The sequence below is a fragment of the Lemur catta genome, chromosome 6 (assembly GCF_020740605.2).
Source record: "Lemur catta isolate mLemCat1 chromosome 6, mLemCat1.pri, whole genome shotgun sequence".
NCBI lineage: Eukaryota > Metazoa > Chordata > Mammalia > Primates > Lemuridae > Lemur > Lemur catta.
In genome coordinates this window covers 80,650,305-80,794,483 of record NC_059133.1, presented here as the reverse complement: position 1 = coordinate 80,794,483, position 144,179 = coordinate 80,650,305, and the positions used below count along the sequence as shown (strand labels likewise).

The following is a 144,179-nucleotide window of genomic DNA, read 5'->3' as shown; positions in this document are numbered from 1 at the left end:
CATATTTAAGTATGAAACTGCTAAGAATTCATTATTCTAAAAATACTATACAATAAAGATGATTAAAAATACAGAATTACTAAACATTTATAATGCATTTTCTGGAAAAGCTTTGGAAAAAACTCTGGATTTGAGTTCTACATACCTGCACGTCCGCTCTCTTGGTAATAATTTTCCATGGATTTACTTATTGAATGATGAATAACAAACCTCACATCTGGCTTATCAATTCCCATACCAAATGCAACTGTTGCCACTATTACCTAAAATATTTTAACATTTTAATAGGTTAATTAAATCAAGTTTAAATATTTTTAAAGATATATTAGGCTTTTTTTGAGGATATATATACTTAACCTGAATTTCATTGGCTGCCCAACCTCTATGAACCTGGGTCTTAACTTCTGGCTCCATATTAGCATGGTAAACACCTGCACGAATTCCCAGATTCTGTAAACTAACTGTAACTTGTTCAGAGTCCTTCTGAGAAAAACAATATATGATTCCTGCAGTAAAATATGTCCAGTTGTTAGGTATATATGTTACATTCCTGAAATATAATTTTTAATACACACATGCTCAAGATACTGATTAACACAATGCACAGGGAGGAAGAGTTATGAAAAATGTCAAGGCCTTGGACATACACTGATGTTTTGTTATAATGTAGGGTTTGATCCTCAGCTTGCTTTAGAGCAGACATGAGCACTGAGCCACCAGTTTTGTTCACATTACCTATTTTTCTTTCCTCAACTTTATCTCCCACCACATAGTATTTCGCAAACTGATGTCCATAAGGTGTTAACAAGTGTGCTGTGCAAAACGAGTTTCAAGTTCAAATAATGAGTTTGGGGAATACTATATTGAACACAGGTAAACAGGCTTCTCAATTTTCAGGGCTGGCCAGAGTTTCTAATGTGCTGATATCCGCTGTGACTCACCAGGCGGGATAAGTAGCTGCAGCCTTTCTCAAACTTACTTGACCCTGGAACTTCTTTTGCCCAGGACACCCATACTATCTCCTAAAAGTCTATAGAACAGTTTGAAATGCTACTTTTACACAAACTCTGCTTCACTAACATCTGTCCCATCATTAGTCCTAGAACACATGTATATATATGCTCAACTCCATCTATGCTTAACCTATGCAATATGTACTACTGAATTTATTTCTTTAATGTGTCCTTTACTGTAAGGGACTATATTTTATATCCCTTTAGAACATCAGTTGCTTAACCCTCTATCTCGTACACAATGAATACTTAATATGTGCTATTGACAATCACCATTATGTCATCAGATCCATTCTAAAGCAATTAAGTGTAAATAAGCAAATATAAATCAGACAATTTAAGGCTTATTATCTGTGGCATAACCATATGTCACACCCAGTTTCTTATGATCACCAAGTGAATTAATTTTATCACATTTTCACGTATCTTCTGCCATACATTAATATTTTTGGTGTTATTCATTTATCAGTCTAATTATCAGTGTAATACTAGTTACTTTCTGAAAGTTATCTCTCAGTCTCCAAAGTTGGCTTGTTTTTATATTACCTGATTGCCCTTTGTATCTCCCATTAAGAAGCTTTACAATATCCTCAATAAAATCTTCAATGTTTGAGGGCTTCTGCCGAACCTAAAAAAAAATTAACTTATTAAATTAAAAAGTAAATGAATGAGCACCATCCAAGTAGCCATCTACTTACAACTTTCAAGGTGCGGTTCTTTCATGAGCATAGTGTTTTTTTTTTATTACTCTTTCAGTTGTGTCATAGGACTCAACCCATCTGACTCATCCCTGCCACCTCCCAGATTCTCTTCTTGATCCTCATTTTTTAATTTACCAGAGAGGAGGGGCCACAGAAGCAGTCAGTAACCAGTAAAGATGGAGACTTTTTTATTTTCTGGTGCTACTTTTATAGAAACAAAAACACAAATAACCCTTCAATGAAAACTCAGAAAAAGATTAAATTTATTCTTAAAGGAGTTTAGAAAGAATGAAAAGACAGCTGTTAGGTTATCTTATTTTCAAGTTTATATATCAAAATCTAAATAGAGAGTATTGGCAGATCTTTAATGGCATATTAATATTTCTATTACTTGGTAATTAATTTCAGTGGAGATGTCATTAAGGTCCTTGGTATCACTCCATCTTTTCCATCTTGCACAAAAAAAGGATGCACATATATTTAGCAAATATATGTGACTTGCTTGTATCTTTTATAAAAGATAGTATGTCACCTAACAAGACAGTGTCTTCTATTATTTAACCTAACAAAGGACAGCTCACAGAAATATGCAGCACAACAGATAAAGGAATAAAGCACTAATTTAGTGAATCTGCTTATAATTACCTCCTAATATTAAAAACTTATATATATAGTTAACTGTTATGTAAATAAACAGTCAAAAGGTAGAACCTCTCTGCTGTCATTATTCACAAAAGGAATGAATTGACATAAAAGTTACATACCTCATAATAAAGATTCGGCCGATTAAAAGAAGCAGTAAAAGTAAAACAATTTTCAACACCCAAAATTTTCTGAGCATCCTTCAAAACATGGTTTGTTGCAGTTGCAGTCAGCCCAATTAGTGACGTGTTAGGGAACTGCCGCTTTAATATACCAAGTGACTTATAATCTGAAAAAACAAACAAAGTGACCCTCTTTCTATCCTTTAAGGATTAAATTACAGTTTTTAACATCATGCAGATCATCAATGTCTACCATAATTTTATTTCCGTAGCTATCTATAACAGTACATTTGAAGCTGCCTCCTAGCCTTTTTGAATAAGCAGGCTTCATTATACTTTTTTTCAGAAACATTATTCTTGGCCACAGGTAGAACTAGAGGTTGAAGAGAGGGAATCTAGACATTCCAGCAAGCTATGCACTGGTCTACACCTGCTGAACAGGCAGTTAAAGAGACAGTGGGAATAGCCATCGTGTTTGAATATATACAGCTGACTAAAGATAAAGGAAGCCATCAGCCAAAACCCTTCTACCACCTCGTGTCATCCAGGAGTGGCAAGTTTGGACCAGAAAAAGCTTGGTAAAGGCATTGCCTTTTACATAACCTATTTCAGGAAAACCATTTTGGGCTCACACTTGTCATATACATCTAAAGCACTAGATAAGTTGTCCTTAATCTCCCTTAACTACTTAAACTATTTAGAAGAAAGTGAAAAGGAAATGTGGTAGAAATTGCTAAGTGCAAAGGTTGAGGACTACTATGAAAACAAAGAGGAAAAGGCAACTGCTTGGGAAGTTGTAAATATTTCAAGGAGATAACATTCAAGTTTAGTCTTAAGGAATGAGCACAAGTTCACCAGGAAGGGAAGAAGAGGAACATCCGGAAGAGGAAACCGCATATACACTGCAAATACATTGAGATGAAATTGCTCAGGATGTTCAGATACCAGCAAGCAGTTCAGTGGGGCCCAATCACAGGGTGTTGTGCTGGATGAATCTATCGTCCAATCCATTAAGCTGGGAATTATATGTCCCAGAATCCCCTTCGCTGTCAGGTTCCAAATTGGAGCTGCTCTAAAGGAGAAACTTGTGTAAGACTTGGAAGGCAAAAGTGGACCAGCTGCCATTACTCCTTGAAGGTCTTTCTGGACAGACGGGATGATGCACGGAAGTGCCCAGCCAGTTCTAGCTCACTCTAGTTCTTCTCCACTCCTCATTCAGCACATGCAGCTAGAGCTTAATGAGTGAGGGACGAAGAATCAGGTACACAAATAGGAACAAATCACATAGTACTGTGCGGGCCCCAATGAAGAACTCTGGATTTTATTCTAAGCACGTGGAGAAGATGCTGGGTAGTTTAGGTAGGGAAGAAAAATGATTTGATTAATATTTACAAAAGATCACTTTAGTTGCTGGGTGGAAAATGAACTATAAAAGGGCAAGACTGGAATCCAACACTAGGTAGGGTCTGCTGCTGCAGGAGACCAGGGGACAGGTGCCCAGCTGGACTTGAGAGACAGCAGCACAGAGAAGTGGCTAAACTTGAGATTCATTTGAGAGGCAGAGCTGGCAGCACTCAACGGTGGACTGGACCTGCAGGGGTCGGATAAATCAAGCATGATGAGTCATATATTAGGTTGTTTCTTCTCAGCTCCAACTCTACCCTTCTATACTCTGCTTTGGGATGCTGGGGCAGGGACTCTGCACACTGCACGGCAGCTTTGCCAGCTGGCCCTAGAGGGCAGACTGCAAGGCTGGGGGAGGAAGAAGGGTCTGGCTCCTTCCCGTTTGCTTCCTGCAGGCTTGCTTGTGTTCCCATGACTGTCAGTCACCCTAGCAAGGCTTCTCATTCCTGCAGCAGCACTGTCTGTCCTTAGGAGCAGCTGAATATGGTTGGCAGTTTTCCCAACCTTTGGAGAAGCAGCTTTATCACAGGTCCACCCCAGCTCTGCCCGTACCAGGGGATTCCAGCACCAGGGACCCACGTCTCCTCACGGGTCTGCCAGTTCCACAGGGCCCCTCCTCTGTATGGCTTAATCTTATTAGTTCCTATTGCCCCAGCCTTGCAGATGGTAGGTGCTTCTTCCAGTTTTTAACTCCATGGTATTTTAGAGTATTACTTTTTACGTTATCTATTTAACCACTTTCTACCTAGTTAACAATTCTTTATGTAGAATTGTGTTCGAATAATTTACATGGTTTCTGTCTCCAGTGACTGGACCCTGAATGGTAAAGATAATTGCTAAAATTTTGACTTGAGCAAATGTGAGAATTTTGGATGATTTTCTAAGGGGAAACTGCTCAGGAGGAGTGGGGAGAAGGAGAAAGGCAGGAGGAGGGAAGAAAATCAAAAGTTCTTAGGACATCGAGCAGAGCGATGGGAAAAATAGTGATGCCCGGTTGCATAACAGAAGGGAGGAAAGCAGTCCTTTTGGGGGGATTTAGTTTTGGTCCTGCTAATTTAGATACACATTTTCAATAAACAGCTAGAAATATAAAATGGAAGTTCAGAAGTTAAGATATGGGAATAATGTTTTAAAGCTTGGCAACAGATCCAGAGAGACTATGCAAGTCAAGGTAATAAGCAATGGTAATAATTCCAAGTGATCAAACCACTCAGGTTGCAAAAATGGGGCAAGAGTAATAAATCAGGTGCCTTCAGGGGGCACCCGGTAACAACTGTATCGAGTAATCTGGTTAAGATAGTGGAGTCCTTAGTAGAAAGGAAAATATACATCCTGTCTAAGGCATTTAAGTCAAATTACAAAAAAGGTAGAGAATTCAGTCTTCAGGCCACAAGCTCACTATCCCTGGAGAAATGTAAGACAAGGTAAACTGAGATCAGAACCCTAGAGAACACTAACATTTAAGGAGAAGACAAAGGAAGAAGAGCAAAGGAGATGGGAATGGAAGGGAAGAAATTCAAGAGTGTTACACTGTAGTAACCATGGCAGGAGACAGCGGCAAGGTGAGGGTAGACGTCTGAAATGCTATTGAAGTTAAGTGGGAAGAGGAATGGAGATGGCACCACTGGATTAAGCCACTAATGGGTGGGTCATCAGTGACCTCTGTTTCAGGAGTGTGGTGGCAGACGCACAATTCAATGAATTCAGAAAGGAATAAAGGTGAGAACTGAAGACGGCGAGTTGAGAAGTCTGATGGAAAAGGGAAGAACAGAAATGGGACAATACCATAAAGGGGAGCAAACGGCCAGAGGTGTGTTTTAGTTTCTGTTTTCAGGGAGGGGATAAAAGAGCCTGAAAGTGAACCAGTGAGGAACTTGGCAGAGCAAGGAAGGAAGGCAGGAAAGGATGAAGTGGGAGTGGGCATGGTTACCCTGTCTTTCTTGCCTTGAAGAAAGAAAAGCAAAAATAGATTACTCATGTTTGAAAGGGGAGATGTTCGTGCCTGGTGACATCCATTTTCTGGGGAGTAGGAAACATCAGCTAAATATGAGGAAGTTAATGATATGAAAAATTTGTTGGAAGAGATGTATCAAGTTGAAATAGGGACAAGTAAAAGGATAGCTGAGCATGATGAAAAGCTGAACTAAGGTGGAGATAAAAGCAGTTATGCTTTTTTTTCTGACAATGTTTAGCAGCCAAACAGCAGGAATGGGGAAAGCAGAAGTCTGGATGGGTCCAGCAGCTGGGTCTGGCACGATGCCCAGAGCGCACGGGTCAAATGGCCAGGCAGTCCCGGACAAGTACAACAGAAGTGTGTGGCACGGCCCAGAGTCTGGACGGGAAAAGGAGTTGCCACTGTGTGGGAACACAAGCCATAGACAAATAAGCTGGGATTAAAAGTGGGACCCAGGAGGTCCTGATGAGTGTCAAAAGCTTAGAAGGAAAATTCCTTAGGGGAATAAGGAGCCTGAAGATTCTGCCTCTTGGCCCTTCTCAGAATAAGGGAAGAGAAATTGAGTAATAATGGTTGGTCATCAGAAATCTGAAAAAATCCAAAATTCAAAACACTTTGGTCCCTGGCTTGAAGCCAGGGAGTAGGATTTTTGAATTTAAGGCTTTTTTGCACAGATTAATTCTGAGTAACATGCCTTAGTCTATAATAAGATTAGGTTGGTGGAATGAAAAGGGTTACTGAAGTATCTTATAGAACTTTAACACTGAAGACTTGGGTGTGGATGCTAAAGACAACCAGAACAATTGACTAAAGAAGACAACTTTGAAGCAAACTCCTCAACAAATGTGAGGCAGTACCTAGGGGTCATAAATGCCACAGTGATGTAATGAGATTGGCTAGTAAACATACATTCAAAAGATAAAGGCAATTAGACTAAACACTACAGTGGGGAATAAGGAGCCTGAAGATTTTGCCTCTTGGCCCTTCTCAGAATAAGGGAAGAGAAATTGAGTAATAATGGCTGGTCATCAGAAATCTGAAAAAATCCAAAATTCAAAACACTCTGGTCCCCAGCATCTTGGATAAGGTATACTTAACCGATAACGAACAACCTGAGGATAATTTTAATGGAAGCAGAGACTTCCATCATGTCAACCTAAGCAAAAACGTGGTCCCCAAGACCAGGGAGTTTTCTAGATAAAACATACATACCAGGTCTGAAATCATGTCCCCACTGACTACAGCAGTGAACTTCATCCACAGCAATTCGAGTAAATCTCCTTGCCTCATAGGCTTTCTCTAGTCTTGACATAAACATTTTGCTTTTTGCAATTTTCTCTGGAGTCACATAAATTAGCTTTAAGTTGGAGTTTTTATTTACCATTTCAGCATGAACCCATTTCACATGCTCCTATTACAAGGCAAAATAGACATAATGAGGGTAGAAGTAAGCTGGAAGACTGCAACACTTAGTGGTAAATGAAGACATTCATTATTCAAAAGCAACAGCCTTGGGCCCTTCTAGAAACTGCAACCATGTCTTAGTACTAAACTTCATGGCAGCTGTATAAAGAGCATTCTAGTTATTTACTAGCATCCAAACTGTTGGTGATAAAAGAATAATCTCACTTGACAAAAAAGAGAACAAAAAAATGAACATGAAAAGATACTATGATAAAGAGCATTTATTCCATGTAGGCATAATTCTAAATTGTTCATAAATTCTAAAATTTGAGCTAAATATTATAGTAATAAAGGTAGGTTTGATTAATTTTAACATTATATGTAATCACTTTATAAACCTGAGAACATAATTTATTCCTTATTATCTATTTTAATGATGCTCTCAAATCTACTTATAATCTCTTTATTTAAATATAAACCATAGGATTTTAGAAAGTATTCATTAAATTAAAATTTTCTAATATAAAATATATATACTTACGTACATAATACAAATAAATCTTAAGTGGAAAGTTATTAGGTTCTTAGTGCTCCAATATAATTCTATACAATATTTAGCACATGAGATGTCATTTTTCTCTCTAACTTAATTAGGACCAAAAAAGTATAAAAACACTATGGTGACCAGGACAGAGACAATCAAAACTGGTTTCCTCATCCAAGCAAAGAAGCAGTCTGTTCACTCCTGGAGATGCTCTAGGATCCAAATGTCCTTTGTTTCTCTCTCCAACTTTTCAAACAGTAGTGATATGGCATGAAATTATAATTATCTCCAACTTTCTAAGCTACTTTCTATTACTGTAACTTACTTTTTCAGTTTCAAGAAAGTCCATTGTTAGAAGGCAATTTTCTCCACAGAATACATTCCATTGAATGAGAGAGCAGTTATAATAGGATGACACAGTGAAAATAAAACAAAATATATGGGAAAACTAAAGGAACCAGGACTTCTTACAGATATGGCTGATTCCAGGTCTGGGTGGGAAATTTTATCTTACTGTGAAAGAAAGCAAGGAATCAAAAGCTACGGGGTCAAAAGATTCAGGGGCCAACTTAAAGAAGCTCTCACTGACCAAAGATAAGACTATTTCAGCATAAAAAAATAACTATGGACTAAAATACATCATATATGTTAAAAACTAGTAAGTTTATAATGAAACTTGGGGGGAAAACCCCCAAAAACTTAATAACCACTTTTGGAGAATGCTAGAAAACCAACTCTTTCTGAAAACTGGTAAAGAAAGGAAAAATATCAAGCATTTTCATCCTGCAAAGAGTTAATGAGGAAAAAGTTAGTCTTTGTAGAAAAAGTCTAGCTAATATGTGAAGAAGGAGGGAATGAATTAGAGATCACCACTGTGTAGCTCCCTAATGAAATACCGGCTCTCAGGTTGGCAATAAGCATCGGTGGCTGCTGAAGCCATTAGATGAAAAGCTGGTAATTATAGATCAGGCAGACATCACCCAAGCCTACTGGTCAAGCTTAAAGTCACAAAAAGATAACCAGGTATTATGTACCTCCTGAGTGACACCACAGGAAGTATTCTCCTGCCAAGAAAAGAAAAAGTCCAAATACAATCAAGCCCTCAGATGTAACTAAAAGGAACGAGTTAAACAACATCACAAGGATGCAAGCAGGAAAATCCAGAATGTAGGAAGCTACAGGACAATTAACCTGGTTTCTTCAACAAATAATTTGCATGAGAAACAAAACAGAGATAAGGGGAACCTATGATTATATCAACCAAATACAATACAATGCATGAGTATAATCTGGACCATGGCTTTTTAAAAAACAAAAAATAATGAGATAGAGAAATTAGAATATTTTTATTTGATTTGATGATTTTAAGGAATTGGTATTAAATTTTTTAGATGTGATGATGGCATTGTACTTATCTTTTTTTTAAAAGTTAGAGATATATGCTGAAGAATTTATAATTAAAATATGATAGCTGAGATTTGTTCCAAGTAAATAAACCGAGGAAGAGAGGGTAGGGAAAATTGGGGGTATACGGTTGAAAAAAGATTAGCCATATGTTGATAACTGGTACATGGCAGATAACAGGTAGATGTCAGTTTTGATACTATTCTCTCTACTTTTGTATACTTTTGAAGATTTCAATAATGTGCTTTTTAAAAAAGAATAGCTAATTAATGCTTTATTCTACAGATAAGACAGTCCATTCCCAAACAGAAGAAAATCCACAAGTACAGGGTATCTTCTTAGTAATCAATTTTTTGTATTTGATTATATATTGAATAATTAGAAATCTTCCTCCTATTTTAGAATGGATAATACAAAATGGGTCAGCTTTGGCTGGGCATGGTGGCGCATGCCTGTAGTCCCAGCTACTCAGGAGGCTGAGGCAGTAGGATCGCTTAAGCCCAGGAGTTTGAGGTTGCTGTGAGCTCGGCTGACACCACGGCACTCACTCCAGCTCGGGCAACAAAGCGAGACTCTGCCTCAAAAAAAAAAAAAAAAAAAAAATTAAAAAAAAACCAAAATGAGTCAGCAAATGTTTTTTGTAAAGTGCCAGATAGTAAATAGTAGGTTTTGTGGGTTAGAAGAGTCTCTATCACAACTACTCAACTCTGCCTTTACAGTGTAAAAGCAGCCATAGACAGTATGTAAATGAATGACCATGGCTGTGTTCCAATAAAATTGTATTATGGACAGTAAAATTTGAATTTCAAATAATTTGCACATTTTCCAAAACATTATTCTTTTTTGATTTTTTTAGCCATTTAAAAATATAAAAACCATTCTTAGCTCATAGGACATATAAAAATAGGCAGTTGGCCAGAACTAAGCCCATAAGCAGCAATTTGCAACTCCTGATATAAACAGTTAACAGTTTATAATTTTATAAGCAACTCAACTTCAGCTAAGGCTCCTACTTCAGTGAAGAGTTTAAATTTAAAAATTAAAAAAAAAAAAAAGAAGCCTCAGAAGCATACCTTAGAACTAGAAGCATTTAACATGGTAGCTGAAATTCCCAGTTGTTTTAAAACCATTAATTGGTCTTCCATAAGAGAAATCAATGGGCAAATGACAAGTGTAAAACCTAAAAAAGAAAAAAAAATTGACTTTAAACTTTACAGCACCACCAGAATAAGGTGCAACCATTCACCTTCTTTTTTGTAACTTGTGCCACCACCTGTCAATTCAGACTCATTTTCAATGCAGCTGTAGCAATATACCACCTCCTTCTTACCCGCATTAGTAAGGGACAAAGTTATGAATAAATGACCAGACAAGGTGAGTATATGCCAAATAAGCAAATATAAGACTAAACAAGAACCTCCACCCTTGTTCAGTCCTATAAAAATAGAGATAGATTTTAACATTTTGAATGTTTGATTTTTTTTTTTTTGGGAGACAGAATCTCGCTCTGTTGCCCGGGCTAGAGTGCCGTGGCATCAGCCTAGCTCACAACAACCTCAAACTCCTGGGCTTAAGCAATCCTTCTGCCTCAGCCTCCCCTTCTGTCATTTTTAATAGTAAGTATTGGTAATCTCAGTAAAATTTTATGAATCAGGTCAAATATCAAACAGTTACATCAGGGAAAAAATTACTTCAAAGCTTTTCAAAGAAAACAGCAATTTGTATAATTAAGAATGATAGTTGCATGATTATTTTTCTACTTTGTTTACCAGATTTATTTATTCTGAGTACAAATCAGGGAACAGTTTATTAGCTGAATAAAACTGTAGCAATATGCCCCCTTACTTATAACTGAAATTGTTTACAAGAGTGATTCTACATTGTTAAAATTATACGGCTTTACATTTCTGTAGTTTGCTTCTTACAGCAACCTCTGGCAAGACGTGTTTTAAACACATACTCAAATAAAGACCTTATTGGAGATTGTGCCCTCTCAATTATTCTCTCTACTGTATTTTCACCTTCGTCCTCATTACTGACACCTACTCATTACATTTAAACATGGCCAAGTCTCTCTCACCTTTGAAAAAACCTTAGACACCAGCTATGGTCTGAATGTTGGTGTCCCCCAGAGGCTTATATGTTGGAACCTAATACCCAATGTGATAGTATCTGGGGAGTGATTAAGTCATGAATGGGATCAGTGCCCTTATAAAAGCGGTTGAAGGGCATGCCCTTGCCCCCTCCCTCCAGGTGAGGATGCAGCAGGAAGGCAAGCCACCTATGAGGAACGGGTCTCTTGAGACACCAAATCTGGCAACTTGATCTTAGACTTCCCAGCTTCCCAAACTGAGCAATAAATTATCCAGTATATTTTGTTACGGTAGCCTAAACGGACCAAGATAACACCTAATTTATGGCCCCCTTTCTTCTCCCCTTCATAGCCCATTCTTTTTCAAAGAGCATCCCACACTCACCAGAACCACTTCCTCAACTCCTACTCACTTCCAAACCATTGCTATTTGGTTTCCACCCAACCATCTCAATGATATTGCCCTAGCCAAGACGAGTCCCTTGTCACTAAACCCAGTGAAACTTTTTAAGTCCTTATTTTATTTGACCTTTCACTAACAGACGTCACTATTAACCACTCCCTCCTTCAAACACTCCTTTCTCTAGGCTTCTAATAACACCATACTCTCCTGATTATCCTCCTATACGTTGCTATTCCTTCTTAGCCTTCTCTGCAAGCCCCTTTCTCTCTGTTTATCTCTAAACTCTTGGTGTTCTGGTTGCTGTTCTAGGCCCTCTTCTCTCTTCATGCTGCTCTGGATGATAAAATTCACTCCCGTGGCTTCAATGGCCATTTCCACATTAGCAGCCTCCAACTCAGATCTCCCACACCCAAGCTTTAGACCCAAACATCCTCCTACTCACAGGACAATTCCACCTGGATGTCCTACAGGCATTGTAAATTCAATGTGTCCCAAACTGAAATCATCACCTTCCTTGTCTCTCCATTCCCAAATAAGTTCATCCTCCAGTACACCTTATTTCAGTGAACCATCTCATCATATGTCCACGCCTAAAATTCAGGCATCATTCTTGACTATTCCTTCTCCCTTCCCAATCAATACCAAGTCCCATCGAAACTGTCTTCTAAATATTTCTGGAATTCCTCCAACTGCTGGGATTATCCTTCTAACCCACAAAATAACAAGTCTCTTACCTGTATAAAACCCTTCAATGGCTTCCCACTAATCTAAGGAAAAGTTTTTAAAATAAGACTCTTTCCACTTGTCTACTGCCACAGAGGAACTCCTCCAGGTTACTGAATGTACCATATAAAAAATGGTCTCTTGCTTTTGGATCTCACACATGCTGTTCCCCTGCACGAACACTCTTCTGCCCTATCCCCTTAGCCTACTTATACTGTAGCTTTTAGCTCAAATGTCACTTCCTCAGGACAGCATTTCCTGACAGCCCATAGAACAGATCTTGTACTGACTTAATTCCCTATTATTTAATAAAACCTTCATTGCAAAACCCTCATTACAATTGCTTGCAATTATCTGTATTCCCTAGACCAAGAGTCAACAAACTAAGTGCTGGCTGCCTGTTTTTGTAAATTAAGTTTCCATGGAACACAGACATACCCATTTGTTTACATACTGGCTGTGGCTGCTTTCATCCTACGATGGCAGAGTTGAGTGGTTGTCACAGAGACCATATGGACCACAAGCCTATATTATTTACCATCTAGCTTTTTAAGAAAAAGTTTGCTGACCAGCCTGAGCAACAGTGAGACCCCGTCTCTACAAAAAATAGAAAAATTAACTAGGCATGTTGGCACACGCCTGTAGTCCCAGCTACTCATGAGGCTGAGGCAGGAGGATCACTTGAGCCCAGGAGTTTGAGGTTGCAGTGAGCTGTGATGATGCCACTGTACTCTAGCCCAGCCAACTGAGTGAGACCCTGTCTCAAAAAAAAGAAAAAAAGAAAAGGAAAAGTTTGCTGACCCCTGCTCTGTCCTTGCTACTCTCCAAGCAGCAGCATCAGTACCACCAGGGGGAGCTTGCTAGAAATGCAAGATTTTGGGTCTCACATTAAATCAGAATCTGCACGTTAATCTGATCCCAGGGTGACTTCTGTGTACATTAAAGTTTAAGAAATCACTATTCTATACCATGAAGTCTGTGAAAACTAGGACCATGCCCACTTTGCTCACTACTGTATCTCCCAGTCCTAGCATCATGGCAGACACTTAATAAAGATCTGGGACTGGGATTCAAGTCTACTGATTCCTTTTCTAGCGCTTTTTCTCCTACATCATTTTTTTGGGGGGGTTCCCCCTTTTATTTTTAGTTCTAGTGTTCTGTAGCACTGTAGGGTGAATATAGTTAATGAAAATTTAGTGTATACTTTCAAAAAGCTAGATGAGAGAGTTTTGAATGTTCACTACAATATGTTTTTTAATTGTTTCAGGAACCAGATAAAAGGATTACTCTCAGAAGTCTTTAAAATTCCCCCTCTAAGTGAAACCTTAAATGCTTATTAAAGAAGAATAAATAAAACAAAAATACACCTGATTTTTATATATGTGTGGTTAGATATCATTTTTAAAAGAATTAAAAATATACTATGAGAAATCACTTCTGCAACTTAAATTAATCTTTGTTAATACATACCATCTGAACACAAAGCTGGTAACTGGTAGCATAAGCTCTTTCCACCGCCTGTAGGCATTATGAGAAACACCTCCTTTCCTGCCATTGTGGCATTAATAGTTTCAAGCTGAAGCAGTCTGAACCTCTGCAGTTTAAAGACATTTTGCAGAACGGTTTTCACTTTACCAGACCATGGAAAATCTAGAAAGAGAAAAATAAGCTAAAAATACCAGAACTATTAGGATTATAAATGAGACACAACTTGAATAGCTGCTTTTATAATAGACAAGAATCAGACAAACATGTATAAGACTTTAAGATTTTTTTTTGTTGTTGTTGTTGAGAGAGTCTCACTGTGTTGCCCAGGCTAGAGTGCCGTGCCATCAGCCTAGCTCACAGCAACCTCAAACTCCTGGGCTCAATACTTACAGATCATTGAACTCTCATAATAATTGTGAGATTAGTTTAACTCGCTAAGCTAAACAAAGCAAAAACAAATGATATATTGTAAGAAATAGTACATCAGAAAAAAATGTCAACATTTGCCAGTAAAGAATTAACTCACACAGAAGAGGAAGGTGTTTAATAAAGGTATTTGAAAAACAGCTTGAATGTTGATCAGGGAATTCACAGTATAAAAAACTCAAATATCATGAACAAAGTTAAAATCTGGAATTTTTGGTGTAAATATCTTGTTTAAAAGTGAATCACTGGAAAACAATGTCCACAAAAACACTATAATTCCTTCTATTATAATTAATGATAAACATGATGCTTGGCAAGATCTGAATCATGAAAGGTTTGTTCACTAGGGCAGGAAAATGAACTAGATTTTGGCTAGAAGTTTGAATAATACTTTTCTTTCCTTCTTTTTTTTCTCTGTTGAAACTTAGAAAACTTAGTTAAAGTAGATATCTTATTTCTCAAGCATTGAGCAATGTTGCTAGAACCATATTGGGAAAAAATAAAGCTTTTGAATAATAAAAGCATAATTTAAAAAGACTCCATACAGAATGTGAGGAAGGAATGGTCTGCCATTCCTGCCAAGTTTCCCATTCCAGTGAAGGAGTGGCCAGTTTCACCTCCGAGCCCACTGGAGAAAGCACTAGCCTATGTAGAATAGTTGAATTCTAGTTTTAAAAAAACAAGAAGAAACAAAACTAGCAAAGAAAAAAAAAAAAAGAGCAAACCTTCTTTATTCCAAGCAGCAGGTGAAGAATCACAATCGTTGCTTGTCCCAGCATCAGAACCCTCCAAACACTGCTGTATTTTCTTTGTCAGGACTATTCTTTTCTGAATAAGCTCTTGTTGCCTTTCCTGAAGTTCTTGAATTTGAATGTCTACTGCATGTAGCTCATTGTTTATAGAATCCAGTTCCTCAGTTAGAGCTATGGGGTGTGGAGGGAGATATAATAACCAGAGTTAATTACAATTTTAGGTTTCTTGATTGATTTTTGGATGTTTCTCACCATCTAAATTACAGACAAAGTAGTATAGCAGAGTGGCTAAGAACTGTTTTGGCTATGTTTTGGAGTCACACAGACCTGGGTTAAATCTTAGGTCCTCCTCTTACCTGCTGAGTGATCTCAGGCAAGATACTTACCTGCACCTCAACTTCCCCATCTGTAAAATGGAGATAATGCCTAACCTTCAAAGTATTATTACAAGGAATTAGTGAGATAACATACTGAAAGTTCTTGACACCGTACCTGGTACACATTTAATAAATGATAGTTATCATTTTTCCTATGTTGTAGAGAAGTTGCCCAACAATCTCTTAAATCATTTAAGTAAAGTGAGCAGGCTTTGAAGTAAAAGGGAGCTAATCCCCTAATCACTTAGACATTACTTCATGAAACATTCATATTTGGGCTCACATGATGACAATAAGGAATTGGTAATTATAAACAAGATGATGTAAGTAAAAAGCGAAATCAAGTATACTATTAGAATTGGCATTACAACTCTATTGTAACTAATTTGTAAATAAGCCTCAGTGTATAACTGTATTCAATCCAAGTATTATCCAAGTGAGATTCTTTTTGACACCGCATCAGTGGAAGCTAGAAAAATTTTAAATACGTCCTTGGTATTTCTAATATATCTGTGGATAGGCTTAATGCCTCCTCATGAGGTGAAATCTGGTTATGACTTAAAATGGGATGTTGTGGTGGCTTTTTATTGTACCAACTGCCAGAATTCCCTTCCTTGCATGATTCTGGGTTAGGTTTGCCCACAAGTGAACTCTGCATGAGCTTTGAAAGGTGGAAATAAAACAGCAGCATTGAAATTGTTGGTGTAAGGTCAAGTGCTTCTGCAGGTCACTCACATCATCAGGGATCTGCTAGCTCACTTTGTTGGTATGGGGCAGAAGCCAGTTCCTCCAGCTCCTGCTAAACTTCCTGGGGCAGCAACTTGGCCCACAGCTTCTTCCTTGGTCAGGTTTGTGAGCAACTTTCTGTGACAAGTGCACCAGCTCTTCGGCAGGGCACCAGCATCCTGGAAGTCAGAGCCCTGGGGTGATAACACACTGACACAAGTCTAGGTGAGAGACACATGGGCTCCACTTTGTCCTTGTGAGTTCCAGCTTGTCCTCGCAGGTCCCCAGCTCATCCTTACCTTCCCATACTTCACACCCATCTTCCTTCCGTCCTACTGGCACTGTTGACTTCAGGATCAGAGGCTGACTCAGGGACAGCTGCTTACGCAGCTCTCATGATCACATAAGGTCTAACTAATCCCTATAATAAATCTCTTTTTGTACTCATAATGGTTCTGCTTATCTGGCTTAACCCTAACCAATACAGAATTTTGATCCAGAGGAACAGAAATTTAATGGGTTTTCTGAATTGCTAGGCCACTTGGCATTGGTTCTCTGATCTGATTAAATTCAAAGGCATTAATAACCCTGCTTCCACAGGTAAAGGGGACATAGTTATTCCATGGCATGCAGTGCAATTTTAAAAAGTTATTCAAATTATAACTCACAGACACAGTAAATAAGTAACTAGAGAAAGCAAGGCTGTTGGGTGACCAAAAGTTTGCTGTTACAAAACATTTGAGTGAGAATGATGAGAATAATGGCTTCTAAGTGTGCAGAAAACTTGGCAGGGAGAAATGCAGGATCTGCATTAAGGGACCTCAAACTTTCTAGGATTATTCTAAAAGAACCTTATCTCCTGTAGCTACAAGTCCAATATTTCTGAAAACCAGGCCTAAGTATGAATACCGCAGGTGGCTGAATTACAGTGCAAGCTGAATTCTCAACCTTGCAAGGATTCTAATGCTAAAGATAGAGCACTGATAGGGAAGGAGTGAAACTCTGAAATTAGGATGGGAACATAAGAATAGATTCCAATGGAGCAAGGAGCCTTGAACCACAAAATACTGCCAAGAATATTTTATCCTGTGTCCCCTCTCTGAGACAATCTCCTCCCGCCTGAAATACCTATAAGGGTCCTTGTTGTCTCTTAGGGATTGCTAATTCTAAGAATCTGCCCCTATGACCCTTTCAGTGCTTCCAGGTCCAGGAAGCCCTAGAGAATGAAGTACAAAAGCGTGACCTGTGAGAAGACATGACATATATCAAAAGAGTTGCATCTGCCAATATATATAAATAGAAACCTAGGGAATATATGTGGGAATAGATCCTAAGGGTACTGAATCAGGGTAGATAGAATATATTGAATTAAGCTAGATTTGTTGATATCAGCTCACTAAGAAATTCTGGATTTAATGTACTAGACATAGCAGCCAGGAATTGCTCTAAGAATTTGCTTGATTGGTTGACTGAAACTGGGCTCAAAGATGCATGTCAGAAAATTGGGATGGAATGACACAGGTGTAGATTCCAATGAAGGTGAAGTGCTAGAACTCCCTGGGTATACTCTAAAGGAAGGCATCCAGAGGCTTAGGAAGATGGGAGTGCTAGAGTGGAACATCAGGTGGATTGATCATCCACTCCCTTGCTGTCCTCCAGGAGGATACGCCCTTCACAAAGACTGAGAAATATAGTCATGAGGGGGGTCCTCACATCCTTGAAGAGCTCTGGGGTGACTCTTCCTGGTAGCAAGGAATGACAGTGGGAAATACCGCCTTCAAACTAGACTAGAATTTGACTAGACTAGACTGGACTAGAATTCAATGAGAATGATGGATTCCAAGGTATGGGGGCTAAATGGTGGCAATTCAGTTTATGACCTATGACAAAGTGGATGTGGTTGCCAATTTGGCAATTGGCTAGTTGACCATGATGTCCCCAACATGGAAACAGATTACTTGATTTACGTATGATTACCTGATTTGTAAATATTAAGTATGACTTGAATCACCACAACCGAGTCACAGTCCTTCAACCAATTTCCAGAATTGAGCCAATTTATAAAACCAAAATCTCCTGAATAAAGTAGAGGTCAAACCCCTTGAGGAAGGACTCTACTACACAACTAAAAACATATGTAGTAAACCTTCCCACTAGTCTGCTCCAGAGAAATTTAACAGGGTAACTGTGCATTGGAAATTACTGGACATTAGCTCTGAACTGATGCTAATTCTTAGAGAACCAAAATTCCATGGTGATCCATCAGTCAGAGTATAAACTGAAGTCAGGTAATTAATGAAGTTTTGGTTTGGGTCCTACATACAGTTGGCTCAGTGGGTCCTCTAACCCACTATGTGGTTATTTCCCCAGTCTGGAGTGTATGATTAGAACAGATGTATTTAGCAAGTGGCAGAAACCACATATTGGTCTCCTGGCCCATAAGTAAGGACTATTATGGTAGGGAAGGTCAAGAGGAAGCCAGCAAAACTGCCTTTACCTACCAATACAGTAAACCAAAAGCATTACTGCATTCCTGGAGGGACTGTAGCCAGGAGAGATTACTGGCTACAATAAGGGCTTGAAAGATGCAGGGGTAATGACTCCTACCACATCCCTACCTAATTGACCTATGTGGCCTACACAGAAGACAATGGATTCTGGAGATTAAGAACGGATTATGGTAAAATTAATAAGATTGTGGCTCCAACAGCAGCTGCTGTTCAAGATGTGATTTCATGGATGGAACACAACAAACACATCCCCTGGCACCTGGCATATGGCTATTGATCTGTTCAATGTTCTATTCTCTATATCTGTATACCTGTCAGTAAAAACCATCGAAAGCAATTTGCAGGGCCAAAAATATAACTTCACTATCCTATCTCAGAGCTTTATCAACTCTCTAGACCTAATGTAATCTGCAGGGACCTTGACTGCCTCTTCATTCCACCAGACATCACACTGGTTCATGACATCACACTTATCTGACCTGCTGAACAAGAAGGAGCAGTAGCAGCTACTCTAGACAAACTGCTAAAACAGATACATGCCAGAGGATAGAAAATAAATCCCACAAAAATTCAGAGGTCTGGCACCTTGGTGGAACGTCTAGGAGTCAAAGGTTGTGGAGCATGTTGAGATATCCCTTCTAAGTTGCAGGGCAAGTTTCTACATCTGGCTCTCCTATTACTAAGTGAGGGGCACAAAGTCTAGTGGGATCATTTGGGTTTGGGAGGCAACATATATCTCATTTACCAAGGAACTCAAAAACCTGCCCATTTTGAGTAGGGCCCTGAACAAGAGGGAATACCATCATTTAATCTCTGCTCTTACCATTGAGCCATATGACCCAACAGATTTGCTGGTGCTTTAAGTCTGTGATGAATAGGGATGCTATATGCCACCTTTGGCCTACAGATGAGTCACAACACAGACCATTAAGATTTTGGAGCAAAGCTATGCCATGCTCTACAGATTCTCTACAGGTAACTATTATCATTTTTTTTTTTTTTTTTTGGAAACAACTTCTGGCTTGCTCCTGGGTCTTATAAGAGACTAAGTTACTACGTGACCTGTGCTGCCTATCATCAACCAGGCATCCTCTGACCCTTCAATTCATAAGGCAGACTTCCATCATCACAACAGAGGCCGTATATGCAAAAGTGAGCTCAAGCAGATTCTAAGCAAAAGCATGAACAAGTGGTCCAAACACTCACGCACCATGCTCTTCCCTTCCCCCTCCTCCTCCTCAACCTGTACCTATGACCTCACGGGAAAGTCCCTATTACTGAGAAAGAAAAAATGCAGGTCTTTCTAAAGCATCTGTTGCAGGAGAAAAAAAAAAAGAAAAGAAATAATTTAATTAAAAAAACAAAAAAAAAGAATAAATTTAAAATTTAAAAAAAAATGCAGGCCTAATTTACAGAAGAGTCTGCATGATATATTGGTACTACCTAAAAGTGAACAACTAAAGCACAACAGTATCACTCCAGAGTGGCCCTTAAGAACATTGGGCATGAAAAATTTTCCCAGTCAGCCGTAAGCAGTACACATGGTTATTCATTTTGCCAGAGGTACAGATCCACACTAATTCATAGGTAATGGCTAATGGATTAGGAGGAACTTGGAATTAAGAAAATCGGAAAATTGGTAGCAATGAGATCTGAGGAAGATACAGATATAACATAGAATAGATTAACATAGAATAGATACATACCTCTCTGAATGGGCAGAGTGTGAAGATATTTGTATCCCATGTGAATTCTCACTAAAAGCAACCTCCACAAAGGAAAATCTTAATTAATCAGGTAGACAAGATGACCTGGACATCAGGCAGCCTCATTCCTAGCCACATCGGTCCTTGCACAATGAGATCAAGAACAAAGTGCCTATGTTGCAGCAACATGGACTGCCCCTTACTAAGACCAATCTGGCTACAAACACAGCTGACTGGCCAACTTGCAAACAGCTCACACCAACCGAGTCCCCACTGTGGCACCATTCTCTGGGGGGACAGCCAGATGCTTGATGGCAAACTGATTACATTGGAACCTTCTATGATGAAAGAGGCAGCACTTTGTCCTCACTGATATAGATACTTACTCTGGATATGGACTTGCCTTCCCTGCCTGCAATATTTCTGCCAAATCCACCATCCATGAATTTACAGAATGCCTATAGATAGTCATCGTATTCCCCACCAAATTGCTTCTAACCAAAGAACTCATTTATAGCAGACAAAGTACAACAGAAGGCTCATGCTCAAGAAATGAGCTGATCTAACTATGTTCCTAACACCACAAAGCAGCTGGCCGGAGAGAACAATGGAATGGCATTTTGAAGACTCAATTATGGTGCCAGCTGAGCGGCAACCCCTTAAAAGCTAGGGTAGTGCCCTCCAGGATACGGTTTGCTACACATCAGGGAATAGTGCTGTTTCTCCCATGGCCACGATTTACAGGAATCAGGGGTGGAAATGGGAGTGACTCCCCTTACTATTACCCTAGTGATGCACTAGTGAAGTTCTTGCTTCCCATCCCTGAAACATTGGACTCTGCTGGTCTAAAGGTCTTAGTTACCAAGAAAGAAATGCTTTCACCAGGGGAGAAAGCAATGGTTCCATGAAACTGGAAGTTGACTGCCACTTGGCCATTTTGGGTTCCTCATGCCAGTAAATAAATAGGCAAAGAAGAGGGTCACTGTCCTGGCTGGGGTGAGTGATCCTGACTACTAAGGGGAAATTGGATTGCTACTACACTACAGAGATTAGGAGGAGTATGTCTGAAATGTAAAGGATCCTCTAACATGCCTCTCCATATTCCCATGCCCTGTGATTAAAGTTAACGGGAAACTACAACAACCAAACACATACAAACTGCTAAGGCAAGTCCCCACCAGGCAAAGACCTATGACAACTGAGAGCAAAGGGATATGGAATAGATAGTTGAAGAAGGTAGCTACAAAGTATCAGCTATGATCACATGACCAGCTGAGAAACAAAAACTGTAACAGCTATAACCCTTTCTTCCTTATTTTGGCATTTCTATATAAAACAAGTTTGGGTTTTTGTTTTTGTTTGGTCCCTCGCCTATGTTGCAGAATTATGAAAAAGGACGTGATGCAGCATGAAGAGGAATGAGTATCACCCAAAGATGAATAAAGAGAATTTGTACCCTCTTTTTTAGGGAGAGGGTCAGTCTGTACTTGGTTATATGAGGAATAGTTACATCGTGTTAGACAGAAGCATGATTTTGCTAATTATCTTTATTTGGAAGCTAAATGTGACTAAAAAAGGAGTACACGGGTGCCAACAAGACAAGGGTTGGAGTCTGGTGGTTCTATACTGTGATAGCTAGACTAGAACTACAGTTCCTAGAATTCCCTTCCCTGCATAGCTCTAGGTTAGGTGCCCAAGGGAACTTTGCCAAAGATTTAAACAGTAGAAATGAAGCAGTAGCCATATTTTCCATATTTAAGAGGGTCAGTATAAGGTCAGAGCTGGTGACCTCATTGGCATGTGGCAGCACCTGGACTTACAACTCCAGCTGCTGCCAGATAACTCTGGGGAAACAGCATGGCATGCAGCTCCTCTGTGACCAGCTGTCCTTCAGCTACTCTGAACCCTCAGCCAAACTGTACGCAACTCCACGGTGAAGCACACCAGCTTTCTGACAGGTCTCCTGCATCATCAAAATTCGAGGCTTCAAGGCAATGAGAGGCTAATACAGGTTCTGGTGAGAAACAGAAGTTCCTCTTCACAGGGAGCAGTTTGTCTTCGAGTGCCCTACCTCATTCACATCCTTCTCTTCCCACCTGCTGGCTCTGCCGACTTCAGGCCCAGTGTCAGACACACAGACAACATACACAGAGAGAGAGCTTAACCACTCCCATCACCACATAAGGTTTACTTCCTATAGTAAACCCCTTGTATCAGTCATAGTGCTTCTGCTTCTCTGATCAAATTCTACCTGATACAGAAGTTAATGTCTGTGTACCATGCTACACAGTCAAAATCATCATGTCTTACACAAAATCCTGATGGTCTAAGAATATGAGAAAATACAGCTCATTGTAATCAATCAGAGTGTTTTAACATTTTTGTTCAAAATTATTCCATCTCTAACGCTGCTCTGTATAACACAAGACTATAGGAGGTGAGATTAAAAAGTCAAGTGAATGATTTCACCAGTCCATAATGGAGAGGGGCTGCAAGTGCCCAGGGCTTACCACCTCTGTTTTATCTCAAGAGTGTATTGAATTGAGTGGGGATTGCACTCATGTTCCTAAGCTCACAGATGACGTATGGGAGCCACCATTCTTCAGAAACAGCACATTGTCCAGCAATATCCCAAACTGAAATTAACAATGAAAGTGATTTGCCACCATAGAAGCCACCAAATCCAAAGCAATAACCCAAAGGCAAATTCAAAGAGGCATTTTAAATATAGTTCAACAAGTGAGTAGAACAACAGAAAAGGTGGGTATATTTGAAAAAGGCACAACATTTTGAAGGCAGTTATTCAAAGTAAGCATCTTTTCTTAAATAAAATGTATCTATTTCATTATGTGTCCCAGATTATGCAAAAGACATCAATATGTAATAAAAAATCAAATTATTCAGTTATTTTTAAATTATATCCCACTGATAAAGTCTTATTAAGTAAAATAACATATGTAATCCAAAAATGATCCATATCATTCTTTAAAAATCTTGTGTATTGTTGGTAGGAATGTAAAATGGTGCAGCCGCCATGGAAAAGTTTGGCAATTCCTAAAAAAAATTGAACATAGAATTACCATATAATCCACCAATTCCACTGCTAAATATATACCCGAAAGAACTGAAAGTGGGGACTCAAACAGACATTTGTACACAAATGATCACAGCAGCATTATTCATAACAGCCAAAAGGTGGAAAAACCCAAATATTCATCAACAGACAAATGGACAAACAAAATGTGGTATAGACTTGCAATGGAATATTATTAGCCTAAAAAAGGATTGAAGTTCTGACACATGTTAGAAAATGGATGAACCTTGAAGACATTAGGCTACATGAAATAAGCCAGACACAAAAAGGCAAATATTGTTTCATTCTACTTATATGAAGAATCTAAAATAGTCAAATTCATAGAGACAGAAAGTAGAATAACAGCTATCAGGGGTTGGGAGAAAGCAAGTAATGGAGAGTTATGAATTAATGGGTACGGAATTTTAGTTTGGATAGATGAAAAAGTTCTGGATATGTGGTGATGGTTACACAATAGTGTGAATGTATTTAATGCCAATAAATTGTTCACTTAATAATAGTTAACATGGCAAATTTTGTTATGTATATTTTACCACAATATAAAAAGCTGATAGAATGTACTTTGGTTACTAAGAAAAAAAAGAAAAAAAAACTGAAAAAAATAATTTCTATAATAAGAATTTTTAAAACAAACACTTTTTTCAAAGATCATACAATTAGAAATAGAACAGAATGAACAACAAAATGTAATCATTTCCACTAACCTGAAACAGATGCCATTCTAAAGTTGAATTGAAGATCCAAATTTCTTTCTAAAAATAAAAAAACAACCATGGTAACAATTTTTTTAAACACAACTATTGATAATGTTCAATCAGTGATAACCTGTTACTACTAAGCATGAAAAATGCTAGAAAGTAAATTATATATTGTAGTGACCTTTCGAATAAGGACTACATGGTTCTTTCCACACTAACTTTTATGGAAAACTGTAGATTTCAGAGGAGTGTCCAAAGTCACATAAACATATACATGACAGCTACAATATCAATAACACTTAGCAAACATCCAACAGATACAAAGTGATGTAGCAAAAAAGAGCAAAGATTAAACAGTTCTAGCACTAAATGACTAGATGACTAAATTGTTAAGTTAGCAAAGTTACACACTCTGTTCCTATAAGCCTCTTTCCCTAACCTATAAAACTGGACTGATAGAACCAATCTTATAAATAACAACTTGGATAGGTTTAAATGTCCCAGATTAAGCAAAATACATCAACATATAATAAACCATCAAATTAAGCATCTAACATTTTATTGAGCACTTGCTTCAAATAATTACAATTTAAACTCAATCTTAAAAGAGACTGGAATTCTATAGAAGGGTTAGATTTCCGAAGGAGAGAACATCGAAATGTTAGAGATGGGGGGGCAGGGAAAACACAGTTCCTATTAAGGAACTCTAAGTACCCATGCATGACTAAAACTTAAACATGCATATGGGCAAGTGGAAAATGAGGCTTGAGAGTAGGAACTTTAAATTCTCCATAATCCTGTAAACACCTCCTCCAACTCTCTAAAATGGATAAACAACATTTTCTAAAACCAAGTTAGAATGCTCTCCAAAGATAGCTTCAGCACCACCCTACCTTACTTGGACTGCTGATTATGCCCTCCTTACATAGAATTCTGAAGCCACCACCAGGCTGGAAAGATAGCCTGAGTCTTTTTTGCCTTGTTAAAGAGTGTGGAATAGCTATACTATGAAAATATGGTTAAGTAGGGGAGTAAACCAAGGGCTTCTAATTCCTTATCTACATAAACATCTGTTGACCAAGTGGTGGAAATATGTAATAATATTCCTTCCACGACTGTAAGGTCCTCCAGCAGGGCAGAAGTTGAGTCTCTTAACATTTGTATCCATACAGCCTGGCAACGTTCCTTACATATACTACAGGCTCAGGTTTGCTGAGACTGAAAGTAGCAGTCATCTACCTTACGAAAGAATATAATCTATATCAAATTTTCCCTCACTATTTTAAATGACTCCTTTGATTACACCGTTAAAAGGCTGCTCCTTCCCTCTCTGATGTAATTTAACAGCAAAAGATATTTCAACATAAAATGTATTAAGAAATTGAGCCATTGTAGATCTGTCACTCAGAAGCATAAGCTAAGCATCCACAGGAAAAAATTCACAGGGTGACAGCCAGTCATTGATGTTGGAGGAAATGCCACTGTGCCTGTGGTAACACAGGCTAAATCAGACACACTTCACTCCTCTCCCTGCCACCTGCATTTAGGGGCAACAATAACTTAATAATACCCTCCATTACGCTACTGTGAAGCGAGGGATGGAAGAAGTATCCCCAGTGGTATCTCTCAATAAATGGTGCCTGCTAATAAACAGGCTTTGGTGGTCAAGCTTCTTGCATAGAAAAGGAGAGAACAAAAGAGACGGGGCGGCAGAGGAGCATGCCCCTAAAAGCTCGAGCTTCAACACAGCAAAGCAGTGATTAACGCCCTGGTTTCTTCCCAGCCAAAGCGTCGGTGGAAGGAAGTGATCCACGACGGACGGCCTCGCCCTCAGGCAGAAAAGCGAAAGGTCAGAGAAGGGGCGCATACCCTTGGCCCTTCAACGGTGTAACGGGAGTTATCCTAGCACCTCTCCCCACCGGGTGAAAACAGCCCGCTCCAGCTCGCGGGTCTCCAACCCCAAAGCACCCGGCCTCCGCACCGCTACGCACCTCCGTCCGCCGCTCTCCAACAAAACCTTCCCGCCACCCAGCTGGGAGCATCCACCCTTCCGGGTCGGTCCGCTCAACCAATGGCAAATAATAACCTTCTCTAATTGGTCAAGGGGTGTGGCCTCCTTGCGCGTCATCGAACAAAACCACGGGTTATTGGTTGAGATTGGAAGTGGGTTTAGCCAATAGAAAGAGGTCTTGAAGCGGGGGTGGGGCGGCTGCGTGTTTCCGGAAGACGTGGCGGCTCTTACCTGGGCTGTACCCAGTCTCTTTTCTCCCGGCTCAGCTTCCCACCCTGGGCGTTCTGAGGTGCTGCCATCACTGCCCTCCCCACTGCAGCCATGATCTCCTTAACGGACACCCAGAGTAAGCAGCTGCCCCGGGGCCCCCTCCTCGAGTCCCGCACACGCCTCGCTTGGGCTGGGTCTCTCCCGCCTGTCCCTCTGCCGGGGTCAATGAATGAAGCTCCGCGTTGGGGGCGGCGGCCTGCGAGACTGAGCTAGGACTGCTGGGACCCGGAGGGCTGCCTTCAGGGGACCGAGGCTGGACTTGCGGTGGCGGACTGGCCTGGGAGGAGAGTCCGTGCGGCTGGGTGGGACGCCCGAGTCGGGGAGGGGGAGCTTTGGCTGAGCCTCTGTTTCGTGCCAGGGTCGCGCTGCTCTCCTCGCCCACGGTGAGATGGGCGCTCTGTTCCGGGGTTCTGCTACAAGAGAAAGTTTGTGCGGTGCTCGTGGCCCCCTCTCGGGGTCATTTCTGCACGCGACATACTTGGGGTCTTCTACAAGTCAATGGCTGTTTGGTTGTTTGGTGGGCGGTATTTTAAATGTCACCTACTGTACGCTCCTTTTGGAAACGTGCTTACACTTAAATACAATATTTTGAATATTCGCGTTTTGCCACCACCGAAAGCAACCTTTTAAAAATCCCTTGAAACGACTTCACTTATCTACCCGCTAAAGTAGTAAAAGTACAGTAGTACTTTTCAACAGTAGTAAAAAGCCACATTGTGTTCAGTTAAAGGATTTCTTTCGTTAGTATTGTATGTTGTGCTTTGTGGCATGTTTTATTATTTTAGCATCCCTTTCTGCCTGCCACCGAGTTCTTCAGGCCTATCTCATCTCTTAAGGTTAGCATTGCTATCTGTTTCCTTTTCTTTGGATATAGCATTTCCACTTTTCTGCCACTTCTTGTCAATCTTAATAGTTTTTTAATTTACATATCTGCCCAAGCTCTGTGCTTTCTTATTTTTTGATGATGGTGATAGCCTCTTTTTGTCTCACTTTGCCTTATCTGCCATGCCTTTCATTTCTTACTCCAGTTCACTGACTCAAATTTTCAAGATTTGAAGAATTAAACAATGGATTGAGTGAGAGTAGAACTTAATGTTAAATACCCTATTTTAAAGTGGAATCTTAGTGTTTAGATTCAAGTTGTGGCAGACATGAACTTCACAGAGCTTCTATGGTCTCCTACACATACTGCCACCCAATCAGGCTGTCTTCCCTCCTGAGATTGCACAGAGTCTGCACCTTGGGCCACCTGCTCTGACCCAGGAAGATTGCCCATTTTGGTCCATTGGCCTCACCTGTTCTGATCAGAAGAAGTAAAATATAAGTGTAATCTTTTTGGAGGGGGAGGAGATCTACTGGAATAATAATTACTAGCAATTATGTAAAGATATTTCTTTCACTTGACCATATTCTTTTACATAAGTCATTATGCATGTTCTTATAAGAGTCCTGTAAGGTAGAGAGGAACATAGCACTTTTATAAATTAAATGAGGCACAAAAGAAATTCAGTGCATGGTCATAAGAAAAGTGACAGAAACAAAACTTGGATCCCAGGTCTGCTGACTCAAAAACCTTTGTTCTTGTCACTATACCCTACTAGCGTCTAAGAAGACTTGATGTAAACTTTATTTGAGATCTTGGAATGATCTGAGTCTGTGATATTAAATATATAAAAAAAATTATCCTTTGTATAGAGATTTTTTTCTATTGAAGACTTATTATAGTGATGAGTGCCTAATTTACATCCTTCCAAAAACCAGAACAAGAGGGTGGTGTTGGACTATGAGCAAAATAGGAAGTGTTCTCACTTCACTAAAGTGGTGAGGAAGATAAAATTTCACACTTTGCTGTTCACTTGCCAGATGTTTTAGGTGAGGCAGTAGATTGGAACATAAAATGATTAGTGATCCAAAGGTTTTTTGGATTTCAAGGTGTGTGTACATGTGTGTGTGTATCTGTGTGTGTTTAACTGCAGAGATTGGCCATCATTCAAGTTATTTACCAGGATTATTCTGGGATTTTGATTCTAGGAGAAGGTGACCAAGCACTGATCAGAGTAGTCTAAATGGCAATTAATGATTGTTTTAAGGGATTCTGTAATAGCACTCTCCCCACCCCACAGGAACAAACCAAAAAAAAAGCAAGATTTATTCAGAGGGATGGAGGAGAGGCAGTTCCCGTGCTGCCTCTAAATCTTCATTTCATCACATTGCCTAAAATACTGTGATATTCAATTGAGTTATTCAATGCAGTTGATACTAAACTGAATTCTTTTTTGCATCATTTCTGTTTTTTAAAGGAAAAATAAAAGACAATGCTGCTTTAAAAAAAATTGTGAATAAGATACCAAAATGCTAACAGTGTTTGCCATTGGATTATGCATGTCTTTCCCTATAAAATTTCCATAATACGCTTTTTATGTTAGCCAGATTAGTTTTTGCTTGTTTGTTTGTTTTGTTTTGTTTTGTTCACCCAGGCTACAGTCCCATGGCGTCAGCCTAGATCACAGCAACCTCAAACTCCTGGGCTCAAGCGATCCTTCTGCCTCAGCCTCCCAAGTAGCTGGGACTACAGGCATGTACCACCATGCCCAGCTAATTTTTTCTATATATATTTTTAGTTGTCCAGATAATTTCTTTCTATTTTTAGTAGAGACAGGATCTCGTTCTTGCTCAGGCTGGTCTCGAACTCCTGAGCTCAAACAATCCACCTGCCTCGGCCTCCGAGAGTGCTAGGATTACAGGTGTGAGCCACCGTGCCTGGCCCAGATTAATTTTATTAGATTGCTTTTATCAGATTTCCTTTTTTTAACTTGTGGACAGAAAGAATGAAAGTTTGATTCTACGCAAAAGGAAGATAAATTTATTTGGGGTATGATTCTGATGGGAAGAAGACAGTTCCATGTAGGCCTTTTGATAGCCAAAGGCTTTTGAATCATAAGGATAGGGAAGAAGGGAATTCTGGAGATGAGAAAAGGGGGTACAATGAGGCCAGCTTGAGTCTTTTGACCCATATAGATTAGGGGATACTTGCCAATTTCATGCCAGTGCCAGGTCTGTCAAAGATGTTAGAGGTAACTGTCCCCGGTGGACTATAGTAGATGAAGTAGCAGGAATGTTTTGGTTGCCATGTTGTAGCTGTAGGTCCGTTGACTGTGGAGTGAGAAGTTTGACTGACTTCTGACTCCACACCACCACCAGGACCACACACACACTTTTGCTGATTCCATGATCAAGGGCAAGTTACTTAATCTCTCTGGGTTCTCGGTTACCCATGTGAAACATGAGACCACTGCTACTTTTTACCTGCTAATGTTGTTAAAGGAATTACAAGATATTTGTATAAACACTTCATTAAATGGTAAACCATACTCAGACATCGTCCTTTTTCACTGTAGTCAAGTTTTAACAGCTCCTCTGGCTTCTACCTAGTTATGTTAGATAACTAACATTAAACTTGAATCGCCTAAAAGACACTTCCCCCGTAAGTTCAGTATACTCCAAAGCCCTTGGGTTTCATTTAAGCAAACATATTTAACCTGAAAAAAAATTCTGTGGGAAGAAATATAGCATAATGGTTAAGTATACGGGCTTTGGATTCAAAACCAAAGTGTAAATGCTTAACTAGAAGTATGACTTTGGGCAACTGAAGTCAACTCTCTAAACTTGAATTTCCTCCATCCTTAAAATGATGTAATTATATCTACATTCCAGTAATATTGGGAGTATTAAGTTATATAAGGTACGTGAAGTACCTCCTGAGGCCTAATTCATGGTAAATTCTCAGTGCATAGTAGATGTATTTCTGTATAATTTCCTTTCTAATGAACAAACATCTCAAAATTTTTATGTAGTTATTAAGATAATTTGTGAAAAGGCAGAAATTAATCATATTCAACTAACAAAGCTGCAAATGATTATATCCTAACTACTAAATAGTTTTTTCATCGAATTTTACTTGCCCTTTTGTCCATATTTTCCCCTAGGAAATTATTTCTGATACCTAAACAGTTACTTTGGTAAATCTCTTAGAGCATTTAAGCATGAAAATATGAGCCTCAAATTTTCATAAGAAGTGTGTTTGTAGGCCGGGCGCGGTGGCTCATGCCTGTAATCCTAGCACTCTGGGAGGCCAAGGCAGGTGGATTGTTTGAGCTCAGGAGTTCAAGACCAGCCTGAGCAAGAGCAAGACCCTGTCTCTACTAAAAAAAACAGAAAGAAATTATCTGGACAACTAAAAATATATAGAAAAAATTAGCTGGGCATGGTGGCACATGCCTGTAGTCCCAGCTACTTGGGAGGCTGAGGCAGAAAGATTGCCCAGGAGTTTGAGGTTGCCGTGAGCTAGGCTGACGCCACGGCACTGTAGCCCCGGCAACAGAGTGAGACTCTGTCTCAAAAAAAAAAAAAGTGTATCTGTGGAATACCCTTAAACTGGTGTATTTATAGACAGGTATGTGAATTCTTTCAGACTATCTCTGCAAGCAAAAAGTGGCTAGAATGGAAGACAGTAGTCACCAGGAAATTGACGTGCTAGGGGATGTAGAAAAAGCTAAAGTTGATACAAATTTTCAAGTGATCAGAACATTTTATATGACTTAAGATTTTTTTTCTTAAGTAGGTTTTAGCTTTCTGGAACTGAGGCAAAACAAGTTAAGTAACAGATCAGAAATCACTAATAGTGTATTTAAAACTGTGTTTCCGAAAATATGATGGCTTCTGCTCTGACTCATTATCCGTATGCAGATAGTGGTTTTGAATAAAATAAGTATTGGCAGCTACTTCCTAAAACCAAAACTAAAATGATCAAAGAGGTGATTTAGTAGATTGTGCTTTGTAGCATTAACAGAAGAGTACATCTGTCACCTTAGTTAAGACTTTCACACTAAAAAGATAAGACCTAGAGAATGTAAAGTCAGTAAAATTATTAATTTTATATGCAGACTTTATATATAGACTTTAAAGCTTGCACTTTGTCCACCACTGTGTGTTCGTTACCTAGAACACTTCCTCACATCTATTATAATAGTTGATCAACAATTCTTTGTTTTCGAATGAAAAAGGGAAAGCCTAGAATATTAGGTAAAACAGTATTCTTTGAAACTTTGGAGAGGTGATTTTAGGACTCAACTAAATAAGTGAATGGATTCGTAGTTAAGATAAATTTTAGATGATAAATCTATAACAAGCCATCAAGAAGTTAAAAGTGATATTAAAGTTAAATTCTGAAAATTAACTTTTGAGAAGACTGCTACCATGCTTCCCAAAATATTTCTTGTTGCCATTGTAACAAATAGAATATAATTGAATGAAGTGTATTGTGCTGACCTACCATAACATTTCTAATGGAATAAAAAAGGAATTAATTTTAATAAGGGAAAAAAGGAACTACAGATATTGTACATATAAGTAATAATCATAGAATATGAAAGGAGATAAATCATTAAAGGAAACCTATAAATTTAAGTCTGATGCCAGAGAGGTTCTTGGGAGGGGAAAAATATATAACCAAAGGTTTAGAATACTGATTTAACTTTTTCTATTATGGCTATGTCTGAGAAATGCTATCTCATATATGAGGGTTAGAAATTTCCATTCATGTTTTAAATTTTGAAGTAACTTGCTGATGTTAATTAAACTTGTTATAGATCTTAATGAGTGTCATTATGAAGTTAACATGCAATGTTGCGTACGTATTTCTTATACCAACCAAAAGAAAAACTGGGAATATTTTTTTCCTTAATTTATAGGGATGTTAATGTGACTTTAATTTTTCTCTACCCTTAACCATATAACTTATATTGCAGAAATTGGAATGGGATTAACAGGATTTGGAGTGTTTTTCCTGTTCTTTGGAATGATTCTCTTTTTTGACAAAGCACTACTGGCTATTGGAAATGTGAGTTTTTGAATATATATTTTAACTAAATTCATAAGGAAATTTTAACTACAAATGAGTTATTACCTGCTATTAATTTTGGGGAAAATAATTCACTATTACTCATGTAATTTCTATTACATCCTCTGTTTCCATCAGGAATGAAACCTGTCAACTTTCTGTTTAGATAAAAGGTAAACACTTAATGAGGTTTTCTAATTCCATAACTGCTCTGTTAAGTGTTTGTTACGTGATTTATAACAGATTAATGAAGACTACCTCTAAATAGGAGTTCAAAATAAATGACTTAATAGTCCCATGTTTGGGGAAATTTGTTAAAATATTTTGACTTTAAACATCTGAGACTTCACATTTGATTCAGCTGTATAACATAAACAGATTTCTAAAAACCTTTAAAAAATATGTATCTCTATTTTAGTGGCTGACTTGCTTAGAATGGGGTGTGTATTTTCTGTTTGGAATGTGTACTATGCTATCCATGTGTGGAGGTTATGTAAGAGTTCTAGAAATTAAAAATACCCCTTCTAAGAAGACAATAAAGTCACTGAATAATGATTAAATATCTTTGAACCATATATACCATTAGACTTTTCACTGGAAATAGGAAAAGATAAAGGATGGCAAAATTATACAAAATTGATGTTTTAATAAACAATAATATAAACAGCATTGGTGTCCCAGGATATGAAGCTTAACCATTAGACTTAATATAAAGTGAAATATTTTTCACTAAAGAAAGTAAATGGGGGAGGGCAAGTATTTGGAAATGAAACACAGTTGAAAAAGCAAGCTGCTAATAGATCACCATTACTTGTCCACAGTCAGAAAACTTTCAAAATATATGTATATTTGAACACATGGTTGTAATTTTATTTCTGCTACCACCAGATATTCTGGAATTAACAAAAGTAAAAACTTCTTCCTGGCTTTGCATTGTTTCTTCTACTAGCAACTTAGCTATGTCAGTATTTCTCCCATCCATAGAAACTCCTATAGCCTGTAATGAATATTTCAGAACCAGGAGGGAATACCTCTGGGTGACATTTATGGGCAGCTTTCCTCTTTATGCCTTGCCAACTCATCTGCTTGACTAAGCCATCCTAATCCAGCTGAAACTAGGAAAACTACTGCAAATGCAGATGCCCCTTGGTAACGTCTAATCTTTTTTCGTTTCTCTTTTTCTCCATTTAATCAAGATAGAAGAGGAATGAGACGAGTGGAATACAACTACAACTTTAACATGCTTAACCCACTCCTTGGTTCTTCTTCTTGGTTATGCATTGCAGTTCTCTCTGGCCAATTGCCCACATTAAAAGCCAAACAAATGTTCTTCTTTTCATTATATTTAGCTTTGACCTTACTTTTCAAATTTATGCACTGTGTTTAACTGCTTTTTCTGTGTCGCATTTTCTTTCTCTTCTAGGTTTTATTTGTGGCTGGCTTGGCTTTTGTAATTGGTTTAGAAAGAACATTCAGATTCTTCTTTCAAAAACATAAAATGAAAGCTACAGGATTTTTTCTGGGTGGTGTATTTGTAGTCCTTATTGGCTGGCCTTTGATAGGCATGATCTTCGAAATTTATGGATTCTTTCTCTTGTTCAGGTAAGGCAATCATTTTCTCTTTCAGTAAGCCAATGTGTCAGATAATTTTTATGGAAAACCCAAATATTTGCATCAGTGTTAGGAAGAAGATGATCATTTCCTTAAAAGGAATTTTGTTTAGGTTGAATCTTTTATTACAGTTTTAGATCAATCAATTATAGAAGTGTTTATCAAATGTAAATGTTTGCCTAAGTAACAGTATAAACTGTCTTGTATTGTCAAAGCAATAAAATTCATTTTCTTGGCATTTTAAGGTATTATCTTTATGCTTGATATTTTCATCAACTAAGCAGTGATCAATCAATCCAGCATTTTAGTGTGTAGAACCTTATACTTCACAGTTACTGCCAATTGATGGCAATTTGTTTAGTGCATATACATATTGGAAAATTCTGTATCAATTACACTATGGGAAATTTTGATCAGTTAACATTTACAAATGCCCGTTAGCAAGTAAACAAATGATAGTACGCATATGAGAAAATGTTGGTCTAAATTATTTGTTCCATAAATATATACCCTTCATCTTATGTTAATACCTACCAGGCCCTGTATTACCCATAGGAGACATAAAATGAATTAAGTGTCAAATCTGCTTTATGGAATCTCTCATTTCTAACATGGGAAACAGACTGTAAAGACATCAGTAGGATATATTCATAATGCCATTATAGATGTATATGCAAAATATTAGAGGAATGTAATTATAGAAGGAATTAATAAATCCAGGGAAAGATAAGAAATGCTTACTGATAAACTGGGCCTTGAAGAGTGGGTAAGAATTTATCCTACAAATAGGAAGGGAAGAACTGTTAACTAGACAGAAGGAACAGACAGTGTCATGAAAGTATACAGCTTATTCTGGAAAGAATGAAGAGTCCCATAGAACAGTAACACACGGTAAATGGAAGGAAATGGTGATGAGACTGAAAAGGAAGTTTGGGGCTGGGTTGCAAACTTCCTTTGATGGCTTGTTAAGAAAAGCATATTTTATCCTGTAATCAAATCTGGGATGGGGAGCAGTATTCAAGGAAGGGGGTGCCACAAAGATTTTTAAACCGGAAGTGATATAACCAGGTAGGTGTTTTAGGAAGATTGGTCTGATCAGTATAAAGTGTGTATTAAAGAGAAAACCTGAAGGCAGGGAAGCCAGTCAAGAGGCTGTTGATACAGTACAGAGTATAGAGATCTGCTTGATTGGAATCTTGGAACACTCTTGACATTTTAGAGTGGGTGGAGAAAGAAGAGACTAGGGGATGGTGTAGGAGAGGAACTAGGAGTAAAGATCGTAGTGGCTAAGAGAGAAGAGAGTAAGGAAGAGGAGTTTATCATGGCAGGTGTGTTTTGCATCAGAAAACTCAAGCAATTTAAGGACTAGGAGAATCATTGGCTTTCTCAGTTATGTAGAGATTTTACCAATGAGGGTTAAAAGCCAAAGCTGATCTGTGAGATGAATAAAGATGGGGAGTCTTAGCGTCATTGATGAAGTTGAAATAATACATTGGCTTCGTTCGCAGTTTAGAGAAGTTTATAAAAAACTGGGTTTTGTTATGTTCTGAGATGGTCTTAGTATAAGGTATGGTGCCAAGAGTCTTTGGCGTTGTTTTTCTAGATGTTTATAATTGTAAATAATAGCATTTGAAATCACATACTGTTACATTTTTTAAAATACCAATAATTGTGATTGTCTTTGAAATGTGTACATATACCATCAACATAAGATGGTAGTTCAACATAAGAACTATTTCTGTAATTTAAAAAAATCCTGCTTTCTATTTAACTCTTCCTTTAGTCCATATATTTTGACTTCTGCAGATTCATAATAGAAATTCTATTCATTTTAGTATTTTCATTCCTATGTGTGGAGAAAAACACAGTTTTTCCTCTGCTCTCACCACAATCAATACAGTAGACTTCTGTGACCAAATCAGTGGGGGTTTTTCCTTCACAAAACAAGCAATCAATTCTGCAGCAGACACCAGCTGGGTGTCCTCCAATTCAATTCTTATACAATCTACATGGAGATAGCACTAGGTCACACAGGTTGAGGGCTCAGTCCCACAAGACTGCCCCTCCCATGATGTCATTCACAAGCTCCAGGCTGTTTTACTGGTGTTTCTGACCAAGCAGCTATAAGTTGGGGTTCCCAGGATACCCTCCTTGGGTTCAATTAATTTACCAGAGCAGCTCACAGAACTCAAGGAAGCACTTTCTTACATTTACCAGTTTGTTATAAAGGATATTACAAAGGATACAGATAAAGAGATGCATGGAACAAGATGTGGGGGAAGAGGGAAGGTTGAGCTTCCATGCCTTCCAGGGTGAGCCACCCTCCAGGAACCTCTACACATCCAGCTAGCTGGAAGCTCCCCCATCTGTCTTTTTTTCTTTTTTTTTTTTGACAGAGTCTCACTCTGTTGCCCAGGCTAGAGTGCCATGGCATCAGCCTAGCTCACAGCAACCTCAAACTCCTGGGCTCAAGCAATCCTCCTGCCTCAGCTTCCCAAGTAGCTGGGACTACAGGCATGCGCCACCATGCCCGGCTAATTTTTTCTGTATATTTTTAGTTGTCCAGATAATTTCTTTCTATTTTTTTTTTTTTTTAGTAGAGATGAGGTCTCACTCTTGCTCATGCTGGTCTTGAACTCCTGAACTCAAACAATCCACCTGCCCTGGCCTCCCCCATCTGTCTTTTTGGGTTTTTATGGAGGCTTCATTACATAGACACAATTGATTAAATCATTGGCCGTTGGTGATTGGCCCCACCTTCAGCCCATCTTGCCTCCTTGGAGTGTGGAGGGTGGAGCTGAAAGTCCCAACCCTCTAATCCTGCCTTGGTCTTTCTGGTAACCAGCCCCCATCCCCAAGCTACCTAGGCTGCCAACTTCTAGTCAACTCATTAGCATACAAAAAGACATCACCTTATGGAGAGTCTAAGGATTTTTTGAGTCGTATGCCACAAAATGGGGTCCAAAACCAAATATATATTTTACAATATTGCAGTACCTAATTTTAAGACCCAGAAAAAGTTTATTTTCTATGCATTTTTAAATAAACTATTTCCTTATCTTCCTATAATGAGGTGGCTTAACTGATCCACAATTAATTTTGAAATGGTTAGAAGCTGTGTAACTTCTGTAGACTTGTATTTCTACCAAAAAGTAGGACATACTGTGAGGATTACCTTCTGTCAGACAGTTTCTCAGTGTTGTTGACACTTAGTATTTATTTAGTAAATCATAGTTGTTATTATTTTCAGTAATATGGTCTGGACAATCCCTTTCTTTTGATCGGTTTCACCCCATGCAACTTAGCCATAGTTGAAGAAATCTTTAGCAGCTGAACTGAGATAACTCATAATCTGAGCATATGACGTAGCTAGGCCTTACTACATGCTTCTCACATTTTTACCAAGAATCACAAAATTTTCAATTATGTTTGTAGTTATTCATAATTCTGAGTTTGAAGTCTAAAACGTTCAAAATTTTAATGGGATCCTTTCTTTTTACTTGGTTAGCGATTGATTTTTATAATGGAAAAATGTGTAAATTTTAAGAACTTTCTTTTTTCCCTCTCCCAGGGGCTTCTTTCCTGTGGTTGTTGGCTTTATTAGAAGAGTGCCAGTCCTTGGATCTCTCTTAAATTTACCTGGAATTAGATCAGTAAGTGATCATGCCTTTAGCAATATATTTTTTAAACCGTCAATATACATACTCTTTGATGCTTTTTACTTCTAGAAACTTGAGTAATTTATATATGATTGAATAATTGATGAGGGGTTTTTTTGTGATATAAATGGTTACATCACATAGATCATAGTTACCATGAATACCAGAAAATAATCATTGCTAAACTTATAAAACTTGAAATTTGTTTCATCGTATCCATTTTTAATATTCTCTATTTTTTAGTGTTACTCAGATTGATATGCTATGCTACCTTTCTCTTTGAGAGTTCAAGGCATTTTTCAATTCAGTTTTATATAAGCTGTAATTTTAGAAGCAACAGTACAAAAAGGAAACCATTATTTCTTGCAAATACTTTCTTTCCCAGACTGTATCACCAACTGGAGTGGATTAAGACAGTTAAATAAAACACAGTTATACTAGGAGTCAGATAGTAAGATTCTGTTCCCAGATCTATCCACAATTTGAACAATATTTTCAAGTTCATTTTCCAGTGCGTGCCTTGGTTTCCACCTTAACAAAATAAAGAGTCAAATCAGATAATAAAAGTTAAAGAGAATATTTTAAAAATTGACAAGTGAAGTCTCTTCCCTTCATTCAATATTCATCCAGCAAATGTTTGGTACTAAACTGCTAGCTTGACGATTATAACATCTCTTAGTGGAGGCTCAGAAGGCCTGTTAGAATCCAACTTATATATTGCCTCCTTAGGAAAGGCTTTCCTGACTCCCTGTGGCTGGCTTGGGCTGTGCTTCTATAGCATTCCTGTGCACATCCCAGTCATAACATTTACTTCTGTTTTTAATTGTCAGAAAAAAGGCTTCCACATGAAACTACAGTCCTTGACAGCAGAGACAGACTGTATTTTAGTCATTGTTGTCCCTTCAGGGACCAGCATAATACCTGGCATATAATGGAAAGTCAAAACATTTTTGCTGAACAAAGGAATGAAGGATGGTATTTCATTGACCTCAGGGAACTTGGTCAATTTCAAGACGAGTGCAGATGACCTGTTTTAGCCTACATCCTTAAGTTTCAAAGGGAAACAAAATCTTTAAGTTCTAAAAGAATCTGGGTAGTCTGGAATTCAGCTGAGTTTGGGACAATCCTTTTGACTTTAGTTCTGACCCACATCAGAAGTATACATATCCTTTGGATCCATTTCATAGTTCCAAGTCTATCCTGAACAACTAGGATAAACTGGCTTTAAAGGCAAATTAGAAAGACCAAAAGTTCTCGTTAGGTTCAAGAGTCTATCAGCTTCCTAAAGTTGTATACAGATTTTTGTAAATGCTTCTAGAGAGAAGGTCCATAGCATTTGCTGAATTCTCAAAGAGCTGAAGGATGGCTTACCCATAGAAAAATAAGTACTACTATAAGCCTAATCCCATTTCCATCCCCAGGTTAATTTTAGACTCAGAACCTTACAGCCAAGACAGCCTGATATTTCAAGTTACTTTTGGAGAGAGAGAGTTGTGCTTTCTCTCCACTTAAATTTACCTTAAAATTCTAATGACTCTATCAGTTTTTTCAGAACAACTTTTAGATTCAATGTGCCAGTCACCTATTTGTGATAATATAAAACACGTTGGAACCTAGGCTTATAGGAGTATACCCTGATTTCATTTGCATTTATCTCCAAGCTCATACAGTAGTCAGTGTTGTTATTATACTTAGAATGGCTTTTGAATTTACTGAAACTTGTTAGTTATAGAGTTGTAATTATTTGTGTCCTTAATTTAAGGATTCTGCAGTATTTGCATAAATGGACACCCAATACAATAGATTATTTCCTGTCATTAACTTCATTATAATAAATGGTTAAGTAAAAATGTAAATAGTGAAATAAAAATGGTTAGATGATTGCTAGAATTTTATAGTATTATAACCACTTGAGTTATATAACTTTTAACATCTCCACTAATTATATGCAGTACTTTGTTTGGATATTTACATCACCATCTGGAATTCTGAAGAAAGCCAAATTATGTTTGGGGTGGAGTAACCAAAGTAAATAACCACTAAAATGCTAAAATTTATATTCAACAATTATAAATTTATGCTTGCATCATTAAATCTGTTTTAATGGCATTGCCACTTTCAGTCTGAAGTCCAGAATACACATTTAAAGTATTTTTAGTCAATAACTGTTGTTAATTATTGAACTTAATGGAGTTAAATCTGTTTGTTCAAAGACTACATAGGCCCAGAAGAGATCCACAGTAATGGTCAGTTGAAATATCTTATTGGGTTCATTAATGCATGAATGGCTGACATTTCAGTTTTTTATTTTTTTATTTTTTTTGTTAAGCTAGCAGTGTTATCGTCATTTTATATAATTTTTTTTATTCATTGTGTTGCATTTTTCATGTTGCACCCTTAAATTCATATGTATAACATGTCATGCAAAAACAACTTTTAGAAAAAAATTTTTTATACACGTTTATGTGTCAGAAGATAGTGGTGAGTAGTACTGGATTAATCATTGTCAGTCATACCTTAAATTTCCACAAATCTTGTAAAGCTGGGTTTTTAAATCAACATTTAAAATGTTAACATAATGTTTTATAATGCTATTGGCTTTCTTTAATTTTCTGTTTTTCTTCTTACAGTTTGTAGATAAAGTTGGAGAAAGCAACAATATGGTATAACAACAATTGAATTTGAAGACTCATTTAAAATATTGTATTATTTATAAAATCCTTTGAAGAATATTCAGCACAAAATTAAATTACATGAAATAGCTTGTAATGTTCTTTACAGAAGTCTAAAACATGTAGCCTACAAAGTACCAACAGCAATTAGCAAAGAAGCAATGAAAACAGGCTTCTAATTCAAGTGATCTAAGAAGTCAGCAAGCAAACTGAGGGAGATGAAATCCATGTTACAATGCATATGGAAACTCTTGAGGCTATTTGTATTGTTTTTCCACAATGTACATTTGTGAAACACAGCCATCCTTAGAGAACTGTGGTGCCTGTTTGTTTTCTTTTTATTTTGAAGGCTCAGGAGCACCCATAGGTGTTTGCTTTTTAGAAATATCCACTGCAGTGGCAAAAATATTTCCAATTGCACTGTCTCTGAAAGTGATGCATGAGTTAGATTGGATTATGACATTTTAATGTATTAAAACCCAAGGAAAACCCAGTTTTGATGTATGAATCACTTTTTTTGTAAACATGGTTAAAATAAAACTTTTGTCATTCTTCTGAATCTTGATATTTTAAAACCAGGTGAAAATCTAAACTAGATGTTCTTTGTTGGAGTATGCAAAGGTTTACTTTTAGGTCCTAAATTATAGCTGACTAAGCACTTTTTGGGTTAGCGACACACTTTGGAAATACTCATACTTCTTGGGAATCTGACCTGCTAAGTATCTATATCATTCATTACATGTAAGCATTTAACAAAAGACACTCTTGACCATGAAGTAGTCTGTTACATAGCTTGTTTCCTTGAATAGTCTTTTATTTAAGATACTAAATGATGCAAACCAAGTGGATTTTTCCATATCATGATGTTTTTTTACTTTTTTTTTAACTTTTTTTATTTTAGCAGTGGTTTTTATTTTGTTTTTCATAAGTTAAAATTACTAACTATTGGTAATGTTTACTTTAAGACATGTAACATGTTAAAAGGTTAAACTTACAACTTTTTTAAGGGCTATTCATTTAATCTGAGTTTTCCCTTATTTTCACCTTTTTCCTGACATACAAAAATCATTATGCATGATATATGCTTCATATTCACTCTTCATCTTGAATTAATCAAGAAAATACCTGAGTTCATATGCTAAAGTTATTTCATTGTAATTAAACTGGCTATAGTTTTTTAAAAACAGGACACTAAAAAAATAATGTTTCTTTTTCTACAATTGCCGATTGACAGTAGGAAACACCAGTTGTTTCTTCTTTAGTTTTCCAGTGGCAGCTTTTGTGGTAGATACAGAACAAATTTCAACAGCCATAGTACTATTTGTTTTACCACTAATGATTGCACTGTTTACTTTTTTTAACAGTTGCAAAGCTTTTTAATGCATAAAATTATAATTGAAATTGTGGTATTTATTTACAAACACATCTACAAAAATATATTACACCTTGTGTTATTTTTAGTTAAATCTTGATGCACAGAGAACACCCAATCTCACTCATCTAAAGAAGGAAAGACTTGGTATATACTGTAATGGTTCAGTCTTGTGGATTACTGTCTTTTTTGGTACTTGCATTTGACTTATGATATCTGTGAAAATGCGATAATATTGACAAATGGAGACTCCTACCTCAATAGTTCATGGAATAATAAGAGCCTAATGTTGTGTCTAATGTTCTTCAAAAGAGTAATATCCTCACCTGGGGAGTGTCAAATATATATACCTTGAGGATTGACTTCTATAAGGTGCCCTGTAGAACTCTGTTATACATATTTTTGACTGACCCATATTATTTACAGTGGCTAGATAATTCTATTATACCTTTTTAGAGCAAGAACAGTATCTGTTAATGTAAGGAACATCTATATTATTTAACTCCTTTGTAGACATGAATTTCTATTGAAATGTTCTTTGCACTGTTACAGAGATCCCTTTTTCAACAACTTAGAAAGCATTATTGGGCTTGAAAGGACTTGATAATCTCCCAGTCCTTAGTAAGATTGAGAGGCTGGAGCAGTTTTGAGTTTTAAGTGAGTCTGCAATTAGTATCAAGTGTGATTTTGGGACTGCTTGGCAGCATTGTTATATTTCTTATTCAGAACCCTTGATGAGGCTCTATTTTTAAACATACTAGTCTTCTGATAGAAAACACCATACATCCTGTTGTTTCTTCCTTTCCAAAATCAGCCTTCTGTCTTTGTGACAAAAATGTACTTTGATTATTTCTATAGAGATGGAGGAAAAGGTCTAATACTACTTAGCCTTAAGTGTTTCTGTCATTGTTCAAGTGTATTTTCTGTAACAGAAACATAATTTGGAATGTTTTTCTTTTCCCCTTAAAAATTGTAATTCCTGGAATACTGCTGCTTTAAAAAGTCTCACCATCAGATTATATTATCTAACAATTGAATATTGTAAATACACTTGTCTTACCTCTCAATAAAAGGGTACTTTTCTATTAATTGGTGGTCAAGTGTATCTTTATTATGAAATTCTAAAACTTAATTTAGCATTGCAAATAACCCACATCATTTTTTTAATTACCCTTGTATGCAATTTTCTTCTTGTTTGTAGTCTTCACATCTTTCATTTCCAAATTGTTTAAATGTTAAATCATAAATACAAATAGGCTTCAAGTAAGCAAAAACATTCTTAATTTTGAAAACTATAAATAAAAAAGTCACTTGCCTTGGGCAATATGCTATTTTAAAAAATCAGCCTCTAAGATCTGCCGAATGGTCATTTAACAGACACTCTGTGAGTACCTCTTGAGCACTAAAAGTCCCACGCTGAATGCGGGAGATCCAGGAGAACAGGAAGTGGCACCTGCCCATGAAGAGTTTGTAACTTTAAAATTACTTGTAAATTCTTAGCCTTATTTCCAAAAAGTCCTCCTGAGTTGTCCTGCAAACAAATGATGGAAGAAGAATTTGTGGTCTAGATATCCTAACCTCTTATTTTCTCCCAATCAGAATTTATTAGGACTGTTCAGCCTTCACTGTGATTGATAATGTAATATTTTTTCAGAAGGGTATCTCTGCAGAAAAAAAAAAAATGACATCAGCTTTAACTCTGGGAGCTTTATCTTGAGATGTGATTTATTTTACAACTTTGTGTATATGTATTCATCTTATTGTAGGTTTTTCTTTTTTTTCTTTTTTTTTTTTTTGGAAGAGAATTTCTTTTTTAATGTAGGCTCAGGGATTCAGAACTCACTGCTACCTGTGCATTCAGAAGCTGCTATTGAATTTCTATTGCTGTAGGCAGTTGGCTCAGTTTACTGAAAGCTGCTATGATTGCCACTATTAATTGCAAAATGTAAGAATTGGACAGTGAATTTAGAAATTAGTGGAGAAATGCTTAAATATTTTTCCTTAAAATGGAAGGAATATCTAATACTTAAGCATTTGTCACCTAAATAAAACCACTTAACATCTGTAGTGTTTTAATGGCAAATTTTGTTAAGATCAAAAAACCACTGGCCAAGTCTACCCCTATTTGTTGAATTCAGTAATTAAACTACAAGCCTTGACAATTGTCAGGTAAACTGGAAGTCTTGAATCTGTTATTAAATATCCAGCATCTCTAACTGTGTCCTTGACTGAAAGGTCCCAACCTCTGTCCTGCTACCTGTGTACATGCAGGAGGTTGAATACAAGTAGCATGCTCCAGATTCATCAACTAACATGCTTTTCCATGACCTTAACTCTCAAAGTCTAATTAAAATGCCACTTCTATCATCTTTCCTGACCTAGTAGCCAAAAACAACTTCTCCTTTCTTGCCCTCTCATAGAACTTTCCACTTGCTTTGTATTGATTTGGCTATGAAAAAGATTCTTGAAGTTCAAGATCGCCTGTTACTCACATTTGTATCTCCAGTTCCTGGCATTTAGTAGATCCTCAGTAAATATTGGTTGAATAAATGAAAGTTAATTCTTCCAGCTCATCTGGTACTGTCCCCACCCATCACCACTTATGTATTGAAATCAGCCTCATGGAAGCAGGTTTTTAATCAGCCAGAAAGTGGAGTCTAATGGTCTGGCCCCTGCGGGAGTCTCTACCTTTCATTCCTTATGACTTGAGAAACTGACTTTACTGCACCCAGCAGCTCATCAATAGGGAGAGCAGGAAGCATGGATAAAGGAAAGACGATGCCTACAGATTGGCTGCCCTTCTTAAAAGGGAGGCTACTGAGGAGGGGGCAAGATGGCTGACTAGAGACATCGCTTGCCGGACTTTCCCAGCGTGAAGGTAGGATTTCAGATAGAGGATGGGGGAGAGAGGAGATGCAGCTAAGGTGTAGATCATAGAAGTGCCAGAGCCTGCCGGGGAACTTACAGATGAACATTGTGAACTGGAGAAGGAAGAAGATAAAGGAAAGGGGATATCGGTGAGGATCAAACCTAGAGAGGCTTGGAGCCCAGTGAAGGGGTAAGGGGGGATCCCTCTCTCCCTCCCACATGCCTTCCGCGACCAGCCAGCTACCAAGTTTCTTGGAGGCTTTTCCACCACCACAAACCCATGCACAGTAGCAAATAAAGAATAGTGGGGAGAACTTGCATGATCCCAGAGCTTGGACATTCCATGTCCACCTTCAAGGAGACTGGCCCAAGAGGCTGGAGAGCAGGCTTCCTTTCAGTAGCACTCTATATACCAGTAACAGTCAAACCAAGAGTCAAATCAAAGACTCAATACCATTCACAACAGATACAAAAAAAAATAAAATACCTAGGAATATATTTAACCAAGAAGGTGAAAGATCTCTACAAGGAGAGCTACAAAACTCTGAAGAAAGAAATTGCAGAGGATACAAACAAATGGAAAAACATACCATGCTCGTGGAAAGGCAGAAACAACCTTGTTAAAATGTCCATACTACCCAAAGTGATTTACAAATTCAACACAATCCCCATCGAGTTACCAAAGTCATACTTCACAGATCTAGAAAAAATAATTCTACACTTCATTTGGAACCAGAAAAGAGCCCAAATAGCCAAGGCAATCTTCAGCAAAAATAACAAAACTACAGGCATCACATTACCAAACTTCAAACTATACTACAAGGCTATAGTAACCAAAACAGCATGGTATTGATATAAAAATAGAGACATAGACCAATGGAACAGAACAGAGAACCCAGACATAAAACCTGCAACCTACTGATCTTTGACAAATAGACAACAGCATACACTGGAGAAATGAAGCCCTATTCAATAAATTGTGCTGGTAAAACTGGATAGCCACATGTACAAGAATGAAACAGGACCCCTACCTCTCACCACTGACAAAAATAAATTCAAGATGGATAAAAGACTTAGATCTAAGGCATGAAACCATAAGAATTTTAGAGGAAAATGTAGAAAAAACTCTTCTAGGTATTGGCCTAGACAAAGAATTTATTAAAAAGACCCCAATGTCAATTATGGCAACAATAAAAATTAATAAATGGGATTTGATTAAACTAAAAAGTTTCTGTACAGCTAAGGAAACACTCAACAGAGCAAATAGACAACTTATGGAATGGGAGAAAATATTCACAAGCTATATATCAGATAAAGGGCTAATAACCAGAATTTACAAAGAACTCAAGCAAATCAGTAAGAAAAAAACCCTATGAAAAAATGGGCAAAAGATATGAACAGATGCTTCTCAAAAGAAGAATGACAAATGGCCAGGAAACATATGAAAAAGTGCTCAACATCACTAATCATCAGGGAAATGTAAATTAAAACTACAATGAGATCTCACCTTACCAAGTTAAAGTGGATTTTATTAAAAAGTCCAAAACCAATAGATGCTGCTGTGGATGCAGAGAGAAAGGAATACTTATACACTATTGGCAGGACTGCAAATTAGTATAACCTCTATGGAAAACAGTATGAAGATTCCTCAAAGAACTAAGTAGACCTACAACCATTTGATACAGCAATTCCATTACTGGGTATTTACCCAAAGGAAAAGAAGTCATTTTTATCAAAAAGACAACTGCACTCAAATATTTATTGCACCACAATTCACAATTGCAAATATGTAGAATCAACCCAAATGCCATTAATTCATGAGTGGATTAAAAAAACGTGGTATATGTATACCATGTACTCAGCCATAAAAAAAAAAAAGATGAATTAATACCTTTTGGAACAATCTGGATGGAACTGGAGATCATTCTCCTAAGTGAAGTATCGCAAGAATGGAAAAACAAATACCACGTGTACTCACTATTACATTGGAACTAACTGATGAGCACACAATATGCAGAGGGAAGTAAAACTCAGTGGAAAGCAACCAGGGGGAAGGAGAGGAGGGGAGGAGAATAAATCAACCTAATGGGTACTATGAACACTATTTGGGTGATGGGCACACCTATAGTAAGGACTCAAGCATTACAGAAATGATCCATGTGACCTAAAACATTTGTACCCCCTTAATATTTTTAAATACATTAAAAAAGGAGGCATGCTGCTGAGAGAAGCTACTGCTAACATTTTGAGGCTCGTGTGAATCACTGATTCTCATTGTTCCTTTCCAATACAAAATGAAAAGGAGAGTTTTTTGGGTTTTGTTTTCCTTCTTCAAAATGATGGGTTTGTTTGTAATTGGAGTTGCTATCAAGTGGTAGAACTACCTCAAGGATAAAATTGAGAAATAAACTTATTCTGTAAGTGAATAAAGCCAGAAATAACATCCTGCAACAAGAGGGACCACTTGCACAACAGTCTCTTGCTTATGTGAAACTATGCTGATCATGTTGGGTAATAGAATCGCTGAAGAAGAACCTTCTGATGTGATCTTTGTGATGCTGTGAGTTGTATAGCAGGGTAAGGACTAGTCTTGGTGATAAAACACAAACTCTACATCGTAGTGTCATGTCAAGTCAAATTCTCTGAATTTGCTCCTAAGCAACACTCAGGATCTACTGCGTAATCTTGTTAGGAAGATTGAATTAAAAAATGGATGTCAAAGTGCTTTGTCAAATTTAAAGCATTATGAAAATATTAGGTATTATTGTCCTGAGAGTATTTCTGGCCAAGGACCTAGATTAGAAGTAGGACAACTAACTGCCCCTATTTGATGATTCTATTTGATGGTCACACCTGGCAACAGCTAGTGTTCAACCTAATTCAAATTACAGAATTTTTGGAGCATTCCTCCTTTTTCTGAGCTACCAATGTTTATAAGGCTCAACATTTTCAAAGAGCTATCGATGTTAGTATTTTGATGCTTGCATCTTTATCCAAGACCTTTTTGCTATATGTGTCTTATTATATCTTTATGCTGCTCTTACATAACATACACTAGTCCACCATTAGCAGCCATGTGCTGTGAGTTATCCTGTAGTAATGGTGGCTCTACATGCATTTACACGCACTATGCCCGGACATTTGGAGAATGAGAGGTAAGATATTCCAATTTAGGAAATAAGGCAAGGTAAGTGAACTTTCGCCTTCCTTGCTTTACTTTTTTTTTATCTACCCCCAACTCCCTAGATAGTATTTCTTTTAACTCTCCTCAGAAAACCAATATCTTCTTATTCTCCCTCCCCCTAGATATCCTGAAAGGGTTTATAAATAGAGGAATTGCAATATTATCTACCCCACGGTGTGAGTTCATTGGGAATGGAGGCCTTTAGTAAAAGGAAGACAGGGTAAAGACATTGACTAATGCATTAAAGCCCCTCCTGAAACTGCTAGCCCTTTGGGGAAATGACTTCTTCCACCTGTTTGTGAGACAACTGGCCTAAGAGGCTGACTGGCCCCAGCAGAAAATAAAGCCTATGTAGTGTGGTATAGTGAACCCATCATACTATAGCATCCCCAATTCTCTCTATTCTATCATCAAAAAAGTAACTGGGACATTTTGTACCATAATAGCCATATTGTCCAGGTAACCTTATCCAAGATGGCAGCTGTTTTCCATGTGAACACAATAATCACTAATCCTGAGAGAATGCCATTTAAACAGTGATGGCTGATCATTGTTTAAATGGGTCCTGGGCACCCTACAGTCCATTGCAAGAATCCAGACATCAGTGGTGAAGGCAAAATGGTCTCCATTGGATATGCCTTTGAAAAAGATTTAAGAGCTAATTTGGGGGAGAGGAAGGAGGGGAGAAAAAAGAAAAAAAAAATAGCTAATTTGTTCAATATCCACTGCCTGGTCACACTGGCAGCAGAATAAAATTCAATGGCTTTACCCATCATCTTTTTTTACCAAATACTGTTAAGACCCCATTTCTTGGTTTAGACCTATAAAAATCTTTTAAAGTTTTGTGATTTAACAAAAATATTTTATTGGGGCCCAATGCCCTTTGGAAATCCTCCTAGAGGAAACACATTCTGTCATGTTATTCTTGACAAGACTGAAATATTGATAATATGCCAAACCCATCTTCTTCATTTGTGCACATTAAACTGAAAATGGCAGCTTTGACGTAAAACATCTGCTTGTGAATTCATTAGTTGAACTATTATAAATAAATTCACATTTATTTACTTTTCCTTAAAATTGTAAGTTCAAAACATGTTTTATTGGTGATTCATTTTCCTGTCCTCTTCCTAAAACCTTTGTGTTTTGGGTATGGAGAGTGGAGATATGCATTTTACTTATCTGTTAGGTAACCTAGTAATTGGGGTTCACTTATGACTTTATTTAAAACATAATCACAGCATATTTTATTTCTTTTATTGCTCTTTTTTTGAAGGAAATTGCTACAATCCTTTGAAATTAAAATCCTAAATTATAACATTTAAAGCAGTATTAAAATTTTATCCAGTTTTGGTGTTAACCTTTTTTGGTCCTTAGTTTTTATCTTTCTCCTCTCCTAAGATTGTGGAATAAAACATTGTACTGATGATCCTGTCTCTCTCTTGCTTTGGTTATTCCTTAAAGACAGTAAATAGTTCTCAAGTTTCTACCAGCAAGGTACTTTCTATATTCCATTCTCATTTACTACCCAAACCTCAGTTTCTCTGTCTGCATATTACTGTCAACTCTAAATATCAGAACCCAAATTCCAACCTCTCTTCTCCAAATATTTGCAGGTAGATAGCATCAGCCTTTCAAACTTCAATCCCAAATAAACCATCTGTTCCCTCTTCAAACCTCCTGATATTTCTATTTCTAGCCATTCTCCCAGCCACACAGACTTGGAGGTTTAGTTTTCACCACTTCTTATATCCTCTAAAGCTTTGCTACTCAAATGTCCAAGGGTCAGTAGCATCCATCAGCATCACCTGGGAGTTTATTAGAAATGCAGAATTTTAGCGCCCTCCTCAGCTGTACTGAATCAGAACCTGCATGTTTAACAAGCTTCCCAGGTGATTCCTGTGCACATTAATGCCTGAGAACCACTGCCCTGAGAAGAAAGGAACTGCTGTGGTCTGAATGTGTACCCCTAAAATTCGTATGTTAAAATCCTAAACACTGATGTGATCATATTAAGAGATGAGGCCTTTGGGGGGTGACTAGGTCATGAGGATGGAGCCCTCATAAATGGGATTAGTGCCCTTATTAAAAAAAACCCTAGGGAGCTTATTTGCCTCTCACACCATGTGAAGACTCTGTAGAGAAGTTAGAAGTCTGCAACCCAGAAAAGGGCCCTCACCAGAACCCACCCATGCTGGCTGGTACCTTGATCTTGGAGTTCCTAGCCTTCAGAACTGAGCAGTGAATTTCTGTTGTATATAAGCTACCCAGTTTATTGTATTTTGTTACAGCAGCTTGAATGAACTAAGATGGGGATCATCTCTCTTATCCATGGTAATTAGCATATGACAGTCATTCAGGTCCTTGTTCAATATCTGTATATAGTTCTTTCAACTGAATATTGATGTGCTTTCATCCTATCCATCTTGCCTTCTAAGAATTTCCTTTTTTTAATCTTCTCTTTCTTCTACGTCATCAATTTCTCCTTCTCTACTGCTCATGACCATCAATATACATGTCTTACAAAAGGTTTCTAAGTTGTCATCAACAGAAACCAACAAACTCGGTGGATTTAGGCAAAAGAAGACTTTATTACAAGAACACTGCTACTGGCATCATCACCCCCTCCAGCACTGGATGCTGGGATCTGCCTAGCATTGTAGCTAGTGTTGCTCCAGAAACCCAATCCTACTACAACTACTGCCTCACCACCAGAGTGCTTCTTCCATCCCAGGTCCAGGCTGCCAACATGAGCAGCTACATCTGATTGGTGAAGCTGTGCCACGTGCCCATACTGTACCCGATAGGGAGGCTGGAGAAGTGAGTATCTGGCATTTTCAGCTTGTACAATAGAAGGAAGACTGGAAGACTCTGCCTGTCAACAAGATGCATAATTCCATAATTCATAACGTAAGGAATTTTAGGAATTTCCTAAAAATGAAAGTATCCAGATGTTACTGGGAGGCCAAAAAGAATATCAAATCTCTACCACATTCAAATCTTACCTTAAAAAAAAAATCCTCATTTTTCTTTCCCTTCCTTTGTGACATTTCTAAAAAAGGTTGTCTACACTTGTCTTTATTTCCTCATATCCTAGTCATCCTATTCACTATTCACGCCACGCCAATCTTGCTGCTACCGTCAAAAACCATCATATTTCCAAACTCAGTGGTTACTTCTTGGAGCTCATATTGCTTGAGCTCTCAGTATTATTAGATCTTCTCTTGGCTTCCATGGCATTGGGGTCCCCTGGAATTTCTCCTTTCTTTCTGACTCTCTACCTCAACCTTCTCTTCTGGCTCTTCCTCTGCTCTTTCTCGCTGTTTGTTTTCATGGCTCTGTCCCTGCCTGTCTTCTTTGGCTCCCTTCGCTCCCTAAGTAGTTCTCATTCAATCCTAGTCTTTTTCTGGCCTTAAAATTCTAGAATTCTTAAAGCTGACCATTCTTGCCTTTGAAAAAATAAAATCTGCAGACTGGTAACCTCTTTGCTGAGCTCTATAGAGCTTTGCATTTCCAACTGCCTATTTCATGATTCTACTTGAGTATCTGATATACATTTTAATTTTAATACGCTCATAAGGCAACTCTTAATTTTCCCTCTCTTAACTGGGTCCTTAAGAAGCCTCTTCAATTTCAGTAAATTGCTTCATCATTTACCTGGTGTTTGAGTCACAAACCTAAGACTCATCATCCCAATTTATTCAATATTTTTTCTCGTAGTCTCATATCCTACTGATCTACAAGTCCTGTATTTTCTACCTCCAACATATATCCCAAATTCACTTACAGCTCTCCTTTCCCTGCATATACCAGCCCAGTCTAAGTCATCATCATCTTTTGCTTATAACCGTATTTCCATATGAACTGGCTCATTCCTTCCTCTCCACCGGCATTTCAAAGTGTTCTCCCCTGTTACCCACAACTGTGCCTCCACTGGCCTCCTTCCTCTTCCTCAAACAGGCCAAGCTCTTTGCTGTCTCAGAGTTTTGCTTTTCTTTCTACTGCGGAGAATGCCTGGAATGCTAATTCCCACCTCAGCTTACCCTGAGTTTGACTTCACCTTATCTTTCAAGACTCCCCTCTATTTTTACCGTCCCGGATGTAGCCCACCACTTACCCTATCACATCATCTCACTTAGTTTTACTTAATAATTGAAAATGTTCTGTAATTACAGTAGTCCCTGCTTATCTGCAGTTTTACTTCCCATGGTTTCATTTATCCATGGTCAACAACAGTCTGAAAATATTAAATGGAAAATTCCAGAAATAAACAACTCATAAGTTTTAAATTGGGCACTATTCTGAGTAGTGTCATGAAATCTCTTGCTCCATCCCACCTGGGATGTGAATCATTTTGTCCATCATGTCCACATGTATACACTACCTGCCAGTTACTCACTTATTAGCTGTCTCAGTTGTCAGACAGGAAAAAACACAGTATATATTGTGTATATATATGTATATATATCTCCTTGGTTTCAGGCATCCACTGTGGGTCTTGGAACAAAGCCCCCTTTCCCACGAGTAAAAGGTGACTACTGTACCTTATTTACCTGTTCATTCATTTAGTGTGTTTCTCCTCTGACTAGAAGGTAAGTTTGATCAAAGCATAGACCATGTCTTTTTAGTGTATGGCTATGTCCCTTGAACTAAAAGGAGGATTGTCTAACACATAGTAGGCATTCAATAAATATTTGGTAAATAATTTAATGCATGGATAATTAAGTGAATGACTGATGTTAAATTCCATTGAGATTTCCTTCTCATTTCTAATCGATTCATCTTTAGCTATCAGTAATAGCTTGGTAGCTAGTCACCCAAGACAAATTTCCTTACTTATTCATTTACTTTTGATTCTGCCTTGGACTGTTGATTGTTTTCATTAATAATAATAATACAATGCTTTGGGCAGCTAGTAGGAAAAGCAAAGGCAATCATGCTGATACATTCAGAATGTCTCCTGGCTAATGTGATAAGTTTCTAAATGAATAATGTCCACACATCAATCATTCCTCTACTTCCTGCAACTGAATCTCCCTAGAGGAGTCATCGGATTCTCTCAATCTTGATGATTGACAGGATGTCCCTGTGGACTCCCTAACTCCACTACAGCTGGGGAGGGGCTCCTTGACACCAAGATTTTAAAAGTCTCAAGTTCAGAACAAGATCAGAAAACTCACAGGTAAAGCTATAGTTATTGCAGAGTTCTGAAAAGAAGCAGAACATGAAGGTAAGTAAAGGTTTTATTCATTTGTGACTTTTTAACTATTTTCTAAAAAGCTTTATAGCTTTTTACCTATTTTATGGTTCATAAATATGACTTTGGAGTAACAGAATCATTTGATTTTACTAAGAAAACAAAGTCACTTATTTACTCAATTACTTATGTGGGTAATGTAATGAAAATAACGCATTTCTAAATAATTTTTTTAAGTGGAACCTTGTAGATTAACTAGAAAGAAGCCTGGGGAAACACCTCTACCTAGTGAGTGTTAAAACAGAACACAGTGAGAACTAAGGGATTTGTTATCGTCCAGACATCAAGGAAGGAAGCACAAGATCCCGTCCGCACAGAAATGACCCTCTGTGGTTGATTGTTTTATGCAGGGACTCAGAAGTCTGGCAGCAACAATCTTGGGTCTTTTCCTGGTGTTTTCTTTCCTGGGAAACTCCAGCAGCGCTCCGCAGGTAATCAAATGCAAAATGCGCGCTGCTGTGCCCACGCTGCTCTTTTTTACTTTGTGTTTCTTTTTCCCTCTTTCTCTAATAGAGGATTGGGCTGCAATGTTTCTCTTTTCCCCGGGTTATAGGGACTGTTTGAGAGAAGGAACTGGACTCCTCAGGCTATGCTCTACCTGAAAGGGGCACGTAAGTTGCAAGCCCTTTGCTCTTCCTGCAACAATAGTGGAAGCCCCTTCGGCGTGCGTGCATGCACGAACAGACAGATGGAGCGCGAATAACGTCCAGTTCGTTTCCTTAAATAATCCTGGCCATCCTGGCCACTCAGTTAGTAAAAGAGACAGGTGGGTGAGCGAGGGCGGTGGGAAGGAAAGACTCCCTGGTTATTAGAAATCCTCCATCCTAAACTGGAGGGTTGCCGTTTCTTGGCGCACTTGGGGACTCTGGGGTCGCCTGGGAAACATCGCCCCGGGCTCGGGAACGCGACCTCTGCTGTCACCTCCGCTCCAAAGCGCCCCTGCGGCGTCCGGCCGGGCGCGGCGCTTTCCTCCCGGTCTCCGGGGCGCCGGGCTCGGGGCGCGGGGACCCGGCAGCCCAGCGCGACCCTGAGCGGGCGCGGCCCCACCGCGTCCCGGCCCGGGCAGCGCGCGGGGCCGAGCGGCGGCGCCTTAACCCCCGATCGTCCCGGCCGGGCGGGCGCCGAGACGCTTGTCTCGCTCTTGCAGAGGGGCGCCGCTTCATCTCCGACCAGAGCCGGAGGAAGGACCTCTCCGACCGGCCACTGCCGGGTGAGTGACCAAGGCAGCGAGGGCGCCGATCCCGCGACGGGGAGCAGGATGGGGAGGGCAGGGCTCGCTCCGCCCCGGCGCCCGAAGCAAGCGCCTTCGCACCGGAAAGACGCGGCTCGGAGGCCGCCCGGAGGCGCGGTCCGCCGCGGTGGGGCCAGGGGGGGCGGCGGCGACGGGACGCCGAGCCCGAGCTGGGGGATCGCGACGTCCGGCCCCACTAGCGGTGGCAGGGGCGGGGGAGGCTGGGGTGCAGCTGTTCAGACCGCCCAGCGTGCTGACGTCCCCAGGGAGTTACTTATTTATTCTGGGCCAGGCCAGGCCTGGGGTTTAGCTCAGAGGGGGAAGAATAGAAAGAACTGTGCAAATGCTTCTAAAAATGTACCTGCGCATTTATGTAGGATTTATTCAGTTTCTTCTTAAACACTGTTATTATTAAAATAGGAACAAATATGTGCGTCCATCATATTACTAGAAAGAGCTATCAAAAGGTTCAAAATAAAAAATAATTAAGGAGGGGCCATGAAGAGTGGCAGGGACTGTTGTTTTTCGTGATAAACCTTTTCATGCCATTCGATTAAAAAAAAATCACAGAACAAGTTGATAAAATTTTAAAGATTGAAATGCTAAAAATAAAAAGTCTACTTGTTTTGAAAAATACCAAACATTCTGCTGAGCACAGAGTAGATGTGTAACAAATTTTTGTTTAGCTTCTTCAAGCTTGCTTAAGTATAATTAAGCTTATTTATTTTATGAGGGTAGGGTTTGCTTTCCCGCTTCAGTTGCCCCCAGATGGAAAATCATGGTTGGTGTTGAACTAGAACCGTTTGTCTTTTGTCAACTTAGGTTTGAAATAACTTTGAACACTTAGCAGGTGCTGGTTGAGTCAAATAATCACCTTATAAGTGGCCAAGAATGTAGATTATTATCTCAAAGTGCTTTGAAAGTGACAAGAGAAGACATAATACAGGCTCCATGCAGGAAAACATCTAAAGCTTTTGTCCAGACCTCGCATTTTAAACAGTGAAGGGGGACATTTCTCATGGGCTCTTTGTCTTAATCCTTAAAATTCTCATCCATACCCTGCATGTATACTCAACCTCACCACTTGTAGGCCATTTCCAAGAAAAATGTGAAATGTTTCAATTTATAAAAATTAGTCTTCTGTGGAAGGGGCCTTTTGCTTAGGAGTCAAAAGTCTATTTCATAGAGGTATTTTTAGTATTATAACATACTAGAATAGGATTTACCTAAATGCTAACAGCATCTGTACACGTTTTTGTTTCTCCAGAAAGACGAAGCCCAAATCCCGACCTGCTAACTCTTCCAGAGACAGCAGCCCTATTACTGGCTTCCTTACAGAAACCACAAGAAGGTACAAGTATAGTGACCTCTTTCAACTGCAGGACAGAGTGGCTTTGCTTACTTTTGGGATTCTGTGTTGAGCGTAACTCCTACCCACCCAGAAAGTCATACAGATGTTTATATTATAAAGACCAGTATATTGCTCATTAAAGTCAGTCCCAAGAATATAAAAACATTTCCATGGGTGACACTAGGGAATTTTATATGCATTTCTTAATCCATAGGCTATTGTAAACTTTATTTCTTTTAGAACTCTTAAAGCTGAAAGAGCTCAAAGTCCATCTTCATTGTTTTATAGTTGAACAAACTAAGGTCAAAAGGATTAAATAACCACAAATCCAACTGCTCGCTATTACAAGTTAAACCAAAATGAAATTGCTAGAAGTCCATCATTTTTTACTTACAAACATAGTAGTCTCCTGTGGTTCACTCCAATAGATATGGGCCAGTTCTGATTCTAACCCTGTGCAATTTTCATTATGTTTTTATAGCTTCCTCTATACCAGGATTAGATGTAGTCTGCAAATAGAGGCACTCTGTCCAGGTAGCATTAAAACTGCTAGTTGAATTAAGGCATCTTGGCAATGGGTCAAACAGGTCTTTGGAGTCTAAAAATCCTGGGTTTAAATCCCAGCTCTACTGCTTATAATGAAGTGATAATGTACTCGTGCTCAAGGTCTCTACAAGAACCCAGTGAAACAAGGTATATAATTCTTATGACTATTAAGAAGTCATCAAAGCATAATGAATAGACCTAGAATGTTCTCTTTCAAAAATAATGATGCCATATTTAAGACATAATTTGAATTTTTAAATGTTTTAAAAAATACATATAGTGTGTGATCTATTGGTCAAAACACATGCTGCTGGCCTAGTTCTCTGACATCTTTGCTGTTGGAGAAATCATATGTGCTCTGTGCCTAGTATTAAATGGGCCATGTGGGAGATGGGAAGAGAACAGAAGGCACTTGCTGGCTTCAAGCGTTGGCTTTGTTGTCAAAAAATACCTATGAGAGGCAAGTAGAAGGGAGTGGGATAAAGTGAACTCAGAGCAAGGTCATGGCTAACTTGGGCACAGAGAGGATTATATCAATCAGCAAATAAGTATTTATGCCTGCTATGTGCTAAGCAAAAGCAGGCCATGAGAATAACCTTTGCAATGAAAATACAGGGTAAGCAGCCAGTGGAATAGCAGAAGGCAGGAGTAGTGGTTATGATAGAGTTATTGCTACTGCCACTGCTACTATTAGCTGATAATGATTGAGTGCTTACTATAATGCAATGGGCCAGGCACTGTTCTAAGCACTCGTTATTGGATGAGTATGTTTAATCCTCACAATAACCCTAGGAAGTAGGCACTCTTACCCACATTTTACAGATGAGGAAATAAAGACACAGAAAGATGAAGTAACTTGTCCACCAATCACATAGGGGGTAGGTAGTGGAACTGGGATGAAGACAGAAGGTAACTTGATCTTTATTGGAGAATGAATGGGATGACCTATGGATTTTCTACAGAGAGACGGCAGGGTGAAGAAAGAGAGTCTGGTTATTACACATAGGGTAACAATAAGAGAAATAACAACAGCTATAATATGGGAGTACTTACTCTGTGTCAGATGTTACTGCTAATCTTTATAGCTCAGAAAACTGAGCCTTCAGGAGGTATGTTTTTACTTTCTTAAGGCCATGCGGATAGTAAGAAGTGATACTGGGATTTTAGCTCAAGTCTGTGTGATTCTACATCTCCTTCAGTTATGCCATGCCAGCTGTCAAATGGATTATAACAAAGAGAAAAAGTTGGAGTGGGGAACCCAGAAGAAACCAGAGAATAATGCAGGAGTGAAGTGAGGAGGTGCAGTCAGTCAGTGGGAGTGGATGAAGAGGCTCAACTCTGAGCCATACTGGAAAGAAGAAAAGATGGGATCCCTGTTCACTAAAGATATAAAAGAGAATCCAAAGTCAACCACATTTTTAAAGTGTTGTGTGTGAGAGTTTACAACAGTGAAGATGATAAGGAATGAAATTTTCTGTGGATCTGGAGAAGGGTTCAATTGAAGGTCAAAGGGACATTTTAGTGAATAAAGGCGTGCAGGTCAGTGGTTCTTCACTATCCGTCTGTGGACTGCTTACTTCAGAGTTACCTGGAGAGCTTACTGAAAAATACAGATTTCTTGGCCTTAGGCCTAGAGATTCTGATTCTCTATGACTTGAGTGAGGCCCCAGAATCCGCATCCTTAAGAATTTCCCCCACATTATTCTTATGATTGGTCAGGTTTGAGAATAACTGGAAATCCAGAGATAGTTCATAAAGGTTGAAACCATGAAAATGGAGATACTCCCCCAGGGCTTAGATATAGTGGAGGAAGGGCAGATAATAAAAGATTTGTCTTCTAAAGCACCCAAAAAGCAAGGGAAGAGGGGGGAAATAGTATTAGTGAAGGGATATAAAAAGGAGCAGGCAGAAATGTAAGAGGAAAAGCAGAATAATAGAGTATCCCAGAATCAAGAATGGAAAGTTCCAAGAAGGGAGTAATCAGAGCATCAACTATAGCAGAATGGTTAGTAACAATACAGAACTCAGGGGACATTAAGCAGGGGCTCACAAGATTTCCCCTCAGCTCCTGCCCAGTGACACAATTTGCCGCTGCTGGGCTCTGTCTGAAAGGGAATTTAGTTTAGAGGGAATTTGGTATAAGAAATTCGTAAGCTGCAGAGTAAAGAGAAAGCAGGTACTAGGTATTGGAGGGCTAGGTGAGGAATAGTTGAATAATAGGTAGAGGATGCTGTATCCAAGGTGAAATTTTTTTAAATTCAAGGTTTGAAACACTTCCTGATTTTTGTCTCTTCTTTTTGTTTCATTTCATCCCCATAACTCTAGCTCATCTAATAAAGGAATATTTGTAAATGTGTTCCCATGTTATCTTTCCCAAGTAAGATGCATTTTAACAGGAAATAGAGACAGTCTTTTGATGAAAGTGAATGATTGTAATGATGGGTATTTTAGACATGAGGCAATTTTTTTATCAGAGCAAGACATGTGGCCCTCAAATATATCATGTTGTAGTTTCATTCATTATAAAGATTCAGATGTAAAATTTGAATTTCCCAATCTATCTAAAGCTAAGGGGAAAATTTTAAAAAACAAACAAATCCAAACCCATTTGGGGAAAGTTTTCAGTAGCAGAGTCCACAAGTTAATGTAACTTAGGGGGTTAAATGTTTATTTCCTGAGATTCTCTTCATTTCTCCTTTTACTCTTTTGTTAATAAAATACAGAATATGTATACAAGTAATTTCTTTTTCTTACAGATGAAGAAGAAAACTTCGATCAAACCAGATATTTGGAAGGCAGTCTGCTAAACTGGTGAAGATATACCAGATTATGTTCAATTATAGTTCTATTATGTTGAAAACATGAACCACGTGCATAAAACCCTTGGACCCTTTTTAGTCCATTTGTAATTTTAGGAACATGCATAGCTAGTTTTATTCTTTTAGGAACAAACGAAATGTAGAGTTCTTAGCTGAGAACATCATCACCTTCTTTCATTGCTTCAGGTCCTGTTTAGATCACCAAAAGGTTTTAGATCACCTTGTGTCTTACTCTTGAGTTCTTTAGAGCATTTATAATTATAAGGCTGAAGACTCTGAAGTGTTCTTGCCTTTTCTTACACAGCCAGTACCTGTCTTGATCCTAGCTGTTGGTTTTTTCATTCCACTTGCGTTTTGTTGGCACTCAGGAGAGATTCTCCCTCTTTGTTTTCCCTTTTTCCCATCCAGAGGAGGGTGGCAAGCATGGCAGGATGGGAAAAAGGACAGTATGTTTCTCTGTGGTTCATTCAGGTTAAATAACTTTTTAAGAAGGGAAATGGGATGACTGGGGAGAAGCCCTGTGGTAAGAACACTTCAGTGAGGTTGCTGAGAGAGGACAACGGTGAGGTGGAAGGTTCGCTGAAGATCCAGAGCTCCCCTTGTGCTCCTTGGAAATCTCCCTGAATTCTGCTTAGAAACGTGGATCTAAATGTTACTGGGACATAAGCCGATGGAGACAAAGTCTGCTTGTGCATATACCATATAAAGGGAACAAACCAGTTTTTTAAAAGGAACTCATTTTCCAGGACCAAACAGACTCAACAGACACAAATACTCTGCTTCCTCTAATTGCCTAGAGCTCTAGCCTAGATTTGACATGATAACATTACATAAAGGCACCGAGATATCATAAGTGCATGGTAATATGCCTAATTTACTCCTTTTCGAAGTCAATGTGGATTCAATACCATATGAATACATACAAACACCCCTACAGCAAGCATAATAAAATATTTATTTGAAATTACAATATGACCATAATTCTTACTGTCATCAGTATATAGCCGTTATTTTGTAGCCAAAGAATAACTTTATGTGATTATCTCTGTAACTTGGAATTGTAATTTCACTGTGTTAAAAAATAAAAACCCTGCTTATAAAATTTGTCTGTATCTTGTTTCAGAATTGAATAATGAAACTGAATTCAACTTAATGTAACATTAATCTCTGTCCAAAAATAATATGTGAGTATTAAAAGTTTGTGTGGTATTATAATAGGCACCTGTCATTAATTCTGATTTGATTTTAAAGTTGATTTATTAGGTAGTGCATATGTCCAATTTATTGAAAATTATTTACTCATCAGACACAAATTTGTACATGTTGGCTGCTTAAATATTATGTTTATTCTAAGAACACTTTTAACATCTGTCTTATGAAATAATTCTTCCCACAACTACCCAGAACAATCTCAAGTATTTCGTACTATAACATGTTTTAAAAAGCTGTCTAAATGACCAATGGCTGTTAAAATATAGTTCCAAGTACCATAAGTACTAGAATTTCTTGAACGTGTTGCCATACAAATGTACTGTTAAAGGATCCCTCTCCCCAGTTTGCTTTTCAACTATCTTTGGATGTCTTTGCAATTCTCTTTATTCCTATATTTTTATATAAGTGATCATAGATCAAAAAGCTTTCACACTGTATGGCTTGTGTTTTAAAATTGGGAAATTTCTGCCTTCAGGGCATTCCCAGGTGGTAGTAGAATACCTCCCGGCCTCCAGGTGGGACTTTCAGCCACTCTCTGTTCCTAACTGTCCTCTGTATCCAACCTCCCCTGTGGCTATCTGGCCTCCATCCAGGGCTCTCAATTATTCTTTGTCTTCCTGGGTTTCCAGGTAGATGCCTCCCCTTTCCCCACACCACCACTGTGATTCTGAGAGGAGAGAAAAGGACAAAGGGGCCCTGGCTTGTTCAAATCAGCCTCTGGCTCCCATTTCTTCTTTACCCAGTTATGAGAAATGAAAATGTATGTCCTGTCAACATTTTTTTTTAACTTTTTTTTTTGAGACAGAGTGTCACTCTGTTGCCCAGGCTAGAGTGCTGTGGTGTCAGCCTAGCTCACAGCAACCTCAAACTCCTGGGCTCAAGCAATCCTCCTGCCTCAGCCTCCCGAGTAGCTGGGACTAAAAGCATGTGCCACCATGCCCAGCTATTTTTTTCTATATATATTTTTAGTTGTCCATATAATTTCTTTCTATTTTTAGTAGAGACGGGGTCTCACTCTTGCTCAGGCTGATCTTGAACTCCTGAGCTCAAACGATCCACCCGCCTCGGCCTCCCAGAGTGCTAGGATTACAGGTGTGAGCCACCATGCCCGGCCCCTATCAACCTTGAGTTAGATTATTTTAGCTCGGCCTCAGGAGAAAGGGAGGTTGGTAATAGAACTTCATACAGTCCAGTCTCTTCATACTGGACTGTAAATTCCTTTAGGAAGAGTTCACTTCTAATTCGGTTTGATCCTCACGACCACCATGTGAGATGGGTAATTGTATCACCCACAGTACTTCAGAGAAATTTGGATTCATCCTATGAAGCCTCTTTGGACCTCCCTAAGTTGACTTGACCAGTCTCTCTTATGAGTTCTCCTTGTACCCTGGAAAAAAATTATTATAGCACTTACAACATTTCATACTCTCATCTCTCTGTTCACTCTAACACTTATCATGGAGGAAGGGGTGGTGTCTTGGTCTCCTCAGGCTGCTAAAACAAAATACCGTAAACTGGGTGGCTTATAAACAACGGAAATTTATTTTTCACAGTTCTGGAGCCCCCGAGGGTCCAAGATCAAGGTGTTCGCAGCATCGGTGTCTAGTGAGGGCCCATTTTCCCACAGATGGCTCTTTCTCACCGTGTCCTCATATGGTGGAAGGGGCGGAGCAGCTCTCTGGGGCCTCTTTTATACAAGCGCTAAAGAGCCCTCAGGACCTAAATCACCTCCCAAAGGCCCCACCTCCTTCGTGGATACCATCTCATTGGGGATTAGGATTTCAATACAGATGTTCCTCGATTTATTATAGAATGGTTAAATTTAGGATTTTTTGACTTAATAATGGTGTGAGAGCAATACACCTTCAGTACGCTCCTCGACTTACGATGGGGCCGCATCCAGACAGAACCATCATAAATTGAAATTATCCAGACGTAACCCTATCATAAGTGGAGGAGCGCCTGCGTGTGAACATTCAGACCACAGTAGGTGGTACAATCCGTAAGAAAAGTCTTGCTGTCAGCTGATCAGGCACCACACACTATTTTCCATAGTTCCTGTCCTCCAATTTATGAATACATACATTCTTTCAAAGCATCATTTTTTGTACCTCTATTTCTCCCAATAAGACCATTTATTTATGCAACTATTTATTTCTGTACAGGGCACTCTGCTAGACACAGAGTCATCTAACAAACATATTTGTTTCTCCCCACTTGGCTTTGTCAGTCTTGGGGAAAGGATAAATAAATGACTTGAGCAGAGGATGGAGTCGAGTGGCAGCATCTGTCTAAATAGGGCGCCAAGCACAGGGTAGAAACTGACTCTTACACACGCCACTCAAAACCAGGTGTTTGCAAAGTCAGTTAATTTTCATATGCACTATCGTTTGCGCTCATGTCTCATAATAGAACTATTCTTTCATTGAGCAAAAAGCACTTAAATTTTAAATTTAAATGAGATATTTTTACTGTATAGCTCACGCTAACAGACCAGCCAATTACCAATCAAGAGTATCATTTGCATACACACATTATGCGACTTTATTAGCGATATATTTTCATGGTTATTGTAACATGAACCCTTCTTTTATCATGAGATCTTTTTGGCACTTCAGCAAATGGACCTGCAATATAAATCCATCTCACATTTCTCTGCTCTCCATTGCAGAGTATTTCAAATTGCTCTGCAGATGCTGAGTTAATTGTGCAAAAGCCACAGGGTATTTTTTCAAGGGTTAAGTTTTAAGCAATTTATTTCCCTTCTTCCTGAACCTCTCAGTAAGGTGAATTTGCAACCATCTTCCATTTTGGTCTGATTTATTGCTTGTATCCAGCATTCTTCTACTTTTCCTAGCTAATGGGGCAGCAGGGGAGCTTGATTAGTTTTTCCACTGGTCTTGTACCATCTGACATGTTGTTGTTACTCTTCACTGTTGCCATCAACAATCCAGCACTGATAAGACCAAAACCTTTTTAGAGCCTTTTCAGACCAAAGCCAACTGATACGTTAATCAAAGTATTCACTGTGAGCTAGATAGAACTTACAATGAATGGCTACTTAGATACAATAAAAGCAATCCAAGAGTGAATGTGGTTTTGTTTTTTGCCAATTTAGATTTACATTTAAAACATAAATCTGCTTAATTGCAATCATTCCACTATGTCTCTAAGCACATCACACAATATGTTAAAAACACTGTCCTTATTATAACTAAATAGATGCTCTCTTTTTCTTCCCCACTAATTATTTGTAAAAGATAGTTTGAAATGTTATTCTTCACTAGGCACTATTCATGACAGGTGCTTTACACATGTTATTTAGGTGCCTAAAATATTTTTAAACAAGACATTATCAACAAAAGTTAAATCATTAAATATTGATGTATTTATTCGCTTGGATTTAACCATTTATCATCTATGGAAGATTGACCAAATTTTCAAAAAGTCCTTCCACTTAAACAATAGAAAAATGGTTACACTAAGATGCTACACTGCAGATGGTAACATCTATTTATCATTAATTTGGGCATGAATTCTAGATTTCAAAAGTGACATAAATATGCATCAAGATCTGGATCTAAGACAGCTATTTGCTTATGAATTTTGTCTTTGTAAAGCTAGATATTAATTCATGGTTCTGATGCATGAAAAAAGTGAAAATAACCAATAAAGAACTAGTTATTTAAAATATGTAGGTGGTATACATTCATGGCTAACATCAGAATTTTGGGGTGGGGGAATCAGAGACTTATGTGGTGGGGTATAGAAGCTGTATAAATACCAAGCAAAGGATTATAATAATAATTTTAAAATAAACACTAGTAAGAGAAAATCCTTATTGCTTGAATTAACCTTTTTTTTTTTTTTGAGACAGCGTCTCACTCTGTTGCCTGGGCTATAGTGCTATGGCATCAGCCTAGCTCACAGCAACCTCAAACTCCTGGGCTCAAGCAATCCTCCTGCCTCAGCCTCCCGAGTAGCTGGGACTACAGGCATGAGCCACCATGCCCAGTTAATTTTTTCTATATATTTTTAGTTGTTCAGCTAATTTCTTTCTATTTTTAGTAGAGATGGGGTCTCGCTCTTGCTCAGGCTGGTCTCGAACTCCTGAGCTCGAATGATCCACCTGCCTCGGCCTCCCAGAGTGCTAGGATTACAGGCATGAGCCACCATGCCCAGCCTGAATTAACCATTTTTAAAAACACACCCAGTCTTCCCCCTTTAACTAATTCTCCTCTTTATGCTTAAATTTACTGGGGAAACATGAGGTGGGAAGAATAACTTGGATTTTATTCTAAATTACAAAATTGCCATTTACTTAATCTCTTCCACCTTTTAGGCATAGACTAAATTCCATTGGAATATTTAGAAGAAGATAATGAAATCTGTAGTATTTTCATTCTTTTAAATAATCATTCTTCCTCTGTTCTTACAAAATTAGCTCTGCTCAGCACGTGTGGAATTCAGTTCTTGTATTCACCATGCAGCTTTTTCTTCCTACGAGGAATATGGCTCAGAGAAAATGGTGACTTAATATTTAACCGGTCCCTTTCAGCCTCCTCTTCCTCATCGTATCTCTCATCGTCAGTTTCATCTTCCACATCACTGCTTTGAGGACTGGAGGCCTGAGACCCTGAAGGAGAAGGTGGCACTGAGGAAGGCCTGGGATATTTAAATCCTTCCGTCTGCCAAAGACAAAAATAAGAAACAAATGTTATAATGATTTCTTGGTTTTCAGTGATGTAAACACTATGCATGCCCATTCAATAAAAAAAAAACTGTTAGATATCTTTTGTTGTCTGTTTGGATGCTATTAAACTTTGGTTCATTTTGATTTTGTTACCACCAAGCTCAAGAAATATTCATTAAATACACAGCTATCCTTTTTTTTTTTTTTTTTTAATACAGAGTCTTGCTCTGTTGCCCAGGCTAGAGTGCAGTGGCATCAGCCTAGCTCACAGCAACCTCAAACTCCTGGGCTCAAGCAATCCTCCTGCCTCAGCCTCCCGAGTAGCTGGGACTACAGGCATGTGCCACCATGCCCGGCTAATGGCTAATTTTTTTTTATGTGTATTTTTAGCTGTCCAGATCATTTCTTTCTATTTTTAGTAGAGTCGAGGGGGGTCTCGCTCTTGCTCAGGCTGGTCTCGAACTCCTGACCTTGAGCGATCCTCCTGCCTCAGCCTCCCAGAGTGCTGGGATTACAGGCGTGAGCCACCACGCCCGGCCCACAGCTATCCTTTATTAAGCACGGAAGTGTGCCAGGTGCTATATAGATGTTATCTCATTTAGTCTTTTAACAACACTTTGATAAATTTGTTCTTACAGAAGGCAATTGAGGGTTAGAAAGGCCAAATGACTTGCACAAGGTCACACAGCACTCAAGTGGTAGAGCAAAGATTTGTGCCAGGTCTGTGATGGCTCCAGATGCTTTCAACTCAACTGCCCTGTTACATTGCTGAGATTGTCAGTCTCTGAGATTTTCTCCACAAAGTTGCAGGATATGGGCAGCCTGGTCATGCCATGGAAAGCCACCGACAGAAGGCATTCTGGAATCCAGGCCATTTCGTTGACCCTAAAATTCTACCGGTTGCTATTATTTCAGTTAATGACAAAACATCACTAGGTTTTAATCAAATTGCTCTTCTACTTAAGGTTACTAACTTGTTTGATAAACACATGCTGAGCATCAATTGTGTAGCAGGCACCCTGAAACCACTAAAGAAACAAGAAGAAAAACATGATCCCTGCCCTCTAGGAGAGCATGTGGTCGAATGGGAAGATAGACGTATGAAAGTGTTTTAGATATTTGTCACTCTGTATTTCAGTTGTTTTATATATTATTATCATGTCATACATGTACAGTCATTTTAAGGTTCAAATACATTACCTGTAAGCAATATTTAAAAAAAAAAAAAAAAGAAAGAGCTGAGTCCTGCACTGAGGACCTGGTTCAGAAAGTGCTCAATACTTATTAGATATGATAAGTAGGTAAATAAGTAGATAAGCAGAAAAATGGATGCATATAGCTCAATTATCATCAAGTGGAGTGAGCAGCTCTAAGCTAAGCAATCAACTCTCCAAATGGTAGAATCATAAACATGGGAGTTGGAATTTATAGATTGAGGGATAAAGAAAACCCTTTCACCTTCTCTAGGGCAAATTTTTCCTTGGGTTAATTTTCTATTAATAGATCCCCATTCCTCTGGAAACCTGCTATAGGCAGAATATAAGTTGTGTTATTAGACAAAATTCTGTATGGAAACAGTGACCCCTAAATGAGAAATTACATCTGAACTTGAAGGATCTATAAATACTTGATGGGGAGCCAGAGTTTTGGGGAATCTCTTAATATGATGATTCTTATAATCAGGTATATTTCTTTCTAGGAGCATGGAAGCTTATTTGTGCAGATTTACATGAGATATTGGCACCTGTAGGGCATGGAGCTACTAAGCTAAGGGGGATCTCACAGCCAATGGTATGGGTCTTATCTTCTTGTATCTAAGCTGTCACTTGGTGGGTGAGAGGCCAAAGAAATTTAGCTCTTGGACTGCTGTGTAAGCTGCTGCAAGGACTAACCCCACTGAAGGGAAATGACTGATGCTACCCTACTTTAAGCCGTATTCACGTCTTCTCCCCTTGTAAGTGAATTCGATGACAAATGTGGCGTATGGCAGTCTCATGAACATAAGTGTCTAGTTAGACTTCAGAAGAAGACTCCCTGGTAGGCACTGCTAAATGGAACATAAATGCTCACCTAGTCCAATTCTCCCTGTGGTGCTTGAATTTACCCTATTTTACTCTTGCCAAGTGGTCACGCTATATTTAATCACTTCCTGGGATAGCAAATTCACTTTCTGTTAAAGCAGCCCAGTTTATTTTTGAACAGCTCCCAGAAGAATGGCTATCTAACACAGCCTTTTCAAGCACTTACGCAGAGAGAGTTTTCATTTGGAGGTGCTTCTCCAATGGCACGAATGAGCTGTCTACTTATCCTATACATAAGGCTAACTCTGAATCAAGGGCTTTGAGATAGTCTAATTTGCTTGTTCCTCTATCCTTTGCTTTGATTCAACACTATGAAAAAGTATAATAGCTGTGTACTTAGTTACTTCCAAAGTAAAAGGTACTGTTAGAACTTGTCATACATAAGAAATTTTGCTTTCAAAACAAATAAAAAATATATTAAATATTTACCATTGGTGGTGATATGGTTTCCACGTGGAATTTATCTGGAAAAGCTCTGCTTAATGTCAGGTGCCGGGCATGCTGGTAATACTTTTGATAGAAAGCCAATCCACAGGTTAAAACACAAAAGAGATATCTTAATAACCAAGTTATTATATAAGGCTTTATTCTCTAAGTTCTGAAGTACGTATTTTTTTTTACTTTTTGTTTTTATGAGACAGGGTCTTGCTCTGTGGCCTGGGCTAGAGTGCAGTGGCGTCATCATAGCTCACTGCAACCTCAAATTCCTGGGCCCAAGCAGTCCTCCTGCTTCAGCCTCCTGAGTAACTGGGACTTCAGGTGAAATATCTAAATTTTTTAAAGTGGCAGAATATATTTACTCTAAGTTCAAGATCAGGAAATAAGTGGCAGTTTATAGTCTTATTATTTTTCAATGCATAGGCAAAAAAGAAAAAAATACTGCAAAAATCAGGGGGAGAACAGCCATACTGGCCATACCGAGCTCTGAGGTGAGAGCTAAGGTGAATGAAAATGCTGGTTTCATTCCACAGGGAAGCAGTATGGCGTGGAAAAAAGATGGGGTCTGAACAGTCAGACAAATTAAATATAAATCCCGCTTCAGACCTTAGGTAAGAAACATAACTTTTGATTGGCTTGTCTTTCTGTCTCCATTATAAAATGAAGGCAATAAAATTAATCATCCAGATTGTAATGAGCACCGGCATTAGGGTGTGTAGATACTCAGCCCACGGCAGCATCTATCAGCATTTGGCCAGGCAAGTTCAGCAATATGCAAGCAGATACATTAAGTGAAGGAAAAGAAGATTGATTTATTACTAAATCATCCAGTGCTAAGCTATGGGTTTATAAACCTATTGCACTATTGAAAGGAGGTATTTCCGGTACTTGTCATTTTGAGGAACAATATTATCCCCACTCCCCACTGCAGTTGAAGAATACGACCACATTATCTCTCTGGAGTGAAACCAAGTAGGGACTTTTCTCTTGATATTTTCATCAACTTCATAAAATGTTTCTGCATACCTGTAATGCATCACGTTAAGCACTGACAATAGAATAACTAGTAAAATTAGTGCTAGATCCTGAGGGACTTGCTATTATGGATGAACTCAAACTAAACATGAAGAATTGGGTTTAGGACTTTGCAAACTCATGTTAAGTTTAAAAAGTACATGAAAACACTGAGATTTTAACAATTATGATTTTGAATTGACTTTACAGGTTATGACCAGAAACAGCACTTTTGTAGAGTCCAGAATTTTTAAAGTAGTCCTCTGTATTTATCAAAAACTTCCTTACTCTGCCTAGGTATCTCCAATCCAGAAGATCTGAGAGCCTCTCAGTTCGGTTCCTCTGGATAATTCTTTGGCGGCGTGACTGTTTGCAAAATCCATAGAGAAACTTAGTCAGCTGATTGCAAGAATCATCAGGAGAGCGGAATCGCCTGTCAACAATGTAAATACCTGAAGAGCACAAAAGCCAGAGCACAGGTAAAAGCAGGGCTAATCTCAAACATTTCTTCTATTCTTTATTGTCTCTTTGATTCCATCAAAGACCGTTTGCATCATCCACTCCCTAAGTCAGCTATTGCCTCCACTTTATCTTTTCCCTTCTAAGGCTTTATTTCTTCTCTGACCTTCTAACAGTTCACAACAATCACCTACACAGAGCCAACAGAGTGGATCTTGCTGAAAAAATGTGGCAGTCTGGGGGTACACTGTGTCGGCGATTCTCCAGGGAGCTACAGACTCTACCTGGGTATCAGTGTTTTTTAGGCTCCCTAATGTTGCCACTGTGTAGCCATGGCTAAAAAGCACAGCTCTAGCCCGAGGAAAGAGAACAGTAACAGTGCAAGTGTAAAAGACCCAGGGAACTGGCAATGTGTAGGCAGAGAATCGATCCCATTCCAACTCTTCTTGCTGCTAGGCAACACGGACAGAGAGATGGTGATATACAAATTCTCCTGCTATCTTAAATAATTTATGTAATTTTGCTAACTTGACTTTTAATAATAATAATACATGTACTCTCTATATAATGACCAATATGTGTATTCTAAGACCATGGTTATTGTAATATCACTTCTAGGAAGTAGAGGGCCAAATCAGAGTTCATAAAAAAAGGGGGTGGGAATGTTTGTCCAGGTTTTGCATTCTTTTTGCGGTTTGTCTTTTGGGCAATAGATTTAATATTAATAGCATTCTTATGCTATCTATGGACCACATAATTAAATATACTTTTAATTACACAAGAAGTATAAACATTAGTTTAATTATCAGGGTAGCTTTAGAGTTAGGCTCTGTGAAGACCCAGTGCTTTGTCTGGTTAGAGGTCATGTCTCCCAGGGTTGGGTTAATGATGAAAAACCTCACCGTAAGCAGTAGGATCAGCTACGTGCTCCTGCATGAAACAGCCAAAGCCGGAGAGGTTTGTTGTCACACTGGGGATACCCATCACAGTGCATTCAGCTGCCAGGAGAAACAGACAAAAACGCGGCATCAGACCAACTCCTATATCTTCATATGCATGCAGGGGAGGAAAAAGCCCCTAGTCCTCCTAATCATAGCAATGTTGTGCCAGGCACTGACTAAGCTCTTTCCATGTCTCATTAACTTATTTAATCTTCTCAACAACCCTGAAGTTGGGCTATCATTATCCCCACCTTACAGGTGAGAAAACTGAGGCACAGAGAAGTTAAATAACTTGCCCAACTTCACAAAACCAGGGTTCTTGGTAGAGCTGGGATTTGAAGCCAGGTGCCCAGCTGCAGAGTTCTTGCTCAGAACTGCTACATTCTACTCCTCTCCAACCCTAGCTGGTTTTGTTTTTTGCTCCATTCTAGTCTGTCTTTAATTACTTGGGAAGTTTATGGGGTAGGTTCAATGTATTTTGGACATGAATAACTTCTTCCTCTATATAAATCTTCCTCGGCACATATTACTTCCACTTTTCTTGGGAGCTCAATGAACCCATGAACTCTCTCAATCCTCCCTTACCTTTTAGTCAAAACTTGTTTTCCAGAAAATAACTGATACGTCTTTTAAAAAATCTTATAACTCTCAAGGATGTCTGCTTTTTTTTTTGAGGCAGGGTCTCACTCTGTTGCCCAGGCTAGTGCAGTGGTAGCATCATAGCTCACCATAAACCTCAAACACCTGGTTAAAAACCATCCTCCTGCCTCAGCTTCCTGAGTAGTTGGGACTGCAGGCACATGTCAACACACCTGGCTAATTTTTCTATTTTCTGTAGACATGGAGTCTTGCTCTTGTCCAGGCTCATCTTGAAGTCCTGGCCTCAAGTGATCCTCCTGCCTCAGCCTCCCAATGTGCTAAGATTACAGGCATAAGCCTCTGTCCTTGTAAGGATGTCTGCATTTTTAACAAGGAATTTATATTTAATTATGCAATTACTCTTGGATGGTGAGTGGAGATGGATGAAAAAAGGAAATCTTCCCATTACACATGAAGTAATACAATTTAAAGTAATACAAGTTGTATTTACAAATACAATTGTCTCTTGCTCTGCACATATATCATCTTGGTTTAGCTCTTTAGCTAGAAAGCAATGGTTCTCTAATTTTTAGGGCTGGCGGAGGGAAGAAAGGTGGGACAGGGGTTATCAACACTTTTGAGAGTCTGATGAAAATTCTAGAAATTGCCTCTACAAAAATTCTCATACACTTGTGTACAAAATATTCCCTATAACTCCATGAATATTCACAGATCCTCAATTTCTATTAAATATCTGTTAATACCCTACGTAGTAAAATTCCAGGTACCCATGTAAACTTAGCATATGTCCACTGGATGAATTTAATAAAATAAGTACTTATATTCATTAATCTTTCTCAAAACACAGAACAGACTTTAATGAATACTTTCTGGAGTGAATTAGATGTAGTATCATATAAAAAGATTATTCTAAAAAAATCTAATATGTTAATTCCAAATTTATACCACCAGAAGTCTCATTATTTCTGTAACAGTAGGTTAGGTGAACAGTGACCAACTCCCTTTTTTTTTTTTTTTTTTAATTTAGGGTTTTCCGGTAAGGACCGAAAAACCTGCTAGACAAATTCTAAAAGAGTTGTAACACTACCAACTCCCTTTGGTTAATGTGAAACACAGGATGACTCATTCACTGCTGAGTACATCACGAACTCCTTTCCTTATCTATTAATACTTATCTTTTATAACATCTTCTTTGATCCTCACCTTAAAACATTAGACACATCTCCCCTATCATTTTGGGAGGTTAAGTTTAACTTTACCCTATAAAATGACATTTGGGAGGAAAGTCGGCTGCTGGTTCTAACACATTCTCTTTTCCTGACAGAAATGATTTCCCACATTGCCGCAGTCACCCATGCGTTTGGTTTTGTGCTCCTCTATCCATGACACTTCAAATAGTAAACTGCATTGCTTACCAGAAATAACAGGAACAAGGTCAATAACAAAGTGTCAGGTTCATCAGTGAAATGTGTGCTTTATGTGTCCCAAAAGGTAGATACTCTCCTACAAATAATTTAAGATATTTATGGGGGCATTTCATAAGTAAGAAGACACCACCTTTGCAAAAGTGAAATTGATGCCAATGTCAAGTTTTAGAACTGCAAGGGAGATAGCTAGAGGAGTTAGACAAATATATTTTATGTTATGTTTCAAGAAGTAACAATCCTTTGTCTATTTCTCTCAAGAAATTTAATGTTTTTACAACCGCTGGCAAATTATTCTTGTTGAAATATAGAACAATAGAATTGGACCTTACGATAAAAGATGCAGTGTCCTCATGTCACTCCTATTGTAAAGATTATAGTATCCTATTTTTGTAGAATTTAAAATTCTATATTCAAATTCTTGGATAAGAATGCAGATATTAGAAAAGTGCTTCCTCTTCAGATGGAATACCTATATAATCTTTGCCCTTATTCTTAGGTCAGAATCTACAAAGCATAAAATCAACCCCTGAGATAGATCCAACCAAAATCATTTTCAAAACAGACTGAAAAATCAAAACCTAAGTAGAAATTACACATCACCTTTGAATATTATATACATGCATATAAAACAATATACTAACAAAAATCCAAAACATTCCACAATCAATACATGTCACATACCTGGAGTATAACCCCAGGGTTCATAGTATGACGGAAATACTCCAAGATGACAACCTCGTACAAACTCTTCATAGTCCATGGGCAATAAGGGGCTGGTGGAGGATAGAAACTCTGGGTGCAAAATCACCTAAAAAAGGAAAATTCTAATAAAAAAAGAGAAAAAGAAGAAAGTAAAGAGAAAAATCTCCTACAATTAGATTATTTCAATACCATACTATAAAATCCTTGTTTTCTAGATTCATGAAAAAAAAAGAGATAAGAAAAAAAAAAGAAAAGAAAAAAAATCATAGGTGGTTTTTTTCTCGTCTATCCATTCTGTGAGAGTATCTACTCTGCAGACTTAATTTACCCTCAGATCCTGAAGGAGCTCAGGAAATCTCACCCTAAAATATGAGTCTTGGTATAAAGAATATTTTGAATTAAAGGTCCTTCGAAATAGAAAGGCATTGGAAGGGGCTTTCCCTCTATCTGCATAAACTAGACTGACCCATCAAAAGAACAATGGACTTCCCTTCCCTTCCTTTCCCTTTATCTCACTATATTGCAGGAAAGAAAATCAAGCATGCAACCAGACCTGGCCCAAATCATTGTAAACATAATACCTGCCTCTCAGGTTAATTTACAAGTCAATCTGTTTCTCCTCGTGCATTCATTCTCCCTGGTATCCATTTATTCTCCCTAACAACATTTATTGCCCCTAAACAGAATTACCTATATTCCTCATCTCCCCCTCCCCTCCAAAAGGCAGGTGTAAAAATATCTAGATCCCATTGGGTAATCATTCTGATTCTCCCCATGCCCAAATAAATAAACCTCTTTCATTAATTTGCCTTAATTTTGAGTTGATCTTTCAGGAAACTTTGAGGGGAAAGGGCAAGTTTCTCCTCACTCCCACAGTCCCAAGGCTTAGATTAGAGGATAAGGAGTTAGCATGCTCATTTTTGCTCTCACACTAAAGTATATTCTCCAACCTAACCTCTCTCTATCTGTAATAAAGGTTATATTTGGTTCTCTAATTGCTGACTCCTATCTTAATTATCATTTTGTTCCCAAGGAGAGCAAGGAAGAGGGGAGCTATATAATGAATCACTCTCACATGCCCCAAGCACGAGTTACCCAAGTGAAATGGAACAGAGAGACAGAAAAGATGTTCTAGAAATCTCATCTAGATCAGATCTCACTGGAGGATTTCACTCAAGCCACTTCTCTCACCTAGGCAACTGTCTCCTCCTCCCCGCTTCTATTCAGGTAAAGGGTCTCTACTCAACACAACTGGAGTGATCCTTTAAACATGTCAGTCACTCCCCTGCTCAAAATCCTTCAGCAGCTTCCCATTTCACTCAGAGGAAAAGCCAAAGTATTTACCATGGCCTGTAAGCAGTGCATGCTGGTGAGTATTTAAGAACTGAGAAACTGAAGTATAAATATATATCTGCACATACATTTATTATAAATTTTAATGCTATACATAATGTATGGCACACAATTTCCAAATAATAAAACACACACACACAAAAACCTGCGTGCTGGTGTTTATAACAACTTTATTCATAATTGCTGAAACTTGGAAGCAACCCAGATATCCTTCAGTAGGTGAATGGACAAATAGGCTGTGATACATCCAGACACTGGACTACTATTCAGCACTAAAACAAAATGAGCTATCAAGCTACAAAACCAGAAGAAATTTAAATGCATATTACTAAGTGAAAAAGGCTAGTCTGAGAAGGCTACATACTGTATGATTCCAACTATGTGACATTCTGGAAAAAGCAAAACTATGGAGCCAGTAAAAAGATGAGTGGTTTCCAGGGATTGAGAAGAGTGTGAGGGATGAACAGACAGAGCACAGAGGATTTTTAAGGCCGTGAAACTATCCTGCATGACACTACAATGATGAATACATGTTACTATACATTTGTCAAAACCCACAGAATGTACAACACCAAGAGGGAACTTTAATGTAAACTGTGTATCTTGGGTGATGATGTGTCAATGTAGTTCATCCATTGTAACAAATTTACCACTCAGGTAGAGGGTGTTGATAACGGGGAGGCTATGTATGCCTGGGGATGGGGAGTAAATGGAAACTCTTTGTATTAATACTTTCTGCTCAACTGTGCTGTGAACCTAGAAGTGCTCTTAAAAATAGTCTCTTAAAAATGTGCATATACAATACTCCTTACTGTGAATTCTATATAGTCAATTAATTCTCACAAAATGCTTTTTTAAAATTTTTGCCAAAATCTTATATTTGTAACCAACTTATGGTTTCAAATGATGACTGAGTGTAGCTCTGACATAAATGTTGGTTGATTTCCTTTGTTAATGAGTAAAAGAAAGTGAAATATAATGGGGGCACATGTCGGAACTTCACAGGTTCATTAGTGATGCAAGTGACTTTTTTGCTCAGCTGGATATTAGTTTTTGAACACTGAAAAAATATTTTGTGCCATTCACAATATAATGGCTACAGATACAACACACTTTAAAGTTTAACCTGCATTATTAATACTTCTCCATCACTTTCTCAAGTCCAGAAATCAATGCACAGTAAATCAAGCCATGATTTGCAGTGTTTGCCTATTCCACTCTACAAATGCTCCCACCATTGCTAATTTCAAGCTCCCAAAGTGAAGTCACTGAACCAGGAGATGAAGGGAGAAGTAGCACATCATTATAGAGCATTTGCACCACATGGATGCAACAGACAAAAATAACCTCAAGAATATAGTTAATAGTGACATGTACTAAACAATTGGATGTGGTGAATTTTGAGCTTTATCTTTTAAAAAATATAATTGATTTCTATAATTTAATTTTTAACTATGGCTGTATTTAAAAGTGCCTCACAAAATTTCTGAAAATTTAACAATCAGCTCTTGTGTGCTGGTATGATCCAGTTCTGGGACCACCCTGCCTGTAATGTCCGCAAAGGCAGAGACAAGAGAGGGCAAGGCTGGAATTGCAAAGGTGTGGATAGAACAGCTATTTAACTTGTAACTGTGTGAATGAATTTTCCTATTTCTCCTATTTACTACAGTTCTCATTGAGCTATTATTAGATTCTCTCTCAGCCTTGCCCATATCTAAGTAGTTATTAAAAATAAATAAAATCTGGTTTAAAAGTACTGGGAATTGCAAATTTGCAGAACAGTTCCAAGTACAATATGAAGAGAATTAATATTTTCCAGAACCATTTGTAAGGTGCTGAATTCATGCCCACGTACTTAATGTGGGCATACCCAAGTACTTAATGTGTATTTCCCAGACAAGAGCATTCTCTTACATAACCACAATATAAACACAATAATGAGGAAATTAACATTGATACATCACTACCATTTAATCTATAAATCACATTCAAGTTTCTCCAGTGGTTCAAATAGTGTTCATTAAACCAAAGGATCTGGTTCAAAAGTACATATTGCATTTAGCTGTCACATCCCTCTAGCGTCCTATTTGGAAGAGGTCATGGGCTTTGTTTTGCTTTCATGACCTTAACGTTTTTGAAGACTATAGTTGTTTTGAAATATGTTTCTCAATTTGAGTTTGTCTTATGCTTCTTCATGATTAGATTGAAATTATACTTCGTTGGCAGATATATCTCAGAAGTGATGCTGTGATCTTTTCATTGCATTTTATCAAGTGGTATAGGATTTATAGTTTTCTCATTACTGATGATATTTATTTTGATCTCTTGATTAAGGCCATGTCTTTTTGGCTTCTCCACTGTAAAGTTACTCTTTTTTCGCATTGTTATTATTTTTTTTCCTACCTCCCTCCCCCCCACACACCTCCACCATCATTATTATTAATAAATATTGGGGGAGGTTATTTTGAAGCTACGTGACTATCCCATTCCTATTTAATTTTTTCTTTTTATTTCGGAATTTTATGGGGGTACACAGATTTTGGTTACATAATTTGCTTTTGTACAGTTTGAATCAAAGTTATAAGTGTGCGCTTCACCCAGTTAGTGTGCGTTGTACCTGTTAGGTGTGAATTTACCCATCCCCTCCTTAACCCTCCCACCTACTTGATTTCCCTTGAGTTTTACTTCCCTGTGTGCACATAAGTGTTGATCAATTAGTTCCAATTTAGTATTGAGTACATGTGGTGTTTGTTTTTCCATTATGCAATACTTCACTAAATAGAATGGTCTCCAGTTCCATCCAGGTTGTTACAAAAGATATTAGATCACCATTTTTTTTTTTATGACTGAGTAGTGCTCCATGGCATACATATACCACATTATTCGTCCACTCATATATTGATGGGCTCTTGGGTTGTTTCCACATATTTGTGATTATGAATTGTGCTGCTATAAACATTCGAGTGCAAGTGTCTTTTTTATAAAATGTCTTTTTTTCCTTTGGTTAAATACCTAGTAGTGGGAATGCTGGATCAAATGGTAGGTCTACTTTTAGTTCTTTGAGGTATCCCCATACTACTTTCCATAGAGGTTGTACTAATTTGCAGTTCCACAGACAAAACAGTGTATAAGTGTACCTTCCTCTCTGCATCCTCACCAGCATCTGTTGTTTTGGGACTTTATGATAAAAGCCATTCTCACTGGAGTTAGGTGATATTTCACTGTGGTTTTGATTTGCATTTCCTTGATGATTACAGATGTTGAGCATTTTTTCATGTGTTCGTTGACCATTAGTCTATCTTCTTCTGAAAAGTTTCTGTTCATGTCTTTTGCCCACTTTTTAATGGGTTGTTTGATATTTTCTTGTTGATGTGCTTAAGTTCTTTGTAGATTCTGGTTATCAGCCCTTTATCAGATGGATAGCAGTTTAATCAATTAATATTTGTATTGGACTTATGGAATATTCACATAGCTTCAAAAGGTTAATGTTATTTAGTGCATTCTAATTCATGACTATCCTTATTTATTTTGATATTCAAATTTTCCATTATTTGGCCAGCAGGAGCCCCTTCAAGCTGGTTTCTGTATACGTTTAACAGGCCTCCACTATTCTTTGAGCATTTCTTTGATTTTGACACAGGAAGTTCCAGGCTCATCTTGTATTTCACCTGCCACAGACCTAGAATCAACCATTTCTGCAAATGGAGCCCGAGTTCCCTTCAGTAAAGCGTGGTATTTAGAAACCAAGACCTGGCTGCTAGGTGTGTTCATTGTTATTCAACTGTTTTCTCCCCTGGGCCCTCTCGGTGGACAGAGATGAAGAATACACACACATTCACACAGACCCACTCACATACCTTCTCTCTCTCTCCCTTTCTCACTCACTCACACACACACACACACACCCCTACTCCTGGTTTCCATTGTCTTTAATTTTTAACTTACTGGGTCAGTCCCCTCTACATAACTCGTCCCTCTCCACTGCCACTCCCTCACATGCACGATGCCCTCCTCACCCCACTCTGGCTCTGACACGTGCTTTAGGCTGCCCCCCACTGCGTGGACCTTCCTCACCCCACTTGGGCTCTGATGCCTTTCTCTGGATGACCACAGCACCCTCCCCACTCTAGTGCAGATACCTGCCTTGTGTTGCCCCACCTAATGGCTTTAAAACTGTTCTAGAAAGAAAGGGAAAAAGAAAGAAGATGACAAAGAAGCTATTTTATAACAAGCACAGTATGCTTTTCATTTTTTATTCATGAAATAAGTATATATTCTTCCAAAGAGAATAATCTGAAGAAAAACCCTAATCTGGATATTAACTATAATCATAACAACATTTGTATAAAACTTTATATATTTGCTGTAGTTTGGATGTTTGTCCCCTTCAAATCTCATGTTGAAAGTTGACCCCCAACATTGGAGGTGGGGCCTAATGGGAGGTGTTTAGGTCATGGGGGTGGATCCCTCATGAATAGATTAATGCCCCCTTGGGGGTGAGTTAGTTCTAGCTCTTATCAGTTCCCTTGAGAGCTGGTTATTAAGAAGAACCTACATCCTCCTTCCTCTCTCCTCTCTCTCCTTCTCTTTCACCATGTGGTCTCTGCACACACTGGCTCCCCTTTGCCTTCTGCCAGGAGTGAAAGCAGCTGGAGGCCCTGAGCAGATGCCCAATCTTCAGCTTTTCCAAACACAAAAATTGTGAGCAAAATATACTTTTTTTCTTCATAAATTATCCAGTCTCAAGTATTCCTTTATAACAACACAAAATGGCCTAAGACAATATTATAAATAACTTTCACATATATTGCCTCATTTAATTTTAGCATTGTGCAATGGGTAGAGTAGACATTCTCATTTTCCTAATTTTAGAAAGAAGCTAAGACATCAAGAGGGCCAATGAATTACTCATCTTAAATTGATTTTTTCACATTATAATCTCATCACAGGCCAAGTGTTAAGACAGAAAATAGTCTGAAGCCTTCATTTTAATGGAGAGTTTTAACCTATTGATCCACAAGGATATTACAAGCATTAGTTGTATCTCAGTGGATGTATAAATAGGAGATAAATTAAACTTAAGAAGAAATAAAATGATAAAATGTCCAAAGCCAGTACCAAAAATGATGATTTATTCAACCACATGAATCACAAAATGTCAAAGTAAAAATGGATGAAATATTTTCTTCCATAAAGCATGATTTGAGTTTATATTATGTGCAAAGTACTGAACTAGAAAAAGAGACAAAAGACACAGATATTGTATCTGGGCAATCATCAAATTGGTGGCCTATTGTATTCTCTTTGGCAAAGAATGAGAAAAGGGGATTTGAAAAGCATTGTGCCTACTTTGGCATTTACAAGCTTGGGAAAAGTTGTACTCTCCAAAGCCCCTTTTGGAACATGAAAATGCCATGGCTCATTCACTTTGCTCCCAGCCAAACAGAATGACATCACAGCTAAATTAAGAAAACAGCTGCTCTGGTCCTAAAACAGCCAATTGCCGAAGCCCAGGGATGAGGAGGGGATGTTAGAGGTCAGCTCAAGGTTATAGAGAGGACTAAATAAGATCCTGTATACAAAAGCCCCCAGCAAAGCACCTGGCTCACAGCAGGCCCTAGATCAGTAGGAAAAGCAAAACAAAACAAAATAAAACTAAAACAGAAACTTGTCTGACTCTTTATTTATCCCAGAAGGAAAACAAGGTTCCAGGAAGTTAGTTTGTTTGCCAAGCCCAGGGTCAAGGTTTGAAATCTGCAGTCTGGGCTTTCCTCACCATACCACATTGCTAAGGCAGGACAGATGATAAATTCAAATTCAAATTCAAAATAATCTGCAATATTTGCTGAATCAAATATGACATTCACATCAAAAACTTTTTAATGTATTCTGAGAGTTAAGAACCACTCTATAGAGTTCAAAAAATAAGCAAGTGATCAAATAGGTACTTATATTATTACAGGCCTAAGTTATTGTTAAGTTTTTTTGTTTGTTTGTTTGTTTTTTATTTCAGCTCATCATGGGGGTACAAAAGCTCAGGTTATATACATTGTCCGTGTCCCGCCCATCCCCCTGAGTCAGAGCCTCAAGCGTGACCATTCTCCAGACAGTGCGCCTGGCACTAGTTATTGTTAAGTTTTTAAGGAATTCTATTAATAAAGTAAAATACTTAATTCTGAATAGATGAAAGTTCCTCTCACTGCTTTGAGTGTATTTTAAATGTCAAGAAGAAACTGTACTTTTCTTTTTGTGTGTGGTTGTTTTATGATAATAATAAATGAACATCTCAAAACATTCATGAGCTGAACTGCATAAACATACTTTGTCTGAGACAAACTTCCATCTCCATTCGCCCTACAGAAGCCACGTGCTTTGATATGTCTGTACCTTTTCATCTACTTTTTCCTCTCCCTGGCCAGCCCTCTCTCCTGTAATTTGCACAATGAGCTACTGCTCGTCTATCAACATCTAGTGAACATGTCATCTCTTTCATAAAACATCTTATCAATCCTGCAGGAAAAGATAAATCCACATTTTTCTACTCTTACCAAACTCTCTTCACACTCTTCTAAAAATCACTGAGCACCCATCATGTGCCAGGAACTGACCTAAGTACTAATAAAAGCTAATATTTATTATACATTTATGGTGTGCCAGGTACTGTGTTTAGTGCAGCACCTAATTTTTACTGAATCCTTATAGTTCTATGCATGTAGGACTATTTTATCACCATTACAGTCTTTATAAATCTGGCAGCCCCGGAAATACAGCTGAGATTTCCTTCAAGAGATGCTGGCCCCGTTGATCCTGACTGACAATCCCAGCTGCCTCCCCTCTGCATCTATTGCAGCAGCTGTTCGTACATCTGCCAGGACTGGCAGAGATCAGTACCAGTGCCAACCCATTTCTGCCCAACAGGTGATTCCTTTAATGGGCAACTTTTGGTTGGGGAATCACTGTGGCTATTAACAGGAATCCCTATTAAAACTGTTGCATTCAATTGTCCATAGAACAAGGCACCCATCTGTCTGCTAACCTGAAAATATTTTGGTAAGTGGAAGGTACACATGAAGGTAAAAGAGAATGGAAAGGTTGCTGAATACAGGAAAAAAGTTGTATGTGGTAACACTAATATATTTAAAATAAGTCAACAGTAAATAATTTTACACCTACACACAAAAATCAGATATCTTTGCATTAAGCAAGGAAGATTATAATGTCTTTTGCAGCAACTTGGATGGAACTAGACACCATTGTCCTAAGTGAAGTATCTCAAGAATGGAAAATCAAACACCACATATACTCTCTGATAATTAGGAGCTAATTGATGGGCACACATGGGCACAAAAAGATGTAAAGCTCATAGGAAATCAGGAAAGGAGGGAAGAGGGGAGGGGTAAAACCTACCTATCAGGTGCAATGAACAATATTCTGGTAATGGGCATACAAAAAGTCACAACTTAAGCATTATAAAAGGTATCCATGTAACAAAACCATTTGTACCCCCTTAACATTTTGAAATTAAAAAACAGAAAGGAAGCTTTGTGAAATAATTCTGAATTTGTGTTAGCTGTAGATTGTACTGTTGAAAACTATTTTTGTTTTTATTTCTGTGTGTATACATGTGAGAGTACGTGCATGCGGGGGTGTGTGTGTGTGTGTGTGTGTGTGTGTGTGTGTGTGTATTTCTTTTCTTCCATTAACTGGCAAGCCACATGGAGTAGTCTTGGACCACTGCTTTTCTGCTTTGTGAGTCCCTGCAAGTGCTGCTGCTGTGTGTATATTTTTTGTATATTTGCTAGTTTTTATTAATTCTAGTTTTTTATTTAATACACTTCACTTTCCATTCTGCAAAGAAAGAGTGAGAGAAAAGAAGAAGAAGAGAGGCTGAGACATTTTTAGAACTGGGCTGTGGTCTCTGGCTCTTCCTACACTATCCTTCCTTCCTGCTCTCTCTTTGTAGGTATCTGACCTGCATCTCCCTGCCTGTTCTTAACTTCTTCTTGTTCTTAACTTCTTCATCCTTCACAGGCACTTCCCCTAATAAGTCTTTTTGCATATCTAATCCTGACTTGGCATCTGCTCCTCAGAGAACCCAAACTGAGATGATACATACAAGACATGATTGCTGCCTCAAAGAGCTCATCGTCTTTCTAAAGAAATAGACACATAACATTTTTTAAAATACAATTTAATGCGATAATCCTATGATTGCAGTAGATATACAGCATCTTGGGAATGCAGATAAGAATACAAGTGTTCCTGTCTGGAGTAGAGGAATGTGTAGTAAGGAAAGGTGCAAGGAAATAATGACTTAGGTTAGATCCCAAAGGAATTGTCAGAATGACAGACAAGGGTATTTCAGAAAGAGGTAATGACATCAGCAAAGACACAGAGGCATCAAAGTGTTTAATATGTTTAGGAAATAAGGTACTTGTTCATTCCTGGAAGATGGTTTCCCCGATATAAAAAAAAATTTAAATATAGATCAGCAAGACATTCTTGGTTCAGAGCTCCCAGTTTCAAAGGACCTTCCAGCCTCAGTGTTCCCAAGAGCAAGGGATGCAGGAACCATTGCCAGCCTCATGACGCATCCCTCTTTTTTTTCACCCTCTCTCAACTCTCCCTTCCATCTGTATTTTTATTGTACCTAACATGTGCCAGGCGCCAGACAGATCCTCAGAGACAGATCCACAGATTTGGATATAAGTATGACATAAAACTTTCCGACAAAAACAGAAATCTGCAGGGAAATAAGAGGCTTTCCTTGCCCCTACTCTTACCTTTTCAAGAGACAAAAAATTGACAAGGATCAGGGTAAACTATATCAGAATGAGGCCAACTCAATGCTGACACACTCTGCAGTGAGGTACAAGTCTCTGTGGATCCAATCCTACTGAAAAATGTGAGGGATGGTGCACCCATGGTACATACGTTCCTGCATTTCAAGGGATGTAACTTATTACAGGAGGTGTGCTAGGTGTAGAAAGTTTGGAAATAGGCCGGGTACAGTGGCTCACGCCTGTAAGCCTAGCACTTTGGGAGGCCAAGGCGGGTGGATAGTTTGAGCTCAGAAGTTCGAGACCAGCCTGAGCAAGAGCGAGACCCCGTCTCTACTAAAAATAAAAAGAAATTAGCTGGAAAACTAAAAATATTTATAAAAAAAATTAGCTGGCCATGGTGGTGCATGCCTGTAGTCCCAGCTACTTGGGAGGCTGAGGCAGGAGGATCACTTGAGTCCAGGAGTTTGAGGTTGCTGTGAGCTAGGCTGATGCCATGGTATTCTAGCCTGGGTAACAGAGTGAGACTCTGTCTCAAAAAAAAAAAAAAAAAAAAAAGTAAGTTCAGGAAATACACAAACACAAAACAGAAAATAAAAATTGCTCATGATTCTATGACACAAGGCAATGTTTAAAGTGTGTGTGTGTGTGTGTGTGTGTGTGTGTGTGTGTGTGTGTGTGTGTGTGTGTTTGAAATAAATGGGATAGCACAGCATGGAATAATTTATAAACTCCTTGTGTTATTTAATGCTGTATCATGAGTTCTTGCTGCCATTGTGAATATTTATCCTACTTTGATTTCTGAGATATTTTTCTCTTCTTATTCTTTGCTCCTTCTTTCTCTCCCTGACTTTGACTTTTCTTCCTCTAAATTCCTCTTATATCTTGAGGTTTCCCTGGGTCACCAGTTTTCTCCACTCATTCAACCTGGTTTTTGAGGGTGTCAGGGTCATCGTTCTTTGGGCTCCACTACCGCCCGTTGACCCACACCTCCCTTCACCGTCACCTTGTAAGCCCCAGACCTATGTTTTCTAAGTGCCTATCAAACATCTCAAGCCAGATATCCCACAGGTAACTCAAACTCAGACCATCAAAAATTGAATTCATGGTGTCACCCTCAAACAGCTTCTGCTAAAGACTTTCCTCAGTTTTCAGAAAGCGTCGGTTAAATACCGAAATCAGGAGGCTGTTATTCTTGACTTCTCCTGCTTTTTCACTCCCAGTATCCATTGATCACCAAGTATGAACTTTTCTACATGCAACTGTCTCTCCCACTGTTCTGTCTTCTCCAGCACTTCCAGCCTTTGTAAGGGACCCTCATCATCTCCCACCTGCACTCTTGCAGTAGATTCTTAATTTGTCTCCCTCTACTACGTCCACTCATGCCTATATCAAGGAGTGAATGAAACATGAGAAATGAATTTAAGAATAGACTATTTTTCTTCTAAGAAGTTTTGCAGAGGAAAATAGAAAAGGGAAAACGTTTAAAAACATCCAGGGGGAACAGGGTTAAGGCAAATTTTCTGTTTGTTTTCCCAAGTGGAGAAACGTAAGGCATATTTGTAGAAAGCAAGGGAAGGAACTAGTGTTAAGAAATAAATCAACAAGAGAAGAGAGGGTAAATGGATAGGGCAAGTTTACCACACATGTAGGAGGGATTGAGATCCTAGAACAGTCCTAAGAATCTGAAGGAAAAGAAGTCAGAATAGGTCAAAATCTGTATTCCAGACCAACATGGAGGGACATTGGGGGGGGGCAGTTTATAACCCACTAAATTCCCAATTAGGTGATCTACTAAAAGTGAAAGAAAGGAGGGAAAGTGCGGGGCCTTGAAAAGCTTGGTAAAAGCTTATGGCAACTGAACTTGAACCTGGGTGAATGGAATTGAACAGAGATAAGCAATTATCTGTTCACATGTTCACCACTGTCACCCACACCTGGAACCACTGCTGAAACATCACATGCCCTCAGGAGACATCGTGGATACTAAGCTCCACAGTGGCAGAAACCAGGTCTCAGTCATATAAATGCCCTCAGCAACTACCTTGTGCCTAGTCACCATAGAAACTCCAGTCAAAAGAAAATTACATAAAAGCATCGTTAGCCACATTCTCTGAAAGTAGAAGCTTCTCATATTATCCCCTTATGCTGAACTTTATTGGGAAGAAACAAACACAATTCATGTTAATATCAGTGATTCCTTCATTCTAAGTAATTCTTAGAATACATTGGTATTATTAAAAATTCAGTCATTTCCTGATGCTTATTGGACAGTATTGTACAATGCAATTGAATGCTAGAATTATAACTTAAAGCTATGAATATGCTTCAATCTTTAAGAATGATGTAAAAATATTCATTATATGCTAATTACTGAAGACAAGAATCTGGATTAATTCTTTTTGGAAATACTTAAAATATTTCTGGTAGGCATCAAAACAACTAAGGGAGCCTTCTAATAAATTCTCAAAAAATATATTCTACATAATTTTGATGTGCCCTCCATAAACAATTAGTTCTACCTTGACTCTGTCCGCACGGTTGTTGAAAAGTCCAATCCGTCTAATGGTGCTGAGGATGGGATCCGTGGAGTCATCAATCATGTTGTGAGTGGTCACAGGGGGCAGTGACTGTCGCTGAATGAGAGGGAAGGAAATGTCAGTTGTGGAAATAATTAATAAGTGTGACTAATTTCAACAATATGTCCTTGACATTTCACCCAACCTTTATGCCATCAGTCTTTTGAGATGACAGGAACGATGATGACTAAGTTTTGTGTGTTTCAAGATAATGGGTTGAAAATTTTCCTTTGCCTACTGTGAACAGCTTTTGCTTTTCATCTGCAGCCACTATATGAAAGGCTTGGACTTCATGACTGCTTCTGGGACTTATTTGGAGTATAAGGGTGTCCTGAAATCCTGACTCAAGACAGCCTTTACTGGTTTCTTCTAGCAGAGCTATCCTCCAGTACCTGATATCTCATTGTTAAAACAAGAGTTTTGTTGCATGCTTAACATATTTGGTTTACCTTTCTTTGCGATAATATTACTTGACTGACAAACATTCATATTTTCTCTGCTGTGATTCAAATTCTATAATTTTGGAAATATTTAGGACTTTTTTGTTGTTATTACACTATACACAGTTTTTCAATTGGATGTACTGGTTTCAAAAGAATTTTGTGAGTGGAAAGACATTTTGTGAGATTTTAAAAAGGAGCCCTTAAAACCACCCATGAAAAAACATACAAAATCATAATTTAAGTGACCATGTGAGAATGTCTTTTCTAGCTATCAGGTCTAAAAATGTTCCCAATTAGCACACTCCAATAAATTAAAATATTGAAGTAGATTGATTTGAATAATGAGGGGAAATAGTAGGCACTTTTTTTCTTATTACCTGTGTTGAAAAGATGGCTCTTTTCATAATTGTTAGGTCATCTCGATCTAAAATATTGTTCATGTCAGGAATTTCTCCTCTGTGGGGGAAACAATGTTAATAATAAAAACAAAAACAGCTGGCACTAATTCAGTGCTTCCTAATCTTCAGACATAAATTATATATTAATATTTTATTTATTTTAATAATGTTTTAATAAAGTAAACATGTTAATATAGATTTAATATATAAATACATTATATTTAATATTCATATATTAAGTCAATATATATTTTGAAATAGTCTCATGAAATCTCCTTCAGCTTCAGATTGACATATTAACCCTTAATGAGCTCCCCACTGAATAGAAACTGTCTGCAAATATAAGTGTGTTCTCATTTCTACAAGCTGTTCACAAGTTTTGTCAAATGAACAATAAAATACCACTCCCATGATACAACACATCTTCATAGGCTAGTAATTCCTTTATATTTGGAACAAAATAAATACATTATAGTGCCTAAATTGTTAAGTTTGAACAGTGAAGACTTAGATGTTTGAAGTGTTAAGTATTCCAAGCACCTACCTTAATAATGCATCATAGAGTTTTTTTCCAAACTTTTCCTTCACAGAATGTGCAATGTCCCTGTTTGGAATGGAAAGATTTACAATTTAAACAGTATCACAGATTTTTAACCTTGGTCATGGCAATGCTGTTGTTTTGTCAACATTCTTTGAGATTACAGGTCTCTTTTTTATAGCTTCTTCTATTATTTTACTGTTTGGCTAGTTCAGCTTAAGTTAAAATCTCCAGAGCTTTTAACAGAACACTGTGACCAGTCCAACAAGCTTAAAATTTTTTTCTTGATGATAATTGGAGTAAGGTAGAGAACAGGGAGGGGGAGTAGACAGAGGTATAGCTATAACAAGACAGGACTTAGTTAATAATTGTTGAATCTTGGCTATGAGTATGCAAAGGGTCATTGTACCAATCTCTTTACTTTGGCGTATATTTTTAAATTTCCACAATAAAAAGTTAAAAAAATTTTTTGACCTATCTTTAAAGATTTCTGCAGAGGCTTGCTGCTTCCAGGGTAGCTCATCTCACAGTTTGTATAACATCTATAATGTTATAGGCATTACATAATCTAAGTGGTAGCACAATGAGTAGAGAGCCAAGTAGTATTTGTGCTATAATAATCTTAAAGAAAAAACAAAGTTCAAGGAGATACATCAGAGATCATGCGCTTAAAAAAATAAATCCCTTTACACTTATCGCTTGAGAACATTCATAGGATGTGAGATTACCATAGCTGTTTTCGCACTGCCTGTCCTTTCAGGGTTTCCACATTGAAATTATTTGTCTTGGCAGGCATAATGAAAAACACCACCACTGTGACATCACTTCTGTGCATCTGATGAGGGATTAGAAAACACAACAGAGTCAGCTATCAAAAATTTAAAAAGTGTAACAGATGGACCTTAAACTTTGAAAACTAGTGTTTTTAAATATCACTAGGTTAACCTCTACGGAAAATAGTATGGAGATACCTCCAAGAACTAAAAGTAGACCTACCATTTGATCCAGCAATCCCACTACTGGGTATTTACCCAAAGAGAGAAAAAAAATCATTTTATCAGAAAGACACATGCACTCAAATGTTTATTGCAGCATAATTCACAATTGCAAAGATGTGGAATTAACCCAAGTGCCCATCAACATATGAGGGATTAATAAAATGTGGTATATGTATACTATGGAATACTACTCAGCCATAAAAAACATGGTGAACTAATAGCTTTTGTAACAACCTGGATGGAACTGGAGACCATTCTTCTAAGCGAAGTATTGCAAGAATGGAAAAACAAATACCACATGAACTCACTATTAAATTGGAACTAATTGATCAACACCCATGTGCACATATGGTAGTAAAACTCAACGGAAACCAAGCAGGCGGGAGGGGGGTAAATTCACACCTAATGGGTACAATGTATACTGTCTTGGTGGTCATGGGCACACATATAACTGACTCAAACTACACAAAAGCATATCATGTAACCAAAACGTTTATACCCCCATCCTATTCTGAAAAAAAAAAATCTATTTATGATTCACAGAGAAATTATATTCACCTTCCTGAGACTTTTTCAGCAGTTTTAATCTAGATCTGGCTTTCAATAAACATTTGTCAATTAACAGTTTAAAAATTCAGACATAAAATATTTTCATGGCATGGGTTATCTAAAACAGCAGTCCCCAACATTTTTGGCACCAGGGACTGGTTTCACGGGATGAAGCGGTTGGGGGGGGGGGGTAGGTGGAGCTTAGGCGGTGATGTGAGCTATGGGGGCGTGGCTATAAATGCAGATGAAGCTTAGCTCCCTGGCCTACTGCTCACTTCCTCCTGTGTGTCCCTGATTCCTACTTTCCTGGCAGTTTTTCCATGGACCATTGGGGATGATGGGGTGGCGGGGAGTAGAGCTCAGGTGTTGATGCCCAGCCCGGTTCCTAACAGGCCACAGACTGGTATCAGGCTGTGGCCTGGGGCTTGGGGACCAGAGATCTAAAATACATGACAATTGCTATTGAAATCACTGTGCATCTCTGTGGTTACAAAATAACTTAAATGAGAGCTATCATGACAAGGGAAAAACTAGTTCTTTAAAATTTCACATTGGAAATGTAATGAGGATTTAGTTTTGGTTTGTTCTTTTTCATTTCTTCTTTAGCTTATTCACCTTGATTTGCACAAATAGATTATTTACATTTTTCTGTTAAATGTCTTGATTCTTATGATGTTGAAGTTTGGCTTTTAGCCCTAAAGTAAAGGAACAAGCATGTACTGAGCACTTTGCGGGTAGCAAGCTCTGTGCTGGGGTGTTTTAAATACATACTTTAGTCCATAATAATTGTGTATGGTAGATCACTCTCCTCATTTTATCAATATGAAGAGAAGCATGAGAGGGTAAATATTTTGTCTAAGCTCCTGTAACAAGTTAGTGGCAAAGCTGGGATATAAACTGCTGGTTTTTTTACTCTAAAATCTATGTTTTCTTTTCCTCTTCCCACAAATACCACTGGCCTAGCATCTCTCAGAAAGAAATGACATTAATCAGCTGTGGAGATAAAAGCATAAACTCACTTAAAGCCATGAATCGATGAATGTTCATGTGTTCTGTAAATGATAGACTATTTCCTGAGTGTGGGGCACTTTACCATCTAGCATGTGGCTTTTGCACTCTGGGGCCTGACAGTCCATTGAGGAAATCTACGTAAGTCATAGAATGGGAAACTCGCCCCTGTAATAGCCAATGTGCTATCAAAGAATAAATGTACTGTATAAAAAGAGAATGCCTTCTTCTAACTTCTCCAAGTATTATGGTTATCTTTGATGTCTAGTATGATAGCAATAGGTTTTTTTTTTTCACATCTAAAAATAAAGTGAATACTTAATAATTGTACAAATAAATTTATTAGTAGTGTCCCTAAACATGATATATATTTGATGTAGTCATGAATCCATTTATGAAGCTTTTTTGAATGGATACATATATCCACTGAAATATGAAATAAGACTATTTCAGAATAATCTTTTTGGCCTTCAGTTCTAATTTGCAGGCTTGGGTTTTTATTAATGTACTGCTTCCTTGTTAATGTGGTTTTAGTGAATATTTTAGCATACTTGGTACAATGTCTGCTCTAAGGTAAGGATAAATCTATGTCCATGATAAAAATTTGACTGGAGAGTAGTACAGAGCTTGGGAAAGTTTAGATTGTCTCAGTATCTTAGTAAGGTTGTGATTCTACACTAGTCTCCTATGAATATTTTCTTGCTATTTATTATTCAACATTTTTATGTAATGAGATTAGAATATAAACCAGTAACTTCAATCAATCAATAGCTATGACATGGTACCATTTGCTATTATTGCTTCTATTAGCACACGTTTTTATTGCTGGATTAGTTGGGAACTTATTTTCAGCCCCACCTTCCTGAACAAAAAATGACTCCCCATTGTTGGAAAAGAGCCTCCTTTTCTCTCCTTCATGTTTTCATTTGGTGGGACATCTCCTCGTTTAACAGTTTGAGACTCTCAATTTCAGGGAGGAGATATGGCCGGGGGGCTGGGGGGAACTAAGTTTGTATGTGTCTGCCCCATTCTGTAGTTAGAGCTGTCGTGTTTGGCCACCAGCCATGTGGCACAGGTTACTGTGAAGGCCGGATTCAGTTGGGGGAGGATGGCAATGGCCAGAGCTGCCTGTGATTAGATGGCTAAGTGTGACACCAGGGTTCAGTATGAGGGCACCTATTGTCATACACCCAAGCTACATCTTCATTGGCCTTTTTTAAAAAAGTGATATTTTACTCTCCATTTTCCTGTTTCCTCATTTATTTTTCAATATCACAAACTCACATGGGGGAAAAGGGATATTATAATGACATAGCACATATAATGGGATAAGCTTGAGGGTCTCTTAAAAACATACTTTTGACAACATAGACAAATACACAAGTAAACAATATGACAACTCCAACATGTAAGTTGAAAGGCCAAAGCCATTTTTAAAATAAGGTTATCATTTTAATTCTTCAACATTATATAATCTCTTGAAAACTACTCCAGAAAGTGCTTTACTTCCCACAGAAGCAAGTTCTCCATACAAGAGCACTGTGTCATGTTCTAGAGCTTTCTTACCCTCAGCAGGAAATTTAGCCTGGATAAGGATTCTAGGAAGATGTCAGCTCCTTTGTTTGAAAACTCATACCTCCCAGCAATGAAAAGGAACAAAGTCTTTTCAAGATCAAAGTCGAGATGACTAAAACAAAATAAAACAGTGGCAAATGAAGTAAAGCAACAGCAACAAAACGTACACGTGAATTTTGTTAAAGTAAAGAAGGGAGCTGGAAAAGATAAACATTTACTTTAACAATCCAGTTTCTCTTAACCGAAGATCCCGAAAATCACACGCTAATTCAAAAATATATATATATAGAAAAACATACCCATAGAAATGACCTCGAACAAAATCTTGGATCCTGGCTTTGTACATGGCATGTAGATTTTGAAACTCATGCACTGCTGAAAATTTTTTAACACTCAAGCCATTTGGAGTAACTACATCTAGAAAAGCAAAACAAAATCATCGTGAAAACTTTCTTTGAGCAAGGGCACCATTATAGAAAAAAGTATTTTTTAAATTTATAAAGTTAGATGTCTATTAACATTTCTAGTTTCTGGCTACCATAGAATTTAAAATTCATAAAACTTCAGAATCCAGTCATTTGGTTGAATTAGGAAATCAGGAGTACTTGACCAAAATAACGATGAGTGACTGGTACAATGAAACAGTTTAACTAATAGCAATAATAATAATAATTATTATTATACTTTTCATTTACTGATTGCTCATTGTGCACCAGCTACTGCTCTTATGGCTTTGCAATGTAACTCATTTAATCCTTGCAACAACCAAATAGAAGGCAATGGAGTAGGTGCTCTTATCTGCATTTTCAGAGGTGAAAACTGAGGCACAGAGTTATTAAGGAACCTGTCCATGAACACACAGCTGATAAGTAGAAGCAGAATTCACGTAGTCTGTCCCCATTTGCTGTGTCTACTTCCTGCGATCTTGTTTTCCAATTTGTAAAATTGGAAAGGCGACCACATATTTCTAATTTCTATTTCTTATTTCTAATACAACTGATTCATTCTTCCCAGAAAATTTTGTTGCTGAGGCAGGAAGGCTTTCTTGGTTTTCTGAATATTGGTCTGTGACAAGAAAGAGAGTCACTACTCAGAGCACGTGATGAAAAGCACCTACTGACTTGAAAATATAGATTATCACATGTAGTAGCAATAAAAACAAAAGCAAGAAAAAAGAAACTGTGTCAATAAATTTAGCACATGGCAATGGAGATTTTCGTAGTAGAGATTTAAACTAGAATTATAAGCATGTCACATCATTCTGAACTGACGTTTATAGTTTTATAGTTAACTGACTATCCTCTTGAAATGCTTCCACAAAATCAACCGAGGCTTCTTGGTAATTTCTTGTGAAAAGAAAAGATAAGAAAAACTACTGATTTTTATGAGTTTTTCTAAGTAATTGGCCATTTGTTGTACTCTTTTAAACACCTTGCCACAGTAGAGTCAATTTTAGGTAGCTGGGGTTTCTAGTGAAAGCTTTGATGTGCATAATTCCTAGATGAACTGTGTAGAGTGATTAGGTAGGGTGACAATTAACTCTTAAAATGTATTTATCTTTTTATAGCATTTATATAGGGCTTACATTGTGCCAGACCCTATTGTACCTGACAAATGTTAATTTTCAAAAAACCGTATAATGTAAGTTCTTTTTGTTGCCTTTATTTTACAGATGAGGAAACTGGCCTACAGATAGTTAAGATGTTTGCCCAAGGTCAAGTTCCTACAAAGTGACAGAGGTTGGATTTAGAATCAAGGCAGCCTGGCTCTGAAGTCTACACCGTTATCCATTGTGTCATGCAGCTGTATCATCCAAAAAGATATATAATAGAAGGCAAGGATGTATGTGGATACCAGTTGATTGTGACTTGAAATCCTCTGGAATTTTCTAAATTTTTTCACATACAATCAAGAGTAAAAGATCTGTGCCCTGAAATTAATTATCTAGGTTTATTAGTCTAAAGATTTTGGTCAATGAGATCTTCTAATAGCCATATTTATAGTGCAGAATAATCTCACACATACAGGCCTAAATGCAATGGTATGCTAGTAAAATTTAACATACAGCAGCCCATGAAAGACAGAGGGAGAGAGAGGAAGAGAAAGACTTTATTTATAGCATTTGCCTATTTCCATGGTGTAAATACTCCCACCATGACTGACTTCAAGCTACCAAAGTGAATGCAGAGTTGGGAGGAGATGTACAGTAACACCATTACAGTACTTCTACCATACATATGAGATACACACACACACACACACACACATATGTATAAATGACCTAAGAATATACATCATAGTAAAATACAGTAAAATAATTAAGAAGTGATATATTTTGAATATTTATATAGTTATTTAATTGTAAATTTATATCATTCAATTTTTAATAATGGTTGTATTTAACACCAACTCATGTATTTCCTGAGGTTTAACAATTGGTTGTTGCAAGCCAGTATGAGCTGGTTCTAGCTCACTACTCTCTACTTAACAAATAAGGTTGAAAACACATTTTAATGCATCATTGATAAATATGGAATGATATGGGTACTCTTACAGAGTTACGTAATTTAAATTGTAGCTTTGTCTCTAGAATAAAAATGCTTACAATATATAGAATTTAATCATTATGAATTGTGTTTAAAAGGATTCTCTCACCATTTACTACACTAGTAAGAGTATCTTCAATTTGTGAGGCATTCAACTCTGTAGTTGGTATTACTCTAAATTTAATTTTATTAATTAGTAAAATTAATTAATTAGTTTATATAGGTAGAATTAGTTTGCACATGTCATATACTCACATCATTTAAATTTCAAAAATTCAAAATATATACCTTGAAAAGTCTGCCTTCTACTTCTGTTTCCCAATTTTTTCCTCTCCCTGAAACAACATTGGTTACTAATCTCTTGCTGTTATTCCTGAGTAGAAGACAACGTCACTGTTGTCCACCTTTCTGATGTTAGGCAATGCCAACACAAAGGAAAAACATTGACTCAAGTATAGTACTAGCTAAAGTCCATATTAAGGTATTTAAAATGGGCTCAAAAATCAACAATTGCAAAACTATTAGTAACTATATTAAAGGGCAAACAAGAAATAGGAAAAAAGGCACATATGACATATATGGTATATGCTGTATTCAGCTGTGTATTTGTAATAAATAGATTATATTGCCTTCACTCCATGTTTTAAATCAAATATCACCTTTTCAATATCAAAAATTATTCTGAGCCAAATTAAAAATACAGTAATAAACACGTCTTTGACAATTAGTATATAGTGATATTTTTAAAAATATCTGGTCCCATGCAAGCATTTGACCAACCAACATTTGCCTCTTGTTCTGGAGCTGTGTCCTCAGCATTGTAGCTGTGGTTATTCTATGAACTGGGGAGAACTCCATGAGAAACTAGAGAATACAAAGTCATAGTTATACTACATAATGCTTTTTTCCCCCAAATGCTTTTGGAAAAGTTTGTATGTTTAATGATCTACCAAAAGTCCTTTGACCTTCTGGAACCACAAAATGTTCAGAGATTTCACAATTTCCATCAGAGCCACCACATGATTCTACCACTGGTCTGAAGTGGACTAGACCGTAGTGTTTATAGTTTGGTAGAACTTCCAGGTGAAGCTAGCTTGTGAGTAGCTAGCTAGGCGAGAACTTGGGAAAACCTATTCAGGGATCCATACAAAATAATAATTGCTGACATTTCCTTTACAATGGACCAGGCACGGACCTGAGTTTTTCCATTGTGTTATCTCTTTAAATCATTGCAACAATTCTAGATAAGAGATAGGATTATCATCCACATTATGCAGAAAAGGCACAGAGCACTTAAGTAACTTTTACAATGTCACACAGCTAGTATCATATATTCAATACAAAATCATTTTTGATACTGAGTTCAGGCATTTTGGCACAAACTTTTGGCACGAAGTTTGACCACTACTCTGCAGCTATATCCCTAAGAAGACAAAAATTTAAGAAAATAGTATATAGAGAAAGCAGGACCCTGCATATAATCTTGGAGAAAGCAAAAAGTAGAAAAACTATTAGAGGCACTGGAGAAGATTCATATTGGAGAGAACTCAGAATGCACCATGTCATGAAAAGTAAGGGAAAGATAGAGGTGTTCATCACCTTTAAATGCTAGGGGATGTCATGGAACATTAAAAGAAGTAGAGAACCCTGAATTTGGTGATTTTTGGGAAAAGCAATTACAGGCCAGTGTTGGAGGTTGGAAGCCAAAGTCCAAAGGACTATTGAGTAGGTGTAGGTAGCAACTATGGTTTACTTTTCCAAGATACTTGGCAGCAGGAAAGAGATTGTATAGATGTTTGACAGGGTAGCAGCCTTAAGAGAAATTTTCATTTTAGAACAGAAAAAAATAAAATATTTTTGTAAGCTCAGAAAAAGATACTGTCAACAGGAGAAAAGGAAGAACCAAGAAAGAAATGAGCATATTGATGGAGTAAATGCCTGTAAATGGCATGATAATAAGAATCCAAGTGAATCCAAGAGAATCCTTGGAAAGAAAAAAGAATACCATATAATCTTAATGCAGCTGTCATTCAAATTACTTGGATTCTTTTTCCGTTTTGTTTTTATAAGTCTAGCACTTTAAAATACCTCCTCTAGATATTCAACTGGTATATGAAAGAAAGACAACTAGAGACAAGACCAGAAGAATTAAGCAATAATTAAGAATTACTTAGCACCATTTGGTTGCAACTAATAGAAACCTACAAACACTGGCTTAAGTATAATAATGAGGACTTTATTAATAGAATGCTGGAGTGTCTCATGGCAAAGATTAAGTTGGGCCTCAAGAATGACTTTAAAATATGGTCTGAATCACTGTGGAGAACCTCTGTAAAGAGTCCTCTCTCAGTCTATTTCTGCCTCTTGTAGCACTTCACTGCAGTTAAACTTTCTTTGCATCAAGTACAACAGAATAGAAAAATGGAGGTTGCCAACAGCTTCAAAGCTGATATTCCATAATATGAGAGTGCAAACAGACGCTCATTTGAATGGGAGCATTTTGATTGACCCATCTTATGCCAGGTGTCTACCATTGGCCCAATCATCTGTGGCCACATGATATGGTTATATTTTATGAGCATGCTGCTTTGCATTGCCAACTCTGGTTGGGTTTATTGATAGTTCCCAGAAAAATTTGCAAAGCAGCCTGGGAGATAAGACAATGGGTTTCTACCAAACAGGGCAGACAAGGCAGTGTTACGAGATGTAGGACTGGGATAGTCTCACACAAATTTCTGATACTTTCTTGGCTTTCTTGTTCTTAAAAGAGAAGAGTCAACTCAGCTTGCTTACACATACCAAGTTATCATGACAACGCACTTCACACCTAGGGCATTTCAAGCATATCTCATTTATTCAATAGGCACAGATTGAACACTTACTAGGAACTACACACTGTTCGAGGTGTAGCTTAGTGTTGATTTCACTGCAAACCTACCAAAATTGAGAATTAAAATACATGTAAAGATCTGGGAGAAAACAGTGAATGCCATTCTTTTCTAGCTATGACCTTAATGCCAGGAAAACAAAATCCTCATACTCTAATGTCATTTGGCACAGAAAGATAGGTGACAGATTCAGGGATAATAATTACCAGGCTTTCTCTTCAGCATGTGTTCTGCCTCTATTGCTGTTATTTCAGAAACTGTGGTGAACACATGAGCACAATGCACAGCGGCCCGCTCCATGCAGTACCGGTGGTAAATCTGCCTGTCCCCAGCCTCTTTGTCTATGTTAAACTGTTAAAAACAAACAAACATACATTTGCTTAACGCTGTTCTTCTACACAAGCAAAAAAAAGCACACATTTCACAAATTATCTTTCCTCAAGGCTTTGTAAAATTTTATGATCACAAAAAAGTAATGAAAATTTTCATTAAACCCATTGCCAAAATACGTAACTACTTATGCTTTAAAAGGCATTACTTACTTTATTTCTCCTTCTAAACAGCTATTTAAGCCCCTAAGTAAATGATGTTTCCATTTTGCTTTAATCAGATAGAATTCTTCAATTTTTGGCATTTTAATTATACTTTTACATATCTCCCACATTTTATAAATATTGAGCTAATTCTCTTCCCCAAAGACCTTATCGTATTTTCCCCACAAACAATGAAACAGCTGACATTAAACTTGACATTGAAAATAAGGATAATTATTACCACCCTTAATTCACCGAAAGGGAACCAGAAAAATAGAAAAGACAAATGCTTTTCCATGGCAATATAATCCTTTTACTTTATAATTTCAAAGAGTGTATAATTATTCTAATTAGATATTGTGTTAGATTGTGTAATCATCTATCATTCTGGGCATCTTAACTTAAAAAAAAAGACAAATCTCCAACAATCACTTAAATAATTGGCAATAGTTGTGAGCTTTTGCCATTTCACTTAGTCACTAAATGTTATGTCTCACATAGCTGCATACAAAACTAACAGTGTCTAAGAAAAAATAGTACATAGAATTTCTGGCATTATATCAGCAGGGTGCTTTTTATAGTAAAGATTATTAGTAGCTCTTCAACACTACTATGTCAGGCACTCCTCTAAACATAATAGCACATTTAATCCTCATAAACCACCAAGACATATATTTTGTCTACATCTTATATAGAGAGAAATTAAACATTGTAGAGGTCAAGAAACTTGTCCAAGATCACATTCCTATTAAATATCTTAGCAGAACCCTTAACTTATCCCTGATGAGTCTGACTCCAAACCTTGTACTCTTGTACTCTTATCTGCTTTCACACCATTTAGACTTCAGCTCTATGAAGTCATTCCCAATAACTATAGCATCATATAGAGAAAAAGACCCATTACATGATTCTAATGAATAGGACAAGAAATTCCTAGAGCATTCTTTCATGACTCTATTATTTGCAATCATCTCTCTGAAAATGTTTGAATCGGGGTTCTATACGGCATGCTTGGATTAGCAGAGCTTTTCTTAAAAGCTCTATATGGCTTGTCTGGTTCATTCAACCAAATCTCTCATTTAACTAACATTTGTTGAGTAATTATGTGTATCTGTTACTTTACTGAGCTTACAAATTAGTGAGAAAACAGGTAAAAATCAGGCAGAAATGAGTACCTGAATAAGGTATAGGATCAGAGCAGCACTGATTCTCTCTGTCTGAGGATAGGGAAAAGTATCTCATACTGTATAGTAAGTGTTCACATTGTCAGTATCACCTCTAGAATGTAAGATTTTCAAGTGCAAGGACCATGCTGTATTCATCTTTGTATCTCCATATTGACTGGATGAATAAAAAATGGCATTTGAACTAAGACATGAAAGTGTAATTTAGGGAAAGTTATTTTGAGCTGAAAAATTAGTTTCCCTAAAGAACAGGTATATAAACCATTATGGCCTGTGCAAAAAAATAGCAGGACAACTGATGTGACTATAGCATTGGGCGTAGAATGTAAGAGACAGAGGCTGGTAGGATATGATAGGGCCAGATTACCAAAGTCCCTGAAGATGAGACTGGGAATTTAGCCTTTGTTCTGCACACAGTAGAAAACCACTCTAAAACACTTCATTTAGAGGTGTGGTAAAAACATAGCCTATGTTAAAAAAAAAAAAAAAAAAAAACAACTCTGGAAATAAGTATGAAATATTTTCCATCTCATTGAGTTTTTGTGAATTTCAAATGAGATAACACACGTCAAATGTTTAGAAATGTGCCTGGCACATGGAAAGTGCTCAAAAACTTTAGCTGTTATTATCATTTTGTTGTTGTTGTTGAGAATGATATTTCATGGATGAGATAGCATTTAACATTTGGACATTTAGAGATGGGGAGATAGGTTTTCTAAGTCAGTAAACTGGAGTATATAAAAATGCAGAGGGAGGATGGCAGGAGCCTGGCAAGCCCAGGAGAGGTCTGGGTGGGGAAGGTATATGTGCCTGCTTCTGCCTTTCCCTGGTCCCCTGGGGCTCCTTATCTTTCAGGCCTGTAGTTTGTATGGCCACATTTGTGGCTTTACAGAAACCCTGTTTCACATGTTGTCTGCCTTTCCACATATTTAAGATCATATGTTAAAATATCTGTCTGGTAATTCCATTGTCTAGGACATATCTGGACCTGATTCTTTCAATGATGGGTCTTACTTTCTTGCATTGTCATGTATCTCATAACTTTTTATAGAATTCTGAGTAAAAGGACAAAAAATGAGGTAAAGTGTATATTAACCAGTAAAACACAGTCTTGCAATAGAAGAGGGTAACCCTATAATTGAACTTGACTAGCTCAAAACTTGGTCATAAGAAAAAGTTAAAATCTATCAAATAATTGTCTATGGTTTCCTTCCCCATTTTCTAATCCCAAATGATACTGTCCTCAGTTTCCCAGCCAGGAAATTCTCTTGCTATTAAGAAAAAAGAGGGTAAGACATAAGAAAATTAAAGGCCTTAAAAGAAAAGCTTTAGTTATTTAGCCATTATAGTCAAGGGGCAATTAACCAATGGCTGGACTTAAAAGAATGAGTTTGGCAACATCTTAGAGGTTCTTGGAAAATTCACATGCTGGCTGAAAATGGTTGAAATGCTATTCTAGCCAATGAATTTTACTTAAAATGTAAACCAACATCAGGGTTCTTGTGGATTGGCTATTTACAAAGTGTTTTCAGTTAGCAATTATTATTTGAGTAAAATAGTTCTAATCTTTCAGACTTTTACAACTTTTTACAAACGTTGAATTCTTTTATTCCTATTCTCATGTTTGCCCTATTTTTATTTGTCTGAGTCAGAACTTATTGAAACCGATCCTGGGTTCTGCATCAAAGACTAAATTATGACTCATTCCTTACGTTGAACTTTTAAAAATGTTTCATGTATGTAAAATTTGGTCAGAGGAAAACTGTAATCGCTGCACAAAAAAGACACTTAGCAGTTGCTGGTCAGTCTTTGCTCCCACCTTCCTGGAGCACGCTGCGCTCTCATGTCAGGCCCCCAAATCACCCTTCATTAGCCCCCAGTTCCCCACAGGAGGAACCCAGGAGACCTCTGGGCGTCCTGTTACCAGAGGCCTGTCGCCAGGGCCAGGCCACAGGCTGTGGTTCTAGCATCCAAATAATCATTTCACAACTTATCATAATTAAAAAATAATTTTTTGTATTGCTCAACACATAAAATAAAAATGTTATGTATTTTTAAAAAATGAATAAAAATTAAAAACAAATAAAAATAATAAAAAAATAAAAAAATTATGTGTTACCCATTTGTATAATACAAATTTTATGTATTGGGCAACTCATTAAAAACTTTGTGTTTTTATGTATTGCCCAAATTCTAAACCTAGTGTGCTTATGGGGACTTCTGTTGTGAAAAATGATTATGAATTTGACTGAAAACCTAGTTCTTTCCTACTTGTTATCTACGAGTCACTCTGCTGGGAAGAATATTTTACTAGAAAGATGTGCTGGGGTCTGACTAAGCTTACATATATCAACCCATGAGGGGCTTTAAATTAGGGAGATACATAATCATATTTGAAGACAGTATGATACAAATACAGACCTTTTACCAAAAGGATAAGGTTATAACATGTAACTATATACGTAATGCATTTGTTCCTTAAAAACAAATAAGAGTACCCAATGTATATTAGTTGGTTTTTAAATTAATTCTTACTATAAAAGATTCTTAAGTATTCTGAAATGAACTATTCCATATGCTATTCTAATATTTTCTCTTTGACAGGAATCAGTCTGTTCCTCTCCAGGAAACATGGTTTTTGAGCTTATCACAGATCACTGGTTTTCCCTTATTAGTCTACGATTACCATACAACATCGGGAAACTTCTCTGACCTTCCAGCTTTGAATTCCTTGGTGTCTTTATTTTACATGTACACTTTATGTTTATAATTTGACCTTAAAAGGTTAGGCTGACCTTTTTATAGGGAAGCTCTCATTAGGATCACTCATTGTTCTGCAAATGTTCAAGTTTTTCAGAAAGAACTTTCTTGCACTCATCAAAGTGCAAGAGATAAAAGATAGAAGAGATAGTACTGCAACTTTCCAAGATCATTATCTGAATATTATTTATGTACACACACACACACACACACACACACTTCTGTTTCATAGAGTCCTAGAACTTTTTAAACTGGGAAAGTCTTCAGAAATCAGTTTTTCAACTTCCCAATTTTCCTGATGATGAAAGTGAATCCTAAGATGTTAAATCTATTTGATTGTTAATATAGATACCAAATCTGCAAAACCCCTGAATATGGTACTCAAATGTTTTGTTAATATTGTTGACATGATGATGTAAAAGACATACTTTTATTAATCTGATTTAACTAATAGGAAACAGAAGAAAGAAATCAAAACTGAATGATTTTGGGGGTCTTGAAATAAGTAGTCTCCAAAGATGAGCAAACTGGTCATCAAGACCCACATCCCTGTTTTCAATAATTTCTGTCCAAACAGAAAACTCCATTTATGCATTGCAGAGTTACAGGAAAAATCCAGCCTATCGACCTATAATGTGGTTTCCACTCAACTGTTCGCTTGAAGGATACAATAAGAAAGGCTCAGAGTGCAAGTTTGTACGCCTAGAGTCCCTCTCTCTACCGGCCACTCAGAGCTGTGTGTGGATCCAGGGTCTTCACAGCATTTCCCAAGCTGCAGGGTAGAACCAGAGCCCAGTGCTGTGTCCCCAGTGTCTCACTCCTACCACACCTCTCTGGATCTACTGCTCCAAAGTAGGACAGAAATCAGGCTTCTCACCTCTATACTCTACTGCAATCCGAGCAAAGTTAAACCATATGAGCTGTCTGTCACCCCAGGGGAAGCTCTGTCATGAATATTGACTAGCTAAAAGGGCATTGCTGCCACCTGGTTGGCAGATGAAATGCAAAGATCAATACTTACCCTTCAGCTTCAGGGATCTGAAAGAAGGGTGGGTGAGAGGGGCGGAGGAAGGACTGTTCACCTTGTCAAGATGGTTGTAGAAATCAATATTTGCCGCACAGAGATACCTCCCGAGTAGTGTGGCGTGGGTTGTGAATATCGTGGCAATGGGAAGTTTCCGGGCTCGAGAAAGGATCAGTCCGGTTCCGGCCTGCCATTCATGGAACTGGGTGACGACGTGTTTCCCGTCCGCGTGATCGGTCACCTACGTCCGAAAAAAACATTCAGAAAAGTGTTGATGAGGCTTGATCGTGATCATGGCCCACATGGTGTCTGTCAATTTTGTTGCAATTGAAATGGGTCTAAGTATGAACAAGGATAAATGTTTTTATAGGATTCAGTGGTATGTTCATAAAGCCTATGTATTTTTATGTCTCAGTCCTCTCAGTGATGGATCAGATTCATTTTTGTATTCACAGAAAAATAAACACTAACAACAAATAATGTTAATGCTAATAAATGAAATAAATGCCAAGCAATCACTCAATAAATGTTCATTAATGGATGAATGAATAATAGCAAAAATAATACTTTTGAAGGTATCATCAAACAGTGGAATCAGTTATGACTACCCACTTACAAGCTTCTTTTTAAATAAGTGCCTCTACCTTTTAAGTCCATCTAATTTGAGTTTTCTGTTTTTGGATGCCAGAATAATTTTTACTGACATATTATTTTAAGAATATAGAACTAGGGAGAATGAGGCTAATAACTTGCTTACTATCAAATAGCCACTTAATAACACACTGACAACCCAGATCTAATTCCACTACTCCAAACCAGGTGGGGCCCAAGTCTCTTTTTAAAGTTAGCTTGTTTCATTCTTACAAAAAATGAAAGTTCACACTCACTCCCCTTACAAGTGGTGCATTTCCTTAAAGAAGGGAGTAGCCAAACACCTGAACTCAAGAAGGCTGGGCAGAGAATCGGGAACTTGGAGAGTTAACCCAGGACGGTGGTTGTCACACTTAGTGTACATCAGAATCAGCTGGAAAGCTTGTTAAACACCGATATCTGGCTTCTCCCCGCCCCCCAGATAATCTAATATTCTGAGCTGGGGGTAAGAATTTGTATATCTTACAAGTTTACAGGTGATTCTGCTAATACTTCTCCAAGAAAATACTCTTTGGGAAACAATGACTTAGACTAAGCCCCTTGAACCTCAAAGTACCCAATTTTCAAAAAGTTCCTCACACCCGTTACCAGTCGTCCAGACTAGTGGCAGCACTCACAGCTGTTAACAGCTGCACAGAAGTGGTAGCAGAAACAGGGCTTGCAGGGTAGCCTCGGATGATTTTTCAATGTCTGTAATTACCCTTTGAATTAAAGAAAATCTCTATTTTTGGAACTGCTTTATTTCAGAGAAAATTAGGACTCTCACTTTCTTGTTTCTCTCCCCTCTATTTCCCTGTAATAGAAAGGATGACAACACGTAGACACAGATGCATGCGAGCACGCACACACGTCACTTGGTGGTTGGCCTCAGCCGTGGGGCAGTGGCTCAGGGAGGCAGTTTGTAGAGGAAGAGTTGGTTCCACCACCTGGTGCTACAGCAAGACTGTATATCTGCCATTAGGCCAGATTCTGCACACTAAGCGTACACTAAGTGTGACAACACTCTCACATTTCTTGTCCTATACTGTCACCACCAAAACAAAGCAATAGGGCTGCCTGTCCACCTTCCCCTTCACTTCAAGGCAGCTTTTTATGGTGAGTGGAATATGATTTCATCAGGAGGAGAGACTGGTTAAAGGAAACACACTCCCGACATACAATTTTGTGATTTGTCCTTAGACCACACCCCCCACTGTGCTTGGAGGGCTCTTCTTTTACCACCTGGTTTTGGGGCTATATATAATCATCTTGAGGTAGTGCAAGGATGCAAAGAAATCCGACTGCCAGACTTTGAGGAGTTAAGAGAGTGCAGACTTGGCTCATTTTACAAGGACTGGTTTCTAATGCTCTTGCTTTTTTACATGTATGGGCATATTCCCCCACAAAGAACTCCTCAGTAACTGCCAAGACCACTTCAGCCCTTAGCAAATAATAAACATATCTAAAAGCCACTTTAGTTGCACAAGTATTTACGCATAAACAGACTTATTTCAAGCTGTTTGCTACTCTTAAGATTTTAGAATTAACTTACATAGTACATGATGTATTATATACAATCTCTTTTTTTCTTACATATACATTATCATCTATGTAGTAGGTGATATAATTGGGTGTTTTATATGCATCACTCCATTTAAATCTGACATGAGGTAAACAGTAATAAGCATCATTATTACTCTGTTCCAAAGGCCAGTTTTTAGTATGAGGAATGTGGAGCATGCCCTCGGATTCTTTTGAAATGTATTAGAACAAGCAATAATAGCATCATCTCAAAACTTTGCTTAATCCAAAGATCATGGTATCATTGCTGTGCACTAAGTGCAGTTGCAGTTGTGCTGCTCCTCTGTTGTGTCACTGTGCAGTAAACTGTACCTCTTTTAAGAACCAGGCAGTTAAAGAGCCAAATATCAGCATGTCATTGGCTTCTCGGTCATGATAAGGAATGCCGACACTGCATGCTTCCCAGAGGTCACCTTTCCACCTGTCCAGGTTCCAAGCCGAATAGCCTATGTCAAAGAGCACCACGTAAGGACTCCCCTCAATCAGCCATCTTCCAAAATGTACCTGTCATATAAAGAACACACAGCCAGACACTAAGTATTGCAAGAGAGGAAACTGTAATTGAGCTCGGAGGATATCAAGTGTATGTAGAACTTAAAGCTACATAGAAAATAGTAGCGATAACACACAGTGTCTGCTGTTTGAGCCTGAGGATGGAATGGGCACGCATCCATTCATCCATCCATCTAGAATCTCCAAATTCTTGCACTTCGTTAAATTTGGTCATTTATAAGTAACATATCTAGATTACATAATCTCTGTTTTTCTCTGCCCAGGTTGTCCTCACATGCTGTCTTCATGGGGAAAGGCTGATCAGGTCTCCGGGGTTGGCCTTGGTCACACAGTGAGAGCCTGTGTTGGATCTGGTGTGTCAGGGAGACTTCTGCCTTGTTTCCATCACTCCTTCCTAGCTCCACTGTTCATGCTTCTAAAATAAACAGGACTTGATCGCACACACTCACACACACACACACACACACACACACACACACACACACACACACACCCCTCCTGTGACCTTGAGCTCATGGATATAGGGCTGATCTATAGTCTGTGTGTTTATGACAGAGTCATGAGATGTTCACTATCTTTAACAACCTGGGTTCTTGGGTATAATTTCTACAGTGTCACTTAATCTCCTTTATGCAACAGGACTTACAATATTTCCTGCTAGAAAAGAAGCTGTTTCTGTAAACAATGTGTATGATTTATCTCACTACTCCTATCAAAAAAAAAAAAGACTCGAAATGTTGGCTGCTGCCAGAGGTCTTAACTAAACATGTTGCCCAAGACACATTATCTCTTTAATCTAGCAGCTCAAAGTCTAATTCTATTACCTTCCTCAAATTGACTTAGATTCCTAAATGTTTTATCTTGTGCAACTTTTAGCGCATTAGCTATCTCAAATTTTTTCCAATTGTAAGTATTAATATATAGTCACTTGTATATCCAAGTTTAACTTCCCTTTTGTTCTCTATATTTTTATAGTAATCTACTTGTTCTTTGGTCTTAATTTTTGTTTTGTGTTTACTCTCCTATTACATGATATGCAGCCTAATAAACTACTTTAAATCCTTTCTGGAACTCAGCAGAGGCTAAGAGCCTGTCATGGTGTATCTAGGCCTCTCTAGAAAACCGAATGTGTTCACATTGCTTACATATTGACACTACGACTCCACCCACGGCTGAATTTTGCAGAGTTTGGAAGCCCAATTTCATTGTCATCTCCTCCCATGGGACTCGGGCATGTGTGGTGATGTTTCTCCCATGACCATCCCTTGGCCAACCTTGAAAGACCCTCATTATGCGTCAGTTGCTTCCATTGTAATTTAGTGTTCATCATGCCACTCTTTCAGCCCCAAACAACTTTTTAATAGTTTTCTCTTTGTGAAAGTCATTAATTCATATATTTATACATTATTAATAATACATAATATCATTATATAATATTTGCTGACTGCCTAATTTGTGCCATATCATACAGTGAGCTAAGGTCAGAGAGAAGTGTTGAAACTACAAACAGAGAACCTAAACTAGCTTGTTTTGACTTCCAGTCAGTTGTTGGCTACAACATGGAAACATCCTTACACCAGAAATCCACGTAGAATCTCGAGACCACTCAGTTCTCATCTCCCTTCTTTCACAAGAACTTCAAATGCAAGCCCCTTCTAACACCTCATTTACTTTTATCCCAAAGGTGTAACATGCACCCTTCTATCACTGTCCTAACATTCTCTATGAAATATTTTTCTGGTATTCTTGGGACCTCAAGTTCCCTTACAAATGACACATTCTGCTCCTTAAACCTTGCATGTACCTCCTAGACACCATTGCCTTCACAGACATCTCACGTGAGGGCTTCTCATTTATTCACCCCCAGAAACTACATTCCTGGAATGAGTATGAAGGAAAGTTACTATTTTTAAATTCCACTGAAATTTGTAAGGCCTTATTCCTTATTTCTGTGTAAAAATATCTTTGAAACGTATGTTATACAAATATATTACCTATATTACCTTTCCTTGTTCTACTAATCACTTGGTTACTTTCTGACCTTATCCTAAGCAACTTCAAAGTCCATGTTTTTTATCCTGCACAATTAACCTGATATTGGTAATAGTTCCTTGACCTTATTGACTTAGAAGAACTTCATGTCCACCTGATTTCAGCCAACCAAGATCATGGCTGCATGATCCTTATCAAAATCCAAATTGTTGGCCAGGCGCGGTGGCTCATGCCTGTAATCATCCTAGCACTCTGGGAGGCCGAGGTGGGTGGATCGTTTGAGCTCAGGGGTTCCAGACCAGCCTGAGCAAGAGCGAGACCCTGTCTCTACTAAAAATAGAAAGAAATTATGTGGACAGTTAAAAATATATATAGAAAAAATGAGCCGGGCATGTAGCACATGCCTGTAGTCCCAGCTACTCGGGAGGTTGAGGCAGGAGGATTGCTTGAGCCCAGAAGTTTGAGGTTGCTGTGAGTGAGGCCGATGCCATGGCACTCTACTCTGGGCTACAGAGTGAGACTCTGTCTCAAAAAAAAAAAAAAAAAAATCCAAATTGTTCCTTCTCTGAGAGATTTCACTTTGGCATTCTGTTACCTGACCACAACTTCTATACTTGCACTTCTCTCACACTGTTTCTCCCAGTGTCTATATTCTTTCTTTTCTTGCTCTAAGACTCTAGTTCCTGGAAGCCGCCATTTTCTCCTGCATTCTCACCTCCTTTCTAGCTTTGCTTCCTTTCCTACCCATTTCAATACAATGGCCCAATTGATTCAACTATTAATTCAGTCACTCTCATAATTACCTTCAATACTGTGCCACCTTGACCCATTGCATGAATGCTAGAAATAACGCTAGATTTCCATCTACTCAACTTCCTGCATTGCCACCCAAGCTGTGGATTGCTCCTTGAGAAAGTCACAGTCACATACATTTGTGCCACTGAAAGGTCTTGACTACATCTCAAAGATACCCACAAATTCTTTTATGAATTCCTTGAACAGTTTTTCAGAACTTCTTCCTTCAAATTCTCTTATTTCAACACTAGCCTCCTCAGCCTCATAAGATGACCTATAACTCCTACTTCAGTAAGATCATCAAAAAACATTGGGTAAGACCATCCTGAATTCTTTAGTAACTTATCTCTAGTATTTGCCTTCATCCTTTAGTTCCTGTTTGAGTGAAAGGTGTGAGGAATGATCCTTTCAATATTGCTTTGGATCTTGTTCCTTCCCCCATTCTCAGAGACTTTACTCTCTTCAACCATCCATTCATTCTGAACTTTCAACTTCTCCCTGCCTGCTAGATATTTCCTTTGGGCAAATAAATATGGTAAGGTCTCGCCTGTATTTAATAAAACACCAATTCTCAAGACCACATCACTCTGCAACTACTTTATTCTCTTTCCTCTTCACAGAAAAGTCTCATAGCCATAACTTCTGTATCTTTTTTCTTACCATTCATTCATTCCTTAACCTACTGCAATCTAATTTAACCTCCCCTTCCCCTCTGAAATTGTAATTAGCAATATTACCAACGACCTGAATATTGCCAAACCCAACTGACACTGGTTCAATGCTTTGTGGACTGTCATCCCTTGTTCATACTTAAAACTCTCTCCTCCCTTGACTGGACATCACTATTCCTGTGGTGGCTGTAACAAACTACCACAAACCTAGTGTTTTAAAACAACATAGATTTATTATCTAACAGGTTTGGAGGTCAGTAGTCCAAAATGGACCTTATAAGCCAAAATTAACATGTTAGCAGAGCCACATTCCATCTGTAGTCTCTAGGGGAGAATCTGTTTTCTTGCCTTTTCCTCCTTCCTGCGGCCACCTGCTTCCTTGTGGCCCCTCCTTTCATCTTCAGAGCACATCACTCTAACCTCTGCTTCCATTGTCACATCTCCTCTCTGATTCTAATTCTACTTCCTTCCCTCCTAAGAGTATTAGGCAAGTAGCCTTTGCCAGACCCCTAGGCAGGTAAAGGAATGGAATGCAAAAGGGGAGCTTGCGTTCCTTTCCCCTCCTGATAAGGACAAAGTTTATCCCTCCCTAGCTCGCCTGATAAGGACCACACAGGAGCTGCAGGATGGATGTGACTGTGGCAGGGGTCCTAGGAGCTGGTTGTTTGAAAAAGAATTTATTACAGCAGCTGTTCTGGCCCAGTTACTTACTCCGCCCACGGAAAAACCCTCTGTAAAACCCACCGCTCTCCCCTTTCTGGGATGGATGCTTTTTTCGGCCTCCACCATTTGCATCCAGATGTTCCAAATAAACAGCATTTTGCTAAACCTGAGGCTTCGTATGTCTCCCTCTCGGCTCCAGACCTAACAAACACGACCCTTGTGCTTACATTGGGCCCACTCAGATAATTCAGGATTCTCTCTCCATCTCAAAAGGGACTGCTTAACTTAATCACATCTACAAAGTCCCTTTTGCTGTACATGGTGATATGTTCACATGTTCTGAGGATTAGACCTTGGACATCCTTGGCTCTACATCACTGGCTTTGCTTCTACATTTGCAATCTCTGGCTTCTTTTGATGTAGACACTCTAACATATAGACATTCTGCAAGTTTTGGCTCAAAACTTTTGGTTTTGGTCTATGAATTTCCACTGAATAATGTTATCAATACCAATGACTTCAACTACAACTTATGTACAAATGACTTCCTCAAAAGCCTGTCTACCCTATAGCCTGCTGTGCTTCAAACCAATTGTTCTTTCCCCTTGTTTTTCACAAGATGTCTCAAATGCAATCTATTTAAAATCAAGTTCGTCATCTTTCTCACAAAACTCCTCTTCTTCCCTAAGTAGGTAGATGATCTTCTCTTGTGAGTTCAGGTAAATTGGCAGTCTATTTTCTCACAACAGTTTACTGAGAGTTGCTGAGTGAATGCTAAGTCAGTCCCTTTACCTGGCAGCCATGCTTATTCATTGTTTCCACTGCTCTTTTGACAGCGTTGTTTGCAGGTTCACACTGTTCCACCTGAGTCTTCATATTATGCTCAAAATATGGACCTATCAGAAAATAATTGTCTCCCCATTCATCTGCTGTGGTTTTGGCCTTTGTCTGAATCACAGTATAGATGCCTCCAACTGTTAAAAAGAAAAAAGATTCTGTTATCATTCATGGAAGTAATTCATTTCAAGCGATGAAGGGATGAGAATGAGTTCTCATTTTTCAGTCACCATTTAAGATCTACCAAACACAAGGGGTTATGTAAGTTTCTAAAAGACTAGTGTTTAACATGTTTTTAAGGGACACTCACAAATGGTTACCATTTGGCTCAATTCTGGGCATATTTTAAAGCCCCTTCTGGGTACATGTGAAAGAGCAGCAAGCTGGCAGCAGCAGAGAGGTACAAACATTTCAAGAAAATCTGAAGAGACAATTAAAATGAAGCAGTACGTGGCTTAAAGCTTCATTCACATTGAAGTGTCGCAATTAGGACAAGCAGCCGTTGTGATGATTCATGCCCTCACCTACAGTGGTCCAAGAAGGAGCTAAGGTATGTCCACGTAACAGCTGCTGTGGCTTGCAATTAGGAGCAAGTCTCCCAAGCTAAAGAGTACCCCTCTTCTAAGGCACCAAGCAAGGTACCTTTTTTCAAGGGGGAAGAGCTTACAGATTTTGATGGAAGATGCTTGGTCCAACCCTGCATCTTTATATCCATATGAAGATGGTCCATATCTAGAAAATTATACTAGGGGAAAAATAAAAAGAGTGCCTAAATGTATGTATATAAGGATGTTTACTGACGCATTATAATGGCAAAAAATCAGAAACAACTTAGATTGAACTAGTTGACTCACTTAATGGTTGTAAAGCTCAATTAGCTTATGTATTAAATGGGTATAAAATAATATTTAGCTTGGAGGCAAAGGCAGGTTGTAGCAACAGTATTAAAAATTAGGCCTCGGCTGGGTGTGGTGGCTCCTGCCTGTAATCCTAGCACTCTGGGAGGCTGAGGAGGGAGGATCGCTTGAGCTCAGGAGTTCGAGACCAGCCTGAGCAAGAGCGAGACCCCGGCTCTACTAAAAATAGAAAGAAATTATATGGACAGCTAAAAATATATATAGAAAAATTAGCCGGGCATGGTGGCACATGCCTGTAGTCCCAGCTACTCGGGAGGCTGAGGCAGTAGGATCGCTTGAGCCCAGGAGTTTGAGGTTGCTGTGAGCTAGGCTGACACCATGGTACTCTAGCCTGGGCAACAGAATGAGACTCTGTCTAAAAAAAAAAAAAAAAAAGACGAAAGCAGAACTAATTGAAATAGGGACTTTAAAACAATTGCTTTTTTGAAAAAATAAAACCGATAAACCTCTAAGTAGACTAACAAAAAAAAAGAGAGAGAAGACTTAAATAAACAGAATCAGAAACAAAAAAAATAAAACATTTCAACTGACACCACAGAAGTATTATTTAAAAAACATAAATTATGCTCACTTCGGCAGCACATATACTAAAATTGGAACGATACAGAGAAGGTTAGCATGGCCCCTGCGCAAGAATGACATGCAAATTCATGAGGCATTCCATATTTAAATTAAAAAAAAACATAAACTATTATGAACAACTATACACTAAAAAACTGGAAAAACAAGAAGAAATGGATAAACTCCTTAACAAATACAACCTACCAAGATTGAATCAGAAAGAAATAGAAAACCCAAAAGACCAATTATAAGTAGCAAAAATGAATCAGTAATAAAACATCTCCTAGCAAAGAAAAGTCCAAGTACAGACGGCTTCACTGCCAAATTCCACCAAACTTTGAGAGAAGAGCTAACATTATTTCCCCTCAAACTGTTTCAAAAAATTGAAGGGAAGGAAATTCTCCCTAACTCACTTTCTGAGGCCAATACTACCCTGATAACAAAACCAGGCAAAGAATGCAGCAACAACAACAAAAAAAAATTACAGGCTAATATCCTTGATGAACAACACTCCTCAACAAAATACTAACAAACCAAATCCAACAGCACATCAAAAAGATAATACATCAGAACCGAGTAGGATTTACCCCAGAGATGCAAGGATGATTCAATATATGCAAATCAATAAACATAATACATCATATCAACAGAATGAAGGACAAACACCATATGATCATCTCAATAGATGCAAAAAAAAGCATTTAATAAAATTCAACATCCCTTCATGATAAAACCTCTCAATAAACTAGGCATAGAAAGAACATATGTCTAAATAATAAAAGCCATATATGACAAACCTATAGCTAGCATCATATTGAATGGCAAAAAGCTAAAAGCCTTTCCTCTAAGAACTGAAACAAGACAAGGATGCCCACTTATAGCACTCCTATTCCACATGGTACTGGAAGTCCTAGCCAGAACATTTAGGCAAGAGAAAGAAATAAAAGGCTTCTAAATTGAAAAAGAGAAAGTCAAATTATCCATCTTTGCAGATGACATGATCTCATATCTAGAAAAACCTAAAGACTCCACCAGAAAAGTCTTGAACCTAGTAAATAAACTCAGTAAATTTGCAGGATACAAAATCAGCATATAAAAATCTATAGCGTTTCAAAACACCATGATGAACTAGTTGAGGAAGAAATTAAGAAGGAAATCTCATTTATAATAGCTACAAAAAATAAAATATTTAGGAATAAATTTAACCAAGGAGGTGAAAGACCTCTACAACAAAAACTACAAAACACTGATGAAAGAAATTAAAGAGGTCACAAACAAATGGAAAAAAGATCTCATGGTCATTAACTGGAAGAATTAATATTGTTAAAATGACCATACTATCCAAAGGAATCTACTGGCTTAATGCAATCCCTATCAATATACCAATGTCATTTTTCACAGAAATAGGAAAAACAATGCTAAAATTCATCTGGAATGAGAAAAGAGTCTGAATAGTCAAAGCCATTCCGAGTAAAAGGGACAAAACTGGAGTCATTACACTACCTGACTTCAAAATATATTATTAATACAAGGCTATAGTAACCAAAATAGTATTGGTATGAAAATAGACATGTAGACCAATGGAAAAGAATAGAGAATCCAGAAATAAATCCACATATTTATACCCAACTGATTTTTGACAAAAGGGCTAAGAACATACATTGGGGAAAGGACACTCTCTTCAATAAAGAGGGGTGCTGGGAAAACTGGATATCCATATGCAGAAGAATGAAACTAGATCCCTATCTTTTGCCATATACAAAAATAAACTCAAGATGGATTAAAGACTGAGAGACTCAAAAGTATAAAACTACTAGATGGAAACATTAGGAGAACTTCAAGACATTGGTCTAGGCAAAGATTTTTATGGCTAAGACCTCAAAAGCATAGGCAGCAAAAACAAAAATAGACAAAGGGGATTCTGTCAACTAAAACAATCAACAGAGTGAAGAGACAATCTGTAGAATGGGAGAAAATATTTGCACATTATTCATCTGATAAGGGAATAATATACAGAATATGCAAGAGACTCAAGCAACTCAACAGCAAAAAAAACAAATAACCTCATTACAAAGGGGGCAAAGGACATGAATAGACAATTCTCAAAAGAAGACATACACCTGGGCAACATGTATATGAAGAAATGTTCAACATGATTAATCACCAGGGAAATGCAAATAAAAGTTAGAATGGTCATTATTAAAAAAAAAAAACAACAAAATAACAGATGCTGGCTAGGATGCAGAGAAGATGAAACTCTTATACACTGTTGAGGGGAATGTAAATTAGTACAGTCATTATGAAAAACAGTATGGAGGTTTCCAAAAAAACTAAAAATAGAACTACCATATGATCCAGCAATCCCACTACTGGGTATTTATCCAAAGAAAAAGAAATCAGCATATCAAAGGGATGCCTGCATCCCCCTATTTAATGCAGTATTATTCATAATAGTCAAGATATGGAATCAAACTATCAACAGACAAATGGAGACTGAGGCAGGAGGATCGCTTGAGCTCAGGAGTTCGAGACCAGCCTGAACAAGAGCAAGACCCTATCACTACTAAAAATAGAAAAAATTAGCTGAGCAACTAAAAATAGAAAAAAGTTAGCTGGGCATGATGGTGCACGCCTGTAGACCCAGCTACTCAGGAGGCTGAGGCTGGAGGATCTCTTGAGTCTAGGAGTTTGAGGTTACTGTGAGCTAGGCTGACGCCACGGCACTCTAGCCCGGGCAACAGAGTGAGACTCTGTCTCAAAAAAATACATAAATAAAACAAAATAAAATAAAAAGAATGAAATCATGTCATTGGAGTAACGTGGATGGAACTGGAGGTCATTAAGTTAAGTGAAATAAGCCAGGCAATGAAAGACACACATCACGTTTTCACTCATGTGGATGTAGAGAGTAGAATGGTAGATACAGAGAAGAGAGTGTGGGTTGTGTGGGGGCAGATGAAGAGAAGTTGGTAATGGTCCAAACAGACAGTTAGAGAGAAGGAATAAGTTCTAATGTTCGACAGCAAAGTTGGTGACTAGAGTTAACAACAACGTATTGTATATTTCAAAATAGTGAGAAGAGAGGACTTGAAATGTTCCCAACACATAGAAATGATAAATACTCAAGGTGATGAATCCCCTCCATACCCTGACTTGATCATTACATATTCTATGCAAGTAACAAAATATCACATGTAGCTCATAAAGATGCCCAAATACTATGTGTTAATAAAAAATCCATTTTATATTGGTTGAGTTGTGATTGTAAATAAGTCTGTGTTGCCCACAGACTTCTCCCTGTAGTTTTCTTTGGGGAGGTCCTCCTGCTGCTATTTCATTTACTCAAGCACTATTTCAGCCTTTCTGTGTCCTCATACTTTTATGCCAACCAGTTTATCTCAATTTTTACTGTTTATTTACCACACTTGCCCCAGAGTTATCTCTTAGCATGCTGGAGTATGAGTAAGTGGCATCTAGACAGGGTCATTCCTATTTTCAGACTTGGAGTATAAACCAAAGAGCTTTACCAACATCTGTAGTTTTTAAAAATCTGCAAATAAATACAGTTTTATCCTTCCGTTAAAAATGCACATTCAATATTATTAATGAATTATTGTTTTGCCACAGTGTAGGTTATTGAATTTGAACTTAACCTTCACTTTGAAACAAGTACTTTGTAATTTATTGATCTATATTTTCCTGGAACAACGTGGGAGCTATCTTTAGTGTGAGGACAAAGTATCAGGCCTTTCATATGAAAGAAAAGATGAGCTACTGTGGTATATAGCAATGAGGTAGTTAAAACCCTAAGTTCTCATCTGGAAACACTGCCAATTTTACTAAAATGACTATTTCAAAGAAGCATAGAATGGACATCAGCCAAAATAAGATTTTCTCTCTCTCTGTCTCTCTATCTCTCTCTCACTTTTGTACATATATATGCACAAAATATTAGGGAGATCTTCACTATTTTTTAAACGCTTAAAACTTACAGAATTTGGAAGCCATCTGACTGTTTCAGTGTGCAAGGCTACCAGTCTGACCTTCCTTCCCCAAGACGCAATTACATAAACAGAGGTCATCATTATACAGTGAGAACATCATTCTATGAGGCAGCCGGGTCTGGTAGCAAAGAGATTAAGTGCTACTTGTGACAATGGTCAGCAAATAGTTGTGTTCTCAGCACTCTGTTGGGTCAGTGGTTCAAAATCAAAGCAGCTGCAGTCTCGGCAGCGGGAAGTGACACATTTTGAGTAAGGCCACATGCCCACCTACCCTGATCGTACCTATGACGGCAGCTCCAAATATTTTATAGAAGAGGAGCTTAGACATGGCAGCCTGGATGAAAAGGTAGTGAGGAGACAAGCACTTGTCTCGAAGCTTACACAGCTTCGTGGTTTCTACACAGATTGTGCGTTTCATGTGGCATGGCTGGGGGGCCATCAACACAACTGCTACGTATCCACAACATGCAAAGAAGCCTGAATTACTGTGTCTCCCATGATGGAAGTAACCCTGATCTGTATGTTTTCCCCCTGATTCTTTCTGCTTTTGTGTTTACAAATAAAATCATGGAATCACTCAAAGTGAAAGCTGGTATGACAATGGATGATCCAATGCCTTCATTTATGAATGAATTTTATAAACAAATAATAATAAGCTAACACCTGCAGAGAGTTTATTAAATCCTGGACACTGTTCTCAGTGATTTACGTACAGTTGATATTTCTTTTAATTTTCACACAACACCGTTCCAGGTAGATGCTATTATTATCTTTATTTTATAGATCGGGAAACTGAGGCACAGAGAGACTATGTGATGGATGCAACATCACCCAGGTGATGGTGAAGCTGGGATTCCAACTCAGGCAGTCTGATTCTAGAGCCCACAGGCTGTAGACAGCAAGATAGTAGGTAAATGCATGGAGTGGCAAATTGATGGATCTTTAAAAGTGGTGGGTGAGAAGGAAGGAGGAAGAAAATGAGCAATATCAGTAAAAGATAAACATCTTTAGGTCTTGGGGAAGGTGGAATCCTTTCTGTTCTACTCTAGAGAAAAGCCATTTGGAAAACAGTAGCTAGAGGAAATAGCTTTTTCATTTTAACTCTCGATACAAAAAGGAACCCGGTGGCTTGGTGAATTTTAGAGCTGTAGTTCTTCCATCAATCCCAGGGGCCTTTGGAAAGCTGATGAAAGCAGTCCACTCAGGAAACACACCTGCATGCATGTGCAAGCAGTTTTCAGATACGATTTCTGAGCCAGGCGCGGTGGCTCACGCCTGTAATCCTAGCACTCTGGGAGGCTGAGATGGGAGGATCGCTCGAGGTCAGGAGTTTGAGACCAGCCTGAGCAAGAGCAAGACCCTGTCTCTACTAAAAATAGAAAGAAGTGATCTGGACAGCTAAAAATATATATAGAAAAAAATTAGCGGGGCATGGTGGCGCAGGCCTGTAGTCCCAGCTACTTGGGAGGCTGAGGCAGAAGGATTGATCGAGCCCAGGAGTTTGAGGTTGCTGTGAGCTAGGCTGATGCCACGGCATTCTAGCCCGGGCAACAGAGTGAGACTCTGTCTGAAAAAAAAAATAATAATAATAAAATGGATGAATGAATATAAACACTAAATTTCTTAATATTAAGAACTGGAAAAGGTTATTTTAAGGTCTGAGAATTAACATCCAAAAATTTAACTGTGACTTCCTTATTTGTTATATTTTTCACATTTCCATTGTTCATGGGCAAAGCCCTGGCAGTGAGGGATTTTTTTTCCTTCCTAAAACATTGTTTTCTTGGATATGAATACATTTCCTTGTTTGCCACAAAACATTATAAGATGGCTGGAGAGTAGAACATTCGTTTTCTTCACGAAGAAACTGATATTCAATTAGTTTAAGAGATTTTTTTCCCCAAGTTTCAGAAATCCATGATCTTTGACTGCAAGTTCTGTGTTCTTTCATCTACAGGACATTTCCTTAGATGACGGAGGTTTTAATATTTAATTCGTATGTGGTAGTAAAAAAGAGAATTGGACTTGGAGACCTAAATCCTGGTCCTAACCCCGCCATTTGCTGGATCGGGTGATGCCCCTATGTATCCATTTCCTCTATGAAGTGGAGGAGTTGAATTCAAGATGCCTCATATTACTGCTATGAACTGCAGGGAAGTAAAATGTCAAGGTAATTAAATTTGAAGAAACTACAATGGCAATGAATTGTCGGGGGTAAACACAATAATTGTTCATCTATATAAAAGTCTCTAACAAAATCAGACTGTGATAAAAATTAAAATAAAGATATGTCAAAGATGATGGCAACTTTGGTAAATCACATTGTGGGTCCCTCTCCACCAAAAAAAAAAAAAAAAAAATCCTCTCCCCTCGAAGGGGAAATGATAGAAAATAAGTTATCAAAGGCAGCTTAGGGGTTGAAAAATAAATGTATTCGTTCTTCATTTTAAGAAAATCCATTAAGCATTTTCTATGTGCCAGGAACTGTTCTAGGCCCTGAGATCAGCATGTATGTCCCTGGGATGTAAGATCCATGGGGTAACTTAGTTTCATGAGCATGTTCCCAACACCCAGGAGACAATGCTCCGTTAGTGTTTGTTAAATGGAGAGAAAAGAAGGAAGAAGGGGCTCTGCTCAAGGGCGGCAACTTGTACACAGGTCTTCTGGACTGATTCCTGGGGCTAAAGAGTTCCCTCCAATTTTTTCCACTAACAAACTATGTCCTTGAGTTCCTGCCTACTCTGTGCAGAAAACCTTTATTTCAAGACACACTCTGGGATTCACGTGTAGTAGAGATGGCTCCGTTCCCAGGAACTTTGACTGTACGCAAAAACTGGACTGGAAAAATTTGTGACTAGATTAAGGGCATTAGAAACAGGTGCTTATAAAACATTTCACTTCTCTGTAAGGTGGTTTGTGTCCTCCTTGCCTCCCCCTCACTGAACTGTAGAGAGGAAGACTATGCTTTGTTCTCTTACGTGCGTTCTGTCCACTTCTACATAGGCAGGACTGATTTTCAATTTTGATTTTTTGAATTTTGTGAATGCATACACATGAGAGCTTTGAACAGTTAGAAGAAGGTGAAAACTAGAGCAGATGCCACATGTAATGCTCTAATTTGGAGATTATGCTGGCCCTTATTAGCCGAAAGTAATGTATCATGTTCATGTTATTAATATCATTTCAGAGCCTTTAGGTTACTGCAATAAACATGTAATAATAAACATAAAATTAAAAATAAATATGCAGCATATCACATCACATGTTATAAGCTCAGATCCTTTAAATTACACAGGTTATCACCACCATTTACTTAGCATCATGTGGCCTGATCCTTCATGATCTTGATGAACTCAGCCTTCAAAACCATTACTTTTCTTTGCTAATGTTTCCTCAACAGTCTTGACACATTTTATTTTATTTTATTTTATTTTATTTTATTTTATTTTATTTTTTAGAGACAGAGTCTCACTCTGTTGCCTGGGCTAGAGTACTGTGGAGTCAGCCTAGCTCACAGCAACCTCAAACTCCTGGGCTCAAGCGATCCTCCTGCCTCAGCCTCCTGAGTAGCTGGGACTACAGGCATGTGCCACCATACCCAGCTAATTTTTTCTACATATATTTTTAGTTTTCCAGCTAATTTCTTTCTATTTTTAGTAGAGATGGGGTCTCGCTCTTGCTCAGCTGGTCTCGAACTCCTGACCTCGAGTGATCCACCTGCCTCGGCCTCCCAGAGTGCTAGGATTACAGGCGTGAGCCACTGCGCCTGGCCAACAGTCTTGACACTTTTAAACTAGAGAATATCAATCCACAAGGAATTGTTTTTACAATTTACAGATGCCTTTATTATTAAAGTCATTTAAGTTGCATTTCTCTACCTTGCATTCTCCCACCCAGCACAAATGAGGTTATACATTATTAGGAAATTGGTTTAATTTTATCAGTTTGATTTCTTTTCTTATTTTTTAATTTCTACATATGCATAACATTGAAGAAAAAATTACTTTCATTCTTCTGAATAGGAGTGCAATATTGTGCCTTCTGTGCAGCTTCTAAATTAAGACTTTAATTCCAACACAATCTTGAATTATTAGAAACATTATTAAATATTTCATATCATCACTAACAGTATATAGAGCTAATGTTTCTAATTGTTTCTGATCACTGACAGTTATTCCTAAACTAAAGCACTTGATTATGCTTTTTTTGCTGAGAAAAATCATAAAATAAAAAACATAAATGTTAACTTTTTATTTCTACTTGTTATAACATGGATTTGAAATCTTACTTTAATTGCACATTCCCTGACAATGACTAATATTTGCAACTTTCTTCCTCTTCAACACATAACACAATTCTGTTTTCTCTGCCTGTTGAAATTGGCAAGGTTGAATGCAGCCTGAATTTATATTTCATTTAAATTCTTTCCTCACTGACTAGTAATTCATTATCACTAGAAAGTCATCTGTGAAATCTTAACCTATATTCTTCAGTAATCTGGCAAATGTCTACCTTCAGGAGCAGTACAAACCTTTATTGGTCACTTCCCAAGCAACTTCAAAGAGCAGCAAATTCTCCACAGGAAGTTCTTCAACTTCCCACTGGGGAAGCCCACCCAGGGATGTCACAGACAGGGATCGGCCACGGAGCATTCTTTTTCCTGTCCTCGGAGACTTCTTTGAATCCCTGTTTTAATTCGTTGTAATCCCAGGAGAGGTACACTTAGAGTTGCAAAATTTATCAGGCTTTGGTAACTTCTCGTAGGAATATACTAGCAGAGTGAAATTTTATGTGCTTCCCAGTGAATTCGTGGTGGAAGGAGGAATTCTCAGGTCCTCTTTCCGGTCTTTCTGGGCAGGTCTGTTGAGGACAATATCTACCCAATCAATATCTACCCAAACAACCAGAGCAGTCAACAGTGAAATCCGTGGCTCAGGGTGTAGGCAGGCACCTTCTGGAATAAGCTGAGCATGACACACGTTCAGCTTTTTAGCCCTTGTCCTTTTGACCAAACTCCCGGATGCATAGTCACCAATACTTATTTCATCATTTCCCCGGTAATCCAACATCAGCAATTCCCCTCATAAACTTTGCAGATCTCTTTAGGTTACACATAGAATTGATTTGGACACATTTCTATGCTCTCAACCTATTTCAATTTTCTAAGTATTTTTCTTTCTTTTTCTTCTTATTTCTAGAGCTTTTTTAAAAACAGTTTCTAGTTATTTTACCTACAAATTGAATTGTGATGATAGGCATAGATCTTGATCCCCCTTTTCTTAATTACTTTTATTAAAATTTTCCCTATGAAAAAGCATAACTCTCAGTATGTCTTTGGGTATAGCATATAAGGAATGGGATTTTGATTGATCAATGATGATCAGTCCATAATTTTAAAGGGCCAGTAGGAATTCATTTCAGTCATGTTTGTACATTTACCTCAAATATCATCAAATTGAGAAAGAATAACTAATGGATGTAAAAATGTTCAAATATGGGAAGAAAATTACAAAAGAAATTAGGTTCTGTTGATTAAATATCATTGGGATCCCATTGCAGATAAATGCCATATATTTGTTTTTCCATGTGTTTCTATGCATGTATGTATATGCCACACACACACTCTATTTTGTTCCTAAAAGGCATAAGACATTCACAAGCATACTTAATTTTGAACCATCTTACTTTACAAATTTAGCTGAAGCTCACACAAAATATCCTTCACGTTAGAATGAAAGTCAGAATTGTCATAAAGAAATTCTATTTTAAAGACGTTTATTAGGTCTTTAACTATTTTCTATACAGCTGGTCTTACTGACTTAAGCCTATTTTAGTGACTCAAGATAGGCTAAAAACCATATTTCATTATGTGATATTAATAAATCTATGTGGATCAAGTAGATTGAATATATAAGCCAGGCACGGTGGCTGAAGCCTGTAGTCCTGGCTACTTGGGAGGCTGAGGCAGGAGGATCACCTGAGCCCAGAAGTTTGAGGCCAGCCTGGGCAACATAGCAAGACCTTATCTCTAAAAATAAATAAATATGTCTTCCATGATTTTGTGACATATCCAATTGTTATCTTTGTATCTCAGAGTAGATTTAAGTAATTAGTTCATTATCCATTTGTCTGAGTTGTGAGAAAGAGACTATATGGCTAATCAAATAAAATCGAGTACTAACATAGTAAGGATATGAGCCAAATTTTCAAAGTGACAATCTCCTTTATAAAATAATTTGCTTGTGTTGATATAACCTTTGAGAGTTTTGCAAATACAAGTTCCAATAAAACCAAACAGAAGGACACGTTGACTGGCATGAGAATGGGATGACAGGGTGATGATAGAGCTTCCAGTTTGTAGTGTTCAGTCTCAGCAACCTTGAAATTGGTTTACCCAGCGTTGCACAGGCCATCACAGATGCCAGGCATCAAGTGCTTGGTTGTGCATTAGGCACCCACGGGTTCAAGTCCAGTTGGCCACATCAGCTATGTAACCTTGAGCTAATTTCTAACTAAGTTTTGGTTTTCTTATTAAAATGGGATGAGATAATCTATACAAAGGATTTAATGTAGTGCTAGGTATGGTGCCAACCACTTTAGTACTCACAGCCTTACTTATAACACATATGGTGGTCTAGTTAATGTCTCTCCAATGGCAGTGGTTACCCTGGAGAGAAAAGGGGTAAAAACGAGGCTGACTTTTCTTTACTTTTTTGAATATTGTACCATTTGCATATATTACTTGCTCAAATGTTAATTACCTAAAATACTGTCAAGTAAAATGACCTTAGGTAAATGAAAATCTTTCATAGCATACTAAACGCAAATAAGTAAAATAAATAGTATGACTCAATTTTGTAAAAAGGTACATATAGACTCCTGTTCATGCAGTATATATAAATAGAAGACTGGAATAGACATAAACAAAAGACTGAGGCTACATCATAAAACTCCTACAATGGTTTCCTTTAAGAGGTAATAATTATGATTAATTTTAATATTTATTGGTATTTTTGTTTATTTGTGTTCTACAAATTTTCTGCAGTAAACATGTATGTATACATGCAGATCATACATAGGATAAGTAAAACAGTTTTCTAAAGTTTAATCATATTACCTCTTGATTGTTTCACACATTCCCACTCTCATTGTTTTGATTTTTTGTAATTCCTGGTCTTTGGTTCCCATCTGGTGTTTTGTGGCAAATACCCACAATCTCAGCAACACAGCATCTGCTAATGACCCTCATCATCGACTTACTTTTTTGATTCTGTTATTTTCAGCACTAAGATACTTTTTGCCAGTGCTTTGCTTTTTGGTGACAAATACCATTTTGAAAATTGCTCCTTGATTCAAGGGAGTTAAAATAAATGGAACCATATGAAATATGTCCATGGGATGTATCTTCATCCATCCATGATATCTGGATGAATTCCCTTCTTTCAGACATATGTACAGAGATAGGCAGACATGTATGCAATCAGATTTGGAGGGGAATCGGAGAAAGTTCTCTGCTTCCCATAACCTCCAACACTGCCCTCTAAGGTTTGTGCTGAAAGCACAGATTGTTGAGCTGGGAGCAGAACAGTCATGTAGGCAGAAAGGGTGATGGGGTTTCTCTAAGGTGAGAGAAGGACTCTCAGAAGTCCCTCATCCCTAATTTCATGCTCACACTAACATTTTGTCATCCAATGAAAAGGGGTGAGAGGGCAATTCAGAAGAAATGAAGACTTGTATTTGGTTGCCCTGGTAAGTATTCCAGTAGGGGTCACTAGATACATTTAGAAAACCCCACATTTGCTTTGACATTTTGGAATCTTCTTTGAAGTAAGTCTTTAGGACTTCCAAGGCTTGATTAGCCTGCACCTGCATATGCAGAATGACTCAGGTAACATATTAATGAAGCATCTTCTATGTACTACTATTCTAGTCACTGAGGATATTTTTAATAAACAGTAGACAACTCTGCCTTGTGTGGACACAAAGACATTAATCTTGTAAACGAATAAACAAGTTATGATACTTCAAGTGTTGCTAAGTTTCTGAAGAAGAAAAACTCCAGAATGATAGAGAGTGTTATTGGATAGAAATGGGTGCTTCTATGGGGAAGCCAAGAAAGACCCTTCTGCGGATACTTAAAATAAGACATAAATGATGACAGAGTGCCAACACTGGTAGATCTGGGAGAAGCTATTGCAAAGCCTTTAACTTTTATAGGGACAAAAAGAAGACCAATGTGGCTGCAACCAGAGCGTCATGAATGAAGGGAAGTCTGGAGGCGAAGAGGTCAGAGGAAATCAGGGAACAGATCATGGAGAAGCTGGTTGAGAGCCTGGATTTTATCCTGGTTGTAAAAGGAAGTCATAAGAAGGTTTTTAGCAAGAGAGTTTGCTTTACAAAAAATAGAATGTTAAGAAGGACACGAGAAGAGATATGGGGACTGAGGTTTCGAAGCCTGCATATCATTCACAAATTCTAGAATGGAAAACGTTATCCCATTCATAGATAATCTCTATTTTCTTCTCAATGTTATGAAAGCAGCAATGACAGTGAGTTATTTAGCATTCAGTCTTTTCTTCTTAAGGTTAAAGAGAGTACCCTGGTTTTCCAATGTGGCATCTCTATATAATTCTATTTTTATGTTCTCTTCTGTCCACTGCTTGTACTTTATAATGCATGTGTTGATGTTGTGACTACAGCAACTGAATTTAAATGGAGAATTAAAAAGCAGTACGCCAGGTACTGCGATCGTGATCCTTGCCCTTGTGAAGTTAACATTCTAGCAGAAACAGCAGGTATTAAACAAGTATTTAAAGGGCTTTGAGGGTATTGAATGAAATACAGGGGCTATGAGAGCATGTGACAATAGAGGTCACCCAATCTAGCATACTAAGAATGACCTCCCGGAGAAAATAATATTTGAATTGATATACAAACGGGGAAAGCTAAGAATGTAAGAGGGTTCCAGGAAAGGGAGCAGCACATGCCAAGACTAATAGGCATAAAGTATGTGGTAGAGTCAAGGAATTAAAAGATCAGTGTGATTAAAAGATCAGATTCAGAGACATTGAGGTAGAACGTGATGTGGGAATGAATCTGGAGAAGTGGGAAGGGGCTAAGAAGTTTGAATTTATTCTAATAATAAGGAAAAGCCATGATAGGATTACATTATTTTATTTTTATATGATTTTAATTTTTTTAAGTTGAAGTGGAACACATAAATAGTAAAGTGCAGAAATTGTAAGCCCAGTGAATTATCCCAAAGTAAACATGCTTCTGTAACTGCTGTAAAAAATTGGAACCAGGGCAAAGTGAATTTTTCAAAGAAGTTTTTCAGAGAACTGATCCTATGGTATGCCATGTTTCAAACAGTGAATCATTCTAAAGACTTGCATTTTCTAAAGATCATTGTCACTGCACAATTGAGAATGGATTAGGGAGAGATGAAACTTCAGGTGATGTGTTTGTAGCATTTTGGGGATGTATTTACGTGAATATTTGACTCCTGAAAATTCAATTACATCTTCTAGACAAAGAGAAGAACAAGAAACAATAATTTAAATAGCCTGGGAGAATCTACTCAATGACAAGAGAGGATACCCCAGAGTGAGGAGGAGCATTTTCTATACACTGTGTCGTCTCAGAGTCTGGGTATCTCACTGGTGGGATGTGCTCAAGGGTTGGCACACACATTGTGACCAGAATTGTCACCTTATGTGCTGGCTTTAGAACTCGGTAGCAGTAAAAGTGATTCCAATTTGTCTAGGCAAGAGATGGTAGCAAGTTGCACTAGAGTGATGGCAGTGGGATTAGAGCGAAGTGGGTAGTGAGATATGTCTAGTTATTGACAGGGTGTGGAGTTGATTGGTTGTGGGGAAGGGTCAATGCCCAGGTTTCTAGTTTGCACAACTAAGTAGATGGTCATGCAATGTACTAATGTAAGAAACACTGTGTCGGGGAGGGGGAGTAGATTTGCTTGAGAGACTAGATAATGACTTCTGTTTTAGAGGTGGTGCGTTTGAGATACCAGCCAGATGCTGAGCGGGAAGGTAGACATTCTGCCTACTCAGAATCTCAGATAAGAGGTCTGAGACACAGCTGGGAAGTGAACCCACAGGAGTTGTGAGATCTCAGGAAGAGGGAGTGCAACATGAGTAAGGTAGACTGCATGAAAGTTCAACTTTTAAGGCCGAGGCCACAATATGGTACCCTGAGTTTTCTTGGTATATACACAGTGCTGACACAAAAGGGGCAATCATTTCTCAAAAGAGAGAAACTTCGCATCTGGCCACTCTAGGTCCCATGTGCATACCTTCCTGGCAACAGTCAGGTGGAGCTGGGTAAATCTGTCCTTTTCCTGTCACTACAGTCACCTCATTCTCCATGGGGCCTACTTCCCTCCCGTTAACTGTCAAGTTTCCAGAAAAACAGGAATCTTATGCTTCTGAGTTAATTTTTTTTCCTGTGCACATTTGGAGTTGCTGATCAGGAAGTGGCTAAAGATAAACGAAGTAATTACCCTTAAATTAACCTTACAATCTAACCTGACAATGCCTACCCATCACATTAAAGGTGATGAGAGAGAATTTTGACCTTGACTGTTGAGATTATTTTAGCAGCAGCGTAGATTGTGTCTCACCCAGAAACCTGGAGCTTGGTTTTGGAATAGAGCTTTTGGTTTGCTGAGCCTTCTTCTCTAGTTTTATTTTAAACTCTTTGTTTGCTAAGTAGAGCATACGAGATGAAGGGATTTGGAAAGCTTAACTATAGCCTCGGTGAATAAAGAGGTAAAAGAGTGAGATTTGGGGGAAGAGAAAAGGCAGAGAGATGATGTTTCCCTTTGGAGAGAGCAAGTCATCCGGCTAAATTCAATCAAATTTTGTGTTGCTTTGGTCCTTTTTGCATTCTGCGACATCAATGTGCACTCCTCAATCCCATTACATTTTTAATAAAATCAATATGAAAATAGATTTTTTAATAAAAGTTAAAAAAAAAAATCAACAGAGTCTGGAGCAAAAACATGTAAAAGTGAGAGTATAGGCTGCCAAGAGTGGAAGCCAAGGCCTGATAATCCTTTGAGTTTACCAGGAGGTCACAGAGAAGTAGCAGACTGAAATTGTTAAGAACACAGGCTTAGGAGTCAGGCCAATCTCAGGACTTATTAGACTGTAAGATGGAGGTGAAAATATTTACCTCACAAGGTGGTTATGAGGATTAAATGAGCATGTTATGAAAGCCTTGGCACATTGTCTGCCAAAGGCTGCTTTGGCTCAGAGTTCAGGGACAGCAGTGCAGATGCATGAAGTCAACCCCACGGCCAGCCGGCTCACAGGGCCAGCCTGCCTTGTGCCTTGCCCCCCCCCAGCAGACCATTAGTCGGCGCCACTGAGACTCTCTTTTCTCCAAGCTCCGCCCAGGTGTAGGGATGCTGGTGTGAAGGTTAGAAATATTGAGCTCCAGGTTTACTTTTCTGACATTCTCCACCAAGTTTAAAATATGAAATACTGCCAAATTTTGTTTACACAGTGGTTTTATATGAAACAGAAGTATATATACTATGCAGAAGCTCATAAGATATACAATAGTGTATATGTTACATATATATGAATAAATGCCAAGTATGACAAGAATAACAAGTTAAGTCATATATGTGGCAATGTTAAACTATATTTTTTCCAAAATGGTGTTAGGAAAACAGTGAATGCAGTAATGTTATTTGGTTTGTTTTTGTTTTTTTAATATAACGAAAGAAACTCTAATGTTAGTGCAACCTGTGCACTAAATTGGATTCTGTCAGGTGGAATGCCTGTGGGTAATCACCTTTTTGTCTTCCATGTCAATGTTCAGAATAGTTAGACAAACCAGAGAATCAGTCCTACCTGACCTTGATGAAACCCACAACACGAGACCCCAAGTCACTCTTTTACCATCAATGTACATCACATGCCTCCTTGAGAACATACATATCTTTTTATTTAGCTGTTTCTGTCAAACTAATCAATTTCTATTTGTGGATGCAGAAGGCATAAAAGCATGATCTCAGAAAACACAAATCCTAGATGAAATCATATCAGACCAAGAGGAAAAGTCCTAACAGTCATCAACACTACTCAGCCCTACTGTAATCACAATTCTGTGGGAAAACTAGATTTTAAGATTTAACGTTGAACTATATCAACATTTAAAGTTTTTTTTAAGTTATGTCTTTCACAAGATCAGTACTGGGTTATTTCTTAATAACTGCACTTGGAAGAGAAGTATTACTTTATGAAGTTGGCAATGTCATATGTGCTTTGGACTAGAAAACAAACTGTTCTTGTAACACTGAAATGGCTCTCAAGAAATACCGTGAAATCACTTTCCCAAGTGATTATAAAGCTCTTTAGTGTTGAATGAGGTCAGAAGGTTGAGAAGGAGAGGGGTATTAGAAAATGTCAACAGATTTTCTTTTTTTAAGTTCACGTGCTAGCCCACAGATGGCAAATATGTTTTGTTATTGCTTTTAAGAGATGTTTCCAACATAGTGCAAGAACATCAGTGGGGTGCAAATGTATGCTTCAGCATATGGATATCTCAATGGTTAAGAGCATGGGTTTGGCAGGGCGTGTCTGTAATTCTAGCACTCTGGGAGGCCGAGGCTGGAGGATCGCTCAAGGTCAGGAGTTTGAGACCAGCCTGAGCAAGAGCGAGACCCTCGTCTCTACTAAAAATAGAAAGAAATTAGCTGGACAACTAAAAATATATAGAAAAAATTAGCCGGGCATGGTGGCGCATACCTGTAGTCCCAGCTACTCGGGAGGCTGAGGCAAAAAGGATTGCTTGAGCCCAGGAGTTTGAGGTTGCAGTGAGCTAGGCTGATGCCATGGCACTCTAGCCCGGGCAACAGAGCAAGACTCTGTCTCAAAAAAAAAAAAAAAAAGAGCATGGTTTTGATTCTTTTTTGGATGTGTGATCCCCAGCAAGCTTCTTTGAATGAAGTCAGTATTTAACCAAATGTGTCCATAGTTGCCTACTTAAAACTACAATTGAATGAATAAATTAATAATTTATTAATGAATTGATGATAAAGGTGATGCTGCTCTCTCTACTACCCACAAAGCATGTTAACATTATTATGGTAAAAAAGAAAGGTTTTTCCTAATTTTTTTAGACATGATATTTAGAAACTCTAGCTTTGCTAACAAAATCAAAAGTGTATTTCATGAATGAAGGAAACTTTAAAAATGCTTACTTTTTAGACTGTGTACTAAATTGGTTTCTCATTTATTCTGGAAACATAGCCATCTGGCTGGAGAACACAAATTTCCCAGCTTTCTGGAGACCAGGTGTAGACATGCAACTATTTTTCACCAAGGGAATGTGAGCAGAATTGATTCATGACCTTGACTTCAGTTTTCCCCCAAATGCCATAATTCATAAGGAAATGTTTTCTTCCTAAAAATATATCATGTAACATGATGATTATTTAGCTAAAAAGTAGTTCTTACGTAAAAGGCACCACATACCTGAGGCTGGACCAGTCAGAAAAGATGAATGAGCTACAGATACCCCTCAGGTAATGAATATTCAGGAAGTAAAGTCTCTTCTAAAATAATCAAGGAAGAGTTAAAATTAAAAGCAATTTATTGTCTATTAGGCAATTCATCTAGTAGTTCATACCCTGGAGGGAAAGATGGGCAAATACATGTAGACACTAGGTTAGAGATACGCGATTCAAAACTGTTGTGATGATCACTAAGGTGGTCACAGGGTAGTAATATTCACTGAAGGTGAAGGGGGGAGGGGGTGGCAGGGGTAGGAAAACTCACAACTAATGGATTCGGAGTGCACTGTATGGGAGAAGGGAACCCTTGTAGCCCTGGCTTGGGTGAGGCAAAGGCATTATATATGACCAAAATGTTTATACTTTCACAATATTCTGAAATTAAAAAAAACAACAACAAAAACTGTTGTGTTGAGTCCTTAAATCCTAGGCCAAATTAACTTCTGGATTGAAGTAAAATATACTGTTTGTTCTGAAAGTGTTTATTGCATCAACTTTGCTACTGGTTAAAATTACACCTTGATTCAAGAATAGCACATATAGGGCCGGGTGCGGTGGCTCATGCCTGTAATCCTAGCACTCTGCGAGGCTCAGGTGGGTGGATCGCTCGAGGTCAGGAGTTCAAGACCAGCCTGAGCAAGAGCGAGACCCCGTCTCTACTAAAAATAGAAAGAAATTATATGGACAGCTAAAAATATATATAGAAAAAATTAGCAGGACATGATGGCGCATGCCTGTAGTCCCAGCTACTTGGGAGGCTGAGGCAGGAGGATGGCTTGAGCCCAGGTGTTTGAGGTTGCTGTGAGCTAGGCTGATGCCAGAGCACTCACTCTAGCCTGGGCAACAGAGTGAGACTCTGTCTCAAAAAAAAAAAAAAAAAAAGACTAGCACACATAGTTTTCATAAGAATACTTCTGGAAAAATATAAAAAGATCTTGGAAGTGGTTTCAAAAGTTTGCTTCAAACCATACATAAATCTCAATTGGGGGCCAGGCATGGTGGCTCACGCCTGTAATCCTAGCATTCTGGGAGGCCAAGGCAGGAGGATAGCTCAAGGTCAAGGTCAGGAGTTCAAGACCAGCTTGAGCAAGAGCGAGACCCCGTCTCTACTAAAAATAGAAAGAAATTATATGGACAGCTAAAAATATATATAGAAAAAATTAGCAGGACATGATGGCGCATGCCTGTAGTCCCAGCTACTCGGGAGGCTGAGGCAGGAGGATCGCTTGAGCCCAGGAGTTTGAGGTTGCTGTGAGCTAGGCTGATGCCACGGCACTCACTCTAGCCGGGGCAACAGAGTGAGACTCTGTCTCAAAAAAAAAAAATGTTAATTAGGAGTTTGAAAATATCTAAATACTTTTATAGGAGAAAAAATATTTACATATTTGAAACTGGCTGAATTCTACAAATAATTAAGAATGGCTTTTTAAGTTTTTATGAACTGTCAGTTCAAGCTCTGTCATAGTTCATCACCCCACAGGAGCTTTGAGGACATGCTGGGACATGTGTGTCTGTGAACATGTGCATGCAATTAAAAATTTTATTGCAATTCTGTAAAATATTAGAAACTCACCTCCACCAAAACATACATTTAAAATAAAATTTGTTTTGGTCTTCTTTGGAGAGCAGCAGGGCAGTTTGTAGAAAAACAGGAAGAGAAAGTTATTATCTATTCTAAACTGTTTCTTTCTCTTTTTTTTTTCCTGAGAGTTCAGAAGAATGTAATTGCTAGATTTTTACTCTTCTTAGGATGATCATTGTTTACCAAAATGATATTTTTGAAAAACATCCCCATGGAGAATTGACCTTCTTAAACCTGCCTAAGTAAGTCAGGTAGAAAGGGATTGATCCTCTTCTGCTGCAATTAATTCATCCTCTAAAGTCAACACACCACACAGAAATTGGACTTGTTAAAACAAAATTCTATGAGGAACACTGCTCACTCAGCTTCTTGGTGAAAACTTCTGGACAACAGAACCTTGAGTGCAAACCAGGGGCATATTCACCCAGTTGAGATATTTAATGCTTAGTAATATTTGGAGGATTTTGTTCATTTAGGATTGTATGAAGATAACAGGATTAGTTAGGTAAGAACTACTGAATTCACAATGAGAATTCATATATGAATAATACGAACAATTTTTTTAAATATTTAACTTAGGCATAATCTATGCAGCAAAATACAAATGATAGTTGCATTATTCATTTCTAGTTCCTTCCTTGCTAGAAACTGCTGAAAGCCCTGACCTGGAAGTGACTGGGAGAATATCTTTCTTCTCGTTATTCTGAACCCCTCTTCCTTTGGTGATGCTCAGCCTTTACTGATGCTTTCTTTCCCAAATGTTTTCTGGCAATCTGTTTGTCTCATGCCACTCCTTACTGGGAATCGTTATCTTATGTCAGAGTCCTTTATTAATACTTCCAAACTTTCCATTCTGCATCTGGAAATGTTCAAAGTTTACTTCAAGCCCGGAGTCGTATCAATTTTTCCCTTAAATATTTCTCAGAGGAGTTCATTTCTCCTGCTACCTGCACTGCCACTATGATCCAGCAACCCTCATCTGTAACCTCTAACCTGTGAACTAAAATAAAATCTTAAGGCTCCCTCTCTCCACCCCCCCACCCCTGCACCGGCTGACTGAATGGACCCCCTCTTGGCCAAGAGGATATCCTAAAACTAAACTGCCTGCCAGGAGGAGGGAGATCAGACAAGCCCCATCATGCCTCCCTCCCTTCTTGGGGACATCCTTTGTAACCCATTAGCAGGCCTAAGGGTATGCAAGACAAACCTGCAGGTCCTCAATTTACACAACAAATATGTCTGGTGGCTTATCTGTGATAGACAGCTCCTTATCTCAGAACATTCCAGGCCTTTAGCAAAACTTCAAGTCTTTAACCAATTACAAGTCAAAGAATGTTTAAACCCACCCATAACCTGTAAGCACACCTCCCCCCCTCGAAATGGCCCACCTTTTCGGGCCAAACCAATGTATGCCTCCCACATATTGATTTATGACTTTACCTGTAACCTCTGTCTCCCTGAAATGTATAAAACCAAACTGTAACCCAGCCACAGCGAGTCCACTTGCTCAGGGCTTCTTGGGCATGGCTCTGGGTCATGGTCCTCCAATTTGGCTCAGAATAAATCTCTTTAAAATTATTTTACAGTTGGGCTTCTTTTCTGTTGACAAACCTATAACCTATAACCTCGTCTGGAAGGCTGCCTCAGCCTCCTGACTTGCCCTGACTGGCCTGCCCACACTTCCCTAGCTGTCCTCCGCAGCTCCCACACACCCCGCCCTCCAATACACACTTGGTTTCCACACAGGGGCCAACCTAACAACTTCCTGGGATACTATAACCACAGCCAACACCACCAAAACAATCGCCCTTCCCTCCCCTACCACCCAGAGAAAAACAAAACAGCAATTCATTCAGATTCTCGTTGGCAATTCAGGCAATTTTATACTGGTGTCAATGGAAAAAAAGCCAAACTCTGTAAAATAATTTTAAAGAGATTTACTCTGAGCCAAATTTGAGGACCATGACCCAGAGCCACACCCAAGAAGCCTTGAGCAAGGGGACTCGGAGACAGAGTCTTACTCTGTTGCCCGGGCTAGAGTGAGTGCCGTGGCATCAGCCCAGCTCACAGCAACCTCAAACTCCTGAGCTCAAGCGATCTTCCTTCCTCAGCCTCCCGAGCAGCTGGGACTACAGGCATGTGCCACCATGCCCGGCTAATTTTTTTCTATATATATTTTTAGCTGTCCAGATCATTTCTTTCTATTTTTACTAGAGACGAGGGTCTCACTCTTGCTCAGGCTGGTCTCGAACTCCTGACCTCAAGTGTTCCACCGCCTTGGCCTCCCAGAGTGCTAGGATTACAGGCATGAGCCACTGCACCCGGCCTACAGTTTGGTTTTATACATTTCAGGGAGACAGAGATTACAGGTAAAGTCATAAATCATACATTGGAAGACATACATTGGTTTGGCCTGAAAAGGTGGGCCATTTCGAAGTCGGGGGTGCTTACAGGTTATGGGTGGGTTTAAAGATTCTTTCACTTGTAATTGGTTAAAGACATGAAGCTTTGTCTAAAGGCTGGGAATGTTTTAAGATAACAAGCTCTGTTTATCAGAGATAAGCCACTGGACATGTATTTGTTGTGTAAATTGAGGACCTGCAGGTTTGTCTTGCACACCCTTAGGCCTGTTAATGGGTTACAAAGGATGTCCCCAAGGCCGGGCGCGGTGGCTCACGCCTGTAATCCTAGCACTCTGGGAGGCCGAGGCGGGTGGATCGCTCGAGGTCAGGAGTTCGAGACCAGCCTGAGCAAGAGTGAGACCTCGTCTCTACCAAAAATAGAAAGAAATGATTTGGACAGCTAAAAGTCTATATAGAAAAAATTAGCCGGGCATGGTGGCGCATGCCTGTAGTCACAGCTACTCAGGAGGCTGAGGCAGGAGGATCGCTTAAGCCCAGGAGTTTGAGGTTGCTGTGAGCTAGGCTGACGCCACGGCACTCACTTTAGCCCGGGCAACACAGCGAGACTCTGTCTCAAAAAAAAAAAAAAAACAAAGGATGTCCCCAAGAAGGGAGGGGGGCAGGATAAGGCATGTCTGACCTCCTTCCTACTGGCAGAAAATTCATTTTTAGGATATTTCTTTGGCCATGAGGGGATCCATTCAGTCAGCCAGTGTGGGGGGGGTGAGCCTTAAAATTTTATTTTAGTTCACACTGGGAAGGATGGATATTTTCCTGATACTAAGTCTTTCCACCCAGGAATATAAAATATCTATTTATTCTTGTCTTTTCAGTAGTAAGTTTTATTATTTTCTTCATATAAGATTTTACCCTTCTTATTTGATTTACTCATAGGTATTTCAGAGCTTTTTTCATTAGTGTAATATGTGAAATGAGATTTTTTATTTCTTCAGTTTTTAGTTTCTCCTTCTAAAAGGAAAACAGTTAATGTTTGCACAGTTATCTTGTATCTGCCATCTTATTATATTGTCTTTTTGGTGCTGATAGTTTTTTAAGGGCATTTCTTGAATTTTGTTTTTTAGGTAGGTAATCATCTAAAAATAGTAATTCTTTCCCAATATCTGTAACAGATTTCATTTTTGTTTGATTGCAATAACTAGAATATACCAAACATTGCCAACTAATAATGACTAGCATTCACAACAATTCCCTGGCTTTAATGAGACTGTTTTTAGTATTAATATTTTAATATAATGTGTGCTATTGACCTATGAAACAGCTTTTATCATTCTTTTTACTTTATCTGTAATTTTTACTTTATTGATTCTATTCATTTTTTCCCCAATTTGTTAATTTCAGATTTAGGGTCTTAATTTACATAATTTCTTGAGTTTTCTTTTTTTTTTTTTTTTTAACATCAATCTCCCACACTTAGGCAGATAGGAACTCTGTCTCTCTCTCTCTCTTTTTTTTTTTTTGAGACAGAGTCTCACTCTGTTGCCCAGGCTGGAGTGTGTGGAGTCAGCCTAGCTCACAGCAACCTGAAACTCCTGGGCTCAAGCAATCCTACTGCCTCAGCCTCCCGAGTAACAGGGACTACAGGCATGCGCCACCGTGCCTGGCTAATTTTTTATATATATATTTTTAGTTGTCCAAATAACTTGTTTCTATTTTTAGTAGAGACGAGGTCTCGCTCTTGCTCAGGGTTGTCTCGAACTCCTGACCTCGAGCGATCCTCCCGCCTCAGCCTCCCAGAGTGCTAGGATTACAGGCGTGAGCCACCGTGCCTGGCTGGTCTGTCTCTCTTGATCACTTGATATTCCTGCACCTAGAAAATTGCCTGACAAATTATAGCCACTCCACAAATACTTGCTGAAATAATGGGTGAGTGTGTCTCAGCAGCTTCCTGAGGGGTTGCTGCCACTTCCTTATCATTCAAGGAACATCTTCTTATGTCATTTTAATATATGTGCTCTGTGGTATATGGACAAATACTTACGGTTTTGCTCATTGGTACACAGCATTCCTTGGCAGAATTGGTGTTCTTTTTTTTTTTTTTTTTAGCCAGAGTCTCACTCTGTTGCCCTGGCTAGAGTGCTGTGGAGTCAGCCTAGCTCACAGCAACCTCAAACTCCTGGGCTCAAGCGATCCTCCTGCCTCAGCCTCCCGAGTAGCTGGGACTACAGGCATGTGCCACCATGCCTGGCTAATTTTTTCTATATATATTATTTTTAGCTGTCCATATAATTTCTTTCTATTTTTAGGAGAGATGGGTCTCGCTCTTGCTCAGGCTGGTCTTGAACTCCTGACCTCAAACAATTCACCCGCCTCAGCCAGAGTGCTGGGATTACAGGCGTGAGCCACCGGGCCCAGCCTGTTCTTTTGCTTTTAATCACTTTTTGAGGGAGAGTAATTTTCTCATTTGGGTCCGACCTGAAAAAAAATTTTTCCCATTGGACAAGAACACAATCACTTCCTATAGACTGTTACTAGTTTAGCTTGTAATGATTTCATGCCCTTAAAAGATTAATTCTATGCTGATTTCAGCCATGTCTGAATACAATGGATGTCACTTCTCAGAATCTTCCTTGCCTCCTCTTTCTTCTCCATCTACATTCCCCATATCCAATTTACTGGCATCCAGCATTCCAAAGCACTCATATGTGCCAGGCAATGTACTAGGTGCTTTGTGTCTACTGAGTATTTAGTCCTCACAACAACCCTGGGAGGGAATTACCAATATTATGCCCATTATACAGATAATGAAACTGAGGCTAAGATTAATGAACTGGTTCAAAGTCACCTGGCTAACAAGAATCAGAACCATGATTTACACTAGGCAATGTGACTCCAGAATCTATGCTCCTAATCCCTGTGGCCTAACCACTGCTTGTTTCACTTAAGTCTTATCATTTTAGCCTTGTAAATATCTCTAGGATTCTCCTGTTTCTCTACCTCTCCACCATCACGAAAGCCCTAGTGTAAATTGCAATCATCTCTTGACTGATCTGGATGAGGGTTTCCATGGATTCATTCTTGCCACTTGACAACTAAAGTGCTTTTTGAAAAATGCAAATCTGATCAAGTTATACTCAAATACTCAATTGCCTCCAAATTCTGTTGGCTAAGGATTAAGACCTTTTTACCTGGCTTACCAGATCTTGAATTAAACAGTACTTGTTTGTGTCTGCAGTTTCTTTACTCGCCCTTTCTTTTCCCTCTGAACCTCAACCGCATCGGCTTCCTTTCGGTTTCTTGAACAGACCACGATCCTTCCTGCCTCATAGCTTTTGCACATGCTGTGCATTCTGCTCTGAATGCTCTTCCACTTTTTCACATTCAGATCAGACATAACCCTCCCAGAGGGAAGCCTTCTGTGGCTCCCCAAAACAGGGCAGGTTCACCTATTAAGGTTTCTTGCTAGCACCCTGTACTTTCCCCTCATAAACTCAGTACAGTGTGTAATTATATATACCTTGTTGCATGATTATTTGACAAATGTCTTTCTCCACTGTGCCTGATGTCTCCTTGCCTTCCACTCTTTCTCTGAACGCTATCACATTGCCCAGCACACAGTAGGCACTCAATCAATATTAATGATGAGATTCATGAGTGAGTAAATCTGTTTCTGGAGGCATAGGCAGAATTCATCATATTTAGGTACCTAAAAGAAAGCATCAATAAAATGTTGTAATGTCACAGTTGAATAAATAATGGAAGTTTCTTATAAGGGAAAAGATAGAAGATTTGGAAAGGATTTGGGGAAGGAAAAAAAGAAGGGAAAGGACAATGCAGAGACATCTCCAGGCTTCCTCACCTACCCACTAGCATGTAAGGTGGTTGAATACACCTTGTCAGGACCAAAGGTTCTGCCTTTCCAAGAAAATCCCTTCCTTCTAGAACTTAAGCATTTCTTTCCTGAATCAAGCATCTCCATATACAATAGTATCATAGCAGTCAATTCCCAGGTTAGGGAATTGAGGAAGAGGAGGAAAGAGGTTATGTTTTCTAATAAACTATATATGTCAATGAATATCTTAATAGTTTACTACTATAACTATGTTGTTGAGAAATCTAATAAGCTGGAAAATCATAATGATTTAAGTAGTCTAATACTGTCAGCATTCACAATATTGCGGCTTTTCAGGTACCCCCATGTGTTGCACCACCAGAACTTTGTCTAGCAAATAACCTCTGTGGAAGTGGCCCCTGCCACCTGCTCCAGCCTTATCATCTAACACTCAGAACCAAAACCGGATGCCCCAGTGACATCAAAGCCCCCACACCATGCTGTGGGCTGCTGCACTTCCTGTGCTGATACTGTCTCCTCTGCCAGGAACAGTCTGTCTGTCACTCACTCTCTACCTGGCCGACTCCTCTCTCATCTTCTATGACTCAATCAGGTGGCATCTAAGACCAAAGGCATTTCAAACTGTTTACAATTATCCTTAGAATAATGAGAAGGCAGCAAAATTCTGAAGTAGGGATAAAAAAAATAACAGTAACAAGGATAAAACAGAGCCAGGAAGAAGGTTAAAACTGGATACTCACCTAAAACTCCTAGTAGTATGAATATGCCTCTAAACTTACTCCACTTAAAACAGGGTGTCCTTTCCTATTCCATTTTCAATGTTCACAAATTAAAATAAAATAAAATCTCAGTAGATTCTGTTTTTATCTTTAACAGGGTTTTGGGTGTCCAAATATGTGTTTTTATTATTAAAATGCAAGTGACCTTACTATTTAGTATACAGATTGAGGCAGCTGAGCAAAGTATTTAGAAGTCATTTAATTTTAAGGTCATAGGGCCAGACGCAGTGGCTCACGCCTGTCATCCTAGCACTCTGGGAGGCCGAGTTGGGAGGATCGCTCGAGGTCAGCGAGACCAGCCTGAGCAAGAGCAAGACCCTGTCTCTACTAAAAAGATAGAAAGAAATGATTTGGACAGCTAAAAATATATATAGAAAAAATTAGCCAGGCATGGTGGCACATGCCTGTAGTCCCAACTACTCGGGAGGCTGAGGCAGAAGGATTCCTTGAGCCTGGGAGTTTGAGGTTGCTGGGAGCTGGGCTGACACCACAGCACTCTAGCCTGGGTGACAGAGTGAGACTCTGTCTCAAAAAAAAAAAAAAGAAAAAAATTCTAAGGTCATAAATACATTATGGAGCTTGCAACATATTCAAAATTAACATGCAGAAAAAAATCTTTTTACATATCTATACAGCTATTACTTAAGTATAATATTTAGGTTTGCCGTAGGCATTTTAATATCAAAAGATGTTCTCTTAATGTGCAATTGAACTTACATTCATTAAAAGCCTACTTGCGTCAAGCACTGTACTTAGCGCTAGCAGCCTTCTCTTCCATCCCCAACCGCACACTAATATTAGGGATAGAAACAAAGTATAATAAATTGTTAAATTTTAAGTGGGCAGCTGACTATGTCTCCTTGCAAAGCCCTTGGCTAATCTATGTGTGTTATTTTTGTCACTGCTAAAAATATCCCGTGCATTGTTCTTAGAATTACGTAGCTGATTAGAAATGACCATTGGAGGCTTCAGCATGACTTGAAAGCACAGTTGCCTGGTATCGGGTGGGAGTCAGTATTTCCAGGCAGCGTCTATTACTGCACTACTAAGAGGATCTGCCCAGCAACCATCAGTGTTTTGTGATGCAGGCAGCCAAACACCAAGTCAGTAGAACAAACAGGAGACATCCTGGGAAGTGAGTTGTCATCACCTTCTGATTGATTTTTTTTCCCCAAGGGAGAAAAATTTTCTATACTATTTACCCCTTCTACATCTAGGTTTTTCTACATTTCTTGGAAAGCTGTTTTTACCCCAAACCAGATTCATCCTAGATTAATCTCATCACCTACATGTCTGTTCTTCTCTAATCCCCAATGATGAAATTTCTTGTTTGTTTCAAAATAAATTTCATTAAATCTGTCTTCTAGGGATGCAAAAATTTATTTTCCCTCCATATCACTCAGTTAAATCTATTGGTTTTTGACATTGTGAAATCTGTCCTTTATTATCTGAGCACAGGAAAATTAATATAGGATATTGAAAAAGAATGATGATTCTTCCATTATTAACTTCTATGAGTTTCAAGCTAATAACTTAGAAATAAAGAAACATATGTCTCAATGCTGGACTCAATGCTAGATTATCCTGAAACCGAGTATTTATTGAGAAACAGCCTATTCTAAGGGTTTGAAAAGGGAAACAGAATTATTTATCATCACTAATGCTTATTACATGTTATACATGAAAATATCTTATATAGTGTAACATTTAATAGAATGCTAAACTTTTTAACGAGAAAATTACTTGATCTTGAAAAATCTTTGTGAACTCTGACTTCTACAAACAACAGCAAATAGCTCTTACAATCCGATAACCTGATTAGCATGAGTTGCTTTACTTTGGGATCTAGAGAAGAACATTGAAAAAAAAAGATCATCACTAGAACATTTAGAATGTTTGTAAAGGACACTTCATAAAAGAATAAAATTTTTGTTATTTTTCCCTAGTATAAGAGGCTGAAAAAAGAAATTAGGACACAAAATTAATTTATGAGAATTTCTGAAGATTTTAATGTCCTTGCTATAATTTGAAAGGAATTTCTAACTTTTTTTTATTAAAAAGTTCAATAAACAATATGTTCACCTGGTCCCAAAGCCACAAAGTATTAAAATTGTATCCTAAAGTGTTCCTTCTCATCTGACTAGGTCTCAACATGCCCCTCCCCTCAAGTACCAGACCCTTAGCTCCAAAGGTCTATTTTTGCAGCCATATAGTTTCTTTTGTACATATAATAAAATATATTCTTTCCCTCCCTCCATTTTTTACACAAACAGTATCCCATTGAATGCATAGATATATTTTGACAGTCCTCTATGGAAAGACATTTCAATTGTTTACTATTTTTTATAATTATAAACAATGCAGCCTGACTAAAGTAGAACATACATCATATTGTTCTTGTGCTAATATATAGGATTAATTACCTATACAGGATATATAGGATTAATTACCCAAAATGGAATTTCTGAGTCAAAGGCATATATTTTTGGGTTCTGATAAATATTGCAAAATTACCATTTGTAAGGGTTGTACCAGTGCATGCTCTTTCCAGAAATATATGAATTCTTTACCCCACAACTAATAGTTATAATAATATAATAATAATGTTATTAAGCGTTTGGATTTTTTTAACTCTCTTTGGTGAAAAATGGCATATCAGCATATGCTTTTAATTTGGACTTCTTATGAATGCACTTAAGGATTTTTCAAGTTTAAAAACTTTTTTCACGTATTTAATACCAATTTGCTTTATGTGTAACGAATGTCTATATCCTTTGGATCTTTTCTATGACATTTAAAAAATCAATTTCTAAGAATTCTTCATACAGTAGGGAGGGTCACCCTTTGCTTGAGATATGAGCTGGTATTTCTTTCCCAGTTTGTTATTGTCTTTTGACTTTGCCTGTGTTGTATTTTCAGGTAAGAAGTTCTTTTTTTCTGTGGTGGAATTGAACCACAGTCTTTCCTATAATGAGTCTAGATTTGGAGACTCAGAAAGGTTCTCCTAACCTCAAGGTAATGAAAGAAATGTACCATATTTTCTTTTAGAATTTATATGGGTTTTTTTCTTTCTGCATTTAAATCCTTCCATTGAGATTTGTCCCGGTTTAAGGGTGTGAGGCACGTATACTACATTTTTTTCCCTACAGTCATGCAGTTGGGTTATTTATCATCCTTTCCACTTATTTAAATTCTGTTTTCTAAATTGTCTCAGGAAATGTTTCTCAGTCCACAAAGACTTAGTTTTCAGCACTGTCATGGCCCTTGGGATTTTACCACTGTACTGTTTTTATGATAATGTTTGCGTGTAGAGCTTGACAATTTATTATGTCATTTTGTATATAGCTCATTTAATACCCTTATTTACTACATTTTAAAGTAAAGAATCTGACACTCTGATCACATAGATTTGGAAAAAAAAGAGCTATGACTCTGGAAGTGTAATATTTGGGCACAAGTGTAGTGCTCTGTCTACTGTACTAAAAATATAAGTGCTGTGTTACTATACATACATAGGTTTTGTGTCCCTGAAGACATGGACTATCCCTGATGTCTTTCCACCACAGCAACTAGAAGTTACTTATACCAAACAGACACTCAAGAAACATTTGATTATTGACTAATTTAATATGTTATGGCTTCTTCTGATAAATCTCTGTTGAATTTTCTTCACATAGACCTGTTGGCTCCAAAACTAGGTAAGAATCCCTCTTTCCATTCATCTCTGTTTTCTAATGCAATGACTAGCATTTACTCTGTGGGAGCTCCAATAATAACAGGAATCAGGTTGAACCAGATGCTAGAATTGAAAAGGTAGAGGTCTTCCCTCAAAAGGCTTGTATTAACCTAAAAAAGAAATTCAATAAAACTGAACTCAAATGTAATCGAAAGCATTTATTACATAGCTGTTGAGGGACACTAATTCTAGGCAGTAAAATGGGTAGTGAAAAGGATTACTGATTGGATGTCAGGATTTAATAATTCTGGTTCCAGCTCAGCCATGAAAGATGACTTTTTTTTTTAAATCCTTTCCCCACCCCCCCCAAATCACCCAGTATCTATTTCCCCCAATGTGTGGAAATAATATGTTAAATTTCTTCTTGGATCCAAATTCATTTGGCTCTAGAAGAACCAAATCATCAATCAGCGAAGGCACCGCATCTCCCAGGCCGTTGAGACAGGTTCAGAGACGTCCATTTATTTAGTCAGAGATAATAGAATGCAGTGAGATATTTTCTGGAGTTTCTAGGAAAGCAGTGGGTACAGTTTGCTATCAGACCTGAACAAGAGAGATGACAATTTGCCACCACATTAAACCTGAGAATTAAATAAATATACAGAGGAAAGAAGAGTTAAACAGAGCTGGAGAAGAGCTACATAATTTTGATTACATTTTCTTTTGTCCTTGAATACAGTCTTACTTAATGTCAGCTCCACTTCTAGACGTTTCAGTTAGTTGCACCAATAAATTCCACCCTCCTGTTTTTGGTTTGTTTTGAAAGAAGGCTAACCAATAGAACAACAAAAGTACTTGGGTCTTAGTTTCTCTTCTGTAAAATAGCTTGAGAATGTCACTTCCAATGCTAAAATCATGAGATAAAGGTACCTTTATGGATAAACTATGCCAGTCTCACTAAGCACATAGTTCTTGAATTTTAGATATTGACCCATGCTATTAATACCTGAATTCATGTATTGACTAGTCATGGATATCTGCTCTTACTCCTTGGAAATATTAGCAGTTCCATTTCCCATGTTTCCCCAGAGAATAAGAAAATAACTAAAGTACTCCAACTAAATATGTGAGGACTCCAGTTTTTTTTTGATTTTATAGCACCTTATTTTGCAATTTATCATTCATGTGTATCTCTTTAATTAGATAAAAAAATTATCTCCTAACAGATACTTTGTCTTATAGTTGAATGTTCCCAATAAAATTTTATAGAGTGTGTCATTTGGAATTAATTGGTTAGCTGAGACAGATACCCACCATACCAGTGATAGGAGTTTATTTCCTCCTAATGTAAAAGCAATTTGGAAGCAGGCAGTCAATTGCTCATATAGCAGCTCCATGAAAACCAAGGAACCAGCCTTTTTCCAGCTCTCGGCTCTGACATCCCAAGGGATTTCTCTTTTTGCTCACAGTCCAGGACAGCTGATAAATTTGAGATTATGGTCTTCCCAGTCTTTTGTATGGTGGTTAGGAAATGTGTACTATTTCCCCCATGTCTTTATTTGGCAAAATACAAAGCTGGCAAACTTACGTTGAGGCCCTTACCCTCCCCCCATCACGCGTATCCATCCATTCCCCATTCCAGACAAAGTCTAAACAATTTTATACTGGTCCAGGAAATTCAAACTTGGAAACCACTGGCTTATTGTAAATTCAGCATTCACACAGAAACTGAAGTAGTGAACTAGAGGCATAAATTAAATTAAAATAACCTTCCTCCTTACATCTAGATATGATCAACATACTAACAGATTGAGTAATTTTGGAAATGTGATGTGGAAGAGGAAATAAATTTGTTTTAGTCTCTCTGTAACACAGGAATAACAGTATTCTTATAGTATGCTGGAGCATTAAATGAAAGGATTTCAGTATTACTCCAAAAAGATATATAAGTAACATTTCCTGCAGTATAGTACACTGTGCTTAATAGCAGGGACATAGAAGCTACAATGTCTGGGTTGTATCTTAGCTCTATTTAGTGGCTGTGACCTGTTTCTTTATGCCTCAGTTTCCTTATCTGTAAAATGGGAATACAAATATTTACTTTAGAGCAGTGGTTGTCTCAATCAGGGGTGATTTTGTCCCCCAGGGGACATTTGGTAATGTCTGTAGATATTTTTGGTTACACACTGGGGACAGGTGTGTGACTGGCATTTATTTGGTAGGATGCTGCTAACCATCCTACAAACGAGCAGTGCAGTCCCCAACTACATAGAATCATCCAAATGGTGAATAGTGCCAAGGTTAGGAAACACTACCCTATAGGATAGTTGGGATGATTTGAATGATTTAATATCTGTAAACCACTTGGAACAGTAACAACTGCTTAAGTGTCAACTGCTATACTCTTATGACCAAGCTTTTTGTTAAGAGTTTTATACAAATTTTCTCATTTAACTTATACAACCCATAATGAAGGGGTACCATTATTATCATTGTTCTATAGGTGAGGCAATTGAGACTTAGGAGTGGTTAACTTGCCCAAGATCACAGTTAAATGACAGGGCTGGCCCTCAAACCCAGGTTTATGTGACACCAAAGCCCATTCTTTTAACACTACCTAAACTGATCCTTAGATATTAACATGTATCCAACCCATGGAGGAGCAGGCAAAAAAAAAAAAAGGTATTACATGTAAATTGGGAACTTTGTTAAAGGCAGTCTGCCTTAAGTCCCCCTGTGAATCCCCTCACTATGCTGCCTCTGCCTCCCAGTAGCCTGGATCTGGATAATTCATCCCAAGCTGTCTTTTTCCTTCACTATCAAATAGAGCTAACTCTAACAAAGCTAATTCTAATTTTCCAAACCTGTTTTAGGGGTTCTTCTTTAGGGAATTAAAATGGACATCCCTGTAAATGTCACACAGATTGACATCCATTACAACTTCTTCACTTTGTAACCTTACAATGGTAACCATAGTCTCAATACAACAATAACAAAATCGTGGCACATGCCGCAACAAAGAATTTTTATGCTATCTGGATGGAGAAATATAGAAAATAGAGTGTAAATGATGTTGGAATTTAGAGACATTTATGGTGTGTGGGAAGAATTATTTGAAAGACTGACCAAAATCTTTCAGAAACCATTAAAGAACAAATCCCAGAAACAGAAGGAACACTATGATAGAGTTAATTTTATTTGCTCGAGGGCTCATATTGCTAGCATTAAATCAAGCACGGGCTTTGATTCTGTGAGCCCAAATTCACTTATTTAGGAAGATAAAAGCAAACTAGGATCCATGTACATGGATGAAAACTAAAGGCTCAGGGTTAATCACATTGTAGTTTTTGAATTTCTACAGCCTAGAGCTCAGCAGTCACAGGTCTTTCAGGTCCTTCTGGATGTCCCACAGGGTATCTGCACTTTTCTTGAGCTGAGCCACCTCATCATCCTTTAGCTTCTGGTTGATAACACTGGTTAATCCCCGAGCGTTGAGGATACACGGGAGGCTCAGGAAGACTTCATTCTCAATGCCATACATCCCCTGCCAGAGCAACAAAAGCACG

The 144,179-nt window shown here is 38.2% G+C and overlaps 5 protein-coding genes and 2 non-coding genes across 8 annotated transcripts in view; 3 read left to right on the top strand and 4 right to left on the bottom strand.

The window, feature by feature from the left end:
- RECQL (RecQ like helicase) overlaps positions 1–26,250 on the bottom strand; it is a 31,434-nt gene extending 5,184 nt beyond the window's left edge. Inside the window, exons 1-10 of the mRNA XM_045554227.1 lie at positions 26,175–26,250; positions 24,190–24,237; positions 15,046–15,243; positions 13,877–14,056; positions 10,262–10,368; positions 7,049–7,247; positions 2,479–2,645; positions 1,560–1,641; positions 358–506; positions 146–263 (exon numbers count right to left, since the gene is read on the bottom strand). Coding sequence (XP_045410183.1) covers positions 146–263; positions 358–506; positions 1,560–1,641; positions 2,479–2,645; positions 7,049–7,247; positions 10,262–10,368; positions 13,877–14,056; positions 15,046–15,243; positions 24,190–24,205 — 1,216 coding nt within the window. The 5' untranslated portion in view covers positions 24,206–24,237; positions 26,175–26,250. The remainder of the gene's footprint in view (positions 1–145; positions 264–357; positions 507–1,559; positions 1,642–2,478; positions 2,646–7,048; positions 7,248–10,261; positions 10,369–13,876; positions 14,057–15,045; positions 15,244–24,189; positions 24,238–26,174) is intronic.
- Positions 26,251–26,358: 108 nt separating this feature from the next.
- GOLT1B (golgi transport 1B) lies at positions 26,359–42,766 on the top strand. Its single transcript, XM_045554226.1, has 5 exons — positions 26,359–26,540; positions 32,272–32,363; positions 33,787–33,965; positions 37,546–37,627; positions 40,264–42,766. Exons 1-5 carry the CDS (start codon positions 26,516–26,518, stop codon positions 40,300–40,302), a joined length of 417 nt encoding a protein of 138 aa, XP_045410182.1. The 5' UTR covers positions 26,359–26,515; the 3' UTR covers positions 40,303–42,766.
- Positions 42,767–53,330: 10,564 nt separating this feature from the next.
- SPX (spexin hormone) lies at positions 53,331–59,011 on the top strand. The gene is made up of 5 exons (XM_045554225.1): positions 53,331–53,417; positions 53,540–53,597; positions 54,134–54,196; positions 55,485–55,568; positions 58,871–59,011. Exons 1-5 carry the CDS (start codon positions 53,331–53,333, stop codon positions 58,927–58,929), a joined length of 351 nt encoding a protein of 116 aa, XP_045410181.1. The 3' UTR covers positions 58,930–59,011.
- A 5,406-nt stretch (positions 59,012–64,417) lies between these two features.
- On the bottom strand, positions 64,418–119,800 carry GYS2 (glycogen synthase 2). Of its 2 annotated transcripts, XM_045554222.1 has the most exons (16): positions 119,352–119,800; positions 109,294–109,475; positions 104,180–104,371; positions 101,715–101,897; positions 96,362–96,506; positions 91,021–91,138; positions 90,713–90,833; positions 87,320–87,426; positions 86,598–86,657; positions 86,033–86,111; positions 85,156–85,269; positions 72,480–72,606; positions 69,733–69,828; positions 68,660–68,823; positions 67,349–67,429; positions 64,418–64,833 (listed from the first exon to the last, which is right to left on the bottom strand). In XM_045554222.1, the coding sequence occupies exons 1-16, from the start codon at positions 119,470–119,472 to the stop codon at positions 64,612–64,614; spliced, it is 2,112 nt and encodes a 703-aa protein (XP_045410178.1). In that variant the 5' UTR covers positions 119,473–119,800; the 3' UTR covers positions 64,418–64,611. The 2 variants fall into 2 exon arrangements, with proteins under 2 accessions (XP_045410178.1, XP_045410179.1); XM_045554223.1 differs by lacking the exon at positions 104,180–104,371.
- LOC123640895 lies at positions 71,396–71,457 on the bottom strand. The gene has a single exon (XR_006736129.1). It is a non-coding gene; the product is annotated as a U7 small nuclear RNA (small nuclear RNA).
- On the top strand, positions 110,819–110,925 carry LOC123640840. The gene has a single exon (XR_006736085.1). It is a non-coding gene; the product is annotated as a U6 spliceosomal RNA (small nuclear RNA).
- A 23,985-nt stretch (positions 119,801–143,785) lies between the features above and the next one.
- LDHB (lactate dehydrogenase B) overlaps positions 143,786–144,179 on the bottom strand; it is a 19,940-nt gene continuing 19,546 nt past the window's right edge. The window contains exon 8 of the mRNA XM_045554221.1: positions 143,786–144,157. Coding sequence (XP_045410177.1) covers positions 143,990–144,157 — 168 coding nt within the window. The 3' untranslated portion in view covers positions 143,786–143,989. The remainder of the gene's footprint in view (positions 144,158–144,179) is intronic.

Bases quoted from the DNA above. Each gene is read 5' to 3' on its own strand.
- GOLT1B (XM_045554226.1), top strand. From the start codon at position 26,516: ATGATCTCCTTAACGGACACCCAGA. The intron at 33,966-37,545 runs GTAAGGCAATCA...TCCCTCTCCCAG, and splicing joins GGATTCTTTCTCTTGTTCAG to GGGCTTCTTTCCTGTGGTTG. The intron at 37,628-40,263 runs GTAAGTGATCAT...TTCTTCTTACAG, and splicing joins ATTTACCTGGAATTAGATCA to TTTGTAGATAAAGTTGGAGA.
- GYS2 (XM_045554222.1), bottom strand. From the start codon at position 119,472: ATGCTCCGTGGCCGATCCCTGTCTGTGACATCCCTGGGTGGGCTTCCC. The intron at 85,270-86,032 runs GTAATAAGAAAA...CCTCTCATTCAG, and splicing joins GAGCCATCTTTTCAACACAG to CGACAGTCACTGCCCCCTGT. The intron at 68,824-69,732 runs GTGAGGTTTTTC...TGTGCTCTTCAG, and splicing joins AGCTGATCCTACTGCTTACG to GTATTTACATTGTTGACAGG.
- SPX (XM_045554225.1), top strand. From the start codon at position 53,331: ATGCAGGGACTCAGAAGTCTGGCAGCAACAATCTTGGGTCTTTTCCTG. The intron at 53,418-53,539 runs GTAATCAAATGC...CCCGGGTTATAG, and splicing joins ACTCCAGCAGCGCTCCGCAG to GGACTGTTTGAGAGAAGGAA. The intron at 54,197-55,484 runs GTGAGTGACCAA...TTGTTTCTCCAG, and splicing joins CTCCGACCGGCCACTGCCGG to AAAGACGAAGCCCAAATCCC.